This window comes from Geotrypetes seraphini, chromosome 1 (genome assembly GCF_902459505.1).
Source record: "Geotrypetes seraphini chromosome 1, aGeoSer1.1, whole genome shotgun sequence".
Lineage (NCBI taxonomy): Eukaryota > Metazoa > Chordata > Amphibia > Gymnophiona > Dermophiidae > Geotrypetes > Geotrypetes seraphini.
In genome coordinates, this window is record NC_047084.1 from 522,522,246 (window position 1) to 522,666,424 (window position 144,179).

The 144,179-nt window shown below is 42.7% G+C and overlaps 1 long non-coding RNA gene and 1 pseudogene across 1 annotated transcript; one reads left to right on the top strand and one right to left on the bottom strand.

Moving 5' to 3' along the window:
* Nucleotides 1-14,903: 14,903 nt before the first annotated feature.
* On the top strand, nt 14,904-14,999 carry LOC117352778 (annotated as a pseudogene).
* Nucleotides 15,000-52,755: 37,756 nt separating this feature from the next.
* LOC117345531 lies at nt 52,756-106,808 on the bottom strand. Its single transcript, XR_004536454.1, has 3 exons — nt 106,740-106,808; nt 54,015-54,060; nt 52,756-53,101 (listed from the first exon to the last, which is right to left on the bottom strand). It is a non-coding gene; the product is annotated as an uncharacterized LOC117345531 (long non-coding RNA).
* Between the last annotated feature and the right edge of the window lie 37,371 nt (nt 106,809-144,179).

The window sequence follows — 144,179 nt, forward strand, 5'->3', positions numbered from 1 at the left end:
TTCAGTTAGGCAAATCTTTGGAATTAGAATAATATTTTAAAAATTTGCACTAAGCCATTGCTTGATTTCTTTTTCTTTAAAAAAGTATGCAGCCCTGAAATTGGAGGAAAAGAGAGTATCCTAGGGAGAAGAAGAACCAAAGCTCAAAATCCCCACAGTTGCTGGATTCATGACCACAAGGAGGTGAAGGGTAGTAGTGGTTGGTGATTCCCTTCTGAGGGGTGCAGACCAGACATGATGTTCCAGGAGGTGTGCTGTCTGCCTGGTGCCAAAATTCTAGATCTTATGGACAGCTTGCTGAGATTCATCAAGCTTAATGACTGCTATTAATGTGATGCCACTCACCATGCTGGCACTAATGAAACTGCTAGGTAACCCTCTGAACTTGTCAAAAATGACTTTGTGGCTCTGGGAGAGAAGGTGAAGCAGACAGGTGCACAGGTGGTCTCATCAGGCCTCGCTGTCAAGGGTAAAGGCCAAGGCAGAGAAGCTCACATCCTGGAGATGAATACATGGCTGCGTGGATGGTGTTTTCAAGGGCATTTCTCAAAACAATAGTGCCTAAAAATCAGATACTATTAAATTTATGCAGAAGCATAAAAACAAAGAAAAATCATATGACATATAATAGTGATTCGTGATGAATGCGCTCAGTACCCCTCACACACACTGGTCATTAGACATGAAGACCAATGGAATGGAGAACCATCATAGCAGCATTCAGTTCTCCATTATACCAGCACTTAGATATTAAATGCCTCATAATAAACAAAGAATAACAATATTGGAACAGTATAGCAAATATGAGCTCATACCAAAATTTCAAATACTGAAACTAACCCCCTCTTTTACTAAGGTGCGCTATGCTTTTTAGCACGCGGTAAATATTAGTGTACACTAAACATGCTCTAAACGCTAAGGTGTGCATGTTATCCTATGGACGCATTAGTGGTTAGCACATTCGTTGATTTAGCACACACTAAACATGCGCTAAAATGCTTAGCACACCTTAGAAGGCCTAAGTAACCAGCAAAAAATTAGAATGAAAAAGGTTACTTATCTGAACACTGTTCAGGTTGTACTGAAAGGCCCAGTGCAGCGGCATGAGATCATATAGAAAGCAATATCCAGGGCTTCAATATCCAATATCCACACTGGTATGTAATCCACAACACTACGTGAATACAGCACAAGAAACACCCAAAAATATCCCAAAAAACTAAAACAACAGTAATTCACATCAAAGACCAATGAACAAAGCATAATATTTACTCCCCAACTCCGACCGAGTTTCAAAAATATCTTCACCAGGAGGAATGACTAAAATATTTCCCAGTGTTCCACCGCTCAGCGAAACTCTTCATAAAGCCAAACAGGAAAACATCAGAAAATTCATAAACGGCAGCTTAGCCAAGCAGTTCTCCAAAAGGAAATCGTCGTGGGACGCCATACAATCAAAAGGACCTATCAGAGGACCTATCAATTTTACAATTTTGTTCCTGTGGTTAAATGTTATATATGAAATTCCTCACCTTATATAGAGCTTCTTGGTATAGTTTTTTTCATGGAATGAAACTTTGTTGATCATCTTAAATATCAATCTATTCTAATTTAACATACCACATCAAGCAGGTCAAATGATTCAGGAGATATTACAATGCTATCCATACAGATGTGACTCATATCCCCACAAATTTCCTAGTGCAGTTTGCTTCTTTGGCTTTGACAAGGGATTGTTTTGTTTTGATGATTAATTTTGCCAGCAAATTAAGGGCACTGCAGTGGATGAGATGGTGGCATCTGCTATTTCATGTTTATCTGTTCCAGTATGTGAACAAACATTGATGTATACTTTGGGGTTCAGTTGAAATGTATTGCGGGAGTCCCGTGAGAACTGACGCAGGCATTGAGGAAGCAGTGCAGTGGCAGCTGGACACTGAAAAGATCGCTCATGCCCTGCACTGCAGCCGTGACATTGCAGGAGGCAGCCGGCAGAGGTACAATATTTACCGGGGGGAGGGGGAGGGATGTACACGGGGGATGTACACGGGGGGGGGGGGGGAGATATATATGTTGAATAGGTGCTTGGCTGAACTGGCAGCCTGGTCAATGCAGAGAGAGATATATTGGTTTTTGGCTGCTCTTAAGGCTTGGGGGTACTTTGGTGTGTTTCTTACAGTTAGTCTGTCCTCATCCAGGTGTGATTTACACCAGAGTTTCTCAACTTCTTCAAGCCAAGTACCTCTGCCCAAGCTCCGCCCAAGAATCACCCAGGCTTTGCCCCAGACTAGAGAGTTGCGCGGGGACAGAAATCCCACCCGTCCCCGTGAGGAATCCCTCCTTCCCCACCCGTCCCCGTGAGGAATCCCTCCGTCCCCACCCGTCCCCGCGAAGAATCCCCTCCGTCCCCACCTGTCCCCGCGAGGAATCCCCTCCGTCACCATCCTTCCCTATAAACTTCAGAAATAGTTATTTTATTTAATTATGCTACTGAATTAAAGGCTCTGGTAGAGACCCATTTACAAATAAGCAAAGAGACTTTATTAATTTGGAAATATTAATAGGGAAGAATACATACTTTGTAAATGGGTTTCTACCAGAACCTCTAATGTAATTATAAAATATAAATACTCAGCTGATGAGAACCCACAAACTGTCAGCTGAGGACTTCCTTTGCAGTTGGCCGGGGGTCCCTTTTGCCAAGCTTGGCAGGCAGCAGTAGCTCATGGATGCTGCCAGCGACTGCTGCGCTTGGTGGAGGGGAGTTCTGGCCATCTCTAGAGGAGGTCCTCTGCTGGCGGTGCTTGGGGATCCCCACCAGTCACAGCAAGGGTCAACAAGTACTTCAACACTGTTGAAATAAAACCAGAAATGCATTTCCTTTTCTTTTGAACACAAAACAAAGACATCTGCCATATACATTTCCCAAAGCTAACATATTTTAGTCAATAAATTCCGTTTTTCACCTTCGTTGTCTGGAGACTTATTTTTCCATAAAGTTGGTCCCAGTTTCTTTTTTCCGCTTTCCCATCTTCTGTAAATTCTTCTGTTGCTGTCCATTGGTTCCCCCTACCATGGTCCAGCATTTATCTCTTTCTCATATTTCGTGCCTGCCCACCAGCCTCATGCCCAACATTTCTCCTTCTATCACCCCTCTCCAACACTATGCCACATCTCTCCCTCCATTCCCTTCACCACTGTCCAATATTCCTCCCTCTTGCATCCCTTTCAATCTGTCCCATTGTTCCCTTGCCACATTTCTCACTCTCATCTTTTTCTTCCCTATCACATTCTGTACCTTCCTCCCTACGACCAAAAATTCTCCTCTTTCTTCCATTTGCCGTGTGTGTGCCGTGAGGGAGGTCTGGTGCCCCAGAGTAAGAGCAGGGGTGCCCACACTTTATGGACTTGCGAGCTACTTTATAATGACTAAGTCAAAATGATCTACCAACAATAAAATTAAAAAAAAACACAAAGCACAATGAAAGGCAGAGAAAATGTTAATTATTCATATTCCGGGTTTTTTCAAAGAGGTCACGGCAGATGACTCTATGCAATGTCACCTCGGTAACAAAATACAAAAATAGACAAATACACCCCTTCCCTTTTTACTAAACCACAATAGTAGGTTTTAGCACAGGGAGTTACGCTGAATGCCTCGCGCTGCTCTCAATGCTCATAGGCTCCCTGCACTAAAAAATGCTATTGCGGTTTAGTAAAAGGGAGCCATAGTGCAAAATATAGACAGAAGATATAAATTCTCAAAACAGACACATTTTGATCACTAAATTGAAAATAAAATCATTTTTCCTACCTTTGCTGTTTGGTGATTTCATGAGTCTCTGGTTGCACTTTCTTCTTCTGACTGTGCATCCAATCTTTCTTCCTTTCTTTCAGCCTCCTGTATGTTTCCTCTCCTCCAGACCTCATTCTCTCCCCCAACTTTTTCTTTCTGTCTCCCTGTTCCCCCTTCTTTCTGTCTCCCTGTCTGCCCCCTTTCTTTCTTTCTCCGTGCCCTCCCCCAAGCCACTCGGTTTGCTGCCACCGCCATCGGGGAATAGCCCCCAAGCCACCACTGTCCCAAGCTTTCCCTGCAGAAGCATCGCGCTGACCAGCATTCCGCTCCCTGACGTCAATTCTGACGTAGGAGAGGAAGTTCCGGGCCAACAAGGCATTTCTCCTCATTCCATCCAGCCTGAGCCCCATCTCTCCTTGATCCAGCATTTCCCTTCTGTGTTTGTCAGAATTACCATTCCACCTATTTTCCAGCATCACCCTTCTTTGTGTCCATCTCACCTATATCCCTATCTCACCACTTTTTCAGAATCTTCATTTGTCTCTGTCCTTGTCTTTACCCCATGTTCATCATTTGCCCTTTCAATGTCTTTATCTCCCCCCCCCACTTTTCAGCATTACTTCTATGTCTCTATTTCACCTCCTCTTCATGTCCCCTCTGTATCTCTATCCTTATTCAGTAGGTCCTGCTTACTCTTTCTCTTCTTTGTGTCACTATTTACATTTTCAGCTTTCCCCCCTTTTCCTTTGTTACTGCACCCGGTAGCCAGAATCTTTCCACCCTCCCTCCACTCCGGCCCAGCCCAGTATGAAATATTTCCTTTTGTTTCCCTCCCCTCTCTCTCTCTCTCTTCTACTCCCTCACCCACGAGTCCTGCATCTGGCCCTCTCCCTTTTACCTGCACCTGGCAAAACCCCCCCTGCTCCGCGGCTCTCTTAAGCAACTCGTCAGCAGCGGTGATCAAGACAAGCTGCCGACATCGAGGCCTTCCCTCTATGAGTCCCACCTTTGTGGAAAAAGGAAGTTGAAACAAGCGGGACTCGCAGAGGGTAGGCCCCGACGTCAGAAGCTTGTGTCGATCGCTGCTGCTGAGTTGCCGAAGAGAGCCGCGGAGCAGGGGGTGTGGCTGGAAGCAGGTAAAAGGGAGAGGGAGATAGGAAGGCTGTAGAAGCTCCGGAGCATGACACCGACCCTGGCCAGGATGATTTCTTTTTCAGGTGTGCAGCTTATAAGTTCAGCGTCGCGGCAAGAAATAGCCATGCTGAGCAGTGAGCTCAGCACGTACACAGATGAATGCCTTGCTTGCTGATTGGTCCGGCAGCATGGGGCCGCCGGACCAATCAGCAAGCAAGGCTTTCATCTGTGTACGTGCTGAGCTCACTGCTCAGCATGGCTATTTCCCGCCGCGACGCCGGACTTGTAAGCTGCACGCCTGCATCGCCAGAATTTAGTTAGGCTGTTTTCATCCCCGTGGGAGTCCCGTGGGCCAGGGGGCGTCCCCGTGGGAGTCCCGTGGGTCAGGGGGGCATCCCCGTGGGAGTCCCGTGGGCCAGGGGGCGTCCCCGTGAGAGTCCCGTGGGCCAGGGGGGGAACCCGCGGGATCCCCGCGGAACCCGCGGGATCCCCGCGATCCCCGTTCAGACCTCTACCCCAGACATGCCCAGACTCTGCCCCTGACCCCACCCCCATAATAATAGTACTAATAGTGAAGCATTTTTCATATACACACTATATAATCTTATTAATACATAATGGTAACCACAAAATTAAAAACAAAACAAAACCACAAAGCACACTGTACGCAGAGAAAATGTTAATTATCATTTATATTTGGGGGGTTTCCAAAGAGGTCAAGCCAGATGACTTTAAAATATGCAATGTTACCTCAGTAACAACTATAGAAAAATAGACAAATATAGTGCAAAATATAGTGCAAACTAGCACATTTTGATCACTAAATTGAAAATAAAATCATTTTTCTTACCTTTATTGTCTGGTGATTTCATGAGTTTCTGGTTGCACTTCCTTCTGACTGTGCATCCAATATATCTTTTTTTCTGCCTACTGCATACTTCCTCTCTTGCAGACCTCATTCCCTTCACCCAACCAACATTGCTCTCTGTGAAATGAACAGGATCCGTTTCTTGGTCCCAAAACTGCCCTGCAAAACACTCTGTCATCTTGAGGCAATTCCCCTTAGAAAGAAAGATAGGTAGCCAGTATTCTAAAGAGATTTTGCTTGATTTATTATGAGTGTGCATTCATTTATATATCTGTTACATGGGTCAGTGGTAACCATCACAGGAAAAGGGGGATGGACAAGAGAGGGGAGGGGGTGCGTGAGCAGGATATGTACATGGCAGGGGGTTTGAGCATGTATTGTCTTAAAGACGAAACTTCATTAACATGATTAAATGACCTCTTCCCAAACCATCGAGAGAGTAAACACAAACATTCTGCATCTGATTACCTCCAGCACAGGCAGGAACAAAAGACATCCTTTTAGACAGAGACAGAAAACTTATCCATTAAAATGTGTCCTTTCAATCCCCTCTTACGTCATGAAAATGACATCATAAATGCACAGCATGAGCGTGGAGGGAGAGATATTCTAGATATGTCTCTTGAGGAGGAGTTTTAGGGGCTGTAATATGAGTCAAACAGCGCAGGAACAGTCTAAAAATTACATAAGCAACAAGAGTACAGATAATAACAATAAGAAGGTCTTTCACCCACCCCTGCATCCAAATAAAATACAGATCCCAAGGATTAGATAAACCAGAATTACGTTTAAGTTCAGCAGAGAGGTCTTCTAATTTTTTAATGGCCATAGTAACCTTACCCGTGGGACCTGCATTGTCAGGAATAAAGGTGCAACAGGATAAAGTATTTTTGACACCCAACAAAGCGTTGCTGATTATAATAAATGTAATTAATCCAATCAACATTCTTATTGATAATAATAAGGGACTCAAACCTAGCCTTAACCTGGTCTCGGGCCTTGAATTCATCTGGGACCCCTCTTGGGACCCATATCTCATCTATGTATAGCTAAAGCGCACTGGCCTATCTACTGGCTGAGTAGTTTAACACGGAGCCGGAGGTCTCCACAGAGCCAGTAAATATCACCTAAAGCAAAATCTAATGCTGCAACAGTGAAGCATACCTATAATTTCCAAAAAAGAATACTAGGCTGTAGTTAAATTTCCAGTATGTCTCGGACAATAGTTTCTGATTAATACATTAACACATTTTAGCTAATCATGATTTAATCAGGACTACTTGAAACCGTCTTCCTGTCCTCAGGGTCTATCTGCATCCCCATGCCAGAGTCAGATTGAAACAATTTCCCATAGGCCTTGAGTGACACCAGTTATGCCAACCAAAATGCTGAAAGCCTGCAACAGCTATGCTGACATCTTCCATATTCTTTGAAATGAAAGCAAACTTGTGGTACCCTTAGCCAGCTTGCCTCGCTTATGCCTTGCCAATCTCTAACAGTATATCATAGCTGTCCTCCAAGCTATGAAGATGAACAGTTCCCATTATGAGTTCAAACCTCTGTCTTAGGTTGCATAGGTCGTATCTATATCTTACCCGTCATTGAGCGAATGAACGGTGCATAAGAGGTGCAGGAAACTTTCACAGGAGGCCCAGGCAAAAAGGTACAAGGATGTCATAAGAGAGTATGTAAGTATGGGATATGGGATAATATTATCTCTGACCCTGGTAATGGTAATGCAATAGGCCATGCCAAATTAAAACCAAATTAGAACCAAATTAGCAAGTTGTCAGAGAAGATACTGGAAATTCATGTATAACTGCCTTAAAAGCTAGAAGGAACTTTGTGAGAAAAGAAATGTACACGTGTTTCACTCTACAGCAAAGGAGAATCATAACAATACATAGCAAAATTTGTAGAATAGTTAAGATAGGATGAATTAAAACATTAAATACATGGTTTGCAGTGGGCGAATACCCAAAGAAAAGTTCCCAAACTGAGACATGAGCGTCTCGTAGCAAATTTTCTATAGTTTGTTCAATCTGTCCATTTTCAAAAGTGATAGTATGATTCACTTCTTTGGAGGTTTTCTTAAGTTGTTCAATGTAAGTATGGAGTTCAGTAAAGTTCAGCAGCTTTTGGAATGTCTCATTCCCCATTCCAAGAGGTAGTGGATGTACAGCATATGAAATAAAGTCTGAAATGTCCATAGAATAGGTTAAATAGGAGGAATTGTACAGCAAAGCGTTCTTAGGAAGGTGGCTATCTCCGATGAACAGGAAACATTGTGTACAGCATGTGTGGAAAAGTCTTTGCAGTCAGGGTGGAGGAAGATGAATTAGTCCAGCAGGAACCGGCAGTCTCTTTAAACTGGTGAGATGGGATGAAATGATGTTTGCACAGGATCTGATATTTGCACAGGATCTTTCAGTCAGTGCAAATTAGTGGTATTCACCCTTGAGATGGAATGATGTTTGTGCATACAGGGAGGGATTTGAAAAGAGTCCCGATATCATTCAGCAGCTGTACTCCAGTGTGATCCAAATAAGAGATAGAAAATGGAGGAGAAACCATGTTGCCTGTACTGAATGTAGAGAGAGAGAGAGAGAGAGAGAGAGAGAGAGAGAGAGAGAGAGAGAACCAGGTTGCCTGTACTGAATGTTGCAACATGTGACAATATTAATACATTTACTTGTTATAGTTATGGCAAAAGAGAGACAATATTCAAGTACTTAAGGTTCTTAATCAGACATTCCAAAAATATATGTTTTTGTGTGCCGCATATAACTATTATGGCAATTCAGAGAGACCATAATTCTGTACTGAATGTATTAAAAAAAAATTATGTCAGTCAGAAATGTGTACTGAATGGTTCATATCAAGTGAGCACCATAGAATAAACACTGTATAGATATAGAATAAAACCTTTTCTTAAAAATTTAACCCCTAACTAAGCTACATTTAGCATATGCAAATTATAGGGAAAAAAGAACATTGCGCATTTGGGCTAGTAAAAAGTGGGAAAAGAGCTAGCTCTAGAAATGGCCAATATTATATATCCTGGGGTACCCCTCAAACCAAAACAAGTAGACAAAACACAGACCACATGGCACAGACAAGACATAAAACACATAGCTCTAGGCTTCAAACTATTCTTCCATCGGTCAAGTGTTCAGAGCTGAACTTATCTCTGGAAATAAACACATTGTTATAGAAAAACAAAACAGAGATGAATATATGAGTAAAGTATATGGATAAATAATGCATATCATAACCATCTCATATTTAGAAAAGCTAATGTCTCTTTGGATCGTCTTTATCTCTGCAGTGACAAAGAGGATCCCTGGAAAACACCAGAAATATCCTAGTGCCAAAACTGGGATGGGCATGCATATATCCGAACCGCTGCTAAGAAAAAGAAAAGAAAAATACATTTTAATTTTGCAACATCCTAATTTCAGCTAAAACAATAGGAAGGAATTTTTTTCCAAATCACAAATGTGCCAGCTGTGGCTTTCCAGATTTTATCTTTAATAGTCCTATTTATGCGTTCGACAATACCGGAACTCTGTGGGTGATATGGGAGATGAAATTTCCACTCAATGTGGAATGCGATAGCTAAATCTTTGCATACTCTGGCAGTGAAAGCAGGACCATTATCTGAGTTGATGTGTGTGGGACATCCCCACCTAGGGATGATTTCGCGAAGTAAAATGTTCACCATAGTCTGAGCAATTTCATTTGTAGTGGGAAAAAACTTCAGGTTATAGGGAGAACATGTCAACAATAACAAGGGCAGCTGGTATACAGGGTTTCCCCTCTTTGCACCAAAGTCCGTCCGAAGGGCGGCTTTGGGCACCGGCCAAATGGGCATTGATTAAGCCAGTGACCAGGGTCTCCGCAATTAAAACATCCAGTACTTCTAGATGGATTATTACCATCTCAATCGGAGACAGGGGCCCACCCGCTACGAAACCCGTGACCCCCTCTTCCGCGAGGAGCGGACAGGCGCGGTCCCCAGGTAGGAAGCTGGCCCTAATAATGCAGGATTTCCCGAGGCTTAGAGATCTCAAAGCGTAGGAGAGTGTTGCGTAGTGGTTAGCGCTACAGCCTAAGGAACCTGAGGCTTGGGGGTTCAAACCCCGCACTGCTCCTTTTTTCAATCTGAAATTATGCACAAGAACTAGTGGGCCATTCTGAAATCATTTGTTTGACCAGAATCTGTAAAGGAGAACGGAGGTTAGAAAGGAAAGTCTGAAGTAGGGAATCCATATTTGCATGGGCACTAAGTCCTGCCTCTTGGGTCCAGGTTTCATTAAACCTCTTCCACACCTATCAAGCTCTGTCTGCAATCCTAATCGAATCACATTGGATTCCTGTTACTCATCGCATTACCTTTAAAATCCTACTTTTAGTTTTTAAAACACTGTCTTTGAACGAACCCCAATTCATTAATAACTATTTACTCCCCAAAGTATATCACTTTCTTTAAGATCCATTAATCAAAAACTCTTAACAATTCCATCACTGAAAGTTATCGGAACTCGTCATCATGATATCTTCTCTGTAATGGCCCCACAATTATGGAACACCTTACCTCAGCATTTAAGAGAAGAAAATGACCTAAACCATTTTAAAGGCAATCTGAAGAGCTTCCTTTTTAAAGACGCCTTTAATTTATTTATTCCCTATTCCTATTGTTTTCACCATTCATGTCTTCTTTTGTGCTTTATTAATACAATTGTAGTTCTGCCCTTTTTTCCTTATGTATCTGTTAGTTTGTATGACAATATGTCAAACTCATGTAATTTATTATAAATAAGCTTATGTGTACACCTTGTTTTTTATTTGTAAATCGCTTAGCAAATTAAATTAAGCTATTCAATAAGTTAAAAATAAACTTGAAACTTGAATCTCACAAATTTCCATATTTTTCTTGCTCTATCTGTAAAACTAATTCTGGCCCCTGTATTAATTAAAGTTAATTTATCCTGACCCTCTTTAAGACACATTGGCACCATGCATACTAATATCTTTTCTGTGACGGCCCCTATCGTCTGGAACTCAGCACGAAACTATATAAGTGAAAGTTCATCACTTGATAAATTTAAAACTAGCTTGAAGGCCTTTCTTTTTAAAGACGCATTTGAAGTAGAATAGTCCTTTTAAGGACTGTAATGGGACTTTGCTCCTTGCTTTTCTTATTCATTTTAATCTTTTCTACAAAGTGCTAGATTATTTATTTATTTATTTAATTTTTTTTTTTTGTTTCCTCCCTTTTGTTTTGATCCTTCTCTCTTTCTTTTTCATTATAATTAGTTTTGTTTTTTAAATATATGCCTTTCTGACTGTCTGTTTTAATAATTACACAAATGTATTTTCTACCCTTTTTCATTTTGTTTCGGTAAGTTCCCCAAACAAACCTGAAACCTACTTACAGGGAGCTCTTCTACGTTTAAAAGTTTTAGAAACCATATTCATTCTGTCCACTGAATATACATTAACATTTTATAACATTTCCAATATTCTTTTATCATTCTTAAAAATTATTTCAGACAATTTGTCTATGTATCAAACAAGCTGCTGAAAAGTTCTCAGCCGGCCTACAAACAGTGCTGAAAACTAGTCAGCCTGCTTGTCACTACAACAAAGGAGAAGGAGGGGCTGTCCTCCTCCTCTTCCCGCCAAAGACTGCCACAGAATCAGAATCAGATCTCCGACTCCAACTCAACCACTTCACCCATACCACACATCCACAACCTGGTTCACTCACATTCAATTCATATTAAGCCCTACAGGGTTCACCACTTTCACCTACCCTATTCAACATTTACATATCCTCTCTAGGACCCCCACTGTAAAACCAAACCTGATCTAGTACATATATGCAGACGACATCTCCATCCTAATCCCAGTGAATAGCATAACAAATGAAACCTCAAAATACATTACTCATATAATGACCGAAAAAGAACATTGGACAAGCAACTTCAAACTGAAACTTAACACAGAAAAAAACAAAAATCTTCCTTGCAAGCCCAACGGATAAAATTGCCAATTCAACGCTACATATAAAAGACCATGATTACCCAATTATCAACACAATAAAAATATTGGGAGTCACATTGGACACACACACCTCACTATGATTGAACACACAAATATAGTGGCAACAAAATGTTTCACGATGTTATGGAGATTAAAGACCATCAAAAAATACTTCGACCCACTATCGTTTAGATTACTAATGCAGTAACTAGTGCTTTCTACCCTGGACTATTGTAATATCGTTTATTTGGGTATCATTCAGAACTCAGCTGTCCGTTTGATATATGGATTAGAAAAGAATGACCATGTCACCTCCACCACAAACCACTGCACTGGCTGTCAGTCGAGGCAAGAATATTATTCAAGTTCTCCTGCATATGTTTCAAGCTAGTTTGCGGACTAGCACCTATGTATCTACAAACCCACTTTGCACTCCACAACCCAACAAGACAAACCAGAAACAGCTATTTTTTTTTCATACCCAAGCATAACCAATTGTAAATACAAAACCTTTCTGGACAGAACCTTCATGCTCCAAGCAAATAAACAACAACATTGGCTAGACAGTCACATTAATAAAACAGAACTGACCTACAATGCCTTTAGAAAACTCATAAAAACTACCCTATTTGTCAGATACATCACCTAAACAGAACCTCACCAAGTACTCTTTCTTTTCACAATGCTCTCTGAAATCCTAATTCTTGCTGTTTCTGAATCTCTAAACAAACTGTACATTGTAATTTTTTCCCTTTTTTCAGGAAAGCTGCGATTTTTCTTTACAGGTTAGCTCCGAAATTCTTAGCAAACATTATATTTTGTAATTTTGATTCCTAATAGTCTCTGTACTCTGTACTCCCTCCACATATTGTAAATCACTGAATGTTCAGCTCTCTTAAATGTAAACTATCTAGAAGTCGCAAGATTGTGGCGGTATAGAAGAATAAAGTTATTACCATTATTATTATTATTACTGAAGTGAACAAAGTCTCATCTGTCTAGGAGGTGGAGAATCCTAAGTGCCTTTATGATCCATTAGAAAAACAATATCACAATGCAGGAATTTTTTCAATAAAAAAACAATATAACAATGCAGAAATTTTTCGCTTACCTTACCTTATAAGCGAGGTACATTAATAATATACAATATAATCTTATACTCTATAAAATCTTATCTAAGCGATAGAAGAGAAAAGCGCATGCAAAGAATGGTACAGATGACAGAATGCGCAGACGTTTCTATAAATCCACAATAGAGACTTTCCAAAAGTCTTCACTTAATTTCATTCTTCCCGAAAGAATGGCAGCTGCTTATTTTCGCGGCGGGAATTTACCGAAAATTCCATATTAATATTTGTCCTTGCCAAAAGAACAGTAACCGCGGCGGGTTTACCAAAAACCCTACAATTTAAATAAAGGGTTGGAACATGATGCCAATACCTGTGACTATTAAAGAACAGAATTCAAAATTCAGAAATACTCACAAAATATTGGTAATGTCAAGTCCATCCCGGACGTAGCCCCCAAATTGAAATGAACAGGATCCGTTTCTTGGTCCCGAAACTGCCCTGCAAAACACTCTATCATCTGGAGGCAATTCCCCTTAGAAAGAAAGATAGGTAGCGAATATTCTAAAGAGATTTTGCCTGATTTATTATGAGTGCGCATTCATTTATATATCTGTTACATGGGTCAGTGGTAACCATCAGAGGAAAAGGGGGATGGACAAGAGAGGGGAGGGAGTGCGTGAGCAGGATATGTACATGGCAGGGGGTTTGAGCATGTATTATCTTAAAGACGAAACTTCATTAACATGATTAAATGACCTCTTCCCAAACCATCGAGAGAGTAAACATAAACATTCTGCATCTGATTACCTCCAGCACAGGCAGGAACAAAAGACATCCTTTTAGACAGAGACAGAAAACTTATCCATTAAAATGTGTCCTTTCATCCATGAGCTCAGCTCTGACATTGGAGGGAAACCTTCTGGATCAGCTTCGGTAGAGGGGGGTGAGCAGGAAGGAGGGCATGGGATCCCCTGCGGCAGCAGTGGCTTCAGCGGAGGGGGGCGGGCAGGCAATAAGGAGGGCATGGGATCCTTGGTGCCAAAAGAGAAAGGGGGAAGGAGGCCCACGCAGTGCCGCGTACCCTCAACAAGCCGCTCACGTACCCCTAAGGATACGCGTACCACGTGTTGAGAAACACTGATTTACACCATCTCCTTTCCAGTTTCTATCCTTCCTACTTAAGGTTCTGAAATTCTGGAGAAAACTAAGGTGAGAATTTGTGAGACCTTTTTACTGGTGCAGTTTTCTCTATGGCCATAGCTAAATGTGTATTCCAAATATCAACTTGCCCTGATCCTGTATTTGGTTTTTCATACACATGGGGGTAGTCTAAATTTTCAGCAGTCAGATTTTTCTTGTCATTTGTCTCCTTCCAAACTTTGGGAGGTGCCATCTGCTTCAGATGTTCTGTTAGACTATTAAAAATGGTCTGTTCATGATACAAGTATTACTGTATTCAATATCACTATCCTATGCTAACCCCCTTGATCAATTGTCCAACCCATGAAAAGGGTCACATACTAGATTTGATGAATCCTAGTGCAGTGGTGGTACAGTATCTGGGGTTGCAAAAGGCAGATTTGTCTCCAATGATCACCAGGCTAGGGAAACTCAAAGTCACCTCTGTGATCAGATTGAGGAATACTTGAACAGATGATGTGCTCAACCAGATTTATTTCTTTTCTTCTAACTAGATTAAAAGGGATGGTTTATGGCTCTGCATTTATTTGACATACCGCTCTTCCTTAAGCAATCTTAGGGTGGTTAACAAAACAATAGAAACAGCCCAAAGCTCAAGGATATTATCAGCACATTTTATTTTCATTTTGATTTTATCTCTGGAAACTGTAAACTGAAAAGTGCCTTGATCCCTGGTTTTGAAAGGATGATTGTGGTTTCTGTATATCACAGAAATGTGGGTGTGATTTTTTTTTTTTTTAAAGAACTGGAGTGATAAATATTTGAATTTCAACCAGTGCCTCTAAGCATGCTCACTCGGCCTTATGGCTAAGATCAAATGTAGTATCTGTTTTTAGTTTAATATCTGATAAAGGATGCTTAGATTTTGCAGATTAGACTCGTAAGCATGAACAGCATTGCACAAAAACACAATCTGATGACTTCCCAACTTAAGAATCCATAAAAATTTGAAGTGTTGAAATAATTTTAGATTACCGTATCCTGCCCATTTTCTGCTTTCTGGTTGCCTCTGAATAACAGTACTTACAAAACTACTCCAATAATTTTTCAATTTCTGTGTGCAGACTGATGTGAAATAGAGTGCTTCCAGGTTTGTAAAATAATGTGGAAATGAGCTGAGCAGTGCTCTAGCTGTAACTGTTAAATAGATTATGGAACTGATATAAACATTATCATCTGTAAAAAAAGAAGAAAAACAGGCTTCAAAAAAATATTCTGAAAATCTGTCAATACAGCTTTGCCAGTAGAGAGGGCAATTTGTCTAAATATGATCATATTTCGTCACATCTTCACAAATTGCATTGGCTACCAGTCGCCTTCAGTGTACAATATATGATTTGTCAGCAATTCCTGTATAGAAATATTCCAGAATAATTTAAAAACAACATACTTGGGGCTCCTTTTACAAAGGTGTGCTAGCGGTTTTAGCGCGCGTGCTTAGCGCGCTCTATAATGCTGTGCGCGCTAGCCACTACCGCCTCCTTTTAAGCAGGCAGTAATTTTCCGGCTAGTGCACGCACTTTAGTGCGCATTAGCTGAAAAATTACCGCCTGCTTAAAAGTAGGCGGTAGCGGCTAGTGTGTGCGGCATTTTAGTGCGCGCTAAGCGTGCGCTAAAACCGCTAGCACACCTTTGCAAAAGGAGCCCTTAGTTATACACCAAAAAGATCATTGCGCTCTGAGAATTTGGCTTTACTGAAGACGACTGTGAATCCAAGGCTTGTTGACACTGGTAAAAAGACCTTTTGTTGCGCAGGAGTTAAGATATGGAACTCTTTGGTGGGTCAGATACGGAATTGTCGTGAAAAGGGTATGTTTAGAAAATGATTTAAAACACAGTTATTTGTAGATGCCTTTTTCTAGACATAATTTTCTTCTCTGGTAGAATTGATAAACTGCTTATGATTGTTATTATGCAAAGTTATACCATTATTTTCTGGCCATGATTTTTAAGGTTGCTTTTTATGTTCATTTTATTATGTTTCTGTTTTAAAACTAGGGGCTCCTTTTACTAAGCTGCGCTAGCGTTTTTACCGCACGCTGAAGATTAGTGCGTGCTACCCCCCCCCCCGCTACACGGAAAATACTAACGCCAGCTCTATGGAGGCATTAGCGTGTAGCACGCACGGCAATGTAGCACACACTAAGCGTGCGCTAAAACCGCTAACGCAGCTTAGTAAAAGGAGCCCTATGTATGTCAATTTTGTAAATTGTTTAGTTGTAAACGGTATAGAAAATTTTAAAATAAATAATAAATAAATAAACAAACCATTTTTGAACACACAGTGGTGTTGTGTCTGGATATGAGCACTTACAAAGCTGAACATCCAATGTACACATTCACATTTATCCAAATTAACGCTGGCTTTTACAAAGCCATGGTAGAGGTTATCTTCCATGAGCCTTTGAGGTAAATGCTCCAACACTCATAGAATTCCTACTAGCGTCGGAGTATTTACTTCACCGGCCCGCAGTAGAAACCTCTATTGTGGTTTTGTAAAAAGGAGCCCTAAGCAAGGATGTTACAAAAGTAGGGCACACTTTAAAAAAAAAATGCTCAAGGGAATTCAATAAACTGCATCAAATACAGAAGCTGAAAAAAAATTCAGCATTAAGTGCTATTATTTAAAGGGCATGTGCCTTATATAGAATCACAAAGGCCAAAAAAGAAAACCTAAAATAGCCAAAACGTTAACAAACTACCAAGAAAAGTTTGGCTAATAATATGGAGAGAGAGGGAGACCTCACACCATAAAACTTGAGAGAGAGAGAGGAAGCGAAGGAGACAAAACAACAAAGAGAACAATCTGTTTCATAAGAACATAAGAAGTTGCCTCCACTGGGTCAGACCAGAGGTCCATCGCGCCCAGCGGTCCGCTCCCGCGGTGGCCCATCAGGTCCATGACCTGTGAAGTGGTTCCTGACCATTTATATAACCTACCTCTGCTTCTATCTGTACCCCTCAATCCCCTTATCCTTCAGGAACCTATCCAAACCTTCCTTGAACCCCCGTACTGTGCTCTGGCCTATCACAACCTCCGGAAGCGCGTTCCATGTGTCCACCACTCTCTGGGTAAAAAAGAACTTCCTAGCATTTGTCCTAAACCTGTCCCCTTTCAATTTCTCCGAGTGACCCCTAGTACTTGTGGTTCCCCACAGTCTGAAGAAACTGTCCCTGTCTACCTTCTCTATGCCCTTCAGGATTTTGAAGGTTTCTATCATGTCTCCTCTAAGTCTCCTCTTCTCTAGGGAGAACAGCCCCAGCATTTTCAACCTGTCAGCGTATGAAAAGTTTTCCATACCCTTTATCAATTTAGTCGCTCTTCTCTGGACCCCCCTCAAGTACTGCCATATCCTTCTTGAGGTACGGCAACCAGTACTGGACTCCAGGTGCGGGCGCACGATAATATGGAGAGAGGGGGAGACCTCACACCATAAAACTTGAGAGAGAGAGAGGAAGCGAAGGAGACAAAACAAGAAAGAGAACAATCTGTTTCACTCAATCTTAATAAATAGTTGTGATTAGGGAAGAGACTTCAGTATCAGGAACTTAAAAAGCAGTTGTAAAGCTTCCACCAATGTCCCCCGAGCTGACAACTCCAATGAAGACTAATTAGCCCAGTGAGCTCGCCCGATACATCATAACTTCTCTGCCTATGAAATAGTGAATCAAGAAACATCAAAACAAACATAAATGTGTAAAAAAAGTGAAAATATCACACTCTGTCTCCCTCTCTCTCGATTAAAGTCCTCAAAGTTCATTAAAGAATGGCTAATCAAAAGTATCCAAATACAATGTAACAATGGTTCAGGCGGTGAAGCAACAGATCTTTTTACAAGTGAGGACATACAATGTATCTGAAAGATCTTAAACAGAGGGGGTTCGGCTCCTGAAGAAGACAGCGAAACAGAGCTCTGTCGGGTATATCACGGACTTTCCTTCATGCACAGATAAGTGTGAAACTTTCCTGTGTTGAACTTTTATCTTTGGATTTTTCTTATTGTTACATTGTACAGTGGTGCCTCGCATAACGGACGCCTCGCACAGCGAACGCTGCGCACAACGAACTTTATGTCTTGATCCGTACAACGAACTTCGTTTCACACAACGAAGTCGCCCGAGCTGCATCCTTCCGCGCAGGCACTGCGCTTAACTGCCCTCTCTCCGCCTGGTTCCCTCTTGCCCCCCCGACTCCCCGACACGATCGGGGCAAAAAGGAGCCCAAGCCCTCTTGCCCCGCCGATTCCCCAACTCCCCACACAATATCGGGCCAGGAGGGAGCCCAAGTCCTCCTGGCCACGGCGACCCCCTAACCCCACCCTGCACTACATTACGGGCAGGAGGGATCCCAGGCCCTCCTGCCCTCGACGCAAACCCCCCCTCCCCCCAACGACCGCCCCCCCCAAGAACCTCCGACCGCCCCCCCAGCCGACCCGCGACCCCCCTGGCCGACCCCCACGACACCCCCAACCCCCTTCCCCGTACCTTTCTGTAGTTGGCCGGACAGACGGGAGCCAAACCCGCCTGTCCGGCAGGCAGCCAACGACGGAATGAGGCCGGATTGGCCCATCCGTCCCAAAGCTCCGCCTACTGGTGGGGCCTAAGGCGCCTGGGCCAATCAGAATAGGCCCGGGAGCCTTAGGTCCCTCCTGGGGGCGGGGCCTGAGGCACATGGGCCCAACCCGACCATGTGCCTCAGGCCCTGCCCCCAGGAGGGACCTAAGGCTCCCGGGCCTATTCTGATTGGCCCAAGCGCCTTAGGCCCCACCAGTAGGCGGAGCTTTGGGACGGATGGGCCAATCCGGCCTCATTCCGTCGATGGCTGCCTGCCGGACAGGCGGGTTTGGCTCCCGTCTGTCCGGCCAACTACAGAAAGGTACGGGGAAGGGGGTTGGGGGTGTCGTGGGGGTCGGCCAGGGGGGTCGCGGGTCGGCTGGGGGGGCGGTCGGAGGTTCTTGGGGGGGACGGTCGTTGGGGGGAGGGGGGGTTTGCGTCGAGGGCAGGAGGGCCTGGGATCCCTCCTGCCCGTAATGTAGTGCAGGGTGGGGTTAGGGGGTCGCCGTGGCCAGGAGGACTTGGGCTCCCTCCTGGCCCGATATTGTCGGGGAGTTGGGGAATCGGCGGGGCAAGAGGGCTTGGGCTCCCTTTTGCCCCGATCGTGTCGGGGAGTCGGGGGGGGCAAGAGGGCTTGAGCTCCCTTTTGCCCCGATCGTGTCGGGGAGTCGGGGGGGCAAGAGGGCTTGAGCTCCCTCTTGCCCCGATCGTGTCGGGGAGTCGGGGGGGCAAGAGGGCTTGAGCTCCCTCTTGCCCCGATCGTGTCGGGGGTGCCAGGGACCACACGGAGTCACCCACCGTACCACCCGATTCGGGTAAGCGCAGGTATCGGTGGGTGGCTTATTTGCGGGGGGGTGCCTTATTTTACATTTTTTTCTAAAAAGGGGGGGCTGTCTTATTTGATGGCCCTGCCTTATCATCGGGGAAACACGGTAGAAAAAAAAAAAAATGAACAGTTAAGTCCCAGTTTTTGCCGCTGAGACTCTGCCCTCTCACTGTAAAATTAGACTCTACTTAGTCTGTCTTTAAATTTAAAAAATGTGTGTTGTTTTAAAAAACAATTATGTTTTTAGATGTATCTAAATAAAAATAATAACCAAAAATTTATCTTTTTTTATGTCATCTTAGCATATTTTATGCTACAGAACGAATTATTTTTTTTAACATGTATTGTTATGGGAAAACGCGTTTCACATAACGAACTTTTCGCATAACAAACTTGCTCCTGGAACGAATTAAGTTCGTTGTGTGAGGCACCACTGTATTTGGATACAGTTCACCTTCACTGTTTAACAGAATCAGAACCTTACTAAAAACACATCTTTTTGTAAAAGCCTTTTCTGTAGAGCTGGATGTTTTGACCTCTCTAAGGGTCTACTAGTGCCATAGTCCATGTTAATCTATTCTATCTTTTCCTTTTTTTAAATTAATAATGGAGTTCTTTTTCTGTGGTAATTACCGCAATAATCAGGATCGTGTCCAAAGAATACTCAATATTACCATGGTACCAGTAGACTATTCTGTGGTATTGCCACAGTAATCTCATAGTAAAGAGGGACAGGCCACTCTCCCTGCATGTACCTTAAAATCTGGTGGTCTAGTGGCCTCTTTGGGGGCAGGAAAGATCCCCAGTCTTTCTTGCCCTCTACCACCACTGCACTCACTACTAATAGTTTCAGTACAAGACATCATGCGGCAGCCTTGTGAGGCTTCCATGAATCTTGCGAGGCTGCCGCATGATGTCTTGGCAGCCATTTTGAAGCTCTATTAACAGCAGGTACTGATGATTGGCGGGGGGGTTCCGGCAGGAGGGAGTGGGCATCCCTCCTGCCAGGGAATGTTTTGGGAATGGCGGCAAGAGGAATTGGGCACTCATCCTGCCATGGACATTTGGGGATGGGGCGGATATTCAGGGGTTCCGGCATGACTGGGCATACCTCCTGACAATAGTTTTTGCGCGGGGGATGGGTTCCCTGCCACGGCCGCTAAAAACTGACCGCGGCAGGGAGATTCCCTTGCCGCAACCAATTCAGCGGCTGCATCTATTTGAAATGTAGGCCAGTATTTTGTTGACCTATATTTCAGCCACTTATCGCGGCCCTAAGGAGACGCCTAGGGCTGCCTAAGCTTGCCTAAGGCTACTTCCAGGCAAAACCATGCCTACGCCTAGGCAGCCTACCTCAGGATTTTTTAAAAATGTGCGTCCTGATTGGCTGGTTAGACGGCGGTAGGATGCCTACAATTGGGACGCCGTTTATAGAATTTGCCCCTAAAGGCTTAAAATGTTTGTTTGCAATGCTTTAGGCCCATAAAATTGAATAAAATCATCTTTCTATTTTGAGCGGGGAGATTAAGAGACAAAAATTAAGACTGTGGGAACTGTGCATGGACAGGGATTAAAATGCAGGGACGGGGATGAATCTTTATCCCCGTGTCACTCTCTACTAGGCATTTGGGTGCATTTTGACCTTTTTTTTTTTTTTTTACTATACATATTAATCTTGTCCAATAGCTTTCAGGGACCTAAGAACAGCTTAAGGGTTATTCTTATTAAGGAAAAAGAATAAGTTTCAAAGCCCTGCTAGGGAGGAAGGGGATGCATGCAAATACAATTCCAGCTCTTAAATTAATATACAACATAATTATTGTGCCCAAGGATATTCCTTTAAGTTTCTCAATAAAATCAGTGGACAAAACAATTTCAGAAATAAGCTATAGGCCACATAAACATTACATTAAAGGGATAATTAATAAGATCTGTTGATGGCCATAATGTGTGTTATTTACCCCTTAACACTCATTAAAAAGCAATAAGATGTATTATAGTACCATAGCACACATTAATTTAAGTTACTGTGAGAGATATAATAATGGGATGCAAACAATGCAAATGCATTTAAAACACCTCACTACTTTGTAACTCGAATAATGCAACTTTGTTCCTAGAAAAATAGCACCTGGACAGGAGCGTCAGGTCTCGAAGTTGCAGCCCCATACTTCTGAGCTGCTTCTTAAAGGGGCTAATGCATGAAAACTGAAGTCACCCCTAGTGGCGTAGCGAGGGTGAGAGGTGCCTGGGATGGTGGCGCCCCTTCCCCGTACTCATCCCCACCCCCGCACACACCCCTTCCCTGATCCCCCCTGCCATGTGTGCACCCCCTTCCCTCTAGTTGCACGCCGCCGCAAGCAACAAGAACTTCAACGTGATCTTCACAACCCCGTTGGCTCTCCCTCTGATTTCACTTCCTAGAAGTGATATCAGCGGGCAAGACAATGCAGTCACGAGGAGAACATTGAAGTTGTAGCTTGCGGTGGTAAACAACTAGTGGTACGGGGGAAAGAAAGGGGGCACAAGTGGTGAGGGGAGGAGTGGGAAAAGGCAGGAGCAGAGAGGAGGAGGGGGTGCCGGCCCCCCACCAACATAGCGTCCAGGGTGGTCCGCCTCCCCCTTACTATGCCACTGGCCACCCCTTCCCCTCTAAGGCCCTGATGTTCTAAACTTATCGTTAAAATCCTACGGGTTGTTGTAGTGCCAGCAATTTGTCCGATTTCAAAATGACAAGTGATGCTGCAAAAGATTTGCATGTAAATGAGCTCCACAGAGGTCCACAGAAATTCCATCCACTATGTTGAATAACAACAACCAAAAAGTCCTCACCAGGATGTCCAACATCTATCCCTCCCCTTCACTGCCTTTGTCCATTCTTCCCTCTCTCCCTCCCCTCCCCTCCACTCCATGTCCATTTCTCCCTTCTGCAACAATTTTCCTTCCTTCCTTCCATCCCCATTCTCATCCCTTCTGCAACAATTTTCCTTCCTTCTCTCCCCACTCTCATCTCTCCTGCACCAATTTGCCTTCCTTCCCTCCCCACCAACCCCACTCATAACTAATATCCTCTCTCCCCATGTACCATCTCTCCCTCCCCTCCGGCCCATGTCCAGTTCTCCCTCTCTCACCCTCTCCTCCATCCTGCAGCAATTTTCCTTCCTTCCTTCCCTCCTTCCCAACCCCAACCCCACTCACATGCTCTCTCCATGCACCATCCCTCCCTCCCCTCCAGCACATGTTCATTTCTCCCTGTCTCACCCCTCTCATCCCTCCTGCAACAATTTTCCTTCCTTCCATCCTCCCCTACTCCACTCACAACTAACATGTATTGATCTCTCTTGCTTCAATGGGTTAGCAGCAGCGATTTATTCACATTGCCTGCTGCTAATCCAGAAGCCTCTCCTCAGTCGTGTCCTGCCCAGGCATAAATAGGAAGTTCTGACAGAGGCAGGACATTGCAGAGGAAAGGCTTCCAGGTTATCAGCAAGCAGCATGTATGAATTGTTGCCATTAACTAGTTGAAGCAAGAGAGAGAATAGTAGGGAGATGCAGGGACCACAGGAATTCAGCCTGTTGCCCATCATAGGAGGCAAAACTAATTACAGGGGTAGTGGCTCTACCAAGGGGTTGAAGAAGAAAGAAGGTGGGAGACCCATGTGGCACAGTGTACCTCCCACAGTACAGTTCACATACCCCTTGGGGTACATGTACTGCATGTTGAGAACCTCTGATCTATGACACACTCACCTGGATTCTATATATGGCCCTCAAAATTAGCACTGATAATTGGGTATTAAAAATCAATTACTGGCACAAATTGACAATAATTAGAATTTATGTGCACATCTTTCTAGGTACTATTCCATAAATATGTTTGCATAAATTTTTGTGCATGGATCTGAAATGGAGTCATAGTCACTGTGAAATAATATGCCTGATCTGTGTGCAACTTAGCGGCAGGAATTTATGGCAGGTTTCAATTGGTGTAAATCCTTAAACCTAAAAATTAGGTGTGGATCCTAGGGCTGCTCTATAAATGGCGTCCAACTCAGTGCGCTGTTTATAAAATACTGCTTAGCACTCATTTTTTTTCTCACCTCATATAAAGAATTTGGTCCACTAAGGACAATTTCTAAGGCTATATTGAGATAAAATGGCTACGTTGAACATTTCTCTCCTCAGTCATGGTGAAAGTATGCCTGCTTGGCAGCCATAAGGGATAATGGTGTTGTAACAACCCACTTTCTAAGCACCAATATCTGTCTTATCATTCCGCCTGTAATTCCCGCACCTGAGCACAGTGTATTGATGAAATATAAAAAAAAAACCCAAGAGGAGTGCAGAAAGGACTACAGAGTGAAACTGAAAGAAGCCAAGAGAAAGATATGAAAGCACATGCGGAAGAACAAATGGCTAAAAATGTAAAAAAGGGAGACAAAATTTTTTTCAGATATATTAGTGAAAGGAGGAAGATGAAAAATGGAATTGCTAAACTAAAAGATGCTGGGAACCGATATGTGGAGAGTGATGAGGAAAAAGCAAATGTGCTAAACAAATACTTCTGTTCTGTGTTCACAGAAGAAAATCCTGGAGAAGGACCGAGATTGTCTGGCAAAGTCACACGAGAAAATGGAGTAGATTCTGCGCCATTCACGGAGTAGAGTGTTTATGAGTAACGTGAAAAACTGAAGGTGGACAAAGCAATGGGACCAGACGGGATCCATCCCAGGATACTAAGGGAGCTCAGAGAGGTTCTGGCGAGTTCTATTAAAGACTTGTTCAACAAATCTCTGGAGATGGGACTGATTCCTGGGGATTGGAGGAGAGTGGATGTGGTCCCTATTCATAAAAGTGGTCACAGGAATGAAGCGGGAAACTACAGGCCGGTGAGCCTCACTTCAATTGTTGGAAAAATAATGGAAGTGTTGCTGAAAGAAAGGATTGTGTACTTCCTTGAATCTAATGGGTTACAGGATCCGAGGCAACATGGCTTTACAAAAGGTAAATCGTGCCAAACGAACCTGATTGATTTTTTTGATTGGGTGACCAGAGAGCTGGATCGAGGACATATGCTAGATGTAATTTACTTAGATTTCAGCAAAGCCTTTGATACGGTTCCTCATAGGAGGCTGTTGAACAAACTTGAAGGACTGAAGTTAGGACCCAAAGTGGTGAACTGGATTAGAAACTGGCTGTCGGACAGATGCCAGAGGGTGGTGGTTAATGGAAGTCACTCGGAGGAAGGAAAGGTGAGTAGTGGAGTCCCTCAGGGTTTGGTGCTGGGGCCGATCCTGTTCAATATGTTTGTGAGTGACATTGCTGAAGGGTTAGAAGGAAAAGTGTGCCTTTTTGCAGATGATACCAAGATTTGTAACAGAGTAGACACCGAAGAGGGAATGGAAAATATGAAAAAGGATCTGCAAAAGTTTGAGGAATGGTCTAATGCCTGGCAACTAAAATTCAATGCAAAGAAATGCAGAGTAATGCATTTGGGGATTAATAATCAGAAGGAACCGTATATGCTGGGAGGTGAGAAGCTGATATGCATGGATGGGGAGAGGGACCTTGGGGTAATAGTGTCCGAAGATCTAAAGGTGAAAAAGCAGTGTGACAAGGCAGTGGCTGCTGCCAGAAGGATGCTGGGCTGTATAAAAAGAGGCGTAGCCAGTAGAAGGAAGAAGGTGTTGATGCCCCTGTACAGGTCACTGGTAAGGCCCCACTTGGAGTATTGTGTTCAGTTTTGGAGACCGTATCTGGCGAAGGACGTAAGAAGACTTGAAGCGGTCCAGAGGAGGGCGATGAAAATAATAGGAGGCTTGTGCCAGAAGACGTATCAGGAGAGACTGGAAGCCCTGAATATGTATACCCTAGAGGAAAGGAAGGACAGGGGAGATATGATTTAGATGTTCAAATACTTGAAGGGTATTAACGTAGAACAAAATCTTTTCCAGAGAAAGTAAAATGGTAAAACCAGAGGACATAATTTGAGGTTGAGGGGTGGTAGATTCAAGAGCAATGTTAGGAAATTCTACCTTACGGAGAGGGTGGTGGATGCCTGGAATGCGCTCCCGAGAGAGGTGGTGGAGAGGAAAACAGTGACTGAGTTCAAAGAAGCGTGGGATGAACACAGAGGATCAAGAATCAGAAAATAATATTAAATATTGAACTAAGGTCAGTACTGGGCAGACTTGCACGGTCTGTGTCTGCATATGGCCGTTTGGGGGGAGGATGGGCTGGAGAGGGCTTCAATGGCTGGGAGGGTTTAGATGGGATGGAGTAGGGTTTAAATGAGATTTCGGCAGTTGGAATCCAAGCACAGTACCGGGTAGAGCTTTGGATTCTTGCCCAGAAATAGCTAAGAGAAAAAAATTAAAAAAATTTAAATTGAATCAGGTTGGGCAGACTGGATTGTTCTTTTATTTATAAAAAAAAAACTCACAACAAAATACAAATCACAGCAGTACAAAAATAAAAGCAGTCAGAAATACATATACAGAAAACCATAACCTATTCTATCCCCAATCTTCTGCCTGTTAACAATCCCGCCTCAGCATAGCTAATACAAAGGAAAACTGAACAATGAAAACCAAACTGTAACTAATCTCCAGAGAACAAGCTGATTTAACCTGAATCTGGTTAGTCCAAACATCAATCTATCACCTTATTCATGGAGGCCGAAGGCGCACCCCCTTCCATAGAGTCCGCCACTGAGCATCAGCACACCTGGCTTGCTCATTCTCTGCAACTTTGTAAATACCCTCAATAATGTCACTGCAAACAGTCTCAGGAATCAGGAACTGCTGTCAAATAGATACTTGGCAACGTGCCATCCATAAATAAAACTTCATGACAGCCAAAATCAAGAAAAAGGTGTCCACATGAACCCCCAAAAAGACCTCCCTCCATAGACCCAATCAGCATAAGACAGATGACCAAAGCACCCATACCCAAACCCCAGCCTGCGAGCCACCCTCCTCCCCACCTCCAAAGTGAACGGACAAGAACACAGAAAATGATCCATGGTTTCCAGTTTTCCTTGGCATTCTCCCCTTGGGCAGTTCCTATCTGACAATGACTTGTACTTCAAATTAGCGCGCTTGTACAGCCTATCCTGAAAAGCCAACCAGACGATGTCGAAAAATTTGGGGGGAAGACGTAACATGGAGAGACGCTGGAGCGCCTGCTGCCTCAAGGGCCCCGGACAATCCCTTAAGCTCGGAGCCACGATGAAGAATTGCTACAGCATCCTTGTTACCCAGGTAAAACAGCCCTCCCTAACCTCCCCTGGAGTCACCCCCTACCTGTTGACCAGCCTTACTAACCCTAAGAAGTGAGAAACTCCCCAAGAGACCACTACCACCCTCTTCCGAATCGTCCCCAATTTGACACCTTGGAGCCGACCCTTCCTGGCTTGGCCACCAGAGTCAACACTGCCACCTGCATCGAGTCAGGTATGGACCCCTGCTCCCCGATCTCCTGAAACAACCGGACCAACACCGGAGCTAGTTGGTCCTGGAACTCTATGTAGAATTCTAAAGTGAGTCCGTCCGGACCGGGCATTGTTTTCTTTGATAGACCCACGATAGCTCTGTGGAGACCTCCGGCTCCGTGTTAAACTACTCAGCCAGTAGATAGGCCAGTGCGCTTTAGCTATACATAGCTATACATAGATGAGATAGGGGTCCCAAGATGGGTCCCAGATGAATTCAAGGCCCGAGACCAGGTTAAGGCTAGGTTTGAGTCCCTTATTATTATCAATAAGAATGTTGATTGGATTAATTATCCTGTTGCACCTTTATTCCTGACAATGCAGGCCATTAAACGTAATTCTGGTTTATATAATCCTTGGGATCTGTATTTTATTTGGATGTAGGGGTGGATGAAAGACCTTCTTATTGTTATAATCTTTATTATTATCTGCACTCTTGTTGCTTATGTAATTTTAGACTGTTCCTGCGCTGTTTGACTCATATTACAGCCCCTAAAACCCCTCCTCAAGAGACATATCTAGAATATCTCTCCCTCCACGCTCATGCTGTGCATTTATGACGTCATTTTCATGACGTAAGAGGGGATTGAAAGGAAAGGATAGGTTTTCTGTCTCTGTCTATGAAAGTACACATTTAAAAAGGACACACATATTTTATGTCTTTTGTTCCTGCCTGTGCTGGAGGTAATCAGATGCAGAATGTTTGTGTTTACTCTCTCGATGGTTTGGGAAGAGGTCATTTAATCATGTTAATGAAGTTTCATCTTTAAGACAATACAGGCTCAAACCCCCCTGCCATGTACATATCCTGCTCACACCCCCCCTCCCCTCTCTTGTCCATCCCCCTTTTCCTGTGATGGTTACCACTGACCCATGTTCAAGGATATATAAATGAATGCAGACTAATAATAAAACAGGCTATCCCTTTAGAACTCTGTATGTGTATCTTTCTTTCTAAGGGGAATTGCCTCCAGACGTCTGTAATAGATGATAGAATGTTTGCAGGACGATTTCGGGACCAAGAAATGGATCCTGTTCGTTTCAGACAGCTGAGGAGAGAGAGAAAGGCAGAAAGAAAGACAGACACACACATCTATTCTAGCATCCGTTAATGTAACGTGCTTAAAGACTAGTTTTAAATAAAGATGAAAGGTGATCTTTGAAATTAAACATAATATGGTGTTTCTATTTTTTATTTTCCAGCATATACTGGTAGACAGTTCACAGTAAGAAGACAGGAAGAGGATTGGGCTTACTGCTGATGAAACTCTAATTGTTCTCTTGCTTTATTAGGAGATTTTTCTGCATTACTACTGTGGAAGCACACTCCAGTTAACTGCTCCGGTGATTAATCATGCACATGGCCTCAGGCAACGGAACAGAAGATCAATACCTCTGATTTCCTCCTCATCTGCCTGAACCTGGATAATTAGGCCTCTTATTCTGTTTTGTGTGTAATGAAAGAGGTACGCAGTGCTGGTGGAGAGAAAAAGACTATCTCCCTGTGGTAAATATATTGACATTTACAGACACATGCAGTGTCATTAGGCGCACCGCATGAGATGTGCCATGAGAAATCTGCCTGCTTTTCCACTCCCTCTTCCGAAGCCTCCAAGCGTAGTGCTGCTGCTTCCCGCAGAGCATTACTGCTACAAAGGGAAGGCACTGGTGAGAGAGTGACAGCTGAGAGCATTTACAATTAGCTGAATTGATTAACCTTTCCAAATGCTGTTACTTTATGAGTTCTTTTTTTTTTTTTCCAGTGCTGGTGGAACAATATGCCTTATTGATTAAACATATGCACTCATGGTTGCTGTGATTGGTCTGTGCCTTAACCAATCAACACTCTTACCTTAGATGTAGCTGTTCCCTGGTTCTGTGAACACACGGCAGAGAGGCTGATTACCATTATGCAAATAGTTGATAAAACGTTTCCATGTCTGAGCTGAGACAAACAATGCTCCAGCTGCTCACGAAAACCATCCCCCCCACTGCAAAACGAAAGGCCCGCTATTTTCTTTAACCTTTCATAAATTATAAGAGACAGAGCCTGATGTTCACGCTAGAAAAATTGCAGATAATGAGGGTAATTTTATAGAGCGTGTTCCTCATATAAAGCATGCTGCACATGTAGAAAGTGGGCTTTGTAAAATTGCATGGGTGTACATGCATGTGCAAGCATGTCTGTCTACATGAGAGCATGAACCTTATCTGTGACGTGTGTAGACATTTCTGGGGGCAACTTTCAGGTGGAGCTGTGAGGTACCCGAGTGCTTAATAAAATATGGGCGCACCCACACAACTATACCTGTCTCAGAAGCGGTGTAACTTTGTATAAGAAAATTGGGGCACCTCTGCGCATTATTTTAGGAGCCCATTTTCTTAAGGCGCACCCACACACAATACGTATGCAAACATTGCATTTGGCTATTCTTTGGAAGCCATTTAAAGCAATGGTTCAATGATTTGGAAGATATGCAGTTTTAACTTTATTATTTTGTGCTACTGTTTGTAATTCCTGTATATATGTGAGAAAAAAGAAGATTCTACATAGATTCATTAAGCTGAAGGCCCAATGACTATTATGATGAATGCAATCACTAATATTCAAAGTGCTGATTAAAGTGATCACCCAATTAATTTCAAGTTCAGTTACAAGAGAGTTAATGCTATACGAGAGATTTGAGATGATTGGCGCCTTTATCAAATAGGCATAAAATAGGTGAATTTTTTCTATAAGCAGGCAATTACAAAATAAACCTCCAATGAGTTGTGTACATTGTACAGTATTATTCACTAGAAAATATTCTCTGCACTCTTCTTCCCCCCCCCTTGCTAAAATGTCAAATATGCTATACAAATAAGATTCAGTTTTGGTCAACTAATATCTAAGATTCTAAAAATGACTTTGTACTTTGACTTTGCATTGACAGGGAAGCTGCATGAGAAAGCAACATCGTAATCAATATTAATCTAATGAGCCTTGCACTTGGGACACAAGAAATATCTTTGACAGGTTGATATATATCCTCAGATCCTCATGAAAAGAAGTCAACCCAAATCTCCGAGATGTTTTGGGGAGTGGGTTTGCAGTACTGTAGACTCCAAGGTTTAAAAAAAAAAAAAAAAATTACAGAATTTTATGTGATTAATATTCTGATTGTTAGATTAATATGATGCTAGAATCCTGGTAATGCTGCTGGCTGAATAGCACAGCCCTATAGATCTCTTTATTTTCTTTGGAATTATTTCAGTCCATTAGAGACAGGAGTGAAATCCTGTTTATAGAGGTTAACAGACTGACAGATGCTGTGCAGGATACGTCTGCTGCCCTGCCCCTCCCCCCCACAAGCAATGTGCTTAAGAGAGGAATTCGAAGTGATACAGTTTCCTTACCAACTGACCACCCTGGAATCTTCCACGCAGAGATTTTGATTGGTGCTAAATTGTGCTGTCCTTTAGTGATATGGTTGGTGCTTGGCAGGGGTTGGACTGAAAGCAGGAAAAACTCATTTCCTTTACAGTGATACAGGAGCTGAAGCAAGCCCCATGGGATTTGGGAGGGGAAAGATACCAAGTCTTGCTCTCTTTATAAATCGTAAAAAATAAAATCTACTTGCTGAGTTAATTTTTCGCAATTCATCGCCTGGACTCTAGTATAAATATACACACAGTCTGTAAATATTGCTTGTAACCCTTCTTGTCTCTTACTGCATCAAATAAATAATAATAAAAAAACATAGCCTTGAGAATAAAAAAGAACAATAATAACATTTCAAAATGTCATTGAAAGCGGTAACAGTGCAGAAAAGAGATGTGTTTTGGGGGCCTTTTCCACTCGATTAAGGATTAAATTTACAAAAAGCACACTTAATATCATTGTGAGGCTGAGTTAACAGTGACGGCACTCAGCCATTTTTTGGTCTTCTCAGAGAGTAGGCCTATTTTGGAAAATAAAATCGGGAAGGTGCTGCAAGCAGCCTGCAACATTCACAGCATGACAAACAAATGAGAAAACAGCAGATGCAGCACAAATTAAGATGTATTTAGCGCAGCAGCCCATCAGATGTGTGAAAGTCTTTTGTAGCCTAGCTTTTGGGAAGCTGATGCACTGCGCTTTAGACAGCTGATAATGAACCCTTCCAGCAATTAGAGGAGACAATACCAGGAATTCAAAACTGTTTGTTCCTGATGCATGAAAAGCGTCTGGGGGGGAGGAAGGGGGGAGGGGAATCTGGTTTGTTTTTGTGTAGCATGTTAAAGCAAAAAATATTAAAACCTTGCCACTTCTAATCTGTGCATTTCTTTTGACTTCCCTGTCCCTTGTTGTTATTTCATTATGAAGTGCCACTCAGTGATCAATGGAATTGCATGCATGTTGGTATATATTCTCTGCACTGTTCTCCCCTGCCCCCCCTCCTTAGTACGAATAACCCAGAAATATAATTTTAATTCTCTGGTTTTCAAAAAGTAAGGTTTCCCAAAGCACACACACTCATCTGCACAGCATCAGGAATCAGGATAATTTGTTTTCCTTCTTGTTTTCTGTTCTAATTTCCTCTTTGGTTAGGAGCTTTCACTCTGCCTGATTATATTCATCTAATCTGCTCTTGAAAGGATTATGTTTTAGGCTGCCTCATTATTCTGCAGCAAAGCTTGTCAACCTATCATGTCTGTTCTTGCAGTGGAAGCCGGTTGTCACAGCAATGGACTTTGCTCTGACAGCCGTACAAAGTGTTGCTCTGGGATATAGCTATTAAAAAAGCGTGACGATATTATGGTGCTTTATCACAGGCTTTCTTTTAGCGCATTGTTTGATGGGGGGTGACAAGGCTTCATCCACTCACAGCAAGCCTGTTATAATATAACAGGGATTCATGTTCATGTAACACATTAGGACCATATAGCCAGCAATGCTCCTGGGTGAAAGCGTTCGAGATCGGAAATGTACAAATTGACTTTGCTTGAAACAAATGATTTGGCAATCGCGAGCAAGAATCCTTCAGTCAAACTGAAATGCTTATGAGGCATTTCTATAGAGATCCTGTTGTTTTGATAGGAGAAAAAAAAATCATAAAAGCATCCCACTGTGTTCGTTTTACTTTCATTAGCCTTTCTGGATTGCAGCGTCTCACTATGGGAGTATTTTTGAATTATTCAAAGAAAATATAATACAGCACCCTTACTGTGAAGAATTATTTTCTAACACTGAAATCTCATTTCCTCTGCTGGATGATAGGAGGATCTAGACATCCTTTTCTAACATGAATTCTGCCATTAACAGAACCTGGAGCGGCCCGCTCCTCCCCCCAAGACACCTCCTCTCCCCCACTAACCCGTACCTCTGCTCATTCACCAATAAGACACTCCACTCCGTTGGTGATGAAAACCTGGCCGCAGCCCTGTTTATTGAAAATTAAAACATATAACTTAAATATCTTATTAGCACATATTTTAACAAACATAATTGTATAACAATAATACCTTGTTCCCAAGCTACAGTAACAATTTAAAGGCCCCTGACCCTGCCGAAAGGGTCCGAGAGGTGGCATGCCCCATTGTCCAGGGTCATCCGACCCACCAGGCACAGCTCCCAGCCGGCCCACTGCTCATCCCTTGATAAGCCCAGCTGCCAGTAGCTCGGCATACCGCCACCCGAGCTACCCTAATTCACTCTCATGCCATATCGCTGGGCGGGTGGGAAAGCTGCCTTGGAGGACCAGGTAACCATTTGGGTCCTTTGAGGGTCAATCCTAAATACCGCCTCCCATTGTCCCTTTCGGCTATGGACTCCCGTCAATCTGGGGTCTTTCCCTCGGTGGGAAAGACCTCCCCCCCTCAACCCTAACCGCCATCCCTAAGCTAACCTCACCCCCCCTGACGGGTGATCTGGCGGGCCTCCCAGCTCCGCATTAAAGTCGCTCGTCGAGATGGGCTCTCAGGCTTTCTGATTTGTTACTAAGGGACCAACATACTTAAGAATGGTATACGCTTTCCCCTCTGTATTCGCAGTTTCAGTAATCGCGGTTTTGATTATTCATGGTTTTTAGCTTGCTGGCTCCTCCTCCCAAATTATGCCAGCTTGCATAGAGAAATTGCTGATTCCAAGCGTTTACAGAGAAAGCAAAGTTACTTACCTGTAACGGGAGTTCTCCGTGGACAGCAGGATAAGCCAGCCACACTTTTGGTGACGTCATCTACGTTCCCAATTCGGAATTGCTCTCCCAGAGCTCAGGTGAGGCTTTTGGGAGCCTCATCTGAGCATGTGCAGGTAGCCCTATCTATACCTGTGATGGCTCTCACTAATTCCCTAGCTTGAGTCTTATTACAGCGTCACCCAAAGGGGAGGAGGGAGGGTCAGTGTGGCTGACTTATCCTGCTGTCCATGGAGAACTCCCGTTACAGGTAAGTAACTTCACTTTCTCCTTGGACAAGCAGTATAAGTCAGCCCCACTTTTGGTGACTCTCCAGCTGCGGGGTGCAGAAGGTGTAAAAGGACGGGGTCCCCTCTGTGTCCCTGCTACCTCGCTGTGGAGGGGTGAGGCTGCATAAATATCAGGTGAGGGACAGAGACAAAACCCCAATTACTGAGACCAGTCCGAGGTTATGCTTTTTAAACAATAGGAACTTTATTTTGGTCCTTAGAACTGGACCAACACTCCCTTTCTTTTTAATCTACCAACATGGTAGAGTATGTATCTCAATAACAGATAGCGATTATAACTAATATACATCACCAATGTGGTGTTTGAGTAACACTTTTTTTTTGGGGGGGGGATTGTGCAAACGGCAAACTGTGCAAATTGTGCTAACATGTGCAAACTGTGCCAACATGGCAGACTATAAGCTATTTAACAGTCTCTTCTATCTGATTCAGGCTAATAGTCCTGTTCAGCTAGTTCAGGTATTGGTGTCCTTTGTTTTGTCTGTTTTGGTCACCATTCGTAGTATGTTGAGGCCAAAGTCATTGGAGGTCTGCAGCAGGCGATCCAGGCAATAGTGTCTGGTGAAGGTGTGTGGGGTAGACCATGTGGCTGCTCTGCAAATGTCCTGAAGTGGCATGTTGCTGAGGTTTGCTAGTTTTGCGGCCATGGCTCTTAGTTGGTGTGCTGTGGTCTTTTCCTCAAGGGACACTCCCTCCTGCTTGTAGCAGGAGGCAATGCAATTTGAGATCCAGTTGGATATAGTGCGTTTCCCCACTGGTGCTCCTGGCTTGGGGTCAAAGGAGACAAATAGTTGTGCTGCCTTTCGCCAGGGTTGCGTTCGTTGAATATATAACCGAAGTGCACGGGTGAAGTCCAAGGTGTGTAGGAATTGTTCCGTGCTGTTGGTATGTGGTCCCGGATAGAAGGAGAGGAGCACTATTGATTGGTTTACATGGAAAGGTGAGACTATCTTTGGTAGGAACTTTGGGTGAGTTTTCAGCACTGCGTGATCATGAAGGATCTGTGTGTATGATGGGTATGTCACCAGGGCCTGTAGCTCGCTGATGTGATGGCAATTAGAAAGACTACTTTCCAGGTGAGGAATTTGATTGGCGCATCCTCTAATGGCTCGAATGGGTGCGCTGTTAACCTGCGGAGAATGATGCCCAGGTCCCATGCTGGCGGTGGGCGGCGTACTGGAGGGTGCAGGTTGATAAGCCCTTTCATGAACTTGGACACTAGCAGGTATGTGGCTAGGGTCCTGTCCTCGATGTGGTTGTGGAACGCTGATATAGCACTCAAGTGGACCCTTATGGAGAATGTTCTGAGGCCTGTCATGGATAAGTCGAGTAAGTACTGGAGTACTGCTGGGACCTGGCAGGTGAGTGGGTCTTCTCCTTTTGAGACACACCATGTGTGGAATCTTTTCCACTTGAGTCTGTATGATTTTCTAGTTGCCGGGCGCCTGGCTGCTAGCAGTACCTCAGTCACCCCGGTTGACATGTGGAAAGGGTCCAGGATTAGCCTTTCAACATCCATGCTGTCAGTGCTAGTGTTTTCAATCTGGGATGTAGAGTTTGTCCCTGGTCTTGGGTTATGAGGTCCGGTTGCAGCGGCAGGCAGATTGGCGGCCATGACGACAGTCGATGTAGGAAGGGGAACCACACTTGTCTCGGCCAGTAGGCGCAATGAAGATCACTGTGGCTGCCTCCTGCCTGATCTTCTGTAGCGCTCTGTGGATGAGTGGTATGGGGGGAAAGGCGTAGAGCAGGCATTTTCCCCAATGTATGGAGAAAGCGTCCCTGGTTTGGCTGTATTGTGCTTGTCGTTTGGAACAGAATTGAGGGCACTTCTTGTTGTCCTCTGCGGCGAAGAGGTCTCTTGTTGGGAGGCCCCATTTGTGGAAGAGATCCTGGGCTACCTCCAGATAGAGGGACCATTCGTGGGGGTTCAGCTTTCTGCTGAGGCTGTCCGCCAGGGCGTTGTTCAGGTCCGGGAGGTAAGTGGCGTGGATGAGTGTATTGGTTGATATGGCGAATGTCCAGATTTTCTGGGCTTCCCTGCAGAAGATGAGTGAGCCCGTGCCTCCCTGCTTGTTGATACAGAACATTGCCACCTGATTGTCTGTCTGGATCAGTAAGGTCTTGTTGGAGATCCAGGGGGCAAAGGTTTGTAGGGCATTCCCAATTGCCCTGAGTTCCAGCAGGTTGATATGTTATTTGGCCTCTGATGGTGACCAGGGGCCCTTGGTTCTCAGATGGAGGAGGCGGGCTCCCCACCCCTGTTTTGAGGCATCTGTGGTGTGTCTGTTGGTGTTGTGGCTACTGGAATGCCTTGCCCATGTACAAATTCTGTTCTGTTGTGTTGTGCAACTTGAGGTTGTTGCAGATTTTCTGGTCCATTGTGACTCTGTGAGACAGAGGCTGCGTGTGTTGGTTCCAATTTTTTATGAGGAGCCACTGGAGGGGTTGCATGTGGAGTTTGGCGAGTGGGACAACGTGTATGGAGGCTGCTTGATGGCCCAGGAGGCATAGTATTGTTCTTGCTGTGACTGTGTGTGTCTCTGATTTTTGCTGAACCAGTTTTTGTATTGCTTGACCCCTTGAGTAGGGCAGAAAAGCTGCATTCGGGGGGATGCAGATCCATGCCCCTATGAATTCTATTGATTGTGTTGGTTGTAGCACGGATTTTTTGGTGTTTAAGAGGAACCCCAGGGATTGCAGGAGTGACATTGTTGTATTGACTGCTGCTGCCACCGTTTGCCAGGCTGATGGGCCCACCAGCAGCCAGTCGTCCAGATAAAGGAACATGCTTATGGCGCTCTTGCGGAGGTGGGCTGCTGCTAAGGCGACGCACTTTGTAAAGACTCTCGGTGCAGAGGAGAGTCCGAAGGGTAGGACCCGGTATTGGAAGTGCTGAGTTAGGGTCCTGAATCGTAGGAACTTTCTTTGGGAGGGATGCATAGGGATGTGTGAATACGCATCTTGAAGGTCCAGTGAGGCCAGCCAGTCGTCTTTTTGAATTAATGGTAGGATTGTCCCTAGGGAGTGCATACAAAATTTTTCCTTGACTACGTGCTTGTTCAGGCCTCGTAGGACTAGGATGGGTTTGAACCCTCCCGTCTTCTTGGGGATGAGAAAATAATGGGAGTAGAATCCCTGGTTGTGCTGTGACCTGGGTACTGGCTCTATTGCTCTTGCTTGGAGGAGAGCTTTTATCTCTCTGGAGATGAGTTCTGGCTGCGGTTCCCTGCAGTTTCTTTTTGATGGGTTGGATGTTGGGTGGTTGCGGAATCTGATGCGGTATCCGTTTTTTATGATTCGCAGCACCCATTTGTCTGTTGTTATCCTTTCCCAGGCTTTGTGGAAAACAGAGAGGCAGCCCCCCTACTGGGGTGGGGGGCGTTGTTGATGAGTCAAAAACTGGGCCCCGCCTTTGTGCCAGTGGAAGTGGCTGGCTTGTGCTGTTTTCGTTCCCTCTGGCGCTGCCTTTGCTGGTAAGGGGCGCTGGGCTGTTGTGCTTTCTGTCTGTGTGATGGCCATCTGGTCTGGCTGTCATACCGCCTTACATTGGTGTTGTGTCAGCGGTACTGGTTGATGTTGTGCCGTCTTGGTGCCGCGGCTTTTACAAGGCCATCTGAAGAGAGGGTTTGGAGAGTAGTGCAATGTTCTTTCATTTTGTCCACTGCTTCTGTCACTTTGTCTCTGAATAAGTTCTCCCCTGAGCATGGCGCGTCTGCGATACGCTCATGGGTGTCCTCTCGGAGCCCTGAGGCTTGTAGCCATGCCAGGCATCTGGCTGCTTTGGCTACTCCAGCTGGGCGGGTTGAGGTCGCTTTTATCATATGTTTTCCACATTATTCCATATCCTGCAGTATGTGAGCTATTCAGGCTTTTCCCTCCGGGTGTAGCGTGTCCAGGGTTTCCTCTACTCTCCTCCGGAAGGCATTATTGTACAGGATAAGGTGGAATAAGTGAGTATCAATTTTTGCATTTAGCATGGAGCCATGGTAGACCTTTTTAGCGGTGGAATCCAGGGTCCTGTTTTCCTTGCCCGGGGGGTCGTTGGCATGAGGGCGGTTGCTCTTAGCTTTTTTGAGTGCAGATTCTACTATGATAGATTGGTGAGGGAGCTGTGGTTTGTCAAAGCCTGGTGCCTCACTGATCTGATATTTTTGGTCTAGTTTCTTGGACACTGGGGTCTTCCAGATCTCGTCCCGGTGATCTAGTAGCATCTTGTGAGCTGGTAGTGCCGCTGTGGCTTTTTTGCACTTTCAGGAATTTTAGCAGTCCCGGTGCTTCGTTTGTCGCCTCTGGCTCCGGTGTTGGAGGAAGTGCTAGCTGGGTGGCCACCTTCTGAAGGAACTTGGAATAGGTGAGGTCTTCTGCGGGAGTGTCAGACTGTGATGTCCCAGTCACAGACTCTGTGTCTGGGGTCTCCCTGGTTGCTGATGTATGTGGGCTGCTTTTTTTTGAAGCGTAGCTCTGACTGTGGTCAGAGGCATAGCCTCCTGTGGTCGGTGAGTGTGATGCCGCTGTCTCTGCTCCATGTCTCCCTGCCTGTGATGGTTGCCACACTTGTTCTGCATTTGGTGCTGGACTTCTTGTGAGATTAATCTGCTGAATAGATTGAGTAGTTGTTGGTGGTCCATGGTGGTGGCTGGTTGGTCGGGGGCACTGGCGCTGTGTGGGTGGTCCTCCCATTGGCAAGACCTGCCCCTGCTCCTGGCTCTGTGGTGGTATCTGTGTCATCTTGGTGAGACTGAAGAGGCAGAGGAGGAGGAGGAAGAGGAAGTTGTCCTGTATCGCTTCCTTCTTTTTCCACTTTTGCAGCTTTGATGCTTGTTGTTTCTTGTGTCTTGGCTGTTTAGATGGACAGAGTCAGTGGTCATGCTTAAAAAAACTGTGCCTTTAAGGGGGGCGGATCCTGGCGGGCTGACATCATCGAGAGCTGGAATCGGGGCAGCCGTTGGCTTCAGGCTGCAAGCAGCATGGTGCTGTGCTGTGTCAGCGCACTGGAGGAAGCAGGCGGAGGGGATAGGAGACCCTTGGCTGCTGCCATTGCAGTTTGTGCTCCCGCGGGTGGCCCGATCCTCAGAGCAGCCATTGGAGAGACTTTTGGCGGGCCCGACAGTGGCCCGGTCCTCAGGGCAGCTGTCGGGGAGGCTTTTAGCAGGCCGGACAGCTTCAGGAGCAGTCTGCCTTGCTGTTGTTGGGCGTCTTCAGGCTGCAGGTAAGTCAGGTCTATGGCTTGGAGTCCCGGGGAAGCTCTTGTTGGAGTCGGGTGTGCTAGAGGGGTTCTTTGTGTATTTTTTGGTTGGTTTCTTTCCTTCCTCCGTTGGTCTTCTCCCGGGTTCTGTAGGGATTGGAGCCGGTTTCTTAGAGCCCTCGGAGACATATTTAGGCATTGAGGGCAGGCAGTCATGAGTCCCAAGGCAGTGGACACACACCTCGTGGGGGTCCGTGGAGCTCATTTTCCTTTTGCAGTCCAGGCATTTCTTGAAACCTGGTTTTGCTGCAGGTTTTTCTGTTCTTTCTGCCATTGTTTTCTTTTCTTTTTGAATGGAGAGCGTGATCCGTCTGTTTGGAAGGGCGGATGAACTAAACTGGATTAGTGAGGGCCAGCACAGTTATATTGTCACCAGCTGGGCCCGCAAGGGAACTGCGGGGGACCGCCGACTGGTAGCAGCATGACCCTGGCGCGGCTCCCAAAGGGGGAGACCCTAAACAGTAGTGAAGTTCTCTGGCTTAACAATAATAATAAGCCAACACGTACTCAGACTATTGCAATAAGTTGAATTCACCCAAAACAAGAAAAACACAAAAACTATTTCACTGGCTTTTCCTCTTCCAACAAACAGTTCATAGTAGCCAGTTGTAGTCCAGCGAATAAACTTAAGCTTTGTCCCAGGTAGAAACATAGAAACATAGAAAAAAGCAGCAGAAAAGGGCTATAGCTCACCAAGTCTGCCCATTCCAAGTATCCCCTCCCCTGAATTTACTCCCTTAACGATCCCACGTGAATATCCCATTTTCTCTTAAAATCCGTCACGCTGCTGGCCTTTATCACCTGGAGTGGGAGTCTGTTCCAATGATCCACTACTCTTTCGGTGAAGAAGTACTTCCTGGAGTCGCCATGAAACTTCCCTCCCCTGATTTTCAGCGGATGCCCTCTGGTGGTCGAGGGTCCCATGAGCCAGAAGATATCATCTTCTGACTCGATGTGTCCCGTGATGTACTTATATGTTTCAATCATATCTCCCCGTTCTCTTCTTTCCTCAAGTGAGTACAGCCGCAATTTTTTAAATCTTTCTTCATACGTGAGATCCTTGAGCCCCAAGACCATCCTGGTGGCCGTTCGCTGAACCGACTCGATCCTCAGCACATTCTTTCGGTAGTGTGGTCTCCAAAACTGAACACAGTACTCCAAGTGAGGCCTCACCATGGCTCTGTACAACGGCATCATAACTTCAGGTCTCCTGCTGACGAAACCTCTGCGGATACACCCCATCATTTGTCTTGCCCTGGAGGAAGCCTTCTCCACTTGATTGGCAACCTTCATGTCCTCACTAATGATCACCCCTAGGTCGCGTTCCGCCGTGGTCCTAACCAAGGTCTCACCATTTAGTACATAAGTTCTACGCGGGTTTCTCTTACCCAGATGCATTATCTTGCATTTTTTAGCATTGAAGCCTAGCTGCCAAGTAGTTGACCATTGTTCCAGCAACAGTAGGTCGTGTGTCATATTATCAGGTAATAAGATTTTGGTTACTATGTTGCAAAGTTTGGCGTCGTCGGCGAACACTGATACCCTTCCTCTAAGTCCTTGCGTCATATCTCTTATGAATAAGTTAAATAGAATCGGGCCCAGGACCGAGCCCTGCGGCACTCCACTGATCACGTCCGATGCTTCGGATGGGGTACCGTTCACCACCACCTTCTGAAGTCTACCGCTCAGCCAAATCCCCAACCCATGTAGTTAGAGTGTCTCCTAATCCTATCGATTTCAGCTTGTTCAGTAATCTTCGATGAGGGACGCTATCAAATGCTTTACTGAAGTCCAAATATACCACGTCCAGTGACTCTCCGGCGTCCAGTTGTCTAGTAACCCAGTCAAAAAAGCTAATCAGATTAGATTGGCAGGATCTGCCCTGGGTGAACCCGTGTTGGTGTGGATCACGCAGTTTTTCTTTGTCTAGGATTGTGTCAAGATTCTGTTTGATCAGTGTTTCCATGAGTTTACACACTATAGACGTGAGACTCACTGGTCTGTAGTTTGCTGTCTCTGTCCTGCAGCCCTTTTTGTGGAGTGGGATTACGTTGGCGGTTTTCCAGTCCAAGGGGACCCTTCCTGTGCTTAGGGAAAGATTGAAAAGAACAGATAATGGTTCTGCCAGGACTTCTCTTAACTCCCTGAGTATTCTGGGGTGTAGGTTATCCGGTCCCATGGCTTTGTTTACCTTGAGTCTTGATAGTTCGTCATAGACGCTACTGGGAGTAAATTCAAAATCTTGAAACAGGTCTTTCTGGTTATCTCCCGTCTGCAGCTGTGGACCAGCTCCCGGCGCTTCGCGGGTGAACACTGAACAGAAGTATTTGTTTAGTAGTTCTGCCTTCTCAGAATCTGATTCCGCAAAGTTACCGTCCGATTGCTTCAGGCGTACTATCCCATCTTTGTTTCTTTTCCTGTCACTAATATAGCTGAAGAAAGATTTATCCCCTTTCTTAATTTTCCGTGCTAGCTCTTCCTCCATTCGGAGTTTGGCTTCTCTGACTGCTGTTTTGACAGCTTTAGATCTGTCTAGATAGTCCTCTTTTGCCCCATCTCTGCCTAAATGTTTGTAGGTGATAAATGCGTCTTTTTTCTGTTTAACTAGGTCTGAAATTTCTTTACTGAACCATTGGGGTCTTTTGTTTCTCCTGCATTTACTTACTGTCTTTATGTATCGGTCTGTTGCTTCGTGTAGGATGGACTTCAGAGACGACCATATATCCTCCACATTGTCAGATATTGCTTGTTTATGTAGCTCCTGATGGACAAAATCTCCCATGCGGTTGAAGTCTGTGCCTCTAAAGTTGAGAACCCTTGTTGCTGTGTTTGTCTTAGGGAAACCTTTCTTGAAGTTGAGCCATACCATATTATGGTCGCTGGAGGCCAGTGTGTCTCCTACTGAGACTTCCGTGACACTATCTCCGTTGGTGAGAACTAGGTCTAGTAACGCCTGGTCCCTGGTGGGCTCCAATACCAATTGCTTGAGACGTGCACCCTTTATGGAGGTTAATATTCTTTTGCTGCTACCCGTAGTCGCGGAGAGTTTGTTCCAATCTGCATCTGGCATGTTGAAGTCTCCTAGCATTACTGTGTCCCCGCGCAGTGTGATGTTCTCTATATCCTCGATTAATTCCATGTCTTTGTCCTCCTGTTGCCTGGGAGGTCTATATATCACCCCAAGATATAGGCATTTTTCATTCCCTCTGGCAAGGTTCACCCAGAGGGATTCCCCGGTGTATCTAACATCTGTGATTCTGGTGGTTTTGATGCTTTCCTTAGTGTATAGCGCTACTCCTCCTCCCAATTTACCCTCTCGGTCGCAACGAAGTAGGTTGTACCCTGGTTTACTTATGGTAAGTAAACATAAGTTCAAGACAACATCCTGGCAGCTTTACACAGCTTCAAACCAGGAAACAAAACAAAGGAAACACTTTTCCACCTCTTCCTAGAGACCTGGGCTTTCAGTAATACAGTCCTGTTCTTCACCAGGCTCCTGCACAATAAACCACAAAATAAAACTTCAGAGCAATGCAGTTTGTAAACTTTGCCTCTTTAGGCTACAGCAACTCTCCAGCCTCTGGAGACTGGGAACAGAATTGCTGGGTCCCCTTTTAATGATGGCTTTTACAAACACCTGCAAAAATCCCAACCCTTTGGGGAACCCTCCCCAATTCTGTAAGTCACTGGCTCTTGATGCAGCAAACAAAAACACAAAAAGAAAACTACACCAGCTTTCTTCTGGCTCAGTCCCAGCTGATGTAGAGTAGTTCAATTAGTGCTGTGCACAACTACAGCACAGCTTCCAGCCCAGCCCCCACTACTGTGCAACACCAAAAAAAACCTTATCAAAACAGTTCCTTGGAAGCTACTTCATTCAGTAAATTGTCCCCAACAAAAATCCAAAATTAATCACTGGCAAGAAATTGCCAAACTCAAGTCCATCAGTTCCAGTTCAACTCCAGGCATTTCAAACTCTGCTATCTCCATGCATTCCTCTGGAACTTCCAGCTCTGTAGTCTCCTGGGGTGTAGAGCCTTCCCATTCCATGGGCTCCTGGCTTGTGCCTTGCCTTTGCCTGGCCAGAAGAGCCCTATCTGCCTGGGTTGCCTGTTTCACAGTCTTTGAGAGCTGTTTTAAGGTGTTTAAGCCACTCCCTAGCTTACTTGGCTGGGGCACAGGTTTGATTGATCTCTGGCTCCCTCTCAGTTCACTGGGAATATTGCTGTTGGGGAACTGATTGAATTTCCTAAGGGAGTTTGCTCTCTTAACAGGCTCTGGCTCTAGAATGGGTTCCAGCTCGGGGTCAGGTTCATGCTCCTCAGGATAGGCAGCCCTGTCCTCAGCAGCCTCCGAGGGACTACCTTTAACTGGTTTCTTGCCTCGGGGAACTGGTTTAGTGCCTGTCTTACTCCTGACAGGTTCATCCCTGGGGATGGAAATGTCACAATATATAAGGCTACCTGCACATGCTCAGATGAGGCTCCCAAAAGCCTCACCTGAGCTCTGGGAGAGCAATTCCGAATTGGGAACATAGATGACGTCACCAAAAGTGGGGCTGACTTATACTGTTTGTCCATGGAGAAAATTGCTGATTCCCAGCACTTTCTTCACCTTGTTTTGCCTCTCCCTCAGGAACAGGCCAGGTCTCCCACCATGTTATTTGTGGTTTCACCATATTCATGATGGTTTTTAATAGAAAACAGCGAATAACATATGAAAAAATTATTTGTGGTTTTTCTGTATTTGCGGGTCTGTTAATCCTCTATCACAGCAAATACGGAGGGAGAAGTGTAATGCTCCTGTATCGCTCCATGGTGCAACCTCATCTGGAGTATTGCGTTCAGTTCTGGTCTCCTTATCTCAAGAAAGATATAGTGGTGCTAGAAAAGGTTCAAAGAAGAGTGACCAAGATGATAAAGGGGATGGAACTCCTTTCATATGAGGAAAGACTAAAATGGTTAGGGCTCTTCAGCTTGGAAAAGAGACGGCTGAGGGGAGGTAAGATTGAAGTCGGTAGCATGGCATATTGTTACTCCTTGGGTTTTGGCCAGGTACTAGTGACCTGGATTGGCCACCGTGAGAACGGGCTACTTGGCTTGATGGACCATAGTCTGACCCAGTAAGGTTATTCTTATGTTCTTATATTCACTAAGGCATTTTATCCCACCAAAAGTTAACGTGTGGGCAATTACATTATTGTTTCTCTAAGCTGAGCAGGAGACCTGCAACTTCATTGCCACCAGTGGAGGGTGGTACCTCAACAGTGGCATAGCTATGGAGGTTGGCACCTGGGGTGATGGCATCTGGCATCGCTGCGCTGTTCACCCCTGCTCCTCCCTGCTGCACGAGTGTCCCCCAGCTTTTGCGCATCTCCCCGCCCCCACGTACTTCTTCAAGCTTTCGCCGGTGCGAGCAGCATCTTCTACCTTACCAGGACATGATGTCAGAAGAGAACCAATAAATTAATGGCTGTAATGTATTAAATTTTTCTGAGTAGAGGCAGTAGTCAGTACATAAAAATTCAATTAATGCCACACTCTTTTATATCTTAATGTTCTTAATATCACTAATTGATTACAGAAATTTCATACTTGTTTTATCATCTCATAGCAAAATCATTCCAGACTTCTTTCAAAATCTTTATACGGCCTCAGCGGCTACACTTGAGTGTCATATTTCATGTAATACTCGAGCCTGAAAGTAGCCAGCCTCCTCATCAGCCTTTAAGTAATTTTCTTAATGTTTAAATATAATTTAAATAAATATATAACTTAGGGTTCCTTTTACTAAGATGCATTAGGGCATTAATGCGCGAAATAGCAAGCGCTAAATTGCTATGTGCGCTATCCGCTAATGTCAGTGTTGAGCTGGCATTAGTTCTAGCTGCGTAGCGCGGGTTTAGCGCACGCTAAAATGCTGCATGCGCTAAAATCACTAATGCAGCTTAGTAAAAGGAGCCCTTAGAGTTAATAGAAAACTTCTTTTGTGATTATACTGAATGGGGCTCCGAAAGAGTGGAGAACGGAAGCACACAGACTGTATTTTGCTATGAAATTTCTGTAATCAATTGGTGATATTAAGAACATTAAGATATAAAAGAATGTGGCATTAATTGAATTTTTAAGTAAGAAGGGAACCAAGGCACAGGCCTAGTGGTTGGAGCTACAGCCTCAGCACCTTGAGGATGTGGGTTCAAATCCTGCACAGCTCCTTTATGGTCCTGAGCAAGTCACTCGGTCTTCCATTGCCCCAGGTATGTTAGATAGATTGTGAGCCCACAAGGACAGATAGGGAAAATGCTTGAGTACCTGATTATAAACCACTTAGATAACCTTGGTAGGCAGAATATAAATACCTTAAATCAATAAATCTTATTTTGATAAGTGCCAATTTGCAGAAACAAAATTCTATGTTTTGACATTGTTTCAGATCATTGATTGAACCATATCTACGTCGTTCTCTTCTTGGTTAGGTTGAGAACTTTCCAGCACCTCCTCGTCTATTGGTAAATAATTGGCGATAAATACCAATAATTGGTATTAACAAGCACTAACTGACACCAATTTACTTTTGCATACTTAACAGATCTATGCCTATTCTGTATGCAGTGTGCCTATCTTCTCTGGTGCACCAATGAAAAGGAGGTATTAATGGGGGATGGGCATGAACATTCTGATTATTCTTCCTTGCAGTTTATTAAATAGGTGAATTATGCACTGAACTGCCTCATTAGGTACCATCATTTATGCCAATCATAAACATGGCATATGCGCTTGCTTCTAGAGATTGGTGCCTAAACTGCAGACTTACGCTAGCGTTCCATATCAGATTTGGCATGCAACTCTGCCAGAATATTAGTTTAGCACTCGTTCTATGGTGCCTAACTTTTAGTGTACACAGAAAGACAGCAGAGTGGTGGCATTGTTATATTCATCTTGGATTTGTTACCGAGTGTCTTATTCTACATTTATTGATTTTATCTTATGACATATTTTGCATTGTGTGGTCCGGTCTGACACACTGTAAGCCTCCTGAGGCTGGCCAAGCTGGACGAAACACATGCGTGTCGAGTCGTTGAATTAATAAAGTGCATCTTTTGGACATCTCCACTGTCTTTCTGTGTGATATCAACTTGTGGAGGTGTGCTGTGCCTAACTTTTAGTGCCATTTAAAAAATTGCCCCAGATGACAAATGAAACCAAAATTCTTTATAGTTGTTGGAGGCAGGTAAAAAATAATAATAATAAAAAATCTGACTGCGCTAGTATATGAAAGCCCCTGTTTAACAGGCAAAAAGCCTGTAGGGAAGATGGAACTAGTACACAGGAGATACAAGAAAGAGGGAGACAGAGAAAGGACTAATGTGGATGTGGTAAACATAAAGGAGGTGAAGGGTGAAAGAAATTGGAACGTGTGTTGACATATGAAGGCTAAAGACTTCCAGGCAGGGGAACACTGGGTTTTCTGAAGAAGAGGTAGTCCGTGGAGGGCTGGATATATATATATTGTGGCTCCTACAGTAAGATGGATTTAAGAGCACCCACCCCTTGATTTAATTATTAACCTCCCCCCCCTTTTACAAAACCATAGTGTAGTTTATAGTGCCGGCCGTGGCAGTAATAGCTCCGAAACTCCTAGGAATTCTTTGAGCATTGGAGCTGTTACCACCATAGCTGGTGCTAAAAGCCGCCCTACGGTTTTGTAAAAAAAAAAAAAAAAAAAGGGGGGGGTTTAAATAAATTGTAGGTTTAACAGTTTTCCATGCTAGTGAAGTATGAGGGCCCTTTTAATGTTAGGCCTTAATCTGTAGTTTGCCTAGTTTATATGGATTTTGTACTCCATCAAAATTTAGAAAGGCTAGGGGACACTCAATGAAGTTACAGGAAAATCTTTTAAAACAAATAGGGGCAAATATTTTTTCACTGAGAGAATAGTTAAGCTCTGGAACATGTTGCCAGAGGATGTGGTAAGAGCGGTTACCATAACTGGGTTTAAAAAAGGTTTGGGCAAGTTCCTGGAGGAAAAGTCCATAGTTTGCTGTTGAGACAGACATGGGGGAAGCTACTACTTGCCCTGGATTGGTAGCATGCAATGTTGCTACTATTTGGGTTTTTGCAAAGTACTTGTGACCTGGATTGGCCACCATGAAATGGGATACTGGACTTGATGGACCATTGCTCTGACCAAGTAAGACTATTCTTATGTTCAATATGGCTCTGAATTCATGGGTAGAATCTGAGATCTAATGACTTACAGATTTTACATGAGGATCTCAGGAAAGTCCTAATGTCTCTCACACATAGTTTTCATTCCATGCTGTTTAATGTCAAGCTTTTGAGTATATGTTCTGTCCTCTGGACTTTCTCAGTCTTTTGTGATTGCCATAGACAGAAGGGGTCAATATTCAAATCCTGTTAACCAGGTAGAGATGTGGCCCAATGGTTAGAGCAGCTGCCTCAGCATCCTGAGTTTGTAGGTTCAATCCCCAGCTGCTTAACCCTCCATTGTCCCAGGTACAAAATAAGTACCTGTATATAATAAGTAAATCACTTTGATTGTAATCACAGAAAGGTGGTATATCAAGTCCATCTCCACTCCATCCCATATTCTGTGGTTTTGGGGGTAGAGGCAGCACTTAAACAGATAAATATCCAGTTTGGCTGGCACTTATGGCCTCTTTTACAAAGCTGCACTAGCGGCTGCGCTGCGCTAAACGGCCCTGAAGCCCATCGAGATTTAAAGGGCTTCGGGGCTTTGTTGGTTCTAGACATGGCCCAGTATTGAATATCCTGGCACAGTGGCCAGCATTAAAAAAAAATAACACTGACCACTGCCTGCTAAATATTACACCCAGAATGCCTGAAATCACTTTTATTTCCAGGTATTTCATTTGTGTTTGACATTTTTTGAAAAGACATGCTGGGTGTTTGTTCTGTTTTCTTAGCAAGACCATGGCGGGACATTAGTTATTTATAAAACTTTTATACCCCTTCTCCATAGAAAAATTGATCAGAGCAGTATGGAAGCAAATAAATAAAAATGATCATTGCAGGGATCATGTATCTAATCTATTCTCAACAAGAAATCAAATCTCAGATTATCCTGAGTTGAGATCTATAAATCTCTTGTGTTTTCAAAGCTAAATGATGAGTTTTATTCTGTTTACAGAGAGTACAATAGTTGTCAAGTCGTACATTAACAGGCTGCACACAATACTGTGACTCATTAGATGAATGAAAAGCCTTTGCTTGGTAAGCATCTATAGGCATGAGAATATCAAATTAACCTTAAATTTGCACTTTGCAAGGACAATTAACCCAGCATAAGTTTCAGGAAATTGCCCGTGTTTCCGTTTTAGTGAAGTTCCCTCTTCAGTGTCTATTAGCATTACAATTCATCAGGAGCACAGGCAGGAAGATCCACAAAGCAAGGTCTTTCCGAGTTAGGCAACAGAAACAGAGTTTCTGAAACCTCAGTGGTGGAATTCTGGTGCTGGAATCTGCATTCATGGGCCGATGTCAAGAGCTTTGGTGTAGACCACTCAGACGTTCTGTAATGAGCAGTATAAAAAAAAACCCAAAACAAAACTTGGAACGGTGCAGAAAAATAGCTCCTTGATGTTAAACACTAATTGCATGCATGTGCAATAGAGAATGGCATGGGGATGGGCACCTGTAAGAACATAAAAATAGCCTTACTGGGTCAGACCAATGGTCCATCAAGCCCAGTAGCCTGTTCTCACAGTGGCCAATCCAGGTCCCTAGTACCTGGCCAAAACCCAAGGAGTAGCAACATTCCATGCTACCGATCCAGGGCAAGCAGTGGTTAACCCCGGGGCGGGGATGGAGACAGAGCCTAAGGGGATGAGGTGGGTTTGAGGACAAAGCCCGCAGGGTGATGGGGACAGGGACAAACTTTGTCCCTGTGTCATTCTCTAACTTGAGACTAGTATCATAGACAGGGGGTGGGTAAGCAGAGTGGGCAGACTTGATGGGCTGTAGCCCTTTTCTGCCGTCATCTTCTATGTTTCTATGTTTCTATCAGTATATAAAACCTTAACACATCTTAGACAATTGACAATTGAATTCAATGATTAACACCCCCCCTCCCTGCAGAAGCTGCTTTTGGATTTAAATGACATCATTTGTGTCTAGTCTGCCTTTGATATGGCAACAAGAGTCTTGTCTGCTGATCAGACTTCTACCATCTGTACTATTTGGGTTTTTGCAAGCTACTTGTGACTTGGATTGGCCCCCATGAAGACGGGATACTGGGCTAGGTGGACCATTGGTCTGATCCAGTGAGGCTATTCACACTTGGAATACTGTGTACACTTGGAATACTGTGTCCAACACTGGTCTCCATACCTAAAAAAGGATATAACCCTGCTGGAAAGGGTGCAGAGGCGAGCCACGAAGCTAGTAAAAGGTATGGAAAATTTGAGCTACAAAGAACGCCTCGAAGGACTGGGACTGTTCACCCTCGAGAGGAGGAGACTGCGAGGAGCTATGATTGAGACTTTTAAAATACTGAATGGATTCGATAAAATTGAGCAAGAAACATCGTTGTTCACATTGTCAAAAGTGACACAGACAAAAGGTCATGGACTGAGGCTGAGGGGCAGCAGACTCAGGACAAATGTCAGGAAGTTCTGTTTCACACAGCGAGTGGTGGATGCTTGGAATGCTCTCCCAGAGGAGGTGGTGACAGAGACTACCATTCTGGGTTTCAAGCGTAAGTTGGATGCACATCTCCTTGCAAATCACTTTGAGGGATATGGGTAATCAGGGTCTCCATCTGGGAGCACCTGGCTTGGCCTCCGCGAGTGCGGGTCGCCGGAATAGATGGACCTAAAGTCTGATCCGGTGAAGGCGTTTCTAGTACAGTATTGGGGTTCAAGAAGGGATTGGGCAACTTTCTGAAGAAAAGGGGATAGAAGAGTACGGATAGAGGACTACTACACAGGTCCTGGACCTGATGGGCCTCCGCGTGTGCGGACTGCTGGGCATGATGGACCTCTGGTCTGACCCAGCGGAGGCACTGCTTATGTGCTTATATTCTTATGTTCTTATCCTTCCATCATGCGCCCAGTTGCTAAAGCATCTTACTATTACTGCAATAGATTCATCCATCATTGCTAACATCAAGGAGCATTTCTAAAATTTAATTTCTAACTTATTTTCCTGTTTATCCATTACAGAGTGTAGGCTCTCTTCTACACCCATGTTTGAAAAGACAATCCAATTATCTTCCTAGATGATGTAGAAACACAGCAACTGAGTCTTTGGGAAGGTTGTACCAAAACCAGATTGAAATGGAAGTCTGTATTTGTGTTTTATAAACAGTTGTACAGAATATTGCCCCTTTTTATACTTTAATGAAAAGATTTAAATATAAAATAAGTGTTCAAGATGTGTGTTTGAGATGTGCAAATAAGGAGAGTCTATAGGGATGGGGCAGGGATGGAGACGGAGCCCGTGCGGATGGCGTGAGGCTGGGAACATGTCGTGCCACTGACAGAAAAGAGGAGGACCAATGATTCTCGATTTTCTGACTATCTTTTTGTTATAACCAGTCAGTCAAGATGAGGCAAACCAGCTTCCAAGGCTTCTATCACCAGACAAATTTGCATGGCAATTTCATTGACATACATTAGTTGTGGCAGCCACCTATTTCTCTCAAAGCTCATTTGACTAGAAGTATGGCATCTTCATGGGTGGAGTTCCAGGCAGTTCCATCCAAAGAGATCTGTAGAGTGGCTATTTAGTCTACTCTCTATACCTTTATAAGATTCTACAGAGCAGATATTGCAGCTTGAGAGGATGCTGCCTTTGGGTCCTTGGTCTTGCGGGCAGACTCATCTGTCCCACCCTAGATGTCTGATACTGTTTTGATATGTCACCTAACATACAGATTCCTGTGTTTATGTAATAGAATGAAAGATTTGGTTCTTACCTGGATAATCTTCTTTCTAAGAGTATTAATACACACAGGAGTCTGTACAGCCCACACTGTTAGTTTTGCAATTCACCTGCTTTCTGCCTTGGACAACTCTATAGTCCAGAACTGGAGTTCTTTTCCTGTCAGTTGGATGAACATGTATGAATAAATTACCTATAAAGTAATGAGTTTATTGAGTTGTGGAGCTCCTTATGTGTTAGTGCTAGTTGCACACAGCAGGTTGGTTCAGTGATACAACTATGTTGCAAGTTCATGCTAATTATTGTTCTTTTTCATGAGTTACCCACTGGAAGACATTTTTATTTTGCCAAAACAAGGCCTATGTTGGATCATCATTATGGGGAGCATAATTAAAACTTTAAAAGCACCTTCCACTTGCAGGACTGTTGGCAGAAGCAGGGAACAGTGGGTAGAAGTCTCTCTCCTGGGACCACTCCTTTTCTCAATCTATACTTGGAGCGCTGATCTCTTCCCACGGCTTCCAGTATCACCTCTATGCTGAAGACTCCCAGATCTACCTCCCTGTGCCAAATATCTCTAATGAAACCTAGACCAAAGTCTCAAACTGCCTGTCCGACATTGCCATCTGGATGTCTCACCGCCATCTAAAACTGAATATGGCAAAAATAGAGCTGCTCATCTTCCTGCCTAAACCAACCTCTCTGCTTCTCTGTCTCTGTGGACAAAGCTCTCATCCTTCCTGTTTTGTCTGCTCATAATATTGGGGTCATCTTTGACTCCTCTCTCCCTTACCACCCAGACACAACATATCGCTAAAACCTGCCACTTCTTCCTCTATAATATTACCAAAATCTGACCATTCCTCTCTGAGCACACTACCAAAACATTTATTAATGCCCTCATCACTTCGCACTTAAGAGTACTGCAACTCGCTACTCTCAAGCCTTCTGCTTAGCTATCTCCCCCCTCTCCAATTCCTTCAGAATTTGGCTGAACGACATATTCCGGGAGAGCCGCTATACTCATGTTACCCCTCTCATAAAGTCACTTCATTGGCTTCCCATCTGTTTTTGAATACAATTCAGATTCCTCTTACTGACCTACAAATGCACTCACTCAGTTGCCCCTCACTATCTCTCTTCACTTATCTCCCCCTATGATTCTAACCTACAACCCATGAGCTCCGCTCATGGGTAAGTCCCTTCTATCTGTACCCTTCTCTTCAACTGCCAACTTCAGAGTTTGTCCCTTCTGCCTTGCTGCACCATATGCTTGGAACAAGCTACCTGAATCCCTATGACGGGCTCTGTCTCAGGCAGTGTGCAAGGCCCAGTTAAATGCCCACCCCTATGAAAGTTCTTTTGACTCCGAACTCCTCTCACCTTGGGTTCTGATCCCCAACCCTATATGTCATATCTGTCTGTCCAAGTTAGATTGTAAGCTTTTCTGAGCAGGGACCATCTATAAATGTCAAAACATACAGTAGTAGCAGTAGTATACACTGCAGTGGTACCCAACCCTGTCCTGGAGGACCATCAGCCGGTCAGATTTTCAGGCTAGCCCTAATAAATATGCATAGCACAGATCTGCATGCCTGTCACCTCCATTATATGCAAATCTCTCTCATGCATATTCATTAGGGCTATCCCGAAAACCTGACTGGCTAGGTTGGGAACCATTGGTATACAGCATACATATAGAAGCTTTCAAATGGCTTGATAGTAATCAGGATTTAGTACATCAGCCAAAAGAAGTTACTGTTGACCTTCTAAGTTCACAGATAAAAAGTTTATAAATATATCTCTCGTGCAGCTTCAGTCCTGCTCTTACTAACCTTTCAGAGCAGTGATTCACCTCAGCTCAGGGCCCTGAAGTATTGATAGCTATTAAGGGTTGTCACTTGAAATGCTAGCTTTTAAATTAGGCAGCAAAATCTGCCAAAACACCCTGATTGCATTTCAGAAGGATGTGAGAATAATTCTGTTAGTGCAAATGGCTTCTGTAAGAGAAAGTCACTCCGCACTAATTAACTTTATTTATTGCCAGGTTTCCTAATCATAGTAACATAATAAATGAAGGCAAATAAAACCAGCATGGCCCATCCAGTCTGACCAAAAATGTGGCCAGTGTTCTAAATGTGACTCCTCCTTTGTTTTTAAGGTTGTAACTGATGTCTGGTGTAGTCTACCATCCTCTATATCTTTTTTTCTTTAGAATATGAAAGTTATTTTAAGTTTTGCTGCAAGTTGAAATGCTTTGTATTTTTATTCCTTCTTCATTATGAGTCTCTTTGTTTATCCCTCACCCTTTTGAATTCCGCTACTGATTTCTGTGGATAGCATTCCAGACATCTACCACTCTGTGAAAAAGTATTTCCTGATGTTGCTTTTAAGTTTCCTTCCTTGCAACTTCATCTCATGTCCTCTAGTTCTTTTTTTTTGTTTTTGGAAATATCTTCTTCAGCAACCAACAAGGTAACAACTGGAACATGTCACCTACAGCATAGCATAAAAATCCAAAACAAAACAGAGTATGTGAACTCACAAATATAAACCAATGAGTACAAGTAGATTGGGAAAAACAAATACAATAAAACTCACCCTTGGCCCCAAATTTTTAGGAATACCCCAATCTGGTCCCCTCAAAACATCCTCCCCAACCCTTAATCCGCTTCTTTAAACACTACCTCATAGAAGCAGTACATATTCCACAGGGTCTCCCATTATGATGGCCTGCTAGTTTGTCCATTCACATTCAAGGTCCAATGTAGAAAAAAGAAGAACCAGTAGGCAGGCAATCAAAAGGTCTCCTGCACTGAACAAATTAATTAGCCTGTGTTAACATTGTCTGTTGATGTTGTTGTGTCCATAGAGTTATATATTGTCTTTTGGACAAAGCTTTCAATGTCTTCTCTGATCTTATCAACCAGTCTACCATTTCCTGCATTGCTCTATCAGTTAGCTTAGAACAGTTTTAAAAAGGCTTGGATAACTTCTTAAAAGAGAAGTTCATAAACCATTATTAAGATGGATGTAGGGAAATCCACTGTTTATTCCTAAGATAAGCAACATAAAATATGTTTTTCTTTTTGGATCTTGCCAGGTACTCTTGACCTGGGTTGGTCACTATTGGAAACATGATACTGGGCTAAATGGACCTTCAGTCCATTATATTCTTATGTTCTCTTGGTAGAATGATATGATTAATTTTGCTGGAGTTAAATTATAAATTTATTGCCCAAGCCAAGAAATGATTGAATTTTGAATTTCTAACTTGGTTTCTGAAAGACTTGAGCCAGCACTGAGCATCTGCATTCAGACAGTGTCACACCTATTCAGTGGAAAACAAAAGCATGGCTGGATGTGCCAGTAAAAGGAAATATCCCCAGTCTGCAAGAACAATACACACCATGTTAAGCCACTCAGACAAAATTCACTCAGATGACATCATCCACCTGGAGAAAGAAAACAAGTGGGGAGTGGAATAGAACATGTCAACTTTTATTTTTATAACTTCATAATAAATACAAGAGCACATGAATAAAAGCACAATGTATAATGTATTAGTTATCTACCCAGTGTTATTATTTAAAGTTTGTAATATTTGTCTCTATTTGACTATTTTAATATGTACATCGCTTAGAATTTGATTAAGCGATCAATCAAGAAAAATATTAAACTTGAAACTTAAACTTGATATGTATAAAAAGTCCTGTCTCAGGCCTGTCTTAGGGGTGTGTGTCTGTTGGTTCACTGGGTGTACACTCCAGTGCTGGTTATGCAAACTATAAAAATACTACGAGCAAATGAAAGGTTCAAAGAAAATCCAAAGGGCAAAATCAACAGGTACACAAAAGGAAACACATAAAAAAAGACATGACATAGGCCAAGTTTCAGCATATCGCCTGCTTCAAGAGTCCAAACACAATCTCTGAAGGGACAAAGCAAAACACAGTACCACTGAGCAAACTAAAAATGTTTTAAAACATGCAGCAACAGCAAAACAGTCTGGCAGCATTTCTCCTTCAAATGCAATTCAAAACTGTAAGATCACTTTACACATTAGCATCAAAACCACCCAAACAAAACATTTCTGATGATTTATCAGCCCCCTGATAGATACATGATATCCAGTATATCTCCCAGCAACATCACCTCACTGGACCAATCCACTGATGTGTATGATGCCCTCAGTAATCTGAATAGTTCTTGATCACAAGGGCAGCAATTTCTGGCATTCCAAAAAAGAGAGGATCAATATGCCAGATGACATTTTACACTTACCACAACTACCAGTTGTAGTGTCAGTGGCGTGGCAAGGGTGAGAGATGCCTCCCTCACCCTCTCCCCCGCCCCCCACCCCTATCCGCTCCTTCCCCACCCCCTCCTGTCATGCGGGTTCCCCTTCCCCCGTAAGTCTTTAACATTCAAAGCGTGAGCAGCAACCCCAACCTGCTGTTCACACCAGCGTCGGCTCGTCCTCTGATGTCACTTACTAGGTGCAGGTCCAGAAAGTGATGTCAGCTCATCCTCTGATGTCACTTCCTAGGTGCAGGTCCAGAAAGTGATGTCAGAGGAAGAGCAGACGCTGGTGCGAACAGCAGGTTGGGGTTTCTGCTCACGCCGGGAATGTTGATGAGATACGGGGAAGGGAAGGGGCACACATGGTAGTGAGGGGTACGGGGAAAGAGTGGGGGGCAGAGAGGTAGATGGGTACCAGCGTCCCCCCAAGACAGCACCTGGGGCAGACCCTCCCCTTACTATGCTACTGAATATCATTGACCTCCCCCTCTGCTTAGTAACATATGCCTTATGCAAGATTTGATGTGTTTTATGTAAAGACGAATCCCCAGACAACCTGCAAATAGATTCAAATAGAAACATAGAAACATGATGGCAGATAAAGGCCAAATGGCCCATTTAGTCTTCCCATCCACAGTAACCATTATCTCTGGTGGGAAGCGGTAGGTCACATTGAAAACCCCGCCCCCAAACCTGTGCTAAAAAGTCTAAAAAATGATTCTTTTGGTGTTCTTCCATCAAATGATACCACATGAACAATTTATTTAGCTTTGGGAGTATCTGCAAGAATACTCTACCAAACTTCTTGAAAAGGGCAATCTGCCACCCCTCACACAAGAATCCCTTTAATGACATATAATAATGCCTTGCTTGCAAATAGTATAGCATGCGTATATTTAGGATACCCAACTTTTGCTTCAGTTGGCTGAAAGAGGGGAACATGCCCGAGCCCAGTTCCAGCAAGTGACCCAGATACTCATCCTCTCTTCCTCCAATCCTGAAAGACAGAAGCATTCATCCCCGGGGAAAAAAAATTAGGATTACCCACCAATAATGATCTGGGTGGACCAGACTAAAAAGCAGCTGGCCCAACCAGTTAGCCAACAGTGAAGTCAGTATTTTTATGTATTTATTCAATTTTCTATACCATTCTCCCAGGTGTACTCAGAACGGTTTACATGAATTTATTCAGGTACTCAAGCATTTTTCCATGTGTGTCTCGGCGGGCTCACTATTTAATGTACCTGGGGCAATGGGGGGGGGGGGGAATAAAGGGCAAATTCTATAAGAAGCGCCCAAAAGTTAGGCGCCTAATTAGGCACTGTTCAGCGCAATTCAAGTAAAATTGGGTGATGTTTAATGAATCACGCTAAGCGGAACCTATTTTGGAGGCGCCCAAGAAATAGGCCAGCTCTAGGCACAACTAAAAGTTAGGCACCTAGCTGAGCGCATAAGCATGCTTAAGAGCAATGATTCTGTAAAAGGCGCCTAACATGTAGCCACGCCCATGCCTAACATGCATAGCGCCTATTTTTTTTGAAGGCCGCCTAAATTTATAGAGGCGCCTTGTTACCGAATCGCGCTTTCTTGATAGGTGCCTATGTTTCAATCAGTGCTGATTAAAAAGCTTAATTGAGCTTGTTATTCAATTTAGATAGGCACCTATCTAGTTGGGTGCCTCCGAAATAGGTGCCTAACTTTAGGTGCTGGTTACAGAATTTGGGCCTAAGTGACTTGCCCCAGGTCACAAGGAGCAGCGTGAGTTTGAACACACAACCTCAGGGTGCTGAGGCTGTAGCTTTAACTACTGCTTGGAACAGAGGTAACAGAAAGGATATGACAGATATTTATAAAATTATGAGTGGGTGTGAATAGTTAAATAAAGAGTTAATTTAATTTTTCAAAACAATAAAACAAAGGGACACTAAATGAAACAAACTGAATGAAAAACCACAGAATTTTTCTTTCACACAACACTTATACTGTGGGATCTGGTCAAGGAAGTATTGATGCCCCTGTATAAGACTTTGGTGAGACCTCATTTACAATATGGTGTACAATTCTAGAGGCCGCACCTTCAAAAAGATATTTAAAGGATAGAGTCGGTCCAGAGGAAGCCTACTAAAATGATATGTGGTCTTCATCATAAGGCGTATGGGGACAGACTTAAAGATCTCAATCTGTATACTTTGGAAGAAAGTTGGGAGAGGGGAGATCTGATAGAGACGTTTAAATACCTTTGTAATGTAAATGCGCATGAGTAAAGTTTCTTTAATTTGAAAGGAAACTCTGCAATGAGAGGGCATAGGATCAAGTTATGAGGTAATAGGCTCCGGAGTAATCTAAGGAAATACTTTTTTACAGAAAGGGTATTAGATGCATGAAACAGTCTCCTAGAAGAGGTGGTGGAGACGGTACTACTTGAAAGGGTCCAGAAAAGAATGACTAAAATGGTTAAGGGGATGGAGGAGTTGCCGTATAGTGAGAGATTGGAGAAGCTGGGCCTCTTCTCCCTTGAAAAGAGGAGACTGTGAGGGGACACGATCGAAACATTCAAAATACTGAAGGGAATACCATAGACTTAGTAGAGAAAGACAGACTGCTCACCCTCTCCAAGATAGGGAGAACGAGAGGACACTCTCTAAAGTTGAAAGGGGATAGATTCCGTACAAACATAAGGAAATTCTTCTTCACCCAGAGAGTGGAAGAAAACTGGAACGCTCTTCTGGAGTCTGTTATAGGGGAAAACACCCTCCAGGGTTTCAAGACAAAGTTGGGCAAGTTCATGCTAAACTGGTGAGACTGGACTCATTTGGAGCACTGGTCTTGACCTAGGGGCCACCATGTGAGTGGACTGCTGGGCAGGATCGACCACTGGTCTGACCCTTTAGCGGCAATTCTTATGTTCTTATGTCTGAATTCAAAAGGGCCTGAGATAGGCACTTGGGATCTCTTGAAGAGAGAAAGAGATAATGGTTACTGCGGATGGGCAGACTAGATGGGCCATTTGGCCTTTATCTGCCATCATGTTTCTATAACATTAATTTCTGTATGATTGGTATCGAGAAGGGTTCTCCAAGGGGGCTTCCTATCAACAGTAGGGTCACTAGTAATGTTAAAGTCTCATGCCACCACAAGTTGATAAGTATCAAATTCCACAAGTTTAGCAACCAGAAAACAGAGGGAGGGGATGACAAAAATCAATACCCTAAGGTTAAATGTTTTGAAAATGACTTCTCTTCTTTATATTTAGTATTGTATAGTCAGATGAAATTGTAGCAATTTTATCATTACTGTTCACTTCCTTAAGATAAATATTGTCAAAGGTAATTGTTAATTCTCAACTGTTTGAAAGAAGAAAAGTTATGGGATGGAAGATGAATCTAATTTCCCTTTTCAGTAAATATGCTTACTTGCAGAAAGGGCCTGAATGCTTTCTCAGCCTAACTAGACTTTCAGGTTATGATGATTCATTGCAGTTGTTAGGGGACAACTTGATTTATCACGGTAAGAAGATCAGTCTAAATTAATGTATTGCTCATTGGAAATGAAGCTCCTGTATGATTGAAGTTTTACTTGGGCAGCAGCGCAAGTTTAATTTTTTGCTGATTGCTGTACTTAATGTTCCCCAAGTGCGTATTAAGATTTGGATGAAATGCTGCTCTCCTTCACATCACGGTAGCAGGTGTGACAAAGGTCTTTGTCTACAGATACAAAGAAAAAATGTCAAACACTTTGCTTATCTATATATATAAAATCGGAGGTATGTGTGTATGTATGTGTGTATGTGCCGCGATCATGCAAAAACGGCTTGACCGATTTGAACGAAACTTGGTATGCAGATCCCTCACTACCTGGGATGATATGTTCTGGGGGTCTCGTGGCCCATCTGCACACGTGGGCGGAGCTACAAACAGAAAATCAGATTTCACCCATTCAAGTCAATGGAAAAAATGTAAAAAGCTGTGGGACCGATTTGAACGAAACTTGGTATGCAGATCCCTCACTACCTGGGATGATATGTTCTGGGGGTCTCGCGGCCCACCTGCACACGTGGGCGGAGCTACAAACAGAAAATCACATTTCACCCATTCATGTCAATGGAAAAAATGTAAAAAGATGCCATTCTCACATTAATTCAAAAACGGCTTGACCGATTTGAACGAAACTTGGTATGCAGATCCCTCACTACCTGGGGTGATATGTTCTGGGGGTCTCGCAGCCCACCTGCACATGTGGGCGGAGCTACAAACAGAAAATCGGATTTCACCCATTCATGTCAATGGAAAAAATGTAAAACGCTGTGGGACCGATTTGAACGAAACTTGGTATGCAGATCCCTCACTACCTGGGGTGATATGTTCTGGGGGTCTCGCAGCCCACCTGCACACGTGGGCGGAGCTACAAACAGAAAATCAGATTTCACCCATTCAAGTCAATGGAAAAAATGTAAAAAGCTGTGGGACCGATTTGAACGAAACTTGGTATGCAGATCCCTCACTACCTGGGGTGATATGTTCTGGGGGTCTCGTGGCCCACCTGCACACGTGGGCGGAGCTACAAACAGAAAATCAGATTTCACCCATTCAAGTCAATGGAAAAAATGTAAAAAGATGTGGGACCGATTTGAACGAAACTTGGTATGCAGATCCCTCACTACCTGGGGTGATATGTTCTGGGGGTCTCGCGGCCCACCTGCACACGTGGGAAGTGTGGGTTCACCCAAGAATGTATATGTTCTTGCTCCTGGAGGTGAAGCTAAAAATGTTGTTTATAATCAAGTTTTGTGTTAGTTGTATTATATTCATTTTGTCAAATATTTCACATTATAATTTGATTATTGTACTTTTTATAAAGCTGTAAAAAAATATTTTCATTCACCACTATAAAGTATCTTTATTTGAATCCATTTACAGTGTTATTGCTATAATTAAATACCCGTGCAACGCCGGGGCATCAGCTAGTATCAGATAATAACTTTTATATCTCAGTGGGGCAAATAGGGTCCAGTTGACCATTTCCAACTTCATGGTCAGATAGATCTAAGCAGGTGGAGCGATCAATCCTCTCTCAGTGTTTGGGTAATTGGATAAGTCCGATTCACCACTATTAATTTTTGTAACCTGGTTCTGTCCTTAACCCTACTGGACAGAGAGTTATTTGATTACTAGGCTACCATTCTGGCTGTATTTACCAATGCATAACTTAGAGTATTATCACCCTGAGTGGCATAAATAATCAATATAACACAATGTACAATAACAATAACACAATACTCCACTCAATTCAATTCAGGAGGTGCATCTGCAGCGATATATTCCATATACTAACTACTCTCTATTCAGGAAAAGGCCTCAGAATTGGAGCCTACGCAAAGTCTTATCATAGACTGAAAGATCAATGTAGTTTTTACTGATCCATGCTCCAGTCATTGGCCAAAAAACCTGAAGTCTATATTTATTCTTAACGTCTTGATAATTTTTTACTTTTTCAATTTTTGATTTTTTGTGACTTAGTCTATACCTTAAAATATCATTCACCATTTAAAAATACCAAAGATGCACTAATCCATACGTTTGAAAAACATTTGACAGCTAATCACTTATCTCAGTCAACATTTGTTCAGTGTTTGTTCTAGAATGCCGATGTGGCCAGCGTTTTGCGGGTTTTATTCTTTAACCGCTGCGTCAAGGCCAATATTAAAGCATCCGAACATCTATAAACAAAATAAATTCATTAGTATTATGACGAACCATTTTTTCTAGCTAAGCAGAATGTTACTCACTTTCCTGCTACCGACTGCCAATGATTTGCAGTCCCCAGTTATGTCTCTAGCAGGATATATATTTCAAATCTGATATATTCTAATGACTAAATAGAAATAAAATGATTTTTTTCTACCTTTTGTTGTCTCTGGTTTCTGCTTATATTTTCTTTTCACTCTTTTCCTTCCAGCATCTACCCTGTCATAAGCACATAAGCATGGCCTCTGCCGAGTCAGACCATAGGTCCATCATGCCCAGCAGTCCGCTCCCGCGGCGGCCCCCCAGGTCAATGACCTGTAGTGATCTATTACTCAAGAGCATTTTGTCTTGTATAGTAACCCTCTAATTGTACCCCTGGATTCCCTTACCCTTCAGGAATTCGTCCAATCCCTTTTTGAAACCCAAAACCGTACTCTGCTCAACCACCCCCTCTGGAAGCGCATTCCAGGTGTCCACCACCCTCTGGGTGAAGAAGAACTTCCTAGCATTTGTTCTAAACCTATCTCCCTTCAATTTTTTTGAGTGTCCTCTAGTTCTTGTTGCCTCGATGGATTTGTTTTCTTGTTGGTTTCCCTTGCGATCCATTTTCCTTTCCGTCCCCTTCTTGTTCTGCAGACTTTTGTTTATTGTCTCTCTTGTCTTCCTCCTGTGGGGCGTGGTGTGTTTCTTCATTACGTTCATTTTCTTCTTCTTGCCCCTTGTTGACTTCCCCATGTAGTAGATTCCTCCTATCCCTTTCCTGATTTGTCTGGCTCTGCTGGTATTCCATTGCTTGTTTGACGTTGTTGGTGTCTTCCCTGCACTTTCCCCACTCAGTATCCTTTTGGGATACTGTCTTCCGAATCATCAACATCTGGTTGACTGTCGGCTTTCCCCTTCCTCTCAGTTTAAAGCTTGCTCTATTCCTCTCTTGATGTTGCTTGCTAGTAGTCTAGTTCCCGCCGTGCTCAGGTGTAATCCATCTCTCCTGTAGACCTTGTTCTTGCCCCAGAACGTTGTCCAGTTCCTCACGAATTGAAACCCCTCTTCTTCACACCATCTCCTCAGCCAAGCATTTATTGCTTGTAGTTCCGTCTGCCTCTTCACATCAGCCCTCGGTACTGGTAGGATCTCCGAGAACGCTATCCTCTGTGTCCTCATCTTCAGCTTCCTTCCCAAGATCATGAACTGTTCGGTGAGTGCCTTCCTGCTGTAGTCTCTCCTGGCGACATCGTTCGTCCCGACATGGACCATCACTGCCGTCTCTTCCGTCTCTGCTCCCTCCAGGATCCTTTCGATTCTGTCGATGATGTCCCTGGTTCTTGCTCCTGGGAGACAGGTCACCAGCCGATCCTCTCTCCCTCCTGCTATGTGACTGTCCACCTGTCTCAAGATCGAGTCTCCCACCAGGATTGCAGATTTCCCTTCTTTCAGTCTCCGCTGTGGTCGCATATCAGTGTCTTTGGTGGCACTCATTTCTTCTCCCTCTAGGTTCTGGTAGGATCCTGCTTCTTCCTCCTGCGAGTACCCTCCATGGGATCCTTCCTCGTTCGTGTCGGATAGCTCGTGTCCTTCGCTCAGCTCATCCTCCTTGTGCGTGCTATGCTCGGGTTCTTCTTCTTCTACTCTCCTGTATGCATCCTCGATGAACTTCTCAAGTTCCTTGACCTGTTCCTTGAAGTGCCTCTCTCTCGTGGGGTAATCGGCTGTCAGGAATGGGTCTTCTGAGATGTAGAGTCCCTCTAGTTCCTGGATCCTGTGCTTCAGGTGACTAACCTCACTCTTCAAGCTCTTCAGTTCCTGACATCGTCCGCACACATACAACTGTCTCCCCGAGGGGAGATAGTCGTACATGTGGCAGTCCGTGCAGAACACTGGGAAGCTCAATCCCTGGGCTCCTGCAGCTTCCATGCTTGTCCGCCTTCTAGAGGTTCGTATGCTCTTTGCTTGCGCACTCACTCTTGATCCTGGCTCTTCTTGATCCTCTTTGTCCTCTGCTTCCTTCCGCCTGTCCTGTTCTTCATAGCCCTCTCTGCCTGTCAGAACCTTTTGCTTGAGTTTGTCTTTTCTTAACCCTCCACCACTGCCTTCAGCTTTTGTGAGTTCCCCCTGTTACCTCTTGGGTTTGTCTCCTTTATCTGTCTTCTGTTCTTACTGCTACACTTCTATGCCCTCTGTGCCTGTCGCTGCTCTTTTGTTTTGTGTGGGTGCGGCCCCCCTGGACCTACCTGATTTCCTGTCTTCAGTGCCTTCTGTCCCTCTTGCTTCTCTTGTCTGTATGCGGCTTTCCTCCTGTGCCCTTGTTACCCTTTCCCTGTGTGCCTGCTACCACTTACCGTGCTGCCTCTCCTTGTGCTTTAGGGTGTAGCGGTCTGGCTCTTCTTACGGCTCTTCGCAAAGGCGCTCTCGCTAAGGCGAGCGCCTTTGCCGCTCACCTTTGCTGCGCGCCGAACAGCTGTGCGCCGCTGGCTCCCTTCCTGTTAAGGGAGTCCGGCGCCGACGCTGGTGATGACGCGGTGCGGGTGGGCGGAGCTAACTCTCGCTGCTACCCGCTCCTCGTTCCTACCATGTCCTGCTTCCTCCTGCTTGCCTACCTCTCTCCCAGCTCTCTCCTCCTCAGCTACCGCCTGCTCTGCCTGCCTCCACGCGGTCTAGCTCAGTTCTTCGTGCCGCTGGCTCCCTTCCTGTTAAGGGAGTCCAGCGCCGACGCTGGTGATGATGCGGTGCGGGTGGGCGGAGCTAACTCTTGCCGCTACCCGCTCCTCGTTCCCACCGTGTCCTGCTTCCTCCTGCTTGCCTACCTCTCTCCCAGCTCTCTCCTCCTCAGCTACCGCCTGCTCTGCCTGCCTCCACGCGGTCTAGCTCAGTTCTTCGCGCCGCTGGCTCCCTTCCTGTTAAGGGAGTCCAGCGCCGACGCTGGTGATGACGCGGTGCGGGTGGACGGAGCTAACTCTCGCCGCTACCCGCTCCTCATTCCCACCGTGTCCTGCTTCCTCCTGCTTGCCTACCTCTCTCCCAGCTCTCTCCTCCTCAGCTACCGCCTGCTCTGCCTGCCTCCACGCGGTCTAGCTCAGTTCTTCGCGCCGCTGGCTCCCTTCCTGTTAAGGGAGTCCAGCGCCGACGCTGGTGATGACGCGGTGCGGGTGGGCGGAGCTAACTCTTGCCGCTACCTGCTCCTCGTTCCCACCGTGTCCTGCTTCCTCCTGCTTGCCTACCTCTCTCCCAGCTCTCTCCTCCTCAGCTACCGCCTGCTCTGCCTGCCTCTACGCGGTCTAGCTCAGTTCTTCGTGCCGCTGGCTCCCTTCCTGTTAAGGGAGTCCAGCGCCGACGCTGGTGATGACGCGGTGCGGGTGGGCGGAGCTAACTCTTGCCGCTACCCGCTCCTCGTTCCCACCGTGTCCTGCTTCCTCCTGCTTGCCTACCTCTCTCCCAGCTCTCTCCTCCTCAGCTACCGCCTGCTCTGCCTGCCTCCACGCGGTCTAGCTCAGTTCTTCGCGCCGCTGGCTCCCTTCCTGTTAAGGGAGTCCGGCGCCGACGCTGGTGATGACGCGGTGCGGGTGGACGGAGCTAACTCTCGCCGCTACCCGCTCCTCGTTCCCACCGTGTCCTGCTTCCTCCTGCTTGCCTACCTCTCTCCCAGCTCTCTCCTCCTCAGCTACCGCCTGCTCTGCCTGCCTCCACGCGGTCTAGCTCAGTTCTTCGCGCCGCTGGCTCCCTTCCTGTTAATGGAGTCCGGCGCCGATGCTGGTGATGACGCGGTGCGGGTGGGCAGAGCTAACTCTCGCCGCTACCCGCTCCTCGTTCCCACCGTGTCCTGCTTCCTCCTGCTTGCCTACCTCTTAAATCCAGCATCTGCCCGTTCCATCCACTGTCTGCCCCTTCCGGAAACTGTCTGTCTCCACCTGCCATCTCTCCTCTAGAACTCCCCCCCCTTTGGTCTGGCATCCATCATCTTCCCTCTGTTCCCTCATGGTCTGGCATCTTTCTCCTTTCATCTCTCTTTCCCTCCCCCCTGTGGTTTTTAGCATCTCTCTCTTCTCATTTCCTCCGCTCAGATCTGATATCTCTGTCTCCTTCCCCGTTCTCTGGCATCTCTCTCTCCTCTCTCTCTTCCCTTTCCTTCTCTGGTCTTCCTTCTTTATTTTCTGCCACCGTCTAAATTAAATTCTTTCTTACTATGCAGTCTTCAGTTTTCCTCTTTTCACTGTATCTACCCACAGCATGCCACCCCTTTCCTTCACCCCTCCACTATTTCACTAACTCTATCTTCTTCCCCCATCCAGCATATGTCCTTTTTCTTTATCCCTCCTTCCATCCAGTATGTCTTCTCTTTCTCCACTTCCATTCAGCATTTGCTCTCCCTACTCTCCACTTCCATCATCTGCCCTCTTCTCTCTTCCCACTTCCATCATCTGCCCCTTCTCCCCACTTCCATCATCTGCCCTCTTCTCTCTCCTCCTTCTCCCAACTTCCATCATCTGCTCTCTTCTCTCTCCCCCTTCTCTCCACTTCCATTATCTGCCATCTTCTCTCTCCCCCTTCCATCATCTTCCCCCTTCTCAATCTCTCCATCCACCACAGGCCCATCTCTCTCCCTTCCTCTCACCTTTCTGATTTTGGCAACAAGTTCAGCAACATCTCCCCCCGCGATGACACTTAAGATCGGCAATGGGCCTCCTTCTATCCCCAGCATCAACAGAACTTCAGATTGGCAATGCGGTGCTCAGTCCAAAGCTTCCCTCTAACTCAGCTTCCTGTTTCCGCCCAGGCAGTTCAGTCAGAGGGAAACTTTTGACTGAGCACCGCGTTGCCGATCTGAAGTTCTGTTGATGCCAGGGATAGAAGGAGGCCCGTTACCGATCTTAAGTGTCAACTTGGGGGACGGGGGGGGGGTGTTGCCGATCATGAATTGTGTCACGGGGGTGGGGCCGCCAATGCCGCTCATCGCCGTTGCAGCCCAGACTCTGCCGATGGCTCCAATGCGATCTTGCCGGCCCTGTGCGGACCGGCACTAGACAACCCGGACTTGGCCGGCTGTGCACACTCCCCTAAGGCGTGCACCCAGGGCGGACCAGCCCCTCCCCCCTTTGGTACACCACTGTACTGAGGTGACAGTGCATAGAGTCATCTGCCTTGACCTCTTTAAAAAAAAACCAGAATATAAATGATAATTAACATTTTCTCTGCGTACAGTTTGCTCTGTGTTTTTTTTTAATTTTATTGTTGGTAGATCATTGTGACTTGGTCATTTTAAAAGTAGCTCGCAAGCCCAAAAAGTGTGGGCACCCACCCCTGGTGTAAATGGTCAAACCTAAACTGAAGTACGTACATGCTGACTTATTCTAATATTCTATAATAGCATCTTGGTGCACAGATGCCATTATAGAACTGGCACCCAGTGCATGGCACTGGTACATTTAAATGATGTCACAAATGTATAGAATTGCCACCTTATGTACAATTGATAAAATATTTAGGACCTAGATTAAAATACATTACATTACATTACTGATTTCTATTCCGCTTGTACCTTGCGGTTCAAAGCGGATTACACAAGAAGAGAACTGGACATTTCCAGGAGGGTACATTACATTGGAGAATACAGGTTGAGGGTATAGACTTAATAACAGAATGAGTGTATAGACATAATAACATTGGAAGGTAAATCTGGTTACATTACATTACATAGCAGATTGTCTGTTTCCATATGTTGGTAGGTAATCGGTTTCGGAAGATGATTTAGGTTCCATTTTTTTTTATTTTAATTAATGCATTAATGCATATTAAAACACATAGATTAAAATACTTTAATGTGCATTAAAGTTAATTATAAGCTTAGGGGATGGGATTATTTATGAACAGTGCACAATGGGACCTATATAAAATTATATGTGCTAACATTATGTGTGCTAACATTAATACAGGTTAGTAAAAGAGGACCATAATTCATACCTATTTCATTACATCACTTTCATTGAATATTATCAACAGCAGAGAATTCCATGTAGTCTATGAGTTTTGAAAGCTACTAAATTATATATAGTTTATAAAAATTATTTTGAGTAAATGGGAATCCATTAATTAGTGTTCATTAGATCTTATAACATCAATCTTTGAATGAACATAGAAGAATGCTAACTTTGATCAACTAAAGAGAGTAATGATTAAATATACACCATGATGCACAATTAACTGATATATAGTATTATCTTGATTCTTTCATACAAGAAATCTGGCAATATAAGATCCAGACAGAATTATGAAATTGGAACCATTTGTCCTTGGTTTAATCAAAATCAGAAAAAAATCTGTGAGAATAAGGAGCCTGGAAAATAGGTACCTTTTCACACAGAAACAAAGAAACATGATTGTAGATAAAGGCCAAATGGCTCATCCAATTTGCCCATTCACAGCATTCACTATCTCCTCCTCTTCATAAGAGATCCCACATGCCTATCCCATGCTTTCTTGAATTCAGACACAGTGTTTGTGCAATCTCCAGAATTGTATACAATATTCTAAATGAGGTCTCATCAGAGCATCCTTCCAGCTTTTGCCAATACCTTTTCAACCTGTTTGGCCATCATCACTTACTATCACACTCAAGTCCCGCTCCTCTTTTGTGCACAAAAGTTCTTTACCCCCTAAATTGTGCTGTTCCCTTGCAGCCCAAATGCATGATCTTGATTTCTTAGCATTAAATTTTAGCTGCCAAATTTCAGACCATTTTTCAGGCTTTGCTAGGTCTTTCTTCATGTTATTCACACCATCAGGGGGGTTTACTCTATTTCATATTTTGGTATCATCTGCAAAAAGGCAAATCTTACCTGACAGCCCTTCAGCAATATCGCTTATAAAAATGTTATAAAGAACAGGACCAAGAACAGAACCTTGAGGCATGGATGTTTCTCAGTCTTGCCACTTCCTTCATGAGGGATTCAAGCTGAAGACAGCTCCCTTTGCCTGGATAACATTTTCTGTCTGCACAGAGACAGAAACTGTAACCTGAGAAGCAGCTTTGGTGACATGATGTTTCCCAGCCATACCTGTGGTTACAGAAGTACTTACACCTGGAAGAAAAAAATCCTACCAAAGCAATGCCCTGTTCCTGGTTGGCTGAAGAGCCTATAAATCAATAAGCTATTATTTGTTCTGTAAAAATAGGTTTGCAAAGATTTTCATGAACTTGTTTTTGCATTTCTAAATTAATGAGCTGCTTTCCATAATTTTATTTATGTGTTTATTAGAATTTATTTACCACCTTTTTGAAGACATTCACTAAAGGTGTAGTACTGCAAGAATAATCCAGATGTAGGCAATAGACAATTACAGCAGTAAACACATACAGATGGCATAGAATGCTACTTATAATGTCAATACAATATATTGTGAAGAAGTCTACAGGAAGCTGCCACTCCCCTTTAATAGTACTTCTTCACAGTTTCAGAACCACCTTAACCCTCAGACTCCCACCCAAGGGGAGGTGACACAGGAGAGGCAGAACATGGAGGGTATGGCCTAGGAAGTACAAATGCTCAGGTCCCATCTAGGCAAAAGAGGCCCAATCATACTACGGAAGCCTTCACCACATGTCATATTCAGGTAGGCCAAGCTTATCTTCAAGCCTTGTGTGTGTGTGTGTGTGTGTCTCCCAGGCCAAAGGAGGACAATTTATGAGTCTAAGAACTAGTTGTTTGTATTTATTTTCTTCCTACCTGTGAAGGGAACACGATTCTCCCCAACCCCCATTAAAAAATTAGCTTATTTTTACCATTAACCCACTGTGTGGCTCACCCTCACCCATATTTCCACATGTACATTAAAATATCATAACAGGCAGCATAGGGTGTAAGTGGAAGTGAAACATATAGACTTGTGCTTGTGGAACATATAGACTCGTGCTCGAGTCCTAGTGGCTTGATGAATTAAGAAATTGGTTTTGTACTAGTCTGGTAAGAGCCTCTAGTGTCGTCCCTATGGCTTCACCTGGTTCCATCGATCTTTCCAAACATGATGTCCTTCTCCAATGGTCTTTCTCTTCTGACAGTATGACCAAAATAAGACAGTCACAACTTCATCATTTCGGCTTGTAGTGACATAGCCAATTTCATAGATAATAAGAATGATAAATATAAAGAAACATTGCATATGTGGTCAGAAAAGGTGCAGGAAAATAATCAAGTCCTGCTACAGTATGTGCAGTTGGTGTTAGTTAGGGTTACCAGATGTCCATATTTACCCGGACATGTTCTCTTTTAGAGGACTGCCTGGGTGTCCGGATGGCAGAAAGTATTTAGAGCCCTAACCTGTCTGTCCTGCCCCCCCATCTACCTACCGCCCGCTGAAATTGAATCATTGGGCTGACTGGCAGAAGCAGTGAGATGAGCCTGCTGCCATCGGCCTGCCCCAGAAGCCACCTCTCTGGAGTGTCCCATCTATGTGGGAACAGGAAGTCACTCCAGAGAGCCGGCTTCTGGGGCAGTCTGATGGCTCACCTCACTGCTGCTGCTGCTGCTGCTGACCAACCTGAAGTTTCAATTTTAGCAGGGGACAGGGGAGAGATAGAAACACTGTCTTACAGGGGTAGGGGTTGGAGGGAGGGAGAAAAAAAGAGTGAGAGAAGCACCTGTGGGAGGGCATTTGGAGGGAGGGAGAGAGCAAGAGAAGAACCCATGGGGCAGGGGGGTTGTGGAGAGAGAGAGAAACACCTATGGGGAGAGAGGGTGAAAAACCCACATGGGTGTTGGAGGGAGGAAGAAGCACCCATGGGGGGTTGGAGGGAGAGAGAGAGAGAGAAACACCCATAGGGGAGGGTTGGAGGGAGGGAAAGAAAGAAGCACTAAAAGGGTGTGTAGGAGTGGCCTAGTGGCTAAGGAGTTAGTCAGATTGTGAGCTCACCAGAATAGATAGGGAGAAATACTTGAGTACCTGAATATAAACTGCTTAGTCTATAAGTGGTGTATAAATGCTAAAATAAAATAAATAAGTAGATGAGAAGAGGGACTAAGGAAATGGGTAAAAGATGGGGCAGGGCAGAGGCGAGACTAGTGGGAGGTAGGCTAGGGGTGGGGCTCTGGCGAGGTCAGGGGAGAGACAGGGGCAGGGCAGTGGCGTACCTAGGGTATGTGGCACCCGGGGCCCATCATTTTTTGATACCCCCCATGTAAAATGCAGTAATCCTGAATTTATCAATTAGCATTCAGTAATTTAGATGAGTTAACTGATTAGCACAGACTTGTCTATTTTCCATCACAGATGCATCCCCTTCCAGCAAAATTACAAAATGTGTTTTTAGCTCACAAGTAGTATCTGCAGATCCCAAAGTTACTGTAGATGCCTCAGTGTGTCCTACAGTAAGCCATTTTAAGCTGCGTTAAGCTTGAGTTAGCGCTTGCTGCTATTTAGTAAAAGGATCCCTTAATGTCATTTTATCTCCAAAAAGTACACCCAACACACAAGGGCACAGATGAGGCAATAAGGAACCAGGAACTACCAGAAATACATAAGATATCTAGATATGGGCTAGCCATAAGTTCCCCTCAATAGATAGAGTATCTCTTCCTGGAAGGCAGCTACCTACTTGTTAATAGAAAATATAAATCCCATAATGCATTTTCATAGTCCTGAAAACATTTTCTTCAAAAAAGAAATGTATGAGAACACATGAATCAATATACACTTTTTGCCAACTCTGAGGCAAAAGGGAAAAATAACAAACTTACAGCTTGGACACTCATTTTTCTAGGAAAGCTGTATTCTCTAGGTAGCAAAGTGCTGATTATATAGTCTTATTATGAGACAAGAAAGCTTCTCTATACTTCCACCCACTCCAATTTAAAATTACTCAGCATCTCCACATGATTCTAAACAGTTGGCTGTTTCTCATTTTGAATTTTTCCATTAGCAATTCAGTGAATCACCTCAAAATAATTCCTTCCAGTGATGGATGATGTTCTGAGCTGCCTCCACCTGAGACTGTACAGGATCTTTTGTAAGTATTAGAATTATCCTAAATCTCTTCATGCCAGATAAAACAAGAAACCCTTCTTTTTATTAAACATTTCTAATGAGAGTTGGTGGGGATTATTTGGACTAACAAGCGAGAGTCTGTAGTGATTTATTTTTTTCTGTTAACATCTCTTGATCTGTTAGCAGCCTTTGATTTGGTCAATCATTCCATGCTCCTGAAACAATTGTCATCTAAGAACATAAGAACATAAGCAATGCCTCTGCTGGGTCAGACCTGAAGTCCATCATGCCCAGCAGCCTGCTCACGCGGCGGCCCCAACAGGTCCAGGACCTGAGCAGTGATCCTCTATTTATACCCTTCTATCCCCCTTTCCAGCAGGAAATTGTCCAATCCTTTCTTAAACCCCAATACCGTACTCTGCCCTATTACGTCCTCTGGAAGCGCATTCCAGGTGTCCACCACACGCTGGGTAAAGAAGAACTTCCTAGCATTTGTTTTGAATCTGTCCCCTTTCAGTTTTTCCGAATGCCCTCTTGTTCTTATATTTTTTGAAAGTTTGAAGAATCTGTCCCTCTCTACTCTCTCTATGCCCCTCATGATCTTATAAGTCTCTATCATATCCCCTCTAAGTCTCCTCTTCTCCAGGGAAAAGAGACCCAGTTTCTCCAATCTCTCAGCGTATGAAAGGTTTTCCATCCCTTTTATCAGATGTGTCGCTCTTCTCTGAACCTTCTCGAGTAACGCCATATCCTTCTTAAGGTACGGCGACCAATATTGGATGCAGTATTCTAGATGCGGGCACACCATCGCCTGATACAGCGGCAGGATAACTTCTTTCATCCTGGTTGTAATACCCTTCTTGATTATACCCTTCTTGATTATATCTAGCATTCTATTTGCTCTCCTAGCGGCCTCTGCGCACTGTGCCATCGGCTTCATTGTCATGTCCACCATTACCCCCAAGTCCCTTTCTTGGGTACTCTCATTCACTAACATCCCTCCCATTGTATAGTTGTACCTCAGGTTTCTGCTTCCCAGATACAATACTTTACATTTCTCAATGTTGAACTTCATCTGCCATCTCGTTGCCCATTCTCCTAGTTTGCTCAAGTCCCTTTGCAATTCTTTGCAGTCCTCTATAGTCCGAGCTCCACTAAATAGTTTGAGTATTGTAAGTACATTCGACTCCACCTATATGCACGTCGGTTAAGCGCATGCTTCGGTTATCCACACCCTAGCATCATGGTCCCATTTTATTTCCATTAAGGTCAATGGATTTAAACTCTGGATAATTGCAATTCTGATAAGCACACAATCTGCTTATGCACACTGATGTTATAGGTCCCACCTCTATTCGATCAGGTTACGTTCACTCCAGTTAAAAACTATCACGTTCTCATGTGGATGAGCCACCTGTTTCGGAACAGCAGTCTAGGCCTGGCCAGGTATTAGAACTTTTAGAACTGCACCATGGCGTTGCGTGGACAAAAATCATTGTCTTTGGCTGAACGTGTTGATGTCTTAAAGAGACTTGACCAACGGGAGAGTCAGGTCTCTATTGCAAAATATTACAGTGTTCATCCTAGCCAGATTTCTCGGATTTACAAAAAAAAGCAAGCCATATTGAAAGACTGGCAAAACAACAGCAATCCTACCAGAAAATGGGAAACAATTGGGAAGGCTGGAGACGTTGAACAACGATGGGAGGTGAAAGGCTGATATGCACGGATGGGGAGAGGGACCTTGGGGTAATAGTGTCCAAAGATCTAAAGGTGAAAAAACAGTGCGACAAGGCAATGGCTGCTGCCAGAAGGATGCTGGGCTGTATCAAGAGAGGCGTAACCAGAAGAATGAAGGTGTTGATGCCCCTGTACAGGTCGTTGCTGAGGCCCCACTTGGAGTATTGTGTTCAGTTTTGGAGACCGTATCTGGTGAAGGACACAAAAAGACTTGAAGCGGTCTAGAGGAGGGCGATGAAAATGATAGGAGGTTTGTGCCAAAAAATGTATGAGAAGAGACTGGAAAGGAAAGGAGGGACAGGGGAGATATGATTCAGACATTCAAATACTTGAAAGGTATTAACGTAGAACAAAATCTTTTCCAGAGAAAGGAAAATAGTAAAACCAGAGGACATAATTTGAGGTTGAGGGTTGGTAGACTCAAGAGCAATATAAGGAAATTCTTCTTTATGGAGAGGATGGTGGCTGCCTGGAATGCGCTCCCGAGAGAGGTGGTGGAAATGAAAACTGTGAAGGAGTTCAAAAAAGTGTGGGATGAACACAGAGGGTCTAGAATCATAAAATAATATTAAATATTGAAGAACTAAGGCCAGTACTGGGCAGACTTGCATGGTCTGTGTCTGTATCTGGCCAATATCTGTACAGCCATAAAGGACACTGCAGACAACCAAGAGTCTGATGAGGACGGAGATACTTCTGCGGTCATCAGACTAATGAAACACCTGCAGAGACTGTTTCCTTCTTGGACGCGCTGAAGTTCCTACACACGCTGTGTTGTTATCTGGAGATAAATGGATGTCACGACTATGGACAGTTTTACAGCATCAGTAGTTAGATACACAGCCTGAAACGTGCAATCTGCATGCAGAAAACAATGACTGATTATTTTAGTAGAATGTTGGTTTAAAAAAAGGTTTACAGTGTATTGCATTAGACGGAACAGTGCTGTTTCTATAACTGAACCATGTTAAATTGCATTTGGTGTGTTTTTTGCTGAATAAAAGTTTTGTTGCATTTGACTACAGCGTACTGTGATTTTTCATGACTAAAGAGTGCTATTCCGATTAAGCGCACACTCCGTTTAGGTGCATGTGGCAGTCCGATCCGGAGGCCTTGCACTGAAGTGGTGTCGACTGTATAGTTTTTTTTATTATTTTTCATCTTTCCTAGAGAATCACACCTTTGTTGTAATAGGACAGGATTCAACATCTTCATTTCATGCGTTAAAATATGGTGTACTCCAGGGTTCCATTTTGCCCCCTGTTCTGTTTAACATATTTTGCTTAGTCTGCTGGCATCTATGATACAATCTTATAGAATATCGGTTAATTATTATGCAGCCGGCATTCTCCTTGTATGCTATACTGACAATGCTGCTATAAATCTGAATCCTGTGCAAACTTGTCTGGATGAAGTTGCCATCTGGCTTAAGAACTATCACCTTATATTAAACACAGACAAAGCAACCAGATGCTGGATTACTAAAAATACTCAGATACCTACACCAGTTTCCGTCCTCTTTGGAAAACTAATTCCTGTGGTGGATTCTTTTAAGTATCTTGATGTGATTAATGCTTGCAATACCCAATTCAATCTTAAAAGACTGACGTCTCTACAAAATATGCTGCACACACTCTGTAATGCGAAGCATAGAGATCACGCTTCCCCTTTTCTTCCTGTTGCTACATGCAAAATGTTGCCATTATTATAACATTTAAAGCTCTTCAAACTAGCCTCTACAATTAGTCCATGAAAACACTCAGGTTTTTAGGATTTCCACAATTAATAAGCTTGAGATCTATTTGCATACAATGGAAATCAGTTGGGCTTACTTATGAGCACGATTTGCTCACAGACAATAATTATTACAAGAAACTTCTAAACAATCTGAAGATGTTAGATTGATATGTGTGGTACCTTATTCAACTGCGATTAATAAATTCATGCATTGAAAGCGGTGCATGCACATAGATCTCATGCATATTCATTAGGGAAATCCTGAAAACCCGACTGGATTGCGGGCCTCAAGGAGGGACATTGAGACCCCTGCTATAGATCAATTGAGATGGAGGATCATAGATAATATTGAAGTTGGGAGGGAGGGTGGATATTTAGAAGGTTGAATTTTAAAAAACAAAGGTGGATATATTGGCTACATACAGTGACTCTGCATGGGTTTAACCCCCTTTTACAAAATAGACCTATGAGCGTAGGGAGCAGCGTAGAGCATTCAGCACACTGGCCTGCATTAAATAATGCTATCGCGATTTTGTAAAATGGGGGGTGGGGGTTAATGCGGAGCTAGAATGGCTTTCTCTCATTTGAAATGTTCTGTGATGAGAAGGGAGATAGTAAGATATATCAGACGTGGGCATCAGTGGTGATTGAATGAAGAATAATGTATGAATCAGCTGATGCTTGGCGCCAGATATTTAAATCATAGTAAGAACACCTTCCGCCATCTTAGCTTGAAAGGTGGTCAAGCGGGATGGTGGTAAAACTACTGGTACGTTGGATTTCTATATATTAAATAGTACTAAATAGTTAATATTAAAAAAAGGTTTTTATTTATATGCTAATATATTTATTGTGTTATTGGCTAGAATTTCCCTGATTGTGAGACCACTAAGGGCTCCTTTTACTAAGGTGTGCTAGCGTTTTTAGCGCACACACAAGATTAGCGCGTGCTATAGCGCACGCTAGCTGAAAAATTACTGCCTGCGTAAAAGGAGGCGGTAGCGGCTAGCGTGTGTGGCGTTTTAGCGCACGCTATTCCATGCATTAAGGCCCCAATGCACCTTTGTCAAAGGAGCCCTAAGTTAAATAAAGATATTTATATAAATAAATTTGAAATTTAAGCAAAATAGCAAAAATATTAAGAAAAATCCAATAATGGTAAGAACCAATGACAAGTGGACATATAAAGCTTGAGGCAATGAAATTCTTGAGCCTTGAGTGGTGTCGCTAAGGTTCTGGCCCAAGTAATTGCTGATTTTTATGGGGACGGGCGGGGATGGAGGTAATTCCTTGCGGGGATGGGTGGGGACGGAGAGGATCCTGGCGGGGACGGGCGGGATTTCTGTTCCCGCGCAACTCTCTACCCTATACCTGGAATAAATTACCCGAATTTGTCCGCCAAGCCCCTTCCCTTGTTTAAAAGCAGAATGAAAACCCACCTTCAGTCCATAACCCTACTCCCCACTGCCCACCAACCCAGCTAGCTGATTAACCAGTCCCCTTAACTGTATCCATTACATCCTGTTTGTCTTGTCTGATTAGATTGTAAGCATACGTCTGCTAGCGCTACAGAAATAATTAATAGTATAAATAATAGTAATCCCTGCTCTCTTCCCCTGAGCTTGATACTCCTTTCACTGCTCTCTAAATCAACCCCACCCCTGATCATGGTTCTCCACTGCCCAATATCCTCACTCTGCTATTAGAAAGGAAACAGGATTTCATTACCATGTCTATTGACCTCCATTGCTCAGAAACAGTTGCCTGACTTGGTCATTTGGTCATTCTTGTGAGATCTGTTAATAGTGAGAGCTTTATACTATGCTTGCGTAGTGGAGAAGGCAGTATGCTAATATAAAATACTAGTTTTATAGCCCGTTACATTAACGGGTGCTAGAATATATATGTGTGTGTGTGTGTGTGTGTGTGTGTGGTTTTATTTCTTTTTCTCTCTTTAGCCAGGTGCTAGAATAGATGTGTGTGTCTTTCTTTCTTTCTCTCTCTCCTTGGCCGCTTTCTGTCTCTCTCTTTACTCGACTGTCCACCATCACCCCTTGCCTGTTCCACCTGTCCAGCAGTAGGCCTTCTCCCTTCCTTTTACCTCCCCCTGTCCAGCAGCACTCCTTACCTGCTCCCCCTGTCCAGCAGCACTTCTTCCCTGCTCTCCAGTCCCTTTTCCCTGCTCCCCCTGTCCAGCAGCACTTCTTATCTGCTCCTCCGTTCCTCTTCCCAGCTCCCCCTGTCCAGCAGCACTCCTTACTTTCTCCCCCTGACCCTCTTCCCTGCTCCCCCTACCCAGCAGCACTCCTTAATTTCTCCCCCAACCCTCTTCCCTGCTCCCCCTGTCCAGCAGCAATTCTTCCCTGCTCCCCAGTCCCTCTTCCCTGCTCCCCCTGTCCAGCAGCATTCCTTACTTTCTCTCCCTGACCCTCTTACCTGCTCCCCCTGTCCAGCATGCGGCTCCTCTTCTTTAAAACAGCCTACCGGCTATAAGGAACCTCGCAGGCCGCTCTGAGGCACGGTGACTTCTCGTGTGCAGCACTCTCCACACACTGCTTCGGGGCCGTGTACTGCCCTGATTTACTCTGGCACGTCCCTGATGACATCATCAGAGACGCGGCAGAGCAAATCAGGGCAGTAGAAGGCCCCGAAGCAGCGTATGGAGAGTGCTGCACACGCTGCTTGAATCGGTGCCCGCGAAGAAAATATTGGGGCCCGCGAAGAAAATATCAGCTGGACTTTTTTTTTGTGCTTCCCTTCCCGCCTCTTGAGGTGCGCCGCGGCTTCTCCGACGCTGGTGCGGCTCGTGAGAGGAGCCGACAGGAGAGCAGGATGTCCAGAGCTTGGGTCCAGTCCTTCCGCTGTGGAGGCGATCGTTGGCTGGCTGCGGTCCCTCACTTGCGACACGTGTCTGGTGACGTAGTATGTGCGCATGCGCATTAAGCTGGCACAGCGCGACAGAACAGGGATCAGGGAACACGCGTCGCAAGTGCGCATGCGCGGGCTACCATTTTATTATTATAGATTATTTTATCCTACTGATGGGGAGAACAGTGGAGTGAAGTAATTACAGAGAAACTACAGAGGACTGTTCTGTGGTACAGATGAGAGAAAGGACCTGTGACTGCACTGTGAGGAGGGGGAAGATGAATGGGGATATTTTGTGGGCAGATTGAGATAGGTTTGTCAGCACTGCACAGGTATACTTAAGCTTCTCTGCGATGTTATAAGCAGTGATCCAGGAATCTTACTTTTGGATAACAGGATGAGAGAGAGCTAGGGATTCCCCTTTGTGAGTCACAGAAGAAGAAAAGCAGTGATCCTCTGGAGGACATGAGAGGAGACAGGAATAGACATGGGCTAAGAGATATTCTCCCTGGAATCCAAGAAGATATGGAAGTCTGCACAAGCCTGAGAATGTTCTCCTTGAGTCTTGGAGAAATCAGAGCCAACAAGGGCTTGGATATCCTTTCCCTGGACCACGAGAACACAGAAACAGTGCTAAGGGAAGCTCTGGGTTCCAAAAGAAGAGCAAGCATAGGTGGAATTTTGATAAAATCACTAGGGGTGTACATTTTTGTATGATTTCATTCCAGTTTGCAATAACCTGTGCTATTTTACTTAGTACATACTAAATAGTATAATGAGTATAGTAACTATAAGTGCTTTCTGCTATAGACTTCTAGAAATAACATCCTGATTTTTCACTGGCTTCCAATTAGAAGGAACCACATTTCTAGAGTATGAGTTGTGGATACATATAACAGCTGCAATGGAAGCAGAAACAATGTCAGAATTCAAGAAAGTATGAAGTACACTCAGGAGATCCATAGCTGGCAGAAACTGAAGCAAAGTCAGAGGTCAAGATAGCACCAGTGCTGACAGAGGAAAAGAAATGGGCTGACTAAATGGACCTTGTGGTGTATCTCTGGTCGTTTTCTCTGCTTCTTTCTTAACAGTACAATTTTTATTTATTTTTTTTGGGGGGGGGGCATTTGATGGTGTGATATGAATGCTGCCGAATAACATTATAATGTTATATTCTCTCAGCAAAGTTAACAGATTCACTGTAGCTCTAGCAAGAAATTGTAATTGACATTTTCCAATTCCTTTCAGAGAAGCCTTTATAAATCCTCTGCTTCTATATTGTTCTAGATTAAACCCCAACAGTGGAAATCCTAGATTTAGTGTTTTAATTTCCCAAGTTACCGAGTAGGAGCTGACTTTTTAAATGTAGACTAGAAAATCTTGACAGTCAAATGATTTTCCTCTCTTCCCAGCCAATAATATTAATAAAAGAGAAAAATAGCTATTTCTTTAAGAAATGAGGCTTCTGGGAAAAACTGCTCTGCAAGCTGACAAGTATGCCTTGCAGACTCACCATCTAAACCAGTCTTCACTAAAGGACCATCTTCTTTCTCATGCTTCATACCCACTCCTTCCCCAGTGCCAGTAACAGCTGCCTGGAGAGTGCAATTTGTCTGCAGTTCAAATAATGAAGGCATTATGAAAGCAAGTGTCAAATGGATTAACTTACAGTGGAACTCAGACATTCTTTCAGTCTTTGCTATTACGAAGCCTTCTGTAACCAAAAAGGAACATGGAACCTCTTTTCATCCCTTCTACTCTAATTCATGTCTTTAACTGCAAGAGCACTAACCTCCATAAACTACTGAAGCTTGTGCACATGTTTTTTATTATTATTATTGTCCCTCTTTCCTCTGTTCCCTTCTTAAATTACCTCTCTAAGGGGAAGATTTAAGGCACAGAAATGACTCTCTAAGGGACAGATTAAGGCACAGAAATACAAATAAACTCTGCTTTACTCAATGGTAGAATAGCACAGCTATTTTTGCCCAAGGGCTGCAAATCTGGTAAAAAAGAAAATGATTCCGCAGAACAAATGATACCTGGAAAGATTTCAGTTCTGTCTCACAAGGCATGTGAATCATATTTATCTGTATGATGTAAAACTTTTATGTAACAAATTAATCTGTGGGTAGAGGAAGTAAAAAATAAGTTGTTAAAACTGTTATTAGCAAAAAAATAAAAAATACAATGAGACTTAATTACCAATAACAGTAAAATAACACATTTTAAGATGATAAGAACATAAGAATTGCCATACTGGGACAGAACAAAGGTCCATTAAACCCAGGATCCTGTTTCCAACAATGTCCAATCCAGGTCACAAATACCTGGCAAGATCCTAAGGATTAAAACAGTGGGTTTCCCCAAGCAATCTTAATAATGGCTTATGGACTTCCCTTTTAGGAAATTATTCAAACCTTTTTTAAACCCTGCTAAGCTAACCACTATCACCACATTCTCCAGCAATGAATTCCAGAGTTTAATTACATGTTGAGTGAAAAAAAATATTTTCTCTGGTTTGTTTTAAATCTACTATTTAGGGCTAGATTCACTAAAGTCAGGTTTAGTGACGATTGCTGCTAACCGACCCGAGTCACTAAACAGCTCACCGTGTGTTTTTCCCCTCGATCACCCATTTTCTGATCCGGCCATGGAAATTATTAAAATCCCATGCAAAATAGCCAAGCTTTTAAAACACAGAATAGTGAAGTTTCTGGAATCCAGTGGATTACAGGACCTGAGGTAACATGAATTCACTAGAGGTAGGTCTTGTCAAACAAATATGATCAATTTCTTTGGCCAGGGTGACCAGAGAATTGGATAGAGGGAAAGCACTAAATTTTAGCAGCCTTTGACAGTGTTCCACATGGGCTTCTAATAAATAAACTGAGTGCCCTGGGTATGGGCTCCAAAGTAACAGACTTGGTCAGGAACTGACTGAGTGGAAGATGACAGAGGGTAGTGGTTTGTGGAGATTGCTTGGGGGAAAGGGATGATACAGTGGTGTGCCTCAAGTTTTAGTTTGTGAACATGTTCTTTTTAACATTTTTGTAAGTGATATTGCTGAAAGGCTGTCAGGTAAGATTTCCTCTCTTTGCGGATGACACTAAAATCTGCAATAGAGTAGATTGGGTGGATAACATGAGGAAGGCTCTGGCGGCTTGAATGATCTGAAATTTGGCAGCTAAAATTTAATTCTAAGAAAGCAAGGTCATGCATTTGGGCTGCAAAAACCAGAGGGAATGGCCAATCAGGGACTTCCTTAGGCTCCAAGGGAGGAGCCCAGGCATCTGAGCCAATCAAGGACTTAGGTCCCTCCCCATGTATCACATGATGCACCGGGGAGGGGCCTAAGGCCCAGTGTTATCCAAAAGAGAGGAGGAGCAGGAGGTGTTTTCAGTAACTCCTGCTCCCAACTTTAAGGTACGGGGCACGGGGGCCTGGAGGGGGAGGGGCCTCCAGTGGCAGGAGGGAGTGGGCGTCTCTCCTGCCTTTTTGGGGGGAGTGGAGGAGAGGGGGGAGGTCTTTCTGGGCAGGAGGGAGTGGGCATCCCTCCTGATGTTTTTTTTTGGGGGGAGGGAACGGGCACCTTCGTGACAGGAGGGTGTGAGTATGGTGCTTCAAGGGGGGCTGGGGGTTCGCAGTCCGGTGGCAGGAGGGAGGGGGCATCCTTTCTGCTAATTTTAGGGGTGGGTGCTAGAGGTCTCCTGCCGCAGCTGGCTCAACTGTAGCTTCAGTGAGGCCTGTCAGCTCAGCTGATCAGGGATTCCCTCACCATGATCAGCGGAGTTGGCCCTTTCTACTTTTAGGTTTTGAAAGGTAGGCCAACAAACTTTCACACACGAAGTGACTCTCACACATAACAACTCAAGTGGTTTGTGCCCTGACTATGACATTTCTGTCTTGGATTTCAGAAGGATAGAAACAATAGACACAAGGTTCAGGTAAAGAGGGGCTGGTACTTCTGATCTAGCCTCAGTAATAGCTCCAACAACAGCGATATGAAGACATTTTATAGCATTTGAGGATCACCATTTTGTAGAATGCATTTGCTGTTAGAACACCATTAGTAGGGAGACGCGTAAGGATGCTTAAATTTGCCTAAGGCTACTTCCAGGTGAAACCACGCCCATGCCTTGGACGAGCTTAGGTGTCCCTAAGCATTTCCCTAGACCCGCGATAAATGCCTACAGTGTAGGCAGCCTGCCTCAAGGAGTTTTTAAAAAAAACATTCATCCCAATTGGCTGCCAAGGTAGTAGGACGCCTACTGACACCTACAAGCGGGACACCCATTTATAGAATCAGCCCACAAAAGGAGGGTCCAAGTCACAATTGTGCTGTTTGTAGTAAAAGCAGGGTCCTTGATCCAAAACAAATTGTCTCATTGTGAAACTTTCCTCTATGCTACACTAGAAAATGGAGAGAGAAGCCGCACCAAGGGGTCTGTTGGATAGTGAGATTAGAGAAGGTTGGATGATCGAGATTGTATTGTAGGGGTCAAAAATTGATTGGCTGGGGCCCGCCTATCTGTAATTCAGAATACAATTGCACATGTGGCTCCTTTGAACCTTGAAACTGTGTAATCTGTTTTTAGGATACTATTACAACTGATGATTTCTATTCAAATGTTTACATCTTGAAGGGGAAGTTATGAATATAGGCTATTGTTAAGAAGGCATGACTTGTGGTAAAATAATCCATCTTAATGGTAGCTCTTGTTAATAACTTCTCCCCTTAGTGTTGCTTTCTTGTTTGACCACAACAAGAGAGTTGGCCCTGATTCCTCCACATAAGGGAACACAAACAAAGCAAAAAACTTGTGGACGGTTGATGTTCATTTAAAGGCTTTATTAGAACAAATAAATAATCCACATAAAAATGTCTATGGCTGAACCACTGGAAACATATGGACCCAACACGGTCCGTGTTTCGACACTATGGTCTTTCTCAGGGGTCCTATGGATAAAAATATATAAGTATTGAGGAAGGAGGGGAAGAAGACCTGTGCAGGTATATATACAGGTGAAATAGGTAAGCTCTCCATGATACTGGAGGTGAAGACAGATCCCCTGAAATCCCCAGAATAACAGAAACATGACAATATATTTTATAGGCCTGAAAGTAGGCCTAAAAGACACCCTGAATAAAACTGTCAGCTTTTACACAATCTATTCTTGCTGAGATAAGCAAGCCAAGCGAAATGCTGAGAAAGCAAGTCAAGTGGAACTTATTCTTTCACATAGCGACTGACATAAACATCTGTTGATGTATCATAAAAATAAGGAAGCGAACACAAGAGGATTAGCATATACTATTGACCAAGAATATAAAATTAACTGTTATACAAGAAAAGTCCTGGAATGGATGACCTTGATGTTAAAATGGCATCTGTCAAGAAATAGGTAGCATTTTTAGTCATACTGCGTTACACACAGTATGACTCAAGAAAAGTAAAATTACTAACCAATTAAGAAACTGATAAGTGAAATGACGATTGTAAGTAACCAATGGAAACTAAAAATGTAATATATACCAACGTTGTCTCAAGACTGTCAAAAATATATATAAGGACAATCCTTTTAGGCCTTTTTTAGGACAGACACCTAGGTATACTCAAGCTCTTGATGTATATTAATCTGTCGGCTCCATATGCTGCAAGACTTGCTGTTGTAACCTGTTATTGTTTATTAATAAAATATATATATATATTAGTTATGAGTGTCGTGAGGTCAGTTATTGAAGGCCCAAACAGGGAGGCTCTTCACTATGAAATGAAGTGATGTATGATGTGATGTGTGCTGTCTGAGAGTGAAATGTAATTGAATCCAAGTGGGAAAAGTATTTAAAGATATAAGTGATTTAAAGAGAGTTTTAACAAATGTTTTAAAAATGTGACTGGTGCCATATGCTAGAAGACTGGTGATTATCATGGTGTAAGTGAAGAGATGGTGCACCCATGAACAGTTGTGCACCATCTCTTCACTTACACCATGATAATCACGTTCACACAGCACACATCACATCACACATCATTTCATACTTATATATTTTTATCCATAGGACCCCTGAGGAAGAGTATAGTGTCGAAACACGGCCGTGTTGGGTCCATATGTTTCCAGTGGTTCAGGCCCTAGCCATTTTTATGTAGATTATTTATTTGTTCTAAAAAAGCCTTCATCTTCAACATCAACCCTCCACAAGTTTTTTACTTTCTTGTTTGGTAGTTTCCTGAATTTTAATTTGGAATCACTTTGTATTTTTATATTTTACTGTATATTTATCGTTCTTTTATGTATTTTATCTCTCTGTACCTTATTTTGATCTTAACCTTGGGAAAGCAGGCTATATTATGTTTATGTTATGTTTATTGTAAACTTGATATCCCACTGAATTTCCAGCAGATTGGACACAGGGTTTCCGATTGCTGTCACACTATATGGATGAAATCCAACTGTGGATAATGTTGAATTATCTTCGTCTAAATGTTTCGAAGACAAAAATCTTATGGCTTTCCCCCACTTGTGCTGAAGTAGACCCATTGAATTTGTGTACGCAGGTGTTACGATCTTAATCCAGCAGGAGATCAAAAGTCTGGGAGTCATTTTAGATTCATCTTTAAAATTCTGTATCCATATCTCCTTGGTGGTTAAAACTGTTTTTCAAGGTCAGGATGATACTAAAATTACGAAATCTGTTGTCAAGTGCAAATTTTAGATTAGTCATGCAAAGCTATATTTTGCTGCACTTAGATTACTGTAACTCTTTTTTATGTGGCCTGCCGAAGAAATCATCAAGTAGCTCAGAACACTGCTGCTAGGATAATAGCCAGATTGCCCCGCTATTCTCAAGTCACACCCGTACTAGCTGAACTTCACTGGTTACCAGTTACACAGAGAATACAATTCAGAATTGGTATTTAAATCTGTACATGATTTACTGCCTAAAGTGATTGCCTCTTTATTGCAGGCATATGCGCCTTGCCACCCATTACAATCACAGGTTAGAGACCTTTGGGTTGTTCCTCCAATTCAGTCTATCAATAAAGCTGTAAATTGATCTCGAATGTTTGAGGTGGCCGAACCTCTACTATGAAATTCTGTTCCAGACTCAATTCGTCTAGTTTCTGATTTCTTGGCATTTCGGAAAAGTTTGAAAGCTTGTTTTTTCAGATTGGCCTTTTTAAATCTGGGCAGTTTCTAGTTTATTAATTATCCAACCTTATCTTCTTTAAGATATAGGTTCAAGGCTGCATATTGTCATTTTTTCATGATTTGTTGGGTCTTGTTTTAATTATGTATGCATCACTGTTACCCACATAGATTTTGGATATGTGGGCTATAAAAGTTTTAAATAAATAAATAATGTAAAAAGTCATAGCGGATTACATAATAATCAATACTATTATAAAATACAGAAAAGGAACACCAACTATATAAAAGAAATGAAGCAATCATACAAGATTCATACAAACTCTAAAATAAAAAAAACTAAAAAGAAACTGAAATAGTTCTAAAATTTGTAGTTCTTGTAGATCTCCCAAAACGCCTACCCAAATCAGAAGACTTACCCTATGGAAATGTCAAAGGCCTTTTGAAAAATGAAAGTTTTCAAAAGAGACTTAAATTTAGGAAACAAAAGTTCAGAACGTATACACAGAGGTAAAGTATTAAAAAGAAACAATGAAAAAAAAAAAAGCAGATTTGCATGTAGTTTCATATTGAGCAGATTTAGGTGATGGAAGAACTAATTGGTTAGAATCTAAAGAGAGTAAAAATATGATGGAGTATATGGTAATGTAATTGTAGCTAAATAAGGGGGTTGTCTATCATGTAAAATTTTGAAAGTCAAATATAATATCTTATAGGAACATCTTTTTTTTTTAATACTTTAGTTTTTAATAGCAATAAAAAGTGCAATACAATTTACATACAAATAATAATAATCAAATAAGCACTTATAATCAATCAGTATCTATACAAAAATAAAATTCCCTCCCCATCAGGAATAATACCAAAACAAAATATATACCCCCCTCCCCCTCCCACCCCCTTCTTGGATGTGTGGGTGTAAAACAACGGAAAACAGAGATAAAGATAAAGGACAATTATAACAAATCTACAAAAGACGTCAAAAGACCCCAAACTTATTTGAATATCATATTATGCCCCAGCATGTCAGCATTCATTTTCTCATATTTATAAGTTAAGCATAAGCTCGCTCACCAAAAAGAAAAACTAAGGTGATCCCAATTCTTCCAATTTCGAGTAATCATTTGCATGACTATCCCGGTCATAATAAGGAAAAGCTGACATATATACCCATCCAATGAGAGTTTAATATGCAATATCATCCCACATATAACAACCTCATACGTCAATGGAATCGATGGAGTATCAAAGGACAATAGAACAGCAGATGATCCAGTGTTGCTATAGCAAGATGACAGTGCGCTACATTGTCGCGTGCCCTAACCCCATGCTACACATCAAAAACTAACGTTAGCTCAATGGAGGCGTTAGCATCTAGCACACATGTCATTGCAGCACTTGCTAAATGCGCGTTAAAACCGCTAGCGCAGCTTAGTAAAATGAACCCCTAGAACTATCTAATTTTTGTAAATGAACAGGGGTCCAGAAACTTCTATGTAACAAAAAATATCATGTTTGTCTCATAGATGCTGATGCTGTACATCTCATCCTCTAAGTCCAAATTCGTGGCCATTGAGGTGCAGAAATATGCTGCTTTATCTCAATGCTCCAAAAGTCTCTAAGACTAGTTTTTGGCTTTTTATTCAAGAATTCAGATATTAATTTATACCACCGGATGGCCTGATGTCCTAGCAAATCTGTCTGGAAGCATAGAACCTGCAAGCTATAATGATTTTTTGGATTTCGCCAATCAGGAAACCCCTTCTGAATGGCTTGTTTCAACTGCAACCACTTATAAATTTGAGACTTTGAAATACCAAAAGATTGTTGCAGTCGTGAAAAATCAAGCATTTTCCCATTTGATATAACATCATCTAGTGTACGTTTTCCTGCCTGCATCCAGTGCTTCCAGGCGATCTTAGACTCGCCAATTTGAATCTTGGAGTTTAGCCATAAGGATTGACACATGGACTTCTCTACTGGAATTTCTATTAAATTGTTAATAAATTTCAAGGTTTTCCAGTATCAAATATAATACCATTGTCCTTAACATAACTAGATAAATTGATTCTCAACACATGAGATAGCCGTAATGGGGACATAATTTGCCACTCTAAGTGCAGCCAATCAGGAAGATGTTCCATGAGCTCAGGAAGGACCTATAAAAATTAGAAAAATTTACCCCACCCGCCGCAATTGTTTTTTGTAAAGATGCTAAAGCAATTCTTGCAGTTTTACCTAGCCAAATAAATTATAGGAACATCTTATAGGAACATCTAAATTGTATTGATAGCCAATGCAATTGAATCAACAACAGAGAAATGTGATCATATGGTTTATCCTTACAAAGGAGTCCAGCCACAGAATTCTGCAGTGTCTATCATGCTGAAAGAAATGTCACAATATACAGGATTACAATAATCAGTCCTTGAAATAGCAAATATATATAAAAGGGAGTATGCATGGGAGTTTAAATAAGAACTTATAGAGCAAATACGCCTCAACCAATCGAACCCTTTTTACCTTGTAACAACAAATAACAAGAACCCAACAACCCAAAAACAAATGAATGATTAAATAAATGAATGAATGCATTTTGCGGGAACTTATTGAACACTTTCATATTCAAAACATTGTCTATGATAAATAAAAAATATGATTTAGGCTACTGCCTTTATTCATTTACATTCTCTAATCTTTCTTTTGTTGTTTTATTTTCTGTGTGGTTATACCCTGCCAGTTAATCTTTCCTGAGGCAGGTTTCTAACAAACACACTACATTTAGTACTAATGATGTGCAAAATTGCTTTTTTATTTATACATTAATTGTCCTTTAATGAACTAAACATCTTAATCTAAAATTCTATTTGATATATAGCCCTTTCTTTTATGATGGGATCTAACCAGTTATCATTGCGATACTGATTATATTAAAGTCTACATGAAAAATATTTTGATAAACACATTTCTAATTTCAGTATATTATTTTTCTAGTTGCTCATGCTGGGCAATATGCATTATTGGACCACAGGGTATTGTTTCCAGTTGGTACACGTTGCAATGTAGATTGTAAACTAGTAATTTTATCACATTCTTTGGCCACTCTTTCCCCCTACTCATTGCATAATAATCCACCATATGGCACAATATGTCAATATTCTGGAACACTGATGCTTCATTTCCATGTTCTGTTGATTTTGACAGAATATGAATTTAAATTGATATGTTATTCTAACATTTAAGGCAGTACATCTGTACATGCTCTCCAGATATCGCATGGGAAATATTTTCAGCTTGATTCATTTTTGGAGCAATCATCTATTCCATTTATTTTTGGATTCTGAATTATTCAGCTCTCTTAAAGTCAATGGTGTGCCAAACTTTTCACTCTAACAGCAGAGTTTTCTAGCCCTTTTCAATGGCATTTGCTTACAATTTGCTGGCAAGTACAGTGGTGCCTCACACAACGAACTTAATTGGTTCCAGGAGCAAGTTTGTTATGCGAAACGTTCGTTATGTGAAACGCGTTTTCCCATAAGAATACATGTAAAAAAAAATAATTCGTTCTGCAGCATAAAATATGCTAAGATGACATAAAAAAAGATAAATTTTTGGTTATTATTTTTATTTAGATACATCTAAAAACATAATTGTTTTTTAAAACAACACACATTTTTTAAATTTAAAGACAGACTAAGTAGAGTCTAATTTTACAGTGAGAGAGGGCAGAGTCTCAGCGGCAAAAACTGGGACTTAACTGTTCATTTTTTTTTTTTTTTCTACCGTGTTTCCCCGATGATAAGGCAGGGCCATCAAATAAGACAGCCCCCCCTTTTTAGAAAAAAATGTAAAATAAGGCACCCCCCCGCAAATAAGCCACCCACCGATACCTGCGCTTACCCGAATCGGGTGGTACGGTGGGTGACTCCGTGTGGTCCCTGGCACCCCCGACACGATCGGGGCAAGAGGGAGCTCAAGCCCTCTTGCCCCCCCGACTCCCCGACACGATCGGGGCAAGAGGGAGCCCAAGCCCTCTTGCCCCCCGACTCCCCGACACGATCGGGGCAAGAGGGAGCCCAAGCCCTCTTGCCCCCCCGACTCCCCGACACGATCGGGGCAAGAGGGAGCCCAAGCCCTCTTGCCCCCCCCCGACTCCCCGACACGATCGGGGCAAGAGGGAGCCCAAGCCCTCTTGCCCCCCGACTCCCCGACACGATCGGGGCAAGAGGAAGCCCAAGCCCTCTTGCCCCCCCGACTCCCCGACACGATCGGGGCAAGAGGGAGCCCAAGCCCTCTTGCCCCGCCGATTCCCCAACTCCCCGACAATATCGGGCCAGGAGGGAGCCCAAGTCCTCCTGGCCACGGCGACCCCCTAACCCCACCCTGCACTACATTACGGGCAGGAGGGATCCCAGGCCCTCCTGCCCTCGACGCAAACCCCCCCTCCCCCAACGACCGCCCCACCCAAGAACCTCCGACCGCCCCCCCAGCCGACCCGCGACCCCCCTGGCCGACCCCCACGACACCCCCAACCCCCTTCCCCGTACCTTTCTGTAGTTGGCCGGACAGACGGGAGCCAAACCCGCCTGTCCGGCAGGCAGCCAACGACGGAATGAGGCCGGATTGGCCCATCCGTCCCAAAGCTCCGCCTACTGGTGGGGCCTAAGGCGCCTGGGCCAATCAGAATAGGCCCGGGAGCCTTAGGTCCCTCCTGGGGGCAGGGCCTGAGGCACATGGTCGGGTTGGGCCCATGTGCCTCAGGCCCCGCCCCCAGGAGGGACCTAAGGCTCCCGGGCCTATTCTGATTGGCCCAGGCGCCTTAGGCCCCACCAGTAGGCGGAGCTTTGGGACGGATGGGCCAATCCGGCCTCATTCCGTCGTTGGCTGCCTGCCGGACAGGCGGGTTTGGCTCCCGTCTGTCCGGCCAACTACAGAAAGGTACGGGGAAGGGGGTTGGGGGTGTCGTGGGGGTCGGCCAGGGGGGTCGCGGGTCGGCTGGGGGGCGGTCGGAGGTTCTTGGGGGGGGCGGTCGTTGGGGGGAGGGGGGGATTGCGTCGAGGGCAGGAGGGCCTGGGATCCCTCCTGCCCGTAATGTAGTGCAGGGTGGGGTTAGGGGGTCGCCGTGGCCAGGAGGACTTGGGCTCCCTCCTGGCCCGATCGTGTCGGGGAGGCAAGAGGGCTTGGGCTCCCTCTTGCCCCGATCGTGTCGGGGAGTCGGGGGGGCAAGAGGGCTTGAGCTCCCTCTTGCCCCGATCGTGTCGGGGAGTCGGGGGGGCAAGAGGGCTTGGGCTCCCTCTTGCCCCGATCGTGTCGGGGAGTCGGGGGGGCAAGAGGGCTTGAGCTCCCTCTTGCCCCGATCGTGTCGGGGAGTCGGGGGGGCAAGAGGGCTTGGGCTCCCTCTTGCCCCGATCGTGTCGGGGAGTCGGGGGGGGGGCAAGAGGGAGCCAGGCGGAGAGAGGGCAGTTAAGCGCAGTGCCTGCGCGGAAGGATGCAGCTCGGGCGACTTCGTTGTGTGAAACGAAGTTCGTTGTACGAATCAAGACATAAAGTTCGTTGTGCGCAGCGTTCGCTGTGCGAGGCGTCCGTTATGCGAGGCACCACTGTATCTGCCAGCGGTAACAAAGGTACAAAGCAACAAAAGGTAAAGGGGAAATGGATTAGGACTTGTATACCACCTTTTTGTAGCTTTTATGACCACACTCAAAGTAGTTTCATGCAGGTACTTCAAGCACTTTCCCCATCTATCCCAGTGGGCTCAATCTATCTAATATACCTGGGGCAGTGGAGGATTAAGTGACTTGTGCAGGGTCACCATGAGAGGCACAGGATTTGAACCCACAACCTCAGGGCACTGAAGCTGTAGCTCTAACCACTACACTCTCTGCCTCACAGTATGAAGACTGATAAAAGACCAAACCATGTATGAAGGACCAAACCATGTATGAAAGTGCCACTTCAAAAACAATCAAGTTTTAAATAAGGGCAACAATGGTCCCTGTCTAATTTTAAAATAACTCAATAATGAATGAAAAGTACTTTCATACATGATTTGGTCTTTTATCAATTTATTTTTCGATTCATTACTGTTTGATCCATTATTTATTAGCTATTATCATTTTTATTGTTTTTTTACTTTTATTGCCCTTGAAAAAAAGTCCTCTGACAAGGTTTTATTATGTACATGTTCTTTCGTCAGGTGTTATCACTTGAATTCTTATCCACTTTTTTACACCCGTTGAGTGTTTACTGACCTGTTATGTTCTTTTGTACCCGACACATTCATTCTCTGTAATCTGTTGGAAAGCTACGTTTTCCTTCATTTATTTTCACTTTATTCCAAATAATCACCTCATAAGCCCGCTAATTAGCTCAGCTTTCACCATTTTGATGGGATCTGTAAGTCACACCATTTCCATTCAGTTATTTTCCATGCTTTTCATGTAATCTATCATGCCCACAGTATTCTCCATATAGCTTAGCTGAGGTTTTCAAATTTGTAACACCATAAAGCACTATGATTGCACTATGATCTCACCTTGGCAGCACTCATTTTTTCACCAGTTGTCCTTTAAGGATTTACACACATTTATAATTTCTCACACTTTTAGGACCTCTGAAGAACATAAGAACATAAGAATTGCCGCTGCTGGGTCAGACCAGTGGTCCATCGCACCCAGCAGTCCGCTCCCATGGCGGCCCCCAGGTCAAAGACCAGAGCCCTTACTGAGATCAACCCTAACTGCGTACGTTCTGGTTCAGCAGGAACTTGTCTAACTTTGTCTTGAATCCCTGGAGGGTGTTTTCCCCTATAACAGCCTCTGGAACAGTGTTCCAGTTTTCAACCACTCTCTGGGTGAAGAAGAACTTCCTTACGTTTGTATGGAATCTATCCCCTTTTAACTGTAGAGAGTGCCCTCTCATTCTCTATACCTTGGAGAGGGTGGACAACCTGTCTTTAACTACTAAGTCTATTCCCTTCATTATCTTGAATGTTTCAATCATGTCCCCTCTTTTCAAGGGAGAAGAGGCCCAGTTTCTCTAATCTCTCACTGTATGGCAACTCCTCCAGCCCCTTAACCATTTTAGTTGCTCTTCTCTGGACCCTTTCGAGTAGTACTGTGTCCTTCTTGATGTACGGTGACTAGTGCTGGACGCAGTATTCCAGGTGAGGGTATACCATGGCCCGGTACAGTGGCATGATAACCTTCTCCGATCTGTTCATGATCCCCTTCTTAATCATTCCTAGCATTCTGTTCACTCTTTTCACCGTCGCCACGCATTGTGCGGACAGCTTCATTGACTTGTCGACCAGTACTCCCAAGTCTCTTTCCTGGGGGGTCTCTCCAAGTACTGCACCGGACATCCTGTATTCGTGTATAAAATTTTTGTTACCAACATGCATCACCTTACACTTATCCACGTTAAACCTCATTTGCCATGTCGTGGCCCATTTCTCGAGCATATTTATGTCACGTTGCAGGTCTTCGTGATCCTCCTGCGTCTTCACTACTCTGAATAACTTCGTATCGTCTGCAAATTTAATCACCTCACTGGTTGTACCAATTTCCAGGTCGTTTATAAATAGGTTGAAAAGCAGGATGCAGGTCCAAACACCGAACCCTGCGGCACTCCACTCGTGATGCTTTTCCAGTCCGAGTATTGTCCATTTACTCCCACTCTCTATTATCTATCCACCAGCCAGTTTTTAATCCACATGAGTATTTCACCCTCGATTCCATGGCTCGCGATTTTTCAAAGTAGTCGTTCATGCGAGATCTTGTCAAATGCCTTCTGAAAATCCAGATATATAATGTCAACCAGGTTGCCCTTGCCTTTCTGCCTGTTTACTCCCTCGAAGAAATGCAGCAATTTTGTCAAGCAAGATCTTCCCTTGCTGAAGCCGTGCTGTCTGGTCCTCATCTGATTGTGACCATCAAGGTGATCAATGATGCGGTCCTTTATCAGTGCCTCTACCATCTTTCCCGAAACATGGACCCTGTTGGGTCCGCTGCTACCAATTTTACAAAACCACGGAAGCAGCTTTTAGTGCTGAATGCTCTGCGCTGTTCCTGATGCTCAAAGAAAGCAAAATCATCTGGGTGGGAGTATAGGGGTGATCCCTGCCTTCTGGAACCTTCAGGCCTAACTTAGGCCAAGAACATCTTTTCTGTCCTGAAGCATTCTGGATGTGTTTACAAGATTTGAGTGTGTACAGCCAAGGACATCTACCATCACTGGCACTCTGTTGCTATGAAAACATGTAGAGGAGAGGCAGTTTCCCAACCATTGCTATGAATGATGTATTGTACTGTTATCATCTTGGCATGTCTGGCTGTCTCCTGAGGATCTTTTACAAGAACTCTCTATGTGCCCAAGAAGCCCCTGCTGGACAGGTCCTGATTGGTCCCCTTGAGTCACCTACGCACGCCCTAAAGAAACTGCTGCACAATCCTGAGTTAGTCAGGGCTGGGCCCGGAGAATTTCAGATCTAGTATTGTGAAGCTCATTTGTACTTTGCAGGGATAATAAGAACTAATAATAGAAGAATCCTCTGGGTGTCATACCTGCTCTCAAAGAGAGACTGTGCTTGGGACATTGCTGAATTTGGTCTCTGATTTATGACTTGTACTCCAGAGGACAGACAACTGTTTATGCTGGCTGCTGACTGAAGGAAAATACCTTGTACTGAAGCAAAGCAAGGATTTTACATCTACCCTGAAGGAACTTTGGCTCGCTTTATGCTTGTAGCCTAGAAGAGAGGAATCCTTCCCACCATGTAAGCTGTCGTCAAAGGGACCCAAGGGTGAGGCAGTGATTTATCTCGAAGTTCGGCTGGGATTAGATAGGTCTGCTTTGCTAAGGATATGTTTTTTCTGGGACTATTGGTGTTTGCCAAACTATTTCAGTTGTGGTGTTTATATTCTTTTATCAGGAAGTGCCACGAAGGTAAGGGTCTGTGTGAAAGCGCCACGAAGATAAGGGGCAGGGAGGGAGAAAGGGAGCTGAGTGGCAGTAAGGAGGGAGGGAGCGCGATAGGGACCGGCCGGCTGTGCACACCCCCCCCTAAGGCTGCACCTGGGGCGGACTACCCCCCTTGGTACACCACTGCTCTCTTGTAATTTCAAGGCTTGACTATTGTAATGTGCTCTATAAGGGTATCACACAAAAGGAACTTTGGTGCCTGCAAATTGTTTAAAATAAGGCAATCAAACTAATAGCAAACACAAGAAAATTTAATCACGTAACGCCACTGCTGAACAATGTGCATTGGCTACCTATATCACACAGAATTATTTGTAAGATTCTTCTGATAATTTTCAAAACATGAATATGAAATAAGAAGTGCCTATGCTGGGTCAGACCAGAGGTCCATCGTGCCCAGCAGTCTGCTTGCGCTGTGGCCCAACAGGTCCAGGACCTGTGTAGTAGTCCTCTATCTATACCCCTCTATCCCCTTTTCCTTCAGAAAATTGTCCAATCCGTTTTTGAACCCTATTACTGTACTCTGTCCTCTCACGTCCTCTGGAAGCTCATTCCAGGTGTCCACCACCCGCTGGGTGAAGAAAATCTTCCTAGCATCGGTTTTGAATCTGTCCGCTTTCAGCTTTTCCGAATGCCCTCTCGTTCTTGTAGTTTTCGAAAGTTTGAAGAGTCTGTCCCTCTCCACTTTCTCTATGCCCTTCATGATCTTGTAAGTCTCTATCATATCCCCTCTAATCCTCCTCTTCTCCAGGGAAAAGAGCCCCAGTTTCTCCAGTCTCTCCGTGTATGAAAGGTTTTCCATACCTTTTATCAAACGCGTCGCTCTCTTCTGAACCCTCTCAAGTATCGCCATATCCTTCTTAAGGTATGGCGACCAATTTTGAACGCAGTACTCCAGATGCGGGCACACCATCACCCGATACAACGGCAGGATAACTTCTTTTGTTCTGGTTGTAATATCCTTCTTGATTATACCTAGCATTCTATTCGATTTCTATTTGCTTCTTATCCCCTATGTTCCTACTAGATCACTTAGACCAAATACTCAGCATCTGTTGGCAATTCCTTCCTTGTGTCACATTAATACAAAGCGCTCTACAATTTTCTCAGTAACTGCGCCTGTACTTTGGAGCTCACTGCCCTTCCATTTACGGGAAGAAACTTCTTTAGACTGCTTCAGATCAAAACTAAAACCCTTTTTATTTATATAACCGGTTGATCTAAGGACTACTCAGATATGACTTCCTTTCCTTCAGTCTTTCTTATAGATGGGATCCCCCTTCCGAATGTGTCAACCTTTACTTTTTAATGCCCTATAATTTGATGTAGTTCTATCTCTTTCCCTTTCATTTTGATATATCTGTTTTGCCATTTTTTTTTTTAAAATGTAATACCCCCTTTGGTTTTATTTATCAAAGGTACCCCGCTTAGAAGTATGATAAGCGATTTAACAAATATTAGATAAACTTGAAAACATGGATTTTTACATACCAGTTCAGTGATCACTTTTTTCAGTACGTAACCATAAAACAATATCATACCAGGCTAGGGGCATGTGGTAATGTGATTGTGAGTGTGGCTTGGATTTGTCAGAAAACACAGCTGTACGTGCACAATTTTCAAACAAAAGGAAATTTTTGTTGTGAGTTACCGTAATATGTTCCACTCTTAACATTCTCTTCCCAGGGCTGTCTCCCAGCCTGTTCCCTCTGGTCATACACCAAATAAGTACCTTCTGTATACAATTCCAGGTTCTTTTCTACCTTGACCTTTTTCACCGCACTGCTTCCCTGATCCTCCCTAAGATACTATGGTTCAACTTCATCTGGAGTCCTCTTCCCTCAGGATCTTCCTTCTTGAAGTCTCTTGCTTTGGAGCCTTTCTGACCTACTCAGCAGCAGGGTATTTAAACTCCTCCCTGCCTGAGCCACATCTCTCTGACTCATGATCTAGCAGTTTAGTGCCACCTGCTGTCATGCAGCTAAAGTGCACCCTCAGTGAGGAAATGCTCATCACTCTCCCATCCACTTCCTTACAGAATAGATCAGTAAAATTTTGATAATGTGAACTGGCCAGGCAAGAGAAACTGAAGATTGTTTCTAAGATTATATGGGATAGGTGGGGGACCATGGACACAGAGGAACATAGGAAAGTTCAGGGAGTCAGTGGGAGGACTATGCTTTCTCGTTTGTTTTCCTTTCTTTTTAATTTTTAATTAAATGCTTATTTCATTTCTTAAAACAAAATGAGCCGGCATAAACATCAGTTAAGTTAATGAAATGCCTGAAAAGGATAAAGGCTAAAATTTATACTGTGCACACTTCTATAGGCAGCTATGTTTACCTGGGCATTTCCAGAGATGTGATTGGGAAAGCACTGAAGATCCTACTTTAAACACTCATATCCTTCAACTACTTCCTATCCAATTATCCCCTATACTCCACCCACAGACTCCAATCAATCCAAAATGGAGCTTTGAAATTGATTTATACTGAAAAAAACACACAAAACAAAACATAATCATTTGACCCCCCTCCCCCCACTTTTGCATGCACAACATTAGCTTCCATTCACAAGCTGCATACAATACAAAGGCCCTCTTTTACTAAGGTGTGCTAAACGTTTTAGCGTGGATTTAGCGCGTGCTAAATCAACGCATGCGCTAACCGCTAATGCGTCCATAGGATAACATGCATGCGTTAGCATTTAGCGCTTGCTAAAAAGCTTAGTGCACCTTTGTAAAAGAGGGGGGAAATCTTGTTACTGGCACACAAAGCATATTATTCTGGCTAATCCCACCTCCCCCCCATCTTACATTATTGCTAGTTTATCTTGCTCCAGGCTTTCCTGCCATCTAACACTAACCTCTTGGCATCCCCTCAATTACATTTTTAAAAAAAATATTTTTTTATTTATGAAATTTCTGTATTATGCATTCAATAATCCAAATTGAATGACAGAAATAGAATTAAAACAAACAGGAAATTTACATATAGAGAGGGAATAACAATCAAATATTAGTCCACAAGAGAAGGACCAAGAATAAGATATTTGGGAAATTGCTGAAGATAAATCAATATAGGAAAAAAGGGCAATATCATAGAGGCAATGGAGTGAATATAGCAAGCCAGTTAAGGATTAAGTATAGAAAAATATTTAACCTTAGCAGCTTTAACCTGCTGCAAATAAAATTGTTGCTTTTCCCTCAAAAGTGCCCTGCTTTTACTGTTCTCATTTTCCTCCAAGTCTGCTCCGAATTCTAAGTAGTAGATTTAAAGCAAACCAAAGAAACTATTTCTTCACTCAGTGAGAATGTGATGAAAGCAGTTAGTTTACCATGGTTTAAAAGAGGTTTAGATAATTTTATAAAAGTCCATAAGGCATTATTGAGATGGCTTGGGGAAATCCATTGCTTTTTCCTAAGATAAGCAGCCAGGTACTTGTGACCTGGGTTGGTCATTGTTGGGAACAGGATACTGAGCTTGATGGATCTTCAGTCTGTCCCAGTATGACAACTCTTATGTTCCTATTTAACAAGCCTTCTCCATAATAAAATAAATAAATGAATCCTGAAGTTGTTTAATAGTGAGGAAAAGAAAACATTATCCACCATAAAGTACAAAACAGGAAACAAGGACATTTTTAAAGAAATCTGTTGTTCCACACAAAACCAAAACTCAAGGTTTTAAGACCAATAAGTCCCTCCTTTTGATATGGGCTCATTAAAAAAACAAAACAAACAAACAAATAGGAAGCAACACTGAACAATGCTTCCTTAAATACAGTAGATACCTCACATGTCCAAGGCATAATTGTAACACCATAATATGTTCAGATTCCAGCAGAAAGGTTAGTGATAAGTCAAAAACTCCATGGAATTCTCCAGAAGTACTTTCAAATCTAAAAAGTAACTTTATATAACCTATCATTCAAGCTTACATCTCTGAAGTTCACCCAAACCAAAATTAGAAGTAATATCATAATTAAGATATATTGTAGATAATCATAAGGATATCATCTGTAGAGAAGGGCCCGCTGCCTGAAAAGTGTCTCATAGTCAGTCCAAAATGACCTCAGATTTTCCCACATTTAGGGCTCCTTTTACTAAGCTGTGTTAGGGCATTAACGTGTGGAATAGCCGCGCGCACTAGACGCTAACGCCAGCATTGAGTTAGTTCTAGCCACGTAATACCCTGCATGCGCTAAAACCGCTAGCTCACCTTAGTAAAAGGAGCCCTTAGACTCAGTTAAATGGTAGAGGATATGATGACCCCCAAGTCAATAACACTATTTATTCCACTCAAACATTCTTCACATTCCCCTAAACTATGGAACCGGCTGTCAGGATGTTTTTCTCCATGAAAACAGCAAACCTTATTCCTTCTAGACAATGAGCCATCTCAGGCTCCCATCTAGCGTGGTTCCAGGTTGTGGAGATGTCCTTCACACATCAGTCTAGCCACACACATCAGTTGCACATCAGTCTAGCATGCACTGCCTTCTTGAGATGCAAATCTGTCTCATGCATATTTATTGTGGATATCCTGAAAACCTGACCTGGTTCCGGCTCTCGAGGACCGGAATTGCCTACCCATGGTCTAGCCAATGTATATTCAAAGCTCTGCGGACTGCCCTCTCGCTCCTCCCTTACTACACCACTGGATGACCTTCAGAGGGAAATCCCCTCAATATCTGTGCTCTGCTTGAACTCATCACAATCCTTGGCCTTCTACTGTTCAGCACCCTCACTATGCAACCAACTTCTATTTGTTCATCGTTTTGAGTCATCACTTGACTAAATTTAAGGCTTCACTGAAACACAATTCTTCAATAAGATCTTCTCTTAGTTTTTTAGATTTTACTCTCAGCCAGTCTTTATAAAATCTCTTCTCCTGTTTCCTCTTCATCTTTCTCCCTCCTCATATTAGTTAGGGACTACTTTTTACTTCAGCTCCCTTGTCTTTGGTAATTCCTTATACCCATCTTCATCCTCTGGAAACACATTCTCCTTTTCCCTTAGAGCCCAGCATCCATCTTTTCTGGATGCCTAACACTTTTCTCATACTGAAGCTCAGCATCTGTCCAGTCAAACAAACTTCCCTCACTGAATTTTATTATCCATCTTTCCAAACAATGCAATGCTATAATTCAGAATTAATCTTTTCAGTCACACTCAACATCCACCCCTTCAGGCTATCAGTTTCGGAGACTCATCCTGCCAGGACAGAGTTCTGTTTCAACTATCTGCATGCAGTAAGTTACTTGTCTACTTATTTGTAATACAAAGTTGGAAAGCAAGAAAAGTAGTCTCCTTTTTGGATGTTGGGTAGATTTATCTAAATGTTTACTAATGCATGATATATGGTTATTAAAATAGCATCATTTTTTTTTCCTTTTCTTGAATAATTTTAGATGACTAATAAACAGAATAGGAATATAAATGAAATAAAAAATATGAAACATCAATACCAGAAAAGATCTTTTGTGCTTTTGAAAGTCCATATATGAGGGAGCCAACATAAAACAACTACAGTTTAGAAGGTAACATTAATAATTAAGCACAAATGCTCATACATATAACATACCTCCAATGTAAGCAGTCAGTCGGATACAAGTCTGGTGCCTAGTCATCATCAAAGGGAATGCATCCTATCATCTAAAAAATGCTTTCATTCACCAGGTTCAAAGAAAATTTATGATTTACTCTGAGATGCTATGAAACAAATTTTAAGAAACTTCAAAATAAATATGTAACCCCCCTTTTACAAAACCATAGTATGGTTTTTAGCACCGGCCACAGCGGCAATAGCTCCAACGCTACGGTTTTGTAAAAGGGTGCGTGTGGATATAAAATAAATAACCCTCCTTTATACAAAACCGCGAAAGCAGTTTTTAGCACAGGCTGGCGCACTGAATACTTTGCACTCTTCTTGACGCTCATCGGAACTCCATGAGCGTCGGGAGCAGTGCAGAGCATTCAGCGCACCAGCCTACGTTAAAAATCACTATTGTGGTTTTGTAAAAGGTAGACAGGAGGAAACCACTGCTAATCCCTGGGATCAGTAGCATAGCATGTTCCCTTTTGGGATTCTGCAGGGCACTGGGCTGGATGGACCTACGGTCCGATACAGCATGGCCATTCTTATGCTCTTAAGCCGTGGTCCCCAACCCTGTCTTGGAGGACCACCAGGCCAATCAGGTTTTCAGGATAGCCCTACTGAATATGCATGAGAGAGATTTGCATATAATGGAAGTGACAGGTATGCAAATCCGCTCCATGCATATTTAGTAGGGCTATCCTGAAAACCCGATTGGTCTGGTGGTCCTACGGGACAGGGTTGGGAATCACTGCTCTTAAGTAAGATAAGACCTTGGAGTGGTTAGTGCAGTGAATTGAGATCCTGGGGAACTGAGCTTGATTCTTACTATAGCTCCTTATGATCCTGGGCAAGACAGTTGCCCCAGATACAAAAACATCGTAGACCAGGGGTGGGCAACTCCGGTCCTTGAGGGCCGGAATCCAGTCGGGTTTTCAGGATTTCCCTAATGAATATGTATGAGATCTATTTGCTTTCAATGCATATTCATTGGGGAAATCCTGAAAACCCGACTGGATTCCGGCCCTCAAGGACCAGAGTTGCCCACTCCTGTCTTAGACTGTAAACTCACTAGGGACAAAGAAAGTACCTCCATATACTGTAATGTGCACAGCATTGCATAGGTCTAAAAGTGCTTTAGAAATGATCAGTTAGAGGAGCTAAAATTCTCTTCAAATACTTTGTGCAGTCCTGGAGACATCTGGAAAAAAAAAAGTAATTTCAAAAACATACAAATTTAAAACAAATTCCATTATAATAGCAATGAAGAGTGAACTCTGCTGATTGACCCACCCCCCCATCCCTTTTAAGAAGCTGTGTTAGGCTTTTTTATCACCTGCCGCGGCAGTATTTGCTCCGACACTCCTAGGAATTTTAGGAGTGTTGGAGCTAATACCGCCACGACCAGCGATAAAAGAGCCTATCCCGGCTTCGAAAAGGGGTGGGTAGGGTGGGGGGTTGAGTGTTTTGAAGTCTTAAAATTGATTTGAAGATGAAAGATTTTTCATATTGGTTTACATCTTGAAAATAGGCAGCTCTTTTATAAAGTGTGTTAGACTCGTAACATGCAGTTCAGCATATTGCTTTATGGTAAGGGTAATGGGTCATGGATTTGATATACTGCTTTTCTGTGGTAAAGCCAAAGTGGTTTACATATTCTAAGCAGGTGTCACCTAAAGAATTGGTGCCAACTCATGCAACGCTAAGCATGATTCTATAAAAGTTATGCGCATTCTATAGAATCACGTCACACCCATCTTTAAAAAGGGATCAAGAGGTGACCCGGGAAACTACAGTGAGTCTGACCTCGGTTCCTGGGAAAATGGCGGAATCACTGATAAAAGAAAACATCGATGAACATTTGGAAAGAAACAAATTTCTGATAACCAGCCAACATGGTTTCTGCAGGGGGAGATCGTGCCTAACTAACTTATTGCACTTCTTCGAAGGAATTAACAAACGGATGTACAGAGGAGACCCCATAGACATCATATACCTAGATATCCAAAAAGCCTTTGACAAGGTGCCTCATGAACGTCTACTCCGGAAACTGAAGAACCATGGGGTGGACGGAGACATACATAAATGGATCAGAAACTGGTTGGCGAGTAGGAAACAGAGGGTAGGGGTAAAGGGCCACTACTCGGACTGGAGGAGGGTCACGAGTGGTGTTCCGGAGGGCTTGGTACTTGGGCCACTGCTATTTAATATATTCATAACTGATCTAGAAACAGGGATGAAGTGTGAGATAATCAAATTTACGGACGACACCAAACTATTTAGTGGAGCTCGGACTAAAGAGGACTGCGAAGAATTGCAAAGGGACTTGAACAAACTAGGGGAATGGGCAACAAGATGGCAGATGAAGTTCAATGTTGAGAAATGTAAAGTATTGCATGTGGGAAGCAGAAACCCGAAGTACAACTATATGATGGGAGGGATGTTATTGAATGAGAGTACCCAAGAAAGGGACTTGAGGGTAATGGTGGACATGGCAATGAAGCCGACGGCACAGTGCGCAGCGGCCGCTAAGAGAGCGAATAGAATGCTAGGTATAATCAAGAAGGGTATTACAGCCAGAATGAAAGAAGTTATCCTGCCGTTGTATCGGGCGATGGTGCGCCCGCATCTGGAATACTGTGTCCAATATTGGTCGCCGTACCTTAAGAATGATATGGCGTTACTCCAGAGAGTTCAGAGGAGAGCGACATGTCTGATAAAAGGGATGGAAAACCTTTCATACGCTGAGAGATTGGAGAAACTGGGTCTCTTTTCCCTGGAGAAGAGTAGACTTAGAGGGGATATGATAGAGACTTACAAGATCATGAAGGGCATAGAGAGAGTAGAGAGGGACAGATTCTTCAAACTTTCAAAAAATAAAAGAACAAGAGGGCATTTGGAAAAAGTTGAAAGGGGACAGAGTCAAAACAAATGCTAGGAAGTTCTTCTTTACTCAATGTGTGGTGGACACCTGGAATGCGCTTCCAGAGGACGTAATAGGGCAGAGTACGGTACTGGGGTTTAAGAAAGGATTGGACAATTTCCTGCTGGAAAAGCAGATAGAAGGGTATAAATAGAGGATTACTGCACAGGTCCTGGACCTGTTGGGCTGCTGCGTGAGCGGACTGCTGAGCACGATGGACCTCAGGTCTGACCCAGCAGAGGCATTGCTTATGTTCTTGCTTGTGTTCACACTTAGTGCCACCTAAACACCACCATGCATTGGTAGATATTCCAATATTTAGGATTTTTTTGGCCTAAATTCTTGCACCCATGGGATCTGGCCAATCAGAGTCTTCAGCCACTCCCATTGCATCCTAGAATGTACTGGGAAAGAGGCCTAAGACTCCGGTTGGCCCAAGTGCCTAAGGCCTCTCCTATGGGTCTTAGACTGCCAGGATGCACCGGGAAGGGGAAGGCCCGCCATTATGAAAAAGGTGGGCCTGCCAGCCAGAGGGAGTAGGCATCCCTCCAGCCAGCCTTGCTGAAAAAGGTCCGGGGGGGGGGGCTGGTTGGGCTTTGAGGGGTCGGGGTTTCGGGGGTGTTGAAGTGGGGGGTCATGTGTTTGGGGGGGGGGTGCCAGCAGGAGGGAGTTGGCATTCCTCCTGCCGGGGATGTTGGAGGGGATGCCAGCAGGGGGGAGTGAACATCCTTCCTGCCAGGGAGTATTTTCAGGGGGTGGGGTAGGGTGGCAGGAGAGATTGGGCATCCCTCCTGCCGAGGATTGTTTCGGGGGTGCCAGCAGAAGAGAGTGGGCATTCCTCCTGCCAAGGATGTTCACAGGGGCAGGATTTCCCTGCCGCAGCCGCTGAGCTGATCATGGCTGGGGTATTCCCTTGCCACGATCAGCTCAGCAGCAATGTGATTCTCTAACTGTTGCCTGTGATATGGGTGCTGGTTGCAGAATTGGGCAAGTTAGGCAGGATTAGGCATCTATCCATTAGGACACTGGTGTGCGATTCTCAGCCACTGCTGAGGTGTCTGCTGAAACCGGCGTCCTTTACAGAATCAGGCCCTTTGTGGTTGAATGACAACCATGCCACGCAGCACTAAGGGCTCCTTTTACGAAGGCGCATTAGGGCCTTAACGCGCGGAATAGCGTGAGCTAAAATGCCGCATGCGCTAGCCGCTGCCGCCTCCTCTTGAACAGGCGGTAGTTTTTCAGCTAGCGCATGCTATAGCACGTGCTAATCCAGTGCGTGCGCTAAAAACGCTAGCGCACCTTCGTAAAAGGAACCCTAAGTCTCCCATGTTAACCATACAGCAATTTAGCCACACTACTCTCTATTCCCAAACATGCCCCATCACTAACAAATCAAAAGTATTTTGTAGCACGTGGGGAGCGCAGCCAATCAAAACGCTCCTGTAGAATGCCTGAGCATGCCCTGTTGTAGTGGATTTTAATCTGCATTAAGCACGCATTAGTGCTCACTGCAGCTTAGTGAAAGGGCCACTTGTCCTCATTCTCTTTTTGCTCTCTGAATGCTGGTCTTCCCACTTTTACTATTTCTGTTTCCTCCTTAGAGAACGATATTGTTTTCCTTCGTCCCTTTGCTTTCTTACCATTAACAGAGACGTGCCGCTGTTTTTTTATTTCCATTTTCATTTAAAAAAATATTTTATTGAAATTTAACATAAGAAATGTACACAAATAAATTAAAATCAAGGATATTTTACAATTAAAATGTTACTTACATTCAAACCATAGATGCAATGAGGACTAAAAGCATCTATGTTATCAAACCAATATATGTATGTAGTCATTTATTCAGTCAACTATAAAAACTCCATATAGACCAGAGATTAGATCAATTTTGATTACAGTGGTGCCTCACACAACGAACTTAATTCGTTCCAGGAGCAAGTTTGTTATGCGAAAAGTTCGTTATGTGAAACGCGTTAAGCGCAGTGATTAACGACTGCCTGCAGTGCCTGCGCGGAAGGATGCAATACATCGGCAGCGATCGTGGAAGCTCGGGCGACTTCGTTGTGTGAAACGAAGTTCGTTGTATGAATCATGAAATGAAGTTCGTTGTGTGCAGCGTTCGCTGTGCGAGGCGTTCTTTATGCGAGGCACCACTGTATAAGAAACCATTAAAATTATTTACATAATATACTATTCTCAATAAAACCAATTGGATAATATCTATAAATTAGGTTAAAGAAGAAATATTTGCTATTGGTGACCAAATTTTATTAGATTTCTCTTTTATTGGCATTTTTAACTTCCCTATACTTTTCTGGTCCTGGATTTCTGCAAGTCAATCATTATGATTAACATTAATTTCAACTAACATTATGGGCTCCTTTTACTAAGGTGCACTAGCGTTTTTAGCGCACACAGCTAATCCCACGCTATGCAGCTAGATCTAACGTCAGCTCAATGCTGGCGTTAGCATCTAGCGCGCAGGGCATTTTAGCGTGCGCTATTCCGTGCATTAAAGCCCTAACACAGCTTAGTAAAAGGAGCCCTATGATTTGGTTGCTAAAGATTTTTTTTTTTTAATGCAGCTTTTTGTCTGACGTAAAGAATACAGATTTTTTTTACATATATGCATATTTTATTAAATAGCATATGCTTTAGTGAATTCCACTCCTACCTAATCTCTTTCTCTTTTTTTGTAGAATTTCCTTTATTTCTTAATTCCTTTATCCTCTGCCTAATTCAGTTCGCATACATTTTTTCAACCACATTGCCAAAAAACAAGAAAAAAACTGCAGATCAAAATGTACAAGACGCAAGCTATGTTTATTTGTACCAAATATTAATGCAGTTACTGATATCACCTTACTACAAACCAAGGGACCCAACACGGTCCGTGTTTTGGACAACACACCTTCTTCAGGGGTCCAGGACCTGCCCTGAATGCTCTTCTTTGGACACAGGGAATTTGAACTAGCAGCTGGAATTTGAGGCAACCAGGGCTGAAAGAAGAAATTACAACCGGGCGTAGGACTGCATTTGGAGTTTTGGACAACACACCTTCTTCAGGGGTCCAGGACCTGCCCTGAATGCTCTTCTTTGGACACAGGGAATTTGAACTAGCAGCTGGAATTTGAGGCAACCAGGGCTGAAAGAAGAAATTACAACCGGGCGTAGGACTGCATTTGGAGTTTGCAAGATTGGAAACAAGCTTTATACCATTCTCATTGCGGTTTATCTTAAACCTTAACAACCATGGACCCCTGAAGATGGTGTGTTCTCCGATGGTGTTGGGTCTCTTGGTTTGTAGGAAGGTGATATCAGTAACTGCATTAATATTTGGTACCAATAAACATAGCCTGCATCTTGTACATTTTGATCTGCAGTTTTTTCTTGTTCTTTGCTCTTGCCTACTGTACTGCAGACTTTGTTGGATCTGTTTGTTGTGTGTTCAACCACATTGCCAGCACAGATATAACTCAATGAATATTAGAAAAAAAGAAATCTTGAGAAGTCATTTAGTTCACCCACTGTCTCCAAGCAAGAGAAATGTTTGTCAGTCCTACTCTTGTACAACCTTCAGTATCAGAGATTTGACCTTCCTCTCCTGTCCCCCCTAGACAATATGCCCTGCGCTTGACTAGTCTTTCTTACAGCTCTTTTTAATCTCTCTCCTTAATCTGATTGTACTTTCTATCTTTTTGTGTTTGTAAATCATGCTGGCATGCTTAGTTTATACTGGAATACAGTTGGTAAAGGGCCAAATTCATTTTCCTCTAATAAATGGGGTCTTCAAATGTAACAGTGGCTGTCCAGATGCTTTAAAATACAACTAACAGTTTGTAGCTAAGTAAATTGATGAAGGAACTGGCATTGATCCATTTGGCTAGCAGTTTGATATCCCTACTGTGCCTGGATTGGACAGGAGAACTGTATCCTCCCTTTTATTTGTCCAGTCTATACTATAAAGGTAAGCTATTAGCACAAAATTGGGTAAAACAGTTGGCCAGTTGGGCTATCTGCTATTTTTCCCCATTAATCACTGAAGTGATTTGACACAGTGCCATGAAGAGTGGCTTGCAGGCAGGCATTTGCATTAAAATAGCCCTTTTGTGAATGCTTAGTGAGGTCAATAGGTACATGATTAGAAATTAGCTTGGTAGACTAGTATGGCTATTAACTGGGCTGAGTATTCCTATTTAATATAATTGTTTGCAATACCTGAATTAATTTAAGTGCTTCAGTCCTGCATATTAATTCCACAGTGAATAATGTATTGTAAGGCCTCAGACTAATCCCTTCAGTGCTCTTTAGTATGTAACACCTTAATTAACCAGTAGGCTTACAATTAGCTTTTCTTATAGACTGAACATAATTATATTAGGTTTTACAATGTATAACTTGTTCAAACTTTTCTGTTTGATACTTGTAATTTAAGACAGTAAGCTTCATATGATGGCATGCTATATACAATATATTATTACAATAATAGAAATTGAAGCAAAATGGAATGAGTCATTGTGAAGTGAAAGGTCTCACAGGCTGCAGTTTAAATAGTACTGGGAGATACAATATGCTGCATAGAGGTTAGTTTAGTGGTTAGAGAACATTGAGATGAGACACCAAGGGGAGCCGGGTTCAAATTGGACTGCTGCATCTTGTGATCTTAGGCTACTCCCTTAACTTTTCATTGTCTCAGATCCAGAGGGATCCTTTTACTAAGCTGGGGTAAAAAGAGACCTTAGCTAAGGCTATTTGTTACTGCAACTGTAAATACGTATACTTTTTTTTTCTTCTTCTTCTATTTTATGCATTAATGGCCATGTGCTAATGTTGCCAATAGAATATGTGTGAGTCACAATGACACTTGATATAGCAGGACCTCCCTAATTAATACCGAACCATCAACGGTCCTGTAATTCCTCAATATATTGCTTTACGACTCTTCAGAAGTAGCTGTTGTCGGCTAACTTTTACAGCTGGCAACAATGGCTCATCGACACCTCTTCATAATGTTGCTGTTCAATTGTGTCGACATCAAATTCGATTCAAAAAACGTAATGCAAAAAACTTATCTGTAAGTTGTTCTTTAGAACCATGCAGGAGAGCCAAATGCTTACATAGCCATGTTTCGTACAGCGCATCACGGCAAATGGATTCCTTCAGCTCACACATACTCTCCACTGACGGAGTTTGCCCTGGCGCAGTGTACAAAACATAGCTATGCTGGCATTTAACTTTCCTGCACACAGTGGCGTAACGAGGGCGAGAGATGATGGCGCCCTCCCCCACTCCCACTCTTTCCTGACCCCCTGCAGTGCGCATGCCTCCTTCCCTTCCCAGTACCTCTTTAATTTTGCCAGTGCGAGCAGCATTATGAACTTGCTGCCCGCATTGTGTTGACTCTCCCTCTGACATCACATCCTAGGCGCGGGACACGGAAGTGATGTCAGAGAGAGCCGACACCGATGAAGGCAACAAGTTTGTGATACTGCTCATGCTGGGAAAATTAAAGAGGTACGAGGGGAGGGAAGGGGCACGCGCGCGCGGCAGGGAGGGTTGGAAAGGAGTATGGGGGAGGGGGTGGAGAGGAGGTGGGTGCTTTCGCCCCCACCAAGACAGCGCCTAGGGTGGACACCTCCCCTTACTATGCCACTGCCTGTACAGTTCTAAAGAACAGCTTAAAGATAAGTTTTTTGAATCAAATTTGATGCTGACACAATTGAAAAGCAATATTATGAAGTTCAGTGTTTGGACAAATGAAGAGGTGTCGATGAGCCATTGTTGCCAGCTGTAAAAGTTAGCCGACAACAGCCACTTCTGAAGAGTCTTAAAGCAATATATTGAGCAGTATTACAGGACCGTTGATGGTTTGGTAGCCTTTAGAATATAACCATTTAAAAAAAACTTACTGTGTGGGTACTTACCACTACCTATTTTGTAGGCAGTAAGGGATCACGTGATTTCAGCTAATGTACAGTAATGTAGCTGTATTAACTGGTTAGTGCAAGAATGATCACTCTCTGCCCTGACACGCCCCTCCCCCCCCCCAACACATTAAAAAAAATGTTTTAGTGTGCTGTTAGCACACACAGATTTCAAGGTTACCATAGGATGCCTGAGTGCATCCCATTTTTTGCTGCATTGGGCACACTTTTGCGCCCAACATAGCTTAGTGAAAGGACCCCTTAGATTGCAAAACCCTCCAAGGTCAGAGAATGTCAAGTGTACTTGAATGTAACTCACTGTGCACTACCACTGAAAAAAGGGTTGAGCTGAATCAAAATGATAAATGCATTTGTTCCCTTGAGTTTGGAGCCAGCATTATGCGAGGGGGGTGCTGAAAAGTTTGCAGCCCAACCAAGAAGAGAATGATGTGGCTATGGTTCAGTCAATGATCTGAAACAGTGTCAAAACACAGAATCTCGTTTCTGCAAATTCTCGTTTCTTAACAACATAAGGTAACACTCTTTTCAGCTGCAGGGGCAAAATAATGCTCAGAAATTAGGAAGTTGGTTGATTGGGCTGAGGACTTTTCAGCACCCCCTTGTATTGGTTCACAGCTTTTATCAATTGTTTGTAATATTGTACACAATGTTATTTTCATCAGGAATTGTTGTTATCCTGCAGAGAATTGAAGCAACTAAAGTGATTTGCTTTTATAACCCTCCTCCCCTCCCATATTAAAAAAAATGCAGCTCATAACTACAGTACAATGATTCCATTTATAGTAGAAAAATATACTAATCTATATACCTTTATATTGAGGAAATAAAAATACTGTTGTTAGTGTTACTATAAATATTATTAAACATTTGAGTAACAACATTGAATAAATAGCATGGAAAGAGGGTGACCATTTACTCTAGCGCAGGGGTAGGGAACTCCGGTCCTCGAGAGCCGTATTCCAGTCGGGTTTTCAGGATTTCCCCAATGAATATGCATTGAAAGCAGTGCATGCACATAGATCTCATGCATATTCATTGGGGAAATCCTGAAAACCCAACTGGAATACGGCTCTCGAGGACCGGAGTTCCCTACCCCTGCTCTAGCTTATGATTCTGCTTTTACTTGGTTTGTAGAACCAGTTCCCTTGTATTCAAAATTATTAAAACTGACTATAACCGTGGCACTCATATCACACTGTAACCTTTAACATCATGAACAAAATACACAAACTATCTGCTTTAGTGGAAATTGGCCGCAGCTTTTTTATTAACAATATAACAACAACATTCGTCAAAATACAAACTAATTTCTTCTCAAAATATCCTTAATTTATACCCCAACCCTCCATAACTGAAGATTAGTTGGTGTCGATGTAGTCTCCATTCCACCCACTTTCTTTACCGCTAACCACAATCAATATTTAATTAATCTACAATTAAGGTAAGCCTTGCACACCTCTGCATTCCCAACCCTATATGTCATGCCTGTCTGTCCAAGTTAGATTGTAAGCTCTTCCGAGCAGGGACCGTCTATTAAATGTCAAAATGTACAGCGCTATATAAGTGATAAATTGTAGTACTAGTAGTAGTAATAATCTTCCCAGACCAATTTCATTTCATTTCATACCAAGTATTCCTCCATTTTCTATGCCCTGCTTTTCCCAACCAAGCTGTGACCCAAACTTTCCCCCCTTCTCCAATATATCCCCAATCCCCAGACTTCCCCCACCCCAACCTCGTATAGGGATGGGCCATGGATAAGCACACAAATATTTAAAACTACCCACCATTTCCTACAAACCCCACAAATAAACACAGCCTGCCAAAACCTCCAACCCTTCCAGAACTTCCCACCCCTTTTCCATACACTAATCAGCATCTCCCAACTTTGTCTCCCATTTCCACTCTGCTGAGATACCCAAACTCCTCATCACCCCAAATAACCATTTCCTTCCCTACCTTGACATACTCACACACATTCACCCCTTTATACGCACTCCTAAAAATGTTTTCCTAACACACCCATATACTCTCCCAAAGGCAGCTCTGCCAAGGTTATCACCCCCTTTGTTCATAGCAAGCTCCCCCCCTCCAAATAATGTAAATTGCCATAGTAGCTATTTCACTGGAATACTGAATAGAAATAAACTGTAGTGCAAAGTAAGGAAGAAATGAGTGTTTGGATGAAGATCTATAGCTCATAGCACTTTTGGGGAAATAGAATGTGTTTCTAAACATCCATCTCAAAGCTTAAAAAAACATCTGTACAGCATACTGTGTCTTTAGGTAAAGATGTAATAAATCAATACTAGTTTGCTTTTCTGAAATACTTAGGATTATATTTGAATATATAATGAAACAATTTCATAGATAATATTTCCCAGGAAATGACTCTCATTTCCCAAGGTGTGAATGTTTCATTTGCAAAATATGCTATAAAAATTAAAGCTAGCCTTCATCTCTCCAATACTGACTGATTATGACATTCACAGCTAAAGAACAAGGATTAAAAGCTTTGAATGAAATGAAAAGGGCACAAGGTAAATGAAAAGAGTGTATTTTATTGAACGGAAGGAAAAGAAGAAAAAATATTTGCTTGAATAAGGATTATTTATAATAGAAGTATTTTTTCTAATAAAGCTATTTTTTCTTCTCTTTTAATTTTTCTCTTCCAACTCATAAACAGACGGCATGTCCAAATGATTGAATTATCAGTGGCCCAATGCTACCTCTACTAAGGCCCCCCTATAGCAATGCTATATAGCCAATAGGGTAGCAGCACCTGGCCTCCTTCCCTTTTTCCATCTCAGCATACAGTTTCTGCCATATACCCAGATCTACCTGGCTCAGATGGAGAGGAGATCCAGACCCGCATCACATGTGACCTACTACATAATGCTGTGGCCTAAAATTTGAAGATAGATCCTAATACAGTTTTTTATGTCTTTTTTTGTTGGTTTTTTTTAAGTATTGCAAGAATTAGCATGTAATGTGAATTCCGCAAAACTATTTTGAAAATATAGTATTTAGCTTCAGAAATGAAAAAGTTGCTTATTATAGAGGATATATTCAGGTTTTCGAAATGCATAAACCGACATTTACGGGGGGAAGTTATCAAGCTGCATTAACATGACTTAAAGGACTCTAACACAGGAATCTTGCTTAACCACAGTGATTATTAGGTTATTACAGATTACATTGCAAAACAGGTATATTCTATTGTGGAGGACCACTGTCGATATGACGTCCAAATCTGAGTTTGGACATTTTGGCCCTGATTCTGCAAAGTGCGTTTAAAGTTAGGCGCAGTTTGGATGTCCAAGATAGGCATTAGAGAATGACACGGTGACAAAATTCATCACCGTTCCCGTCCCCGCGGATAACCGCGGGAAATAATCCCATGTCATTTTCTAATGTCTATTTCAACCTCAGTCCTTCTACACCAGCATTCTTCAAAGCAAAGCTTGTGGGTCAGTGGTTGTGGCCATTCATACACTGATTCTTCCCTCTCTCCTTAAAGAATGACATTATGAAGATGGTTTCCCACGGTTATCCGCGGGGATGGGAACGGTGATGAATTTTGTCACCGTGTCATTCTCTAATAGGCATCCTTTGTAGAATCATGCACAGCGACGCTCATCACTGTTTAGACGTCTAAAATTTGAGACGTCCTTTAAGAACTGGGTTTTAGGTGAGAGTTAGATTTCCAAACAATGTCCTTAATGTTATAATATTTTATTATTATGATGTTACTAGAATGGCAATTTTATGGTATTTTTCATTATAATTGTGATACTGAAAATTAGATCAGTTTAATGCTTTTATTTATTTCTCTTTCATCAGAGAAAGTGACTGGGACTTGAAATAGCAACATTAGGGTAGAAGGCTATAGGTTTAACCAGTGTGCTACATAATGAGCTAGCAAGTTGCATAGCAATTGTAAAACTAGGTCCTATAGGCATTGTAAAGGAAATCTACTTTTGAGAGTAGTTTGGGCTTCAGATAGACATGAGTTCTATGGACGGAACTTAGGCACAGTTTGGACATCCTTAATGCGATCTGCTAAATAGTTTTTGGGTTTTTATTTTTGCTTTATTAAGCTCAAAATACATTTAATAAGGCAGCACATAAACAAGGTACATCAAAACAGATATATTGCATGCAAAACCTTCTATTTTTGTGGACAAACAGTAATGTTATTTGCTAATTAGTGGAAAACATCCATTAACTCATATGAAAAAACACAGCTTTAAGTTTCTTGCTAAAAAGTTACCCTTTTTTCTGACTAAACAGTGCTCCAATAAGCTCATTACTGCAAGCAAGGAAAGCACATGAAAAAAAATAACTTCATTTGCATAAGCTTAAAAACTGAAAAAAAAACCCAGATACAGACCTTAGCATGGCTTCTACTTCATTGCAAATGGAGGTGTGCAGCCGCTTCCTTTCAGTTATGGGGGTTCCTACCATGAGAGCTTAGCAATCCTAGCTATGTGATGGTGAAAATAACTGAGAAGATCATAGCTTAGCAGATCCCTAAGCTATCATATCAGATGTGAGGAAGAAAGACATTAGCGGAAGCTGCTGTGGCTCAGTCAGTAAAAGCCCTGTTCCCATTTTTCAGAGATCATATGTTCAAATCCCAGCACATATTTTAATTGTGGCATTCTACCTTGCAGGTGCACCTTGATGATCTCACAATGAGGTCAGCATTGTGCAGCTACACACCTCCATTTGCAATGAAGTAGAAGCTGTTCTAAGGTCTGTATCTGTTTTTTTTTTTTTACAGTTTTTAAGCTTTTGTTTTTGTTTTATTTCTTTATTCTACTTTGGAAAGTGGACTAGCATGGCCACCACACCATTTCACTCAGGTATATTAGTGAAAGGAATAAGACAAAAAATGAAATTGCGACACTGAAAGAAGCTGTGAACCGCTATGTGGAGAGTGATGAGGAAAAAGTAAATGTGCTAAACAAATACTTCTGTGTTCATGGAAAAAAATCCTAGAAAAGGACTGAGATTGGCTGACAAAGTTACACATGAGAATGGAGTGGATACCACGCCGTTCACAGAAGAAAGTGTTTATGAACAACTTGAAAAACTGAAGGTGGAAAAAGCCGTGAAAACAGACTGGAACTATCCCAGGATATTGAGGGAGCTCAGAGCGGTTCTAGCTGTCCTCAAAGATTTGTTCAATAAATCCTTAGAGACATAAGATGTTCTATGGGACTGGAGAAGAGTGGATGTGGTCCCTCTTCACAAAAGTGGTCACAGAGATGAACTGGGAAACTACAGGCTGGTAATCCTCACTTCGGTAATTGGAAAAATAATGGAAGCATTGCTGAAGGAAAGGATAGTGAATTTCTTAGAATCTAATGGATTACAAGATCCGAGGCAACATGGCTTTATTAAAAGTAAATCGTGCCAAATGAATCTGATTGAATTCTTTGACTGGGCAGTCAAAGATTTGGATCAAGGACATGTGTTAGATGCAATTTACTTAGATTTCAGCAAAGCCTTTGACACAGTTCTTCAAATAAGGCTCTTGAATAAACTTAATGGGCTGAAGATAAGTCCCAAAGTGATGAACTGAATTAGAAACAGGTTGATGGACAAACACCAAAGAGTGGTGATTAATGGAATTCACTCAGATGAGGGAAAGGTGAGTAGTGGAATACCTTAAGGATAGGTGCTGGGGCCAATTCTGTTCAATATGCTTGTTCAACATTGCAGAAGGGTTAGAAGATAAGGTTTGCCTTTTTGCAGATGATACTAAGGTTTGCAAAAGAGTGGACACCCTAGAGCAGGGATGTCCAATGTCGGTCCTCGAGGGCCGCAGTCCAGTCGGGTTTTCAGGATTTCCCCAATGAATATGCATGAGATTTATTTGCATGCACTGCTTTCAATGCATATTCATTGGGGAAATCCTGAAAACCCGACTGGATTGCGGCCCTCGAGGACCGACATTGGACACCCCTGCCCTAGAGGGAGTGGAAAAATATGAAAAAGATCTGCAAAAGTTAAAAGAATGGTCAAACATCGGGCAACTAAAATTCAGTGCATAGAAGTACAGAGTAATGCATTTGGGGAGTAGAAATCCAAGGGAGAGGTTTGTGCTGGGAGGTGTCTGAGGATCTGAAGGAGACAAATCAATGTGATAAATTGGTGGCTTTATTCAGAAGGATGCTAGGCTGTATAGAAACAGGAGTAACCAGCGGAAGAAAGGAGGTGTTGATGACCCTGTACAGGTCATTGGTGAAGCTCCACTTGGAATATTGTACTCAATTTTGGAGGCCATTTCTGGTGAAGGACATAAGAAGACTTGAAGCAGTCCAAAGGAAGGTAACAAAAATAATAGGGTGTTAGCACCAAAAGAAGTATGAGAAGAGACTAGAAGACCTGAATATGTATACTCTTGAGGAAAGAAGGGACAGGGGAAATATGATACTGACATTTAAATACTTGAAAGGTATTAATATAGAACCAAATCTTTTGCAGAGAAGGGAAAATTCTAAAACTAGAGGGTATAAATAGAGGTTGCAGGGAGGTAGACTTTGGAGTAATATTAGGAAATTCTTTTTCATGGAGAAGGTGGTTGATGCCTGGAATGCCCTCCTGAGGGAGGTGGTGGAAAGGAAAACACAGAGGATCTCTAATTAGAAAATTAATGGTATAAACTGAGGCTAGTACTTGACAGACTTACATGGTCTGTGTCCCATATATAATGATTCAGTGTAGAATGGGCTAGGGAAAGCATCGATGAGAACTCCATTAACATGAGAACATTGCTGGGCAGACCTTATGGTATGTATCCCATAAACGACAAGGTGATTGGAAAGGCTGGAGTGAACTTCGACGGCAATTACAGTAGTTGGAACCTAAGGACTGCACCAGGTGGACTTTATGCTCTTTGGTCCATAAATATCAAAGAAAAAATACTAATTTAATCATGAATTTATATGGCATGAAACTAATGGACAGACTGGATGAACCATTCAGGTCTTTATCTGCTGTTATTTACTATGCTATTATCGCTAACTTTTACAAAGCTGCGGTAAAGGTTTCTAATGCGGGCTGGCGAGGTAAATGCTATGAGCATTTTAACATTTACCTTACAGCCTGCAAAAGAAGCCCTATGTTTTTTTGAAAATGAAAATTTTCCATATGTGTGTCAATCTTTTTGAAACATTTTTGAAAAAAAAACCCCACATCCAAAACAAAAATGCACAAAACAAGCCATTGGGATGTAGGAGGGTCAGTATCATTTGTAGTAGATTTGGCCATACAGACATCCCAGCAGAGCAGTGGGGCACCTCAAGGGACACTGCAGTGAACTTCATATAAAAGGTCTCATCATAACCCCCTTATATTGTACAATGAGTCCTCCAGAACCCACCCAAAACATACTGGACCCAACTGTACACCACAACAATAGCCCTTATGCCTGTATGATGATCCAGTAGGTTTTGGTGTGCTCACATCCTCCATCACAAGTGTGGTTGAGTTGGATATAGGTCCTATTATCTGCAGTCCACTTTACTGACCGCCAGGCTACTCCAGAGACCTGTTTGCTGCTCTAATAGGACTGCCTAGTATATACAAGCAGGTATGTACTGTTTCATTTACGTCTTTGGGGAGTGGGAGGGGGACAGCTACCATGGGGAGAGTGTGGGGGGCTCATGCCTTCATCCCTCCAGTGATTATCTGGTCAGTTTGGGTCCCTTTTTGGCACTTATTCATTGTTAAAACAGGTCTGGTCCCAAACATCCACATTGCACCGTAAACGTTTTCTAAAATATTTGATTAAGACAGAAAAATATTCACATCATAAGTCCGCCCTATTCCTACCCATACTATGCCTCTAACACATCCCCTTGAGATTTAGATGAACTGCAGATGAATAGCATAGAAATCTTTCTAGAAAATAGCAAATTGGAGGCTTTGGCAAGAAAAACGTCCATGTGCCCCTTTATGCCCCTTTTTAGACATTTTTATTTTTTTGAAAATGAGCCCCATAACATATAAGTATAAGTAATTAGATACAAAATACTTATAAGGAAACATGATTCCTAACAATAGTTGTTCAAGCCTACCACTGGGAATGCTATTTTGGAGATGGTGCCAGCAGATCTGGACTGACTGGAGTTAGCTCCTGCCTGGACCACTAGGGAAAATGATGGTAACCCCTCTAAGACATTGGGGAGCGAGGGGAAGTGATCTAGGTAGATGGGGGATGTGATTGGGGCTGGGGTAACTGCAGAAATCTTGCAAGCTGCATTCTCGAAAGGCTGCCGTGTGAAATCTTGACAGCCATCTTGAAAATCTTCAGATAGGCGGTGGTGGCTATAGTGACGGCAGAGTCAGGAAAGAGTTGGTGAACTTGAAGAGGCCACCAGACCACCAGGGATTTTGAACGGTAGGTTTGGAGAGGGCATCCTGTATCCCCATTGCCGCAGCAGTTTCCCATTCCCACGGCACTACTGTGGAGTGGTCTACCACTACCATGGTAATACCAGGCAAAATGTTTTAGATTCCCCATTACTGTGATAATTGCTGTGGTAACTGGATTAGCACAAAACCATTTTTTTTTTTTTTTAGATTTGCAATTCATCAAGTCGCTAGGACTCAAGCACGAGTTGGCACCTAACAACTACCATGAAGTTACCGCAGTAACAATTACCGTATCACTCTCTAGTTGGAAGTCCATATTTGACCTCTCTCTAGTCTCATCCCAGACCTAGTATTTGCCCACTTTCCATATAGATTTATTGCAGTTTTAGATGTCTATATCCTGGTTTTATCGAGTTTCAGATATCTATGCAATATAGACATCTAAATGCCGGTTTGCAGACATCTACAACATAAACAGAGCTTCTGCAATAACAACCACAATATTCAAGCAGGTAAATGTTTATGTGCCATTTTGATCTGTTGATATTTTAAATGTTTTATGTTTCTTAAAATGAATGTTCCTACCACATGTAACTGATGCATAAATGTCCATTTCTCTATGTACTTTAGAAGAGGACCTATGCTGACAGATCTTGTTTGAAATGCTAGTGGAACTCGAAATATCCCAACCTGGAGTTTTCAATTCTCATTTGTTCATCCTTTGTATTTCTTTATTCATACATTTCCTCATGGTTATTCATGCATGATAAAGGGAGGCTTAAGATAAAAGTATCATGGCAATTTGCAAAACAAACCACCATCTTGTACTGGTCATGACATTCCTCCCTCATACTACAAAATCTGTAAATCTCCTATCCTGTTGAATCTCAGTGCTCCGTGGCCCTAGATCATACAAAAATTCCTTTCCATGATGAAGTTTATGAAATCATGATGTTTAGTATTAAGATGGATCTGGTTCAAAATCCATTGTCCCATTTTATTTATATCCACATTTCTTAGCTACCAGAGCTACCTGGCAACATGCATAGACACAGTCTATTCTCACAACTGTTATCAGCATGGCAGATTATAATATTTGAGCATGAAATCAAACTAAACTCATTTGAAAAAGAATATTATGTTACTGCCAGCTGCTCTCATTTTTTAAGTTTGGAAATGTTGATGTTACATGCAATAAAAGTGCTATCAATCAACAAGGTAATCACTTATTTGGAAGCTTTTCCCTAGCAGAAAAAGCCATATGTTTATATTCAGCAAAATGTCCTTCCTTTGCTCTTACTGTGTGTGTGTTTTATAGCACCTGGATAATGTTTATTGGGTTTAACAGAACATGCAGTTAACAGTATCGGTTTTTTTTTGTCTCTCTTGCATTACAGAGGGCCGAGGCTGATCCTTGCATGCAGTGTCTCTTTTGAGCTCTCAGGCAAGAATAACCTCTCATCATGATTACAGAGCCTCTTGCAGAAAGATGGGCCTAATCCCAATGCTCTGTCAACTCACTAATCTATTCCAATCAGAACTTGATGGATTTGACAGGCCATCTGTAACCAAGTGAGACAGATTTAAAGCAGCTCAGAATAGAGAGGCTTGCAAAATCTTTGCAATGGGCTTTCTACTCTTTGTGCACAGAAAAAGACCCCAGTTCTCCAACAGAGAGAGGGGTTTACATGCCATATCAATAAAAGCTGAGTGAAAAGGCGTGCAAAATGAGATTCACTATAACAAATTAGTTGATAATTATAAAACATATCAATGGCTAAGATGAACTTGAAATATTCATTTTTCAGACAGACTTTGAAGGTCATTGACTCACAAAAAAATATACTAGATCATTTATACCAATATGCTTTTTGAATACAGTCACAAAAAATATACTGGGATGAGATTTTGTAGATTTAGGCCCTCTTTTACTAAGGTACGCTAACCGATTTGTGCACGCTAAATGCTAGTCTATGGATGTGTTAGCGTCTAGCATGCGCTAATTTGTTTAGTGCACCTTAGTAAAAGAGGGGGTTAGTTTTCTTTGTGCTGAACCAAAAACAAATTATACCAAACAGAACTTGCCAGAGATTTTTTGCTTCATTTGGCACATAAGATTCTGTTGTATACATCCAAAGATAGTTAGAGGATAATCAATCTTATTTTCAACCTCCTTTGTTTATGGCACATCTCAAGGAAATGGAAAAGCCACGTGGGTATTTCATCCCTTTCTGAGCTGTGAAGGAAAATCTTCCCTAATGGTTAAAACCTGCTTATCCTGTTTCCCAGCTCTTTCTTGTACAGCTCTTGAAAGTAAATCGAATGTGCTTGCCATTTACTGGGTTTAGATATGCTCTTTGCTATGAAAGCAAACTATTTACGCTCTGCTATGTATGACGCCTTTTAATGAAAGATGAAAGCAAAGCAAAGCAAATAATGGAATCAAATCACGTGAGAGTACCTGCTTTGTGAGACAATGTTTAGATGTCCGGTCTCTTTCCCTTCCCCCTACCGTCAATAGCTCAGTTCATTTATGACTGAGGAACAAGATTTCAGTAAAATATACTCTAATCTTTTTATTTTGCTTTACTGTAGAGCTAACATGAACAAAGAGGCAAAAGAAAATCAAGAGATGTTACATAGGAATTCCAAAAGCAGGTTCGTAAATGGTATTAAAACAAGGGCAATTGCTGGATAGGAATCCCAAGCATTGCCTATGTAGTCTTTTCTCTCTCCCTGTAATGTTTGCAGTTTGTATTGCACTTCCTTTTTATGTTTAGCTAAAAAATTGTAGGGTCCTTTTATTAAGGTGCACTAACCGATTTAGCATTCGCTAAAGATTAGCGTGCGTTAACTGCTAAGACATCCATTATATTCCTATGGGCATTTTAACATTTAGCGTGTGCTAAATCGGTTAGTGCACCTTAATAAAAAGACCCCTATATCAAACTCCACTAAATTACGCATTAACACCAAACTAGATATAAAAATTTTAATCAGATTTCTCAAGCAAAATATCTATTAATAAGAAGCCTTTTTTTGAGGGGGGGGGGGTGGAGAGAAAGATGGTTAGGATATTTTAATATGTTTCATATTTTTATTAAGGATTTTTTTTTTCATGTAATTTAAAACAGATAAGCTTGTCAAAAAAGGGTGACCTGGGTATTTGTTACTTTGGGGACTTGCAAAGATGAATGCATTTTTTTATTTTTAGGCATGTTTCACCAAAAAGTGAGAGTGCCTGTTGTCTAGTCTTAGGCGATTTATCTGTCCATATGCATATGTTTGGTTTTATATGTCCAAGAAAACATATGTATATTGAGAAATTCTGAAAGGATCAGAAGCAGTGAGGGATCCAATTACAAATTAAACAACAGAGGAAGGGTGAGGAGCAGAGAATGTGGCATGAACAGTAAAGTGGTGGGAAGGATAAGCTAACCCTAACCCCATGTATAGTGGAGCCAGCAAAGCAGTGGAAAAAGAAGCAGTACAGAGATCAAGAGGAACTAGCTTGCAAAGCAGGTGGTTGGGTGGCAGAACTGGAGGAGAGGGAGGGAGAAGAATGGAGAAGTGGTAAGTGCAATGGAGAGAAGGGGAGAGTAAACAGAGCATGAGGGAGGAGAGGGAGAAGGAGAGGGATGGAGGTGGTGGGAAAGAGGACTGCCCTTTGCAACTCTTCCCACCTCAAGGAAACACAGCCCCCATTTCTGCCCATACCACATATACCTCCACCACCCTATAGAGACAATCACACCGTGACCCACCAAGTCTCCCACCCAGACAGATTCTTAAAACTTCACATTAAAAACCGGTGGGCTGTTGTCACAGCCGTTATTGTAGCAATTTCAAAAAAGTGAGGCATACTCCAAAAAACGTGCATGCAAATGAGGTTGACAGAGAGTAGTGAAGGTTTGCTAAATTTGCATGTGCCCACCATCACTGATGATAGAGATTGGCACATGTGCAGAATAAATGCACAAAAAAAACCCAAACAAAAAAAACCCCCAACAAATTGAAGATGGGCAGGAGGGATGCCCACTCCTTCCCACCGCTGAAGTTAAGCAACCCTCCACCCGACAGCGGGAGAGATGTCCAATTCCTCCCGCTGCCAAGCAACGTCTCCCAACAACACCCCCCTGGCAATGGGAAAGATGCCCACTCCCTCCTGCCACCAAGCAATGCCCCTCTGACCCCCCCCTGCTGGCAGCGGGAGAAATGCCCACTCCATCCTGCTGTCACACCCCTATGACACCCCCATGCCTCAGACAACCCCCCGCTCCTCCCCCTTACCTTGTTTATGATGACAGGCTAGAGGGATGCCAACTCCCTCTGGCCAGCAGGTCCGCCTCTTCAGAATGGCGGGCCTGCCCTTCCATGGTGCATCTTGGGATGCACTGGAGAGGGTCCTAAGGCTCTGATTGACCAAGGTTGTTTAAGACCTCTCCTATGGGAGAAGCCTTTGGTGTCTGGGGCATTGCTTGGTGGTGGGAGGGAGTAGGCATCTCTCCCTCTGCTGGGGGGAGGATGTTGTCAGAGGTTGCTTAACGGCGGCAAAATTTTTTAACAGGTCTGAGCTGTCAAATCTGAGCCAATCAGCACTCAGGGACTGATCAGAAACTAAGGCAATGGGGGTGCTAGTGAATTCCGGCATGAATGGAAGCCTAGCGGACGAGCTCCGGGGAGATTCTACTGAGAGCATCAAAATCATCTTTTTTATTTTTTTTTTGTTCTTTCCTAACCTCCCACTGTGTTTATGAACATGGCTGCTGTTAAGCCGAATAAATGGAAGAGCGTTGAGCTTGCTTCTCCGCTCAAAAATAGCGCGAACAGAAGCGAGGATGATTCAGCCACCATATTGGAGGAACTTCGCTGTATCTGTGAGCTATTGGCCAAAACAAAGCAAGATGTTTTGGAAATGAAGGATGATTTGTCCGTTCTTAAAGGCAAATTTGCCAAATGCCAATTAAGAGTGGAAGTTCTAGAAACTAAAGCCTTGGCGACGGATGAATCTTTAAAACTACGCCGACTGCAAACATCCCGCATCACCCATCTGGAGCGCGAGCTCGAAGACGCCCACAACAGAGCACGCCGGAATGGATTTTGGCTTTAAGGCCTACAGGAAGGTCGCGAGGCTTTTTTCTCTAGACCTCACTCATCATATTCTAGAATTGATTACTTTTGCCAAAGTAACATCAGCCATTATAGATGAGATAGCAGTATCTGAATTATACTTACCTTCGACAATCTTGGATTGAGACGCAAGATTGGCACAAGATATGGCGATTTAACTCCTGCCTTTTAACTGATGAGATATTTGTAGAGGAGATGAGATGTAACATTGCCGAGTTCTTCGAGATCAACAAACCTGAAGACACTTCATGGACAACAAACTGGGACTGTTTTAAAGCCTACATAAAGTGATTGATCGTTTCTTATGTGGCAAAACAGAAGAAATCTCTGGTGGACCAAGAACGTCTACTACGGAAGAAACTCAAAGAGGCTGAGGATCATCATAAGTCTCACATACAAGATTTTTCTTCTCTGGAAGTTTTACAGAAACTTAGATTTGAATATAACTTAATGCTTAGCTCTTCTGCTGCTAAAGAAGTGTTTATGAAATCTGCCCATTATTATGCTAATGTTAATAAATGGTCATCAACTGGCTGAATATGTAAAAATCAAATCGGAAAAAAACACGATACCAGCTATAAGGAGTGAAGATGGCTCCCTCTGGACAAATTGTGATGATATCTGTTTGCAATTTCATCAATTTTATCAAGTTCTCTACACTTCCGAAACTCCTGATTATGCAAAATTTGATTCCTTTTTGTCGGATTTACCTCATAATAGGTTACTGGAGACAGACTCTGAGACATTGCTAGACCTTTAACTAAACATCATATCCAGGAGGCTAAACAGACTATGGCAAAGGGAAAATCTCCTGGTCTGGACGGATTAACCATTGAATTTTATATGGCCTTTCAAGACATCTTGGTTCCAGTGTTGTTGCAACTTTTCTCCTACCTTATTTCATCGGGTGAGGTTAAGGGCTCCTTTAAAGATGCAACTATATTTGTTCTGCTGAAACCAGATAAGGACCCAATGTGTGTAAAAAATTATAGACCTTTATCTTTAATCAACCTGGACTCCAAGATCTTCGCTAAAATACTAGCCTCCAGACTACAATTGATCCTTCCAACACTAATCAACAGAGATCAATCTGGTTTCATGGTTGGTCGATTGTCCTCTGACAACATGAGGCTTTTCTCTCATATCATCAACCAAGCTCAACATTTCCACATACCCTTTCTTGGCTATGTCTTTAGATGCTGAGAAGGCATTCGACCTTATTGAATGGTCTTTCCTTTTTCATGTGATGCAGTGGTTTGGTTTTCCTGGAAGTTTTATAACCATGGTGAAAATACTATACACAAATCTGACTACCAGATTAAGGATAAACAATACTACATCTAGTGCCTTCCATCCCACCCGTGGCACCAGACAGGGCTGTCCATTATCACCTTTGCTATTCAGCTTAGTTCTGGAGCCCCTGTTGATTGCCATAAGATCGCATCCTAATATACAAGGTTTTCAAGCCAAGCTTTCAGCTTATGTTGACGATGTCTTGATTTACTCTGTTCCAAATTCACTATTAAACATTTTGCAAGTAATTCAGGATTATGCATCAGTTTCTGGGTACAAGCTAAACCTCACAAAAAACGAAGTCATGCCTTTCAACATTCATGTATGTTGTGAATCTATCACCACCCTGAATTTAAAACTAGCTCCTCTACAATTGAAATACCTGGGTGTGCTCTTTGGCCCGACGCTAGAGAACACTGCAGTGTATAATGAAAAGGTATTATACCAGTTATTATACTGGTCATCCTTAAAGTTATCCTGGTGGGGAAGACTAGATTCCATCAAGATGCTTTTGACGCTGAAACTCAATTACATCTTGTCTATGATTCCTTTTTTGTTTCATGCTAAGGTTTATTCCAAATTGAAATCTATTTTAGTCAAGTTCCTATGGAATAACAAGACTCCGCGGATTGCACTGAAAAAACTGAAGGCAGCCAAAGAATATGGTGGTGTGAATTTCCCTAGCTATTATGAATACCAAGTAGCATTTCTTCTTAGAAAAGGATCCCAATGGATTCAACAGCCGTACCTAGATCAAATTCCTCCATGGCTTCACCTGGAAAGAGAAATGGTAGGGATAGATTCTCTTACTTACCAAGCTTTTATGTCTTCTCCGACTCCAGAATCACCTCAACCTATTCTGGCTTCAACTATAACAGCGATCAGAATACTTGATAAACTTGCAGAATACTTGATAAACTTGTTTCACTGTCCTAGTATAGCCAATTTTTGGTCAAATGTCTGGGATGTGATTTGTACCATATTACTCATACATTCTGTACTGTCTTAGTTGTAATTTTTGGTGGTTTTGCTCTTGACGAACGACTGGACAAATATCATCTGAAATTATTATCTTGTTTATTACAATTAGCACTTAAAGCAATAAACAACTGGAAAGACTTGGAGACTTTAAATACTAATGTTTGGTGGAATACTGTCTGTCTCTATATTAAATATGAGAAAGTGGCTGCTGAAAAGACGAAGTCACTGACTACCTTTGACAAAATATGGTCACCTATTACATCTCTGTTGCAAACAAAGTAAATGTTGACTATTATTCTGTGCTATATCGAATTATTGCATATGTTGACTATGATTTTCCTTCAAACTGGTTTCTGACACTCTAATTGTTATATACAAGCTATTTTGTATGGTATGCTCTGTAACTGCATGTTTGCACACTTATTTTGGTACTGTACCCCCTGATGTACTATTTTTTCTGGTTCTTGGTTCCATGGTTTGTTTCTTTGTATTTTTGATAAATAACCAAATAAAAAAGATTGAACGCACACACAAAAAAAAATAAACTAAGGCAACGACAGCTTAGACCTGTTGGTAAATTTTGGCTGCAAATGTGAAACAATAAGGTTAGAAAATCACTCGGTGATTATAGAGAATCGTGTGGAGTAATCATTTTAATATTAATGACCTCATTGTACTACATTTGTAAGGCAGTATTGGAGACTGCTAGAAAACTTGGAAAAGACCACAGTAAGCCGTTTTAATAACATGCAGATCCATATGCTTAAGTCAATATCTTTTAAGTTCCCAAATTAGATATTAGAACAAACTTATCCTTTGCAAATACTTTTTAAGTAAGCAATGGTAGCAACTTGAAAATGCATTATAGCGTATAGCTCAGCATTTCCTTTCAGATAACCTAGAACAAACCACCTTAAATTTTAATCCCCTCACTGATGTTGGATGCTATTAGCCTGCAAGTTTTCTGGATACACTGACTAGTTTGGTTCAGGTGTATCAACCCGACCACCATGCTTGGCTGAATCCTATAGTGAGCTCTAATGACATATTGGAAAAGCAGAAAGAAATAGTCAAAGGAATGCTTCCTTTAATAAACATGAGAGACATCTTTCACAATTTAAAGTCATGGATCTCTTCAGATAAATAGATTCCAGGTCAGAATAGAGCCATACAGAACAACCTTCCTTTCTATTAGATTGGAAAAAGTAGTATCAGGAATTACAGAGAACACATAATGAAGATATATCTCTACTACTACTAATCATTTATATAGCATTACTAGACATATGCAGCACTGTACATCAACACATAGAAGAGACAGTCCCTGCTCAAAAGAATTTACAATCTAGTCAGGATAGATAAACTGGACAAGAAGGTGCATCTATGCACAGTGCTCAGGTGGGGAAATTACAGAGGGAATGATAAGACAGATATTGGTAGTTAGCAGGCAGGTTGGACTTTGGAATTGAAAGCAGCTTCAATGAAATGAACTTTGAGTCTGGATTTGAATATTGACAGAGACAGAGCTTGACGTACTGAGTCAGGCAGTTTGTTACTATAGAAACGTGGTGGCAGATAAAGGCCAAATGGCCCATCTAATCTGCCCATCCACAGCAACCATTATCTCTTTCTCTCTCTGAGAGATCCCATGTGCCTAGCCAATAGAAACACCATATGGCATATGGTGCAGCAAAGTAGAAGGGACGGACTCTGGATCTGGCCATAGAGGAGAAGGGTACAGATAAAAGAGACTTACCCAATAAGCAGAGTGCTTGGAGAGTTTTAGCATCATAATGATATATTAGAAGTCTAAAAGCTGTTTACATCTAAAGAAATATAATTGTGTCTTGTAGACCAAAAAAAGGACTAAAAACCTGAACAATTGCATAAGAGCAGGCAAACAGAACATTTCTTCTCTGCTAGACACCCCCCCCCTCTCCCAATCTTTTATTTGCTTTACCCTTAAAACCCAACAGATCTTTCCAGGTCCCTACTAGCAAAAGAGTCTAGAATCGCCATTGAAAAGTATTTTCTGTGCATGTGCCTGGTGTATGGAATACACCATAGTTAGACTGTGAGCCCACTGGGACAGAAAAGGAAAATACTTAGAGTACCTAAAAAATAAAAATAAAAATTGTACACTGCCCTGACCTTCAAGATAGGGTGATATATCAAATGGTGTGGAGATCCAAAAAGCAAGAAGAACACTGGCTTTCCCCCATCCCCCTTTCCCTTCATCCTTCTGTAGTCCCCAAGGTGTCCAGCAGTGTCAGTGAAGTACAACATAATGGAGCTTTGAAGGATGTAATGCTGGGGGGCATTATGTAATTACTATAAAGCTCAACCAGCTTCTGATGTCTGTATTTTGGAAAAGAAAGATAAACAGAGGGGGAAAAAAAAACCCCTCACAAACCTAACATTTTTGTCTCTGTCTTTTTTTTCTTCTTACATAATATTTCCTTTTAAGAAGCTTTTGGCCATTAGCCAGATAACTCACTTTAGAGGCGGCATGATCTATATGCTTAAGGCACAGCATTCGGCAGCTATTTTATTTTAACTAAGTCGCAGAACTGATGTGAAATTAAATGTCAGGGAGTTGGGCTTTTATTTTGTAAAGCGTTTTTTATAAGCTTGTAATCAGGCCCTTTTGACTCTGCAGTAAATTATACTTGCCGTAATTACTAAATGTGCTTTTAGGCTCTTTGCTCAGAGGCACTTGCTTTGTGTTACCAATGAGCTAAGCAGAAAGAAACTGAATGCGGCACCTTCTTGCTTTTTTTTTTTCCTGGTGACCAGATTGTTTGTTGCCAGAAAGAGTGTGGCCTCTCTGATATTAAGGGATAGGGATGGGAGAGGACTTAAATATAAAACAATGCATATAAAGAAAGGAAGCAGATGAATAAAAGATTTATTGTCATAAGAGGAGCAAAGGAATCTGAGAAAATATATTTCACTGTGGGGGCCTGGCTCTGTGTTGCCATTGTATTATGTTTGTTGCTAGTTGGTTGAACTGGGGGCCCAGTACAACAGCAGGGACTCAATTGTATTTCCACTGTGATATTTGTGTCTTCTCATCCGCTTGAAACCTAATGTTCAGGGTTAGTGCGGGTCACAGCTGGAGTGTGACAAGCATAAGATCAGAAGGGGCAACAAGGGTCAGGTTCCTGAAGGGGTGAACTACACGGATAAACATCCTTTCCTGAAATTTGCTAAACCTGAAATTGACTACGTCTGTCAAGAAGAAAAACTCTGTGGTCATCTATTGTGTGTGTGTGGGGGGGGGGGAGGGGGAGGGAGGGTCCCCCTGTTTCCCCCTGTGTAGGCATATGTGTGTGTACACTCCTGTCTTTAACTTTATACTTCATACAGTGAGGAGGAAATTTGATTACTGTTTGCCCCAATAAGACACCCAATTTTTTAAAGGAATTTGGATACCATGATTTGGTTATAGAATATTAACATAAATTGGCATTAATGTGCCTACATTTATGTGTGAAGTCAATGTTAACACTAATAAATTCGTAATGAAAATGCAAATATCACTCTGCTACATAAATATGCAAAATCATACCATCTCTTCACTATACAGTGTCATATCATGTCTTCACCGTAAGTCAGTTATCTACTTCGCAAGCTCTTCAGATGTGCTTCACATGAGCTGCATTTGTGTTACGTGCAATTTAGTGCACTGCAATTTTCATTCGATTGAGCATTCCTTTTTTATTTATTAATTTATTTATTAATGTATTTACTTTTTCTTGTCTCAAAAACTCTAAAAATCTATATTAATTAACTTTGAAAAGTACACTTGACTTTGGAAGTCTTGAAAATTGCTGTCGGCTTGGGATATGTTGCTCCAACCTCTTTCACTTTGCAGCATTGCCATCCCGACTCGTGTTAGTGTCCCCTGAGGAAGGCGTTTCCTGTACGCCAAAACAGGGATCCTTGTTGGGACTATCATTTTCAAATAAAGACTTTATCATTGGTTGAAAAGACACCTCTTACACTTAGGCATCACTAAGTGCCATACGATAAGAATTGGCACTTATAGAATTGGATAGGTGAATATTGCCCAATTATTATTATTTTTACCAATTATTGAGGCTATTAAGGGTATTTTGCCAATTAAGTTACGCATCTAAGAGGCGCCTAACTTTAGACGCCCTTTATAGAATCAGCCCCTAAGTGTTTTCAAGTCGTAATAATAATCTTGAAACATTCTGATTTCCTAAAAACTATTATAACAGGAAATTTATAAGCCTAGTTGAATAGACCATGAAAGCATTAGCTTACACACTGAAAGCTTTCTGAATGCTATAAAGCACCCCAGAACAAGTGAGTACCGGTAAATGGCTTTTAATATGTTGTATAAATTGGTAGAAATCATTCCAGAAGAATTATTGTGCATTTTTTTCATGATTTTATACCACTTTCTGACCCCATAGATTGGCACATTAAAATAATTGTTGCTTTGTCTTCACTGCAAAGATGATTACATCTGTGTTCAGGGATTCACACTGCAATAATGTAATGATTAAGGGACCATCTTGGCAATGTCTATAATAGGGTGTGTGGAGGAAGGAGGAGGGGAACTAACACAGAACAGTTTTAAAAAATTGCATTACACATTAGATTCTGAAGAAATCAAGGAGCTGTCTTCCTCTATGTGTTCTCTTAATTTTTCTTTTCTAAAAAGAAAACATACCGGTACATTTTGAAAACCTTCATCGCCTCCAACTGACCTGATCCCTGCTTCTCTTCTCTTGCACTTTTTAGACCCACTCCTTGAGCCCTTATTGTTGAGGGTCAGCAATAGTTTTTCTGCTGCTGATTTTCCAAGCGATTGGAAGAAAGCAATTAATATTCCTTTGTTAATGAACCATAGATCTGAGCCCACTATTGTAGCTAATTACAGACCAATTTCTAATCTTCCATCTATTTCCAAAGTTGTCAGAAAAGTAGTTGCAATCCAGCTTTTTTTTCCTAACAAATACCAATGTACTTCACACCCATCAGACAGGCTTCTGCCCTCATCATTCTACAAAGCACACACTTTAAGGTCTTCTATATCATATTAGACTAATTCTTGACAGCAATCAGGATGTTGTCTTTTTCTCTCTTGATATGTCTTCAATTTTTGACTTGGTAGGCCACTACATTCTTCTTAACTGCCTGAAATACAAGTTAAAGGGTCTGTACTTCAGTGATTATATTCTTTCTAATCGTATATTTGCAGTTCATTACTCTAACACTTTCTCAAATTTCTATTCTCTTCAATTTTGTGTCCCTTAGGGCTTTGTCCTGGGACCAGTACTCTTCAATATTTTCCTTGCTCCTTTGACCCTTCTTCTCCAGTCCCTTGGATTCACCTTTTTTATCTATGCTGATGATATTCAGCTTCTTTCCCCACTAGATTCCCACTTGCCATCTTATTACTCATCCATTTCTGCTAAACTGCAAAATTGCTGACTGGTTTTCTTCCAACAAACTGAAAATTAATTCTCAGAAAACCATAGTAATGCTCTTTTCCTCAAGTACTCCATTTACAAATCCACCTAGTTTCTGTATGAAAGGTACCATTTTACCATTTACAATGACAACTAAGATCTTAGGAGTTGGGATTCATAGTGCCCTATCCTTTCATTCTCATATCTCAAGGGTAGTCTCTTTTTCTTTTCTTACCCTTCATCAGTCTGGTTTCTTCCATATTCTTATAGTTCCTTCCGTATTCTTATAGTTCTCTCTAAACAACTACTGTAATTTAATTCCTGTTGGTCTTTCAAATTATCAGCTTCACCTATTACAATTAATTCAAAATACCTCTGTCAGATTACTTTACTGTTGTACCAAATTTGACTATGTTGAAAGCCGAATATATTCTTAACTCTCATCAAATTCCTTTTAAATACAATATTCTTCCCTTTCAGAGTCTATTTAGTGGTCTTCCATCTTTTCTGTTTAGCTTTTTAGTTTAATACTCTCCACAGAGAACTCTTTGTTTGTCACATCAATACTTAGGCACGGATTCTCTAACTAGCACCATTGTCAGCAGGCATCTTAAAAGCGACCGTTGGTCAATCATGCGACCAGTTACAGAATCGCACCTTTGGTAAAGGTAGGTGCCGGAAATGTAGGCCAAGGTTTTCCAGGCCTACATTTCTGGTGCTTTCATTTGATTTGAATTGTGCCTTCGTAGGCGCTTTGGGCTGTTTAACGCCACTTCCAGCATTAGCCATACCCATAGTGGCATTAGGCAGCATGAAGCACCTATGGAGGTGCAATTCTGGCACTGACTTTTTAGGTGCCAGTAGGTGCCTTGAAACTCAGTTAAAAACATCATTTAAATGTTAAAAATCAGTTAAAAACTCAGTTAAAAACATAATTTTATTACTGAGCTTGGGTGCCTACCAGCGCCTAAAAACCTGGCAACGTTTAGAAAATCGGGCCTTATTGACTGTTCCTTATTTCAGGCAGCTATTTTTTTTTATGTCAACAGAAAACCTCTTTTCAGTCATGACCTTTCTATCTTCGCACAGAAAGCCCATTTGTAACATTTAAGGCTCAATTAAAAAGCTTATTCTTTTTTAAAAGCATTCTGTTTTTAATCTTACTTTCAATTTTTGCTCACAATGAATGATTTTATCACTGAACAAGAATTCTTTACCCTAACATCCCTTCTGTTTCCTTCCCCACCCTCTTTTGATTTTACCTTGATTTCATTCTAATCTTTTCTTATTGTTTCCTTCCTTATGTTTGCGTGATGTCCATAATGTTATCATCAATACCCAGTCTTTTTACCTTCCCACAATTTATTTTATTATATTTATTATATATTATTTTATTATATTTAAGAAAGTGTGGGACATGTATTTGGAATCTCCTAGAGAAAGGAGGAGATTGAGGATGGGCCAATTGGCCTTTATCTGCCATCATATTTCTACAGTATGTTTCTATGTTAATTCATTAACAAATGATAAGGATTGCTGTCATTTTTAAATGACATGCAAACATCAACACAAGCTGTTTTGTTTTGTGCCATTTGAATCTGAAACAAAACAGAATAGCTAACAAAATCGTGTTTTATGTTGTTTTGTTTCTGATTAAAATCTATAGGGAAGCAATACACATGTTTGGTGGGGGAGGAGGGAGGAGGCAGAACAAATCAATAAGAAAAAAAAAGTTCAAGCAGCCTTCCCTGGTTTGCCTAGGGGCTTTCTTTGTCTTTTCTTCTTTTATTTATTGTATCTTGAAACTCAAATAGCACATAAAAGGAGCTAAGGATAGTCAGTTGTGTGTTAAAGGAAAAATAGAAACAGCATGCAGCTTAAAGCACCAAAATTACGAGACAGTAAGAGTCTCAAAGTCAGAGAACAGAAACTGATAGAAATCATAGACCCAAAAGAGTGATAGATAGACCTGATAGAATCATGATGGCAAATAAAGGCCAAATGGCCCATCTAGTCTGCCCATCCGAAGTAACCATTATCTCTTTCTCTCTTCAAGAGATCCCATGTGCCTATCCCAAGCCCTTTTGAATTCAGACACAGAATCTGTCTCCACCACTTCTGGGAGACTGTTCCACTCATCTACCACCCTTTCTGTAAAAATGTATTTCCTTAGATTACTCCGCAGCCTGTCACCTCTTAACTTCATCCTATGCCCTCTCATTGCAGAGTTTCCATTCAAATGAAAGAGACTCGACTCATGCGCATTTACATTACGTAGGTATTTAAATGTCTCTATCATATCTCCCCAAACAGTGAGTAAACTTAATAAGTTGTGTTTTACTGGCTTGGTGTTGATTTTGCTATGTGTTTGTGTGATATAGCAGTGTCAGCACAGTTAGCAGCCTTTTCATTTTAAGGAAAACTACCTGTGCTGCATAAGAATGAGGAAGGCAATTATTATGGGCAGCCCAAAAATGTTTGTTTACTCCGCCCCCCCCCCTTTTACAAAACCACAATAGCGGTTTTTAGCGCAGGCTGAATGCTCTGCGCTGCTCCCGACGCTCATGCACGATGCTTTGAGCATGAATGTATTATTTAATAATAACCTCAGATGCACCACTCCACGTTCAAACTTTATCACAACATTAAGCTTGATGTGCAGAATCTTCCCTGGATCAATCTTAGTTATATATTTAAATGTTTTTCCTCCTTTAATTTTATACCATTTTTAATTTGTTATGTGTTAAATATTTTAAATAGTTTAGGAATCATTATAAGATCACTTATCTTTTAATTTGTGGTCAGTATAGGGACTTCTTGTGCCGACATGTTTTGCGATGAAACGCTTTCTCAAGGCTGGGTCCCTAACTCGATAACGCCATCCGTACTGACCACAGTTTCTAGTCCAATAAAGAAACTGTGGTCAGTACGGATGGCGTTATCGAGTTAGGGACCCAGCCTTGAGAAAGCGTTTCATCGCAAAACATGTCGGCACAAGAAGTCCCTATACTGACCACAAATTAAAAGATAAGTGATCTTATAATGATTCCTAAACTATTTAACACATAACAAATTAAAAATGGTATAAAATTAAAGGAGGAAAAATATTTAAATATATAACTAAGATTGATCCAGGGAAGATTCTGCACATCAAGCTTAATGTTGTGATAAAGTTTGAACGTGGAGTGGTGCATCTGAGGATCAATATAGCATTTTAGTGAGCTAGATTCTGAGGTTTGAATCTATCTTTGTTGTGGATACAAAATAGTCAATGCTATACTATAACTAAGTGCCTTATTTTGATTGATTTTATTTAATAAAAAGGCATATTCTTTAAAAAATAATGCGCCCACTGTGCATATAGTGTGCACTATTATTGGCAAAAGAAAAACAACAACATCAAAAAAATGCTGCATTTCCTCCTTGTTTTTGTTGATGACATGCAACGACATGGTATATGTCATTTTGACATTTCCTATGCCACTACAATGACAGCCCATCCCTAATTATTATTATCATTATTATTATTGGGATTTAACTTATACCTTTTCAGTAGTAGCTGAAGGCAAGTTACATTAAAATGCAGTACATGATGCCATAGCAGTGCAGACTCACTGACAGAACAATCCAACCACACTGAAATCCATGTAAGAATTCCTATCATGGTTTTTCTCTAGTTGGAAATACAAAACCCCTTGGGCTGGTGTACAAGGAGGCAGCAGATTGGTATTGTAGGTTCTGACATGGACTTATAGGAAAATAGAAAAACAACTGAATTGGAGCATAATGGATAAACTGAATTTGCAGGTAGTCATAAGGGCTGGCAGCACATTTGGCTATGCGGGCACTCCTTTATACACTGGGCCCAGAGAAGAGCACACGGCAGCGGTAAGAACACAAGGACCTAAGAATAGCCTTACTGGATCAGACCAATGGTCCATCAAGCCCAGTAGCCCGTTGCCCGTTCTCATGGTGGCCAATCTAGGTCACTAGTACCTGACCAAAACCCAAGGAGTAGCTACATTTCAGCATCTCAAAGAATAGCAAGATTCTGGAACCCCAATGAGAGCAACATTCCAGAGTTGAGATTGTGATGCCATAATGCCTCATTCCACAGTGCCTCCAAGCCAACTTCATCATTGATGTTACAATGGCTTAATTGTCCTATACTTGGCTTACGTAAGAACATAAGAATAGTCTTACTGGGTCAGACCAATGGTCCATCAAGCCCAGTAGCCCATTCTCATGGTGGCCAATCCAGGTCACTGGTACCTGCCCAAAACCCAAGGAGTAGCAATATTCCATTCATTCCTTTATACACTGGGCCCAGAGAAGAGCACAAGGCAGAGGTTGTGATGATTCGGATGGGACTTCAAGGGATGAGGAGGGAACAGTTCATGCTGACATTGTTATGGACACTGAAGAGCCATTCTGCCCCATGGGCACTAATAGTTCATGTAGGTGGTAGTGATCTTACCAGGACTGATAGTGTATTGCTGATGAAAAAGTGTCAGAATGTTTTTTCTAATGTTGGCAAGCCTGCTGCCACAAATTCATTTGGCCTGGTCCGACATCATCCCGAGAAGAGTTTGGAAGGATGCAAGATCTCATTGATCGATAGAAAAAAAAGAAGTAAAATAAATGCATGGTTAATTAAGATTATGTATAAGATAATAGGGTTTACTATAGTGAGACTTGCCTAAGGCTCTATCACCCAGATGGAACTCATCTGTCTGATATTGGCCTCGATATTCTTAATAGTGCATTTCAGGATTTTATAAACATGTCTACAAATTGGAGGGATTCAAGGATGTGATGGTCTAGAAAAGATTTCTGGACAATATTTTTTTTTCATTTGGACAGTCTCTACACAAGAGTTAGATATATTCATTGAGGGATTGAATGGATTGGACCCAAACATTAAGTTTTCTGTAACGATTAATACCAGGGAGATAGCATTTTTGGATATTACCAAACAGAAAGAGGTGAATGGATTAAAGACTACTCTCTACCGTAAGAACACAGACAGAAATAGCCTTTTGCGCTACCACAGTTTTCATTCACAACACTTAAGGAAATAGTCTTCCTATTAGCCAATTCCTCCAGTTAAGGTGGATTTGTTCCTCTTTTGAGGACTTTAAAGAACAAGCAAAAACTATGAAGGAGAGATTTTATCAATGGGGTTATCCAAAGGAAGTGGTACATCAGGCATACATTTGGGCTAAATATGCCCAGCGGGACTTATTATTGAATTACCATGGGGAAAAAGAGAATCCAGGAATGATTTTTGTACAGAAATACACTCCCCTTTCATCCAAAATTAACAGATTGGTACTCAAACATTGGCATGTGGCCAGAATGTCTCTATCTGAATTTCCAAAAAAACTGATATTCTCTTATAAGCGCAACAGGAATATTGGAGAACTAGTGAAAAATAAGAATCAAACCAATAATAGAGGGATCCATTCCATATGTGACAGATGTCAATGGTGTGATTTAACGATGACTGGAGAATGTTGGATTCACCCAGATACAGAGAAGAAATATTATGTTCATGAATTCACCAAGTGTGAGTCTACACATGTGGTATATTTAATCCAAGGTCCCTATACATTGGTCGCACTATTCAATCTATTAAAGTTCATCTTAAAGAACATAAATCCCGTGTCTGTACTGAACGGGACACAGCGCCGCTTGTAAAGCACTGGCAATTGATGGGCCATACATGGTCCGACATCAAATGCAGAATCATGGATTCGGTAATATTCAGAAAGCACTTGCTACATAAGAACAAAAATGGATTTTTAGATTAAAATCGCTATCCCCTGGAGGGCTCAATGAAGAAATTGAATGGCTCTCGATTCTCTAAATTGTTCCATGAATCAGTGTGCTTGTGATTTTTACTCTTCAATATGCTTGTCACTATGCCTCTTGCTAGGAGCCAGACGCTGTTTTGGGAGAACCTGCGTGGTTCCAGCTGTGCCGGCTTTTGAGCTCCCTACTGGTGCAGTTAGGAGCGTCACTCGTTCCGTCTTGACGTCAGATCAGCTGTATTAAAAAGCACTAATTGCAAACCACCAGACACAGTTCCTCAGCCCTTGTACCCGTGATTCTCCACACAAATAACATGCATATAATTTGAATGCTATCGTGCTGAGCATTGCTGGTAAAAGATAAATCGCTCCCATCTCAGTATTTTTTACCATGGTGTCAGAACTTTGTACATCTGGCCCTAAGTTGGTACAAACTGAGACTAGCCTTACTTGCGTATGTTCTGGTTCAGCAGGAACTTGACTAACTTTGTCTTGAATCCCTGGAGGGTGTTTTCCCCAATAACAGCCTTCGGAATAGCATTCCAGTTTTCTACTATGCTCTGGGTGAAGAAGAACTTCCTTACATTTGTATGGAATCTATCCCCTTTTAACTTTAGAGAGTACCCTCTCGTTCTCTCTACCTTGGAGAAGGTGAACAACCTATCTTTATCTACTAAGTCTATTCACTTCATTATCTTGAATGTTTCAATCATGTCCCCTCTCAGTCTCCTCTTTTCAAGGGAGAAGAGGCCCAGTTTCTCTAATCTCTCATTGTACGGCAACTCCTCAAGCCCCTTAACCATTTTAGTCGCTCTTCTCTGGACCCTTTCGAGTAGTACTGTGACCTTCTTCATGTATGGCGACCAGTGCTGGATGAAATATTCCAGGTGAGGGCATACCATGGCCCAGTACAGCAGCATGATAACCTTCTCCAATCTGTTCGTGATCCCCTTCTTAATTATTCCTAGCATTCTGTTTGCCCTTTTCGCCGCCGCTGCACATTGCACGGATGGCTTCATTGACTTGTCGACCAGTACTCACAAGTCTCTTTCCTGGAGTGTCTCTCTGAGTTCTGCACCGGACATCCTTTATTCATGTATAAGATTTTTGTTACTGACATACATCACCTTACACTTATCCATGTTAAACCTCATTTACCATGTTGTGGCCCATTTCTCGAGTGTGTTTATGTCATGTTGCAGGAAAAGGGGATAGAGGGGTATAGATAGGACTACTACACAGGTCCTGGACCTGTTGGGCCGCCGTGCGAGCGGACTGCTGGGCACGATGGACCTCTGGTCTGACCCAGCAGAGACACTTCTTATGTTCACAATCCTCCTGTGTCTTTACTACTCTGAATAACTTCGTATTATCTGCAAATTTATTCACGTCACTCATACCAATTTCCAGGTCATTTATAAATATGTTGAAGAGCACGAATCCAAGCACCGAACCCTGCGGCACTCCACTTGTGACGCTTTTCCAGTCTGAGTATTGTCCATTTACCCCCACTATTTGTTTCCTCTACGCCATCCAGTTTTTAATCCACGTGAGTATTTCACCCTCGATTCCATGGTTCGCAATTTTTCGAAGTAGTCGTTCATGCGGGACCTTGTCGAACGCCTTCTGAAAATCCAGATATACAATGTCGACCGGCAGCAAGTTCGGGATTGTCATAATTAGCACTGTATTTAAATGAAGAGAGTACTGTCCTTTGCTTAGGGCATTTTCAAAGACTGCTGCCTATGTATGTACCATATGGTGCTGAAGATATTTATAAAATTCTATTGGCAGCCCATCCATGGATTATGCATTTATTTGAAATGTATACATATTTGTAGAGATAAAATGGTTGCAATTATAAAAAACAGAATATTTTATAATACTGTGCAGTGCATCCCCACCCAGTTACTCCTTCATGTAACTAGGCCGCCAAAACTTTCTGGGAAGATCACTATAGTATCAAATGTGTAAATGTTGAGAAAAACACAGATTAGTTCAAGGTTTTGTTCAAAATGTCGCAAAATCGTACTACTGTTGATTATATATTTTTATGAATTTTCCAAGCAGCTTCTTTTCTATCCACAAAGGAAGTATTGTGTGTGTAGGAGTAAGTTCACTTCTGGTCCTGGTCCCATCTCCAGTTCCACTTCTTTGTTTACAAATTAACTCTTGATCACTATCACTCATTAACAACAATGAAGTATTGAAATTTCAAAATTGTAAAACTCTATATGAAAAATAGCTTTTTGGAGGCTAATAGATTAATTTCATGTACCTAAAGGACAAATAGTAATATTAATAAAAAGGATAATGTGAGCTATTAGTGGTTTTTGGCATGTGATGCAGCTTTTCCAGATTTGGCCAGAGTTTAGTGCAATAGCAATGCAAAATTCTAAGCTTTTCCTGGCTTAACTTTCTGTGTTGACTAAGGCTTCAGGCACTGGGACAGCACCTGCAGAGAGCTGGGGCCAAAATACTTTCTTCTGTAATGTTGCTCAAACATATGGCAGTTCAAATGGGAGGCAACACACAACTTAAAACAGTTTAAAATTCATAGCAACTGGAAAGGGCTCCAGCAGTGTTGCCTTTTTCCACTTCTTCCCACTCTGCATACTCTCTGTTTGCTAGGGTTTGAGTTATAGAGATCCTACATGTACCTCCTGTTGGTTTTAACTGAAGGCAGCTGACACTGCATTGGGTCCAGGATTATCTGCCCGCCGTTTTCTCTGGAAGTTTCCATTGCTTTGCTATCCAAAGCAATGTGAGAGCTTACGAGGGGGGTGCTGAAAAGTCCTCAGCCCAACCAACCAACTTCCTAAATTCTGAGCATTATTTTGCCACAGTAGCTGAAAAGAGTGTTGTCTTATGTTGTTAAGTGCCAATTTGCAGAAATAAAATTCTATGTTTTGACATTGTTTCAGATCATTGATTGAACCATAGCCACGTCATTCTCTTGTTGGTTGAACTGAGAACTTTCCTAATTCTCTTCCTTACTGACAGGCAGACCTCAATTACAACTCAGCAATGGCAGGGAGGACAAGAAGCGCGAAGTCTACAATCAAGACCAGTATTCCAGTCGCTATGGGGATCCAGGAAGCGACCACGGACTGCGTGCAGGAGGAGGAAGACCCAGGACGGTGGACAGAGGTCTCTGTGCAGACCGAAACCATCCCCTAGCGCTACACTACAGTCTCTACACAGACAGAGGAGGCTGCGCAGCTGGATGGAGATCTCATGCAGGAACTAAGGAGCCTCAGGGAGGAGGTGAGAAGCATCCGAGAGGACGAGGCCTACATCGACGGAGTCGTCCAGGAGCTGTCCCAAATCACCGAGCAGGCCCATGACAAGTCCATCCTCGAGACACCCAAATTATCAGCTTTGAAACCAACAATTGGGATACAGGAAATGGCTAGCGGCACTGACTCCTGGCAGCTGGTGACCTCCTCCACGGGCAAACATAGGAGACCCCCCCCTTTTTTCAATCTCTTCATCTTTTCCTTCTTCTTACAAACAGGGCAGCTATACATCAACCCCTCAACTCGCCCTGCGGAACAGATTCCAGATTCTTCAGGAAGGAACTGCCGATGAGGAACAGGAGCAGGAACAGGAGCAGGCCCAACACACAGCTCCATCTCCAGGGACAACTGACCGGCTCCCCCCAAAGAAGTGCAGAGTAATAGTCATCGGGGATTCCATGCTGAGGGGCACCGAGGGACCAATTTGCAGACCGGATATGCAATCTAGCGAGGTCTGCTGTCTGCCTAGAGCCAGGATACGAGATGTCACCGCCAGTCTGGATAGACTACTCACGCCCCGAGACCACTTTCCTATGCTTCTTGTCCACATAGGAACCAACGACACTGCCAGGAACACACCGGAGACCATCACCAGAGACTTTGGAGCACTGGGTGAGAGGCTGAAGCGGACAGGAGCGCAGGTGGTTTTCTCATCGATCCTCCCAGTTAGAGGCAAGGGAAGAGCCAGAGATGAACGTATCCTGAGGATGAACGAGTGGCTACAGGGATGGTGCCGGGATATGAACTTCGGATTCCTAAACCATGGGGAAGTGCTACAAGGACTTCAGGGACCAGACGGACTCCATCTGACCAGTAGGGGTAAGAACGTCTTCGGACACCGACTAGCCCGCCTGCTTCACAGGGCTTTAAACTAGGTAAGTCGGGGGAGGGTACCCATTCACATATTAGTGCAGAAAGGAATTATCCTGATGAGGTGAGTCGAAACTCCGCTTCCATGTCCAAGGTAAGTACCCACATTGCAAACAGTTCTTTGGGAGTCACACCAATTCGGGTAGGATACGCCTCACAGGGACTTATCAAACACAAGATATGGAGGGCCATGTATGTCAATGCACACAGTTTAGGTAACAAAATTCTAGAATTGGAGGCTGAAATAAGGAATGCCGACCTAGATGTGGTGGCAATATCTGAAACTTGGTTCACGGACTCACATGGGTGGGATATGGCTATACCGGGCTACAATCTACTTCGTCAGGACAGAGAGGGCAGGTTAGGAGGGGGGGTAGCTCTATACATTAAAGAGGACATCAAAACCACCAGGATCACAGATGTCAAGTACACCGGGGAGTCCCTCTGGGTAAACTTGGCAAGAGGCAGAGAAAAATGCCTGTATCTAGGTGTGGTATACAGACCCCCAAGACAACTGGAAGACATGGACGCAGAATTAATTGAAGACATAGAGAATATCACTCTATGAGGAGAAGCTGTACTGCTAGGGGACTTCAATATGCCTGATGCAGACTAGAACTCATTTTCAGCGACAACCAGCGGTAGCAGGAGGCTCTTAACCTCCATAAAGGGAGCACGTCTCAAACAAATGGTAACGGAGCCCACTAGGGCCCAGGCGATCCTCGACCTGGTACTCACCAACGGGGAAAGCGTCTCAGAGGTCTCAGTAGGAGATACGCTAGCCTCCAGCGACCACAACATAGTATGGTTCAACCTTAGGAAAGGCTTCCCTAGATCAAACACGAAAACAAAGGTACTCAATTTCCGGGGCACAGACTTCGCACGCATGGGAGATTTCGTCCATCAGATGCTGCAGGACCAAGCGGAGACCGATGATGTAGAAGCTAAGTGGTTAACACTGAAATCAACCATACATGAAGCAACTAGCCGCTTCATAAAATCAGTAAATAAACGACAAAGAAACAATAAACCCCAATGATTCACCGCGGAGATCTCGCACCTCATTAAGGAGAAGAAAAAAGCGTTTCTCTCCTACAAGCGCACGGAGAAAAGAGAGGCAAAAGTAGAATATAGGACCAGGTCTATAGCGGTCAAAATGGCAGTTATGGAGGCAAAACTTCGAGTGGAAAAAATTCTTTCAAAAAACATTAAAAAGGGGGACAAATCCTTCTTCAGGTATATTAGTGACAGAAAAAGGAACACAGGCGGGATAGTACGCCTTAGAAGACCAGACGGAAGTTACGTGGAAGCAGATTCCGATAAAGCCGAACTACTGAATGAATACTTCTGCTCAGTCTTCACCTGTGAGGCACCGGGACACGGTCCGCAGTTGAAGGCAACACAAAGCACAGAAGACCCATTTCAGAATTTTGAGTTCACACCAGGTGAAATTTACAGTGAACTGGCAAGACTCAAGGTGAACAAAGCCATGGGACCAGTCAATTTGCATCCAAGAGTGCTCAGAGAATTGAGCGATGTCCTGGTGAAATCGTTGGCTGAGCTATTAAATCTCTCCCTAAGTAAGGGGAAAGATCCCCTGGACTGGAAATTAGCTAATGTCGTTCCTCTGCATAAAAAGGGTTGCAGGGCAGAGGCTGCGAATTATAGACCGGTGAGTCTCACATCAATAGTGTGCAAACTCATGGAAACACTAATTAAAAGCAAATTGGACACGATCTTGAATGAAGGGAATCTTCGGGATCCCAGTCAGCATGGATTCACCAAGGGTAGGTCCTGCCAATCCAATCTCATCAGCTTCTTTGACTGGGTAACAAGAAAGTTGGACTTGGGAGAGTCTTTGGACGTCGTGTACCTGGACTTCAGTAAAGCTTTTGACAGTGTCCCACACCGCAGGCTGCTAAGCAAGATGGAATCGATGGGATTAGGAGAGACACTAACTGCATGGGTCAATGATTGGCTGAGTGGCAGACTTCAGAGGGTGGTGGTTAATGGTACCCTCTCTAAAACATCGGAGGTGACCAGTGGAGTGCCGCAGGGCTCGGTCCTGGGTCCACTCCTTTTCAACATATTCATAGGGGATCTGACTCAAGGGCTTCAAGGTAAAATAACACTATTCGCCGATGACGCCAAACTATGTAATATAGTAAGTGAATGCAGTTTACAGAATTATATGGCGCAGGACCTGCTTACATTGGAAAGTTGGTCCTCAACCTGGCAGCTAGGCTTCAATGCTAAGAAATGTAAGGTCATGCACCTCGGAAGCGGAAATCCATGCAGGACGTACTTCTTGAACGGAGAAACTTTAACTAGGACTTCAGCAGAACGAGATTTAGGAGTAATCATCAGTGCAGACATGAAAACTGCCAATCAAGTGGAGAAGGCTTCATCTAAGGCAAGGCAAATATTGGGTTGTATCAATAGAAGTTTCGTCAGCCGAAAGCCTGAAGTCATAATGCCATTGTACAGGGCCATGGTGAGACCTCATCTGGAGTACTGTGTGCAATTCTGGAGGCCACATTACAGTAAAGATGTGCGCAGAATTGAATCGGTTCAACGGACGGCCACCAGGATGATCTCGGGGCTCAAGGGTCTCTTGTACGAAGAGAGACTGAACAAATTGCAGCTCTACACTCTTGAGGAACGTAGGGAGAGGGGAGACATGATCGAAACATTTAAGTACCTCACGGGACTTGTCGAAGTGGAAGATGATATTTTCTTTCTCAAGGGACCTTCGGCCACAAGAGGGCACCCGCTCAAACTCAGGGGCGGAAAATTTCATGGCGACACCAGAAAGTATTTCTTCACAGAGAGAGTGGTTGATCATTGGAACAAGCTTCCAGTGCAGGTGATCGAGGCAGACAGCGTGCCAGACTTTAAGAATAAATGGGATACCCATGTGGGATCCCTACGAGGGTCAAGATAAGGAAATTGGGTCATTAGGGCATAGACAGGGGGTGGGTAAGCAGAGTGGGCAGACTTGATGGCTGTAGCCCTTTTCTGCCGTCATCTTCTATGTTTCTATGTTACTCCCTGGTATTTATCCTTCTGTGTGCCCAAATGTCAGTTGTTTTTTTTATCTATCTATCTATATGGAGGGAAGAGAGAGAGATAGAGACAGAGACAGGGACACAGGGAGAGACAGAGAATGAATCAAGCTTACCATGTCAACTAACATTCCTCCTGGAATATGTACATATTGAGAGCTATTTCATCATACACTGGCTACTGTCTCCGTTCATCCCAGCAGCACTTGCTGACTGTTCCCTCTTTTAGACAACGACACTATTTCTTAACATTCACTGAAATCTGTCTTTCTCAGTCGTGGCCCCAGTTTTGTGGAACTCTCTTCCATTCTATCTTTGTACTGAAAGTTAATTCATAAGATTCAAAGCCTAATTAAAAGTTTACTACTTTTTACAAGCTTTCATTGTGTAATTTTCCTTCCCTTTTTATGGTTACAATGATCTTTACAGAATATTAGGTATCCCCCAAATCCTATTTTTTTTCTTTCCCCAAGATCCTTAAAATTATTGTAACTAGTCCTTCTTCACTTTTCCATGTCTGTCATATTTTATTGGTTTGTCCCCTCCCTATTAATCTTTTATCGTAAATCATTTAGATTTTAAACTTGTTTTTATGTTTGTGGCATATCAAATAAACTGAACTGAACTTGCAGACCTGCAACATGATTTGCAAAAGGGAGCTCTAATGCCGTCATCTTTTGTGTAATATTCTTTACACGTGTTTAGTATGTGAGCATGAGAACTTCAAAATGAAACCTCTTTTCATGCCTTTCCAGTTTCTCCCAACCTTAATTTTTCCTTTCCTCCTTTCCTGCTTGTCTCTCCGTCGTCAACCCCCTCTCCCCCCCCCCCGGACTTTTTCACATTGAAGATTGTCTACTGGGTTATATTGTTTATTTAGGGCTACTTTTACAAAGCTGCATTAGGCATTTTTATCACCAGCAACTGCAGTATTAGCTCCGACGCTCATAGAATGCCTGAGTGTCGGAGAAAATAAAGCCACGGCCGGTGATAAGAAAGCCTAACGCAACATCATAAAAGGGGGGGGGGAAGGGGCATTATTAGTTATTTTTTCATAGCATTTTCCTGATAAAATTTCATTCAAAAAGGTTTACACAATGTAAAAGACAATTAAAGACAGAATAAAAGATAAACAGAAAAGATAAGAAAAGTATAAATTAATTCAAATCAGCACTAGACCATCTTACACAGCAACTGACAATAAAGGAAAAAGAAATCTCTTGCATGTTTCCCCGAAACCCCTAATAAACTATGCTCCATTCTCAAATATGGAGGCAGTGTGTTCCAGTACTCAGGACGTAGAACCCCGAATATTCTTGATCTTCATCCCCCTTTCCTCATATGATCTAGCCCAGGAATTTATAAAAATAAAATTCTCTTATGACAAAATAAACATAAGCTACTACAACCAACTGGGGAGATATCTTATTAAGCTCTGTGATAAAACTTCACAATCCTCTCAACAATCACAGCTCTTATAAAATACTATATTATATGATATACTAATGTATTTGTAAAAGTGCTCAGACCACCTAACTCTTAATTAAGTGATGACACCAAATTGCGGTTAGAATCGGGACCATCATAGCAGTTTTACTGTCCCTAACTCAACCATAGATAATACTTATATTCACTGTATTGTAAATAAAAATCACTTATCTGTAATTTGCTGATAGGTTGGGTATTCTTTCCACCGCAGAGAAAAAGTGCAAAAATGTGCTTAAACGTGTTTTACTACTACTACTACAGTGTCACATCAAAATCAAACTCCATGGCCCCCCAACTCGAGTTTCGTCTCTTCATCAGGATGGGACACTGTTAAAACATAATTAAACCTTTTTAATTAAATCATGTTTAAAACCTACTCTCATATAGCCTTATTTGTCAGGTTGATCTTCAGACTGAAGTCAGGTTGATCTTCAGACTGAAGAAGTCCGATCATATAACCCCTTCCTACCGACTCCTGCACTGGCTGCCAATAGAGGCACGTATGAAGTTCAAACTGGGATGTCTCTGCTTCAAGGTATTATCCGATCTAGCCCCTAAATATATAACAGACCTCTTCTCATTCCCAACCAACAGACATGAGAGAAGAGCACACCAGAAATTTGTTTCCCCACCAGCCAGAGGATGCAAATATAAGAGACACCATCAACAACTTCTATCATACCAAGCAGCCTTATGGGGCAAAGACTTGGAAAAACTAATTACACACACAAACAATTATGGTGAATTTAGGAAACACCTAAAAACATACCTGTTCTCGAAATACCTAGGTAACGAATCAGAACAATAGCCCCCATCGCAATCCCTCCCCAAATTAGAT